At 48.5% G+C, this 141,052-nt stretch overlaps 4 protein-coding genes and 1 long non-coding RNA gene across 6 annotated transcripts; 3 read left to right on the top strand and 2 right to left on the bottom strand.

The window, feature by feature from the left end:
* Window positions 1–438: 438 nt before the first annotated feature.
* Window positions 439–12,985, top strand: Gm2a (ganglioside GM2 activator). The gene is made up of 4 exons (XM_021634622.2): window positions 439–652; window positions 5,871–6,032; window positions 11,014–11,196; window positions 11,504–12,985. Exons 1-4 carry the CDS (start codon window positions 572–574, stop codon window positions 11,657–11,659), a joined length of 582 nt encoding a protein of 193 aa, XP_021490297.1. The 5' UTR covers window positions 439–571; the 3' UTR covers window positions 11,660–12,985.
* A 12,681-nt stretch (window positions 12,986–25,666) lies between these two features.
* On the bottom strand, window positions 25,667–50,172 carry LOC110547220 (proton-coupled amino acid transporter 3-like). The gene is made up of 10 exons (XM_021634618.2): window positions 49,853–50,172; window positions 47,119–47,209; window positions 44,689–44,777; window positions 41,607–41,702; window positions 35,816–35,900; window positions 33,998–34,216; window positions 31,406–31,501; window positions 30,504–30,670; window positions 27,011–27,180; window positions 25,667–25,979 (listed from the first exon to the last, which is right to left on the bottom strand). The coding sequence occupies exons 1-10, from the start codon at window positions 50,056–50,058 to the stop codon at window positions 25,711–25,713; spliced, it is 1,488 nt and encodes a 495-aa protein (XP_021490293.1). The 5' UTR covers window positions 50,059–50,172; the 3' UTR covers window positions 25,667–25,710.
* Window positions 50,173–51,896: 1,724 nt separating this feature from the next.
* On the top strand, window positions 51,897–55,134 carry LOC132646299 (uncharacterized). The gene is made up of 3 exons (XR_009584441.1): window positions 51,897–52,050; window positions 53,313–53,507; window positions 54,417–55,134. It is a non-coding gene; the product is annotated as an uncharacterized LOC132646299 (long non-coding RNA).
* A 442-nt stretch (window positions 55,135–55,576) lies between these two features.
* On the bottom strand, window positions 55,577–80,251 carry Slc36a2 (solute carrier family 36 member 2). Its single transcript, XM_021634609.2, has 10 exons — window positions 80,035–80,251; window positions 76,663–76,753; window positions 75,660–75,748; window positions 74,437–74,532; window positions 68,321–68,405; window positions 64,226–64,444; window positions 62,582–62,680; window positions 58,284–58,450; window positions 57,416–57,585; window positions 55,577–55,980 (listed from the first exon to the last, which is right to left on the bottom strand). The coding sequence occupies exons 1-10, from the start codon at window positions 80,193–80,195 to the stop codon at window positions 55,709–55,711; spliced, it is 1,449 nt and encodes a 482-aa protein (XP_021490284.1). The 5' UTR covers window positions 80,196–80,251; the 3' UTR covers window positions 55,577–55,708.
* Window positions 80,252–99,321: 19,070 nt separating this feature from the next.
* On the top strand, window positions 99,322–133,929 carry Slc36a1 (solute carrier family 36 member 1). Of its 2 annotated transcripts, none has more exons than XM_021634580.2 (11): window positions 99,322–99,457; window positions 110,803–110,947; window positions 116,569–116,659; window positions 117,136–117,224; window positions 117,756–117,851; window positions 119,654–119,738; window positions 121,513–121,731; window positions 122,723–122,821; window positions 123,746–123,912; window positions 125,290–125,459; window positions 130,038–133,929. In XM_021634580.2, the coding sequence occupies exons 2-11, from the start codon at window positions 110,808–110,810 to the stop codon at window positions 130,307–130,309; spliced, it is 1,428 nt and encodes a 475-aa protein (XP_021490255.1). In that variant the 5' UTR covers window positions 99,322–99,457; window positions 110,803–110,807; the 3' UTR covers window positions 130,310–133,929. The 2 variants fall into 2 exon arrangements, with proteins under 2 accessions (XP_021490255.1, XP_021490256.1); XM_021634581.2 differs by lacking the exon at window positions 130,038–133,929 and adding an exon at window positions 127,188–129,926.
* The last annotated feature ends 7,123 nt before the right edge of the window (window positions 133,930–141,052 follow it).

Raw genomic sequence — 141,052 nt, 5'->3', positions numbered from 1 at the left:
GGGAAACTGGCCGGGAGATTCGCATTTCTGCAGAGAAGGACCTGGGAGGGTAAAACAAACAAACAAACAAAACAAAACAAAACAAAACAAAACAAAACAAAAAACGGAACCCCTGGGGTCCTGAAGATAACCTCCAGAGGCGATGGACACACCCCAACACTTCGCCCAGCCCCACCCCAACAGGTCCCGCCCATCACCTCTCCTCCCCTCCCACCCACCCCCTCCTGCACTCACCCGTGCGTTGTGCCCTGATTCTTCTGCGTCCAGCCCCTCCCTCGCGCTCGGCCCTGCCCCTCCGTCCTTTTAGCTCCACCCCTCCCACAGTTCGCGCTACCCTTCCTTCCCTCAGCTCCGCCCCTTCCCCCGGCTGGCTCTGTCCCTGCATCAGGCCGTTGAGGGTGGGGTTGAAGCGGGCGGTGCTGGGGGCGTGGCCGCAGAGGTCCCGCCTAGGGCCTGCAATCTCGGAGGCGCGGGGCGGAGCGCTGCGCTGCCAGGCTTTGCATTAGCGACCTGCGGGCTTTAAAGGCATCCGGGATTCGCAGTGCCTAGACCTGCCGCGGGAACCGTCGCCATGCACCGTGTGCCGCTGCTGCTCGTGCTGGGCTTGCTGCTCGCAGGCCCCGTCGCCCCTCTGCGCCTCGGCCTGAAGCGCGTGAGTGCCCCTGATCTCTGGAGCAGGCCCTCAGTGGCAGCCGGGGGCTGATAGGTCCAGATTGTCCTGGAGGGGCTGGCCTCCTCTGATTCGTCCTGTCCTAACCTTTCCGGGTGCAGAGCAGCGGTGTGAACCCACCCGCCCAGGCCCAGGTTCTCAGGCTGTGACTGCATTTCCCGCCCTCCTCCTTCCCGGTTTTCTGCTCCGATCTAAAGTCTTCCTGCGGTGGGGAGGGTTGAATCAGGCTAGGAGGTTCAAAGTTGCCCACCGGGTGGCTGAGGGCCAGCCGCGTGCTCCCGCTGCTTTTGGTCGTGAGCCACTGAGCCTCCCCTCAACCCCCCAGTTCCAATCTTTCACTTTCCTGTATCTTTTCTGCTCCCGCACTGCAGACGGCTGGAAGAGGGAGATTTGGTCATTCTGAGGGACTAGCCCGGTCCCTTTGCCTTTTGTTGTGGCCGAAAGGTGTCGGTCCTCCAGAACCCCTCCCTCCTGCCACATCGGGGAGGAGGTTTGTCTAAGAGCCAGAAATGTCTGGGTAAAGGAAAGGGAGGGATGGACTGCGAAAGTGGGGTATCTGACTACCGATTCCTTTTCTGTTGTGGATGATCTTAGTCTGATGTCTGTAAAATAGGTGTGAACGATGTTTGCAAAATGCCGAAAAGAGTAGTGCGGTTGGGGCTAGTACGGCCTTGACCCTGTTTGATCCAGAGGCAGGAAAACTGTTATTCGTGGGAGGAAGGACCTTTAACTTCATTTGCCCAGAGGCTAGTCAGTTTGTCTCTTGGTGTCCCCGTGTGGGCTGAGAACGCTTGTCTCGGATCCACGACTGGCCTTGTGAGGTGGAGCCCAAGAAGAGGCTCTAGGCGTGGGGATAACCACTGTGCCATTCCAAATTTGAGGGGCGCAGAGAGGCGATTCGGAGGGACTCAGGCCTTCTAGGCACCAACCTCCTTCTGGCTATGAGGGACTTTACTCAAGATCACTTAGTGAGTGACACTTTTGAGCCTTACCTGCTGTCGGCTCCATGTTCCCTGGGGACATCTGGGCTAAAGAAGGCTGTGCGGAGTCACCATTGAGTGAGTGAACCTCCGGAACCTTGGGGTCCTTTTGTATCATTGACTGGTCTTCTGACTCTGGGCTGTGGTGACTCCGATAACAGCCGAATGGCTAGCTCTGTGCTGGTAGACAGTAGGCAATTACTAGACTTTAGGTTGTATCGTGCCTGTCATTTTTTATATACCCACTGTGTGCTATGGATTGACCTTTGTACTTTTCCTCTTTCTTTCTTTCTTTCTTTCTTTCTTTCTTTCTTTCTTTCTTTCTTTCTTTCTTTCTTTCTTTCTTTCTTTCTTTCTTTCTTTCTTCTCTTTGTATCCCCTAAAACTCCCCTACGTAGCTAAGGATGACTTGGAGCTACTGATCCTCCTGCCTCCGTCTCCCAGTTGCTAGGGTTATAGGCTTGCACTGCCATGCCCAAGGAGCTTCCCTAATGGCCTTAATTTGGAATAGTTGATAAGGATAGTATGGAGTTCTGTGTACTTAGCTAATTGCCTTTGTTAGCATCCCGTATTATCAGTATACGCTTGTTAAAACTAAAGAGCCAGTGTAGGTCGGTTACTGTGAACTAAACTCGGCTTTGTTTGGGTCTCATCAGTTTTCCATTAATGGCCTCTTTCTGTTCCAGCACCTGCTCCGAGAGTCCATATTGCCATCCCTGTCACATCTTCCTACTCTCCTCAGGCCTGGGGCAGAAAATTTAAATGAGCTTGGCTGCCATTAGGAGCTGAGTCCTATTGCTTTCTGTGTACAGACATTTTACCCAGGCCACCGCCCTAGCAGAAGATATACTTATGTCCACTTAATAAATGAGGAAGTTGAATCTCCAGGGGTTAGCATGCCCTAGGCATCTGCTAGTGAGAGCGGTAGGGGCTGATCTGTCCCTATATTATGGCTATGTACCCACATTTCCCTGTTTACATTCTGGCTTGCTCTCCCTGTGTCTTGGTCTAGGCTGGGGATGGCATCTGTTAGGGACCAGGTAGGTAGTGCTGATCTCTGTCCTCCCTTTTCCCATGAGCCTGGACTCAGCTGCCCAGGCCCAGGTTACTACTTTGCCATTCTTTTGCTTGGGCTTACGACTGGCCTCTCTTCTGCACCAAGTTCATCCTTCTCTAAGCATGGTGCTTTCTTTTGAAGGTGTTCTATTATACTGCGGCCAGTTTGCTCTCTTAGACTTATGAGGGCTTAAGATTAATGAGCCTGCTACCCCTCCAGCCTTAGCAAAGTCCTGCATGCAACATGTCTGGCCTGTTGGTCTTTCCATAGTGCCAGAACCAGCTGAGCTTCTACCTCAGGGCCTTTGCTTGTACTCCATGTATACTGATGGTTGACTTCTCATCCTGAAAGAATGTCTTAAGTATCACCTCTCAACCACTCTGAGTAATACCTGAGTTACCCTCCACATCACCTTTTGGCACTGGGATTACAGTGGTCCATCCATCCATCCATCCATCCAACCATCATCCAATCTTTCCTTTCTCCCTCTTTCCTTTTGCTACCCCCTAGTACTTGGGTTTGAACCCAGGGCCTCAGGCATGCGAGGCAAGCTCTCTACCACTAAGTTACACTGCCAGCCTGGGTACCACTTATTTACATGAGGCTATAAGCCCTGTGAGGCTGGGCAGGACTGCTTCCTATTACTTACGTAGCCCTTAGTCCAGGGCCTGAAATAGTTGCTCCACAAATACTTGTGGAATGAAGTTTGAGCAAAATACCTGCTGGTACCTATCCTGGCCCTGCCTTTCTTAGTCACAGTGTGTCTTGTCATTGCCAAGAAGCTTGAACACGAACTTTAACAGGCTGACAGGGATCTCACAGAGTTGGTGGCAGGAAACAGAGGCCAGGGAGGCAAAATGGCTGTTCTTTAGTGACCCAGGACATGCTTGGTGTCTGACCCTGTGGCATGAGCATATGTGTTCTCACCGTTGTAACAGTTCCGGGAGGAAGATATGAAATGCCTCCACTTAAAAGATACGGGAATCAGGACTCCAAGATAGTATGTGTGCCAGGTGGTGATTTTTAACCCAGGTCTGTTTGAATGAAACCTGGTTTTCCCGAGTGGCTCTTCAAAGCCAGACCTGTCCCAACTCCTGTAATGCTGCTTTTCTTCTTCTTCTTCTTCTTCTTCTTCTTCTTCTTCTTCTTCTTCTTCTTCTTCTTCTTCTTTTAAGACAAAGGGTTTTTTTTTTTTTTCATCCCAGGCTGACTGTGAACTCACTATGTATTTGAAGATGACTTTGAACTTCTAAGCCACCTCTTGTCTCTACCTCACAAATGCTGGGATTACAGGCATGTGCCCCATGCTGGTTTTCTATTGTTTTTTGTTCTTCTTTGAAGATAGGGTCTCACTATAGCCCAAACTGCCTTCAAACTTGAGATCCTCCTGCCTCAGCCTCCGGAGTGCTGGTGTCTCTTGTGTGGCACCTTGTCTGGCTCCTTTAGAGCTGTAGTAGATTGTATGGGTGATTGACTCTGTCCCTTTTCTATAGGGACAGTCTTAAGCTCTTAGTCTTATCCCTTCAACTTGAGCTTGGTGTTGAGGCACACGTGTACATGCTTAGAACCCTGCTTAAAAGTTTTGACCCATGACAGTGTCAAGCCTTGCGTCATAGGGTTACATACAGTGCCGCGCCTCTTGTCATAGGGTCACATAGCTTCTTGTGTCTTGACTCCAAAACTGGGCAGAGACAGGCTGTGGTCTAGAATGGATCATGTGTTCCCTCTGGACCCCGATGGCTATGAATGGGTTAAGATGGAGGTCAGGGTGTGGGGGGGACAGGATCGGCAGGTTTTTAAAGGCAGTGCTGAGGGTCCTTGAAGAATATGAGTGTGTTTAAGAGGGATGGAGGGAGAGGATGGAATCCAGATCCTTAGGTCCTGGGGCTGGTGGTCACATGTGTTGGATCTAGGGCACATGGAGGAAGATAGAAGAAGTAAGTGCCTCTGAAGAGGAGTGAAGCATGACTCAGGTTCGGGGTATGGCGTGGTTCATGGCAGTGGAGTAAGGATGTGCTTACGAGATGGGAAAGTCATTTCCTGGGATAGCTCATCAGTGAGGGACCCCCTATAGATCTTGTCCTGTGGGTCCTGTTCCCTGGAGGGTGAGGCTTGGGCCACTGTTGTTTCCCTCTGTGTTAATGTGTTCCCCATTGTTGCTGGCCCTGGATTGGACATGGGGTGGGGCCTGGGCAGGCTCCTATACTGTAATACAAGGGTGACTCCTCCAGGAGCTTGCCCTGCGGTGGGTCCTAAAGCTGTCTGGAGAGACATGGGTGGCAGGAGTTGGGAGCGCAGAGAAGGTGCCCCAGAGCTAGGTGAGGTTAATTCCATTTTTAAAAAAGAATATTTTATTCATTCATTGACTTCTATACAATATCTCTAGATCATACCCAGCCCCACATCCCCTCCCCCACCAGTTGTCTAACACATCTGCTTACCATCCTCATCTCCTCCTCTTCCTTTTAATAAGCTCCTGAGTCCGATTAGTGCTGCTCATGTGTGCATGGTTTAGGGCATGGGCTCCCTGTGAGTATCACCCCACCCCCTGCAAAGAATAATGACTCCCTCTCAGCAGCCATGAACTGCCAATGCCTCCTTAGCTAGGGGTGGGTCCTCCCTTCTTTTCCTCTCTTCTTTCCTTGTAGCCCAGGTTGATCTAGAGTGACCACAAACATTCCAGCATCTTGCCCTAACGCGAGTCCTTACATTATGGGCTTGTACCACCACACCCAGCTAAGTCTTCCCTCCCCTGTCCCGGAACAGGGTCTTGTGTATCCAGACTGGCCTGAAATGGGCCGTGTAGTTGAAGATGACCTTGAATGCTGGGTGTTCCTGCTTCCATCTCCCAAGGGCTGCCCATGTCACCACACTAGGTTTGTGCGGTGCCAAGGATAGAGCCTGAGGTTTCCAATATGCCAGGCAAGCATGCTACCAACTGAGCTACATCCCAGCCCCATCAGTTTTGAAGTCCAAGGTCTGATATAACGGACCTTAGCCTCACACTTTGGGATGTTGTCTTTGGAGTCCTGCTTGAAGAATGGGATAGACAAATGTCAACTGTTACCGTGGGGCGCAGAGGGGAACGGGCGGGCCTCCAACGCTTCTGCGCCAAAACATTTCTTTTCCTCAACTTCTCCCCTTGCTGTCTGGTTGTCACTAGCCTTCCCGACTCGGCAGCTTCTCCTGGGATAACTGTGATGAAGGAAAGGACCCCGCAGTGATCAAGAGCCTTACACTCCAACCTGACCCCATTGTTGTTCCTGGAGATGTGATTGTCAGCGCTGAGGGCAAGACCAGCGTCCCTCTCACTTCTCCTCAGAAGGTGAGCCCCCAGCTAGCTGGAAGAGGGTTGGGAAGGGGCAGGAGCATGCGTGAGGTGCATGCTCACGGGTTGTGAGGGATTAGCCTTTACAGACTTACCCAGGTTCACAGAGTCTCAGGATAAGGGGACGGAAGGGAAACTCATGTGCCCACTGGGAATCACCCCCACCTTCACTTGGATATGGCTGCCCACTGTTCACCACGGTCTCCTTTCTGTGTTGTCCTGTTTCGGAGTCAGTAGCTATGGGCGTAAGGCTATTTTATTTTGTTTTGTTTTGAGACAGGGTCTTACTCTAAAATCCAAGCTGGCCTTGAACTCATGGCAGGCCTGCCTGCTTCAGTAGGATTAAGGGCATGAACCACCACACCTGCCTTGATACTTGGTCAGTGTGACTGCAGGTAATTCCAGCAAAAGAAGCAGGTTGCCTGTGAGGACAGCCTCGTGTATGTATACACACACACACACACACACACACACACACACACATACAGGGACACAAACACAGACACGGACACACACCCACACAGGATCCAGGCCAGCCATAAAGAGAGAGAGAGAGAGAGACCCTGTCTCAAAACAGAAAACAAATACTACCTCTCAACCCAAATAAAATAAAATAAAAAAATAAAAAAAGAAAATGTGATTGCAAAGGGAAGAAAATAAAACAAATGGGCTCTCACAGCCAAAATGACTAATCCTATGATCTTTATCCATACTGCATGTATTTATTTTTAATAAATACATATGAAAATAGGCAGTGCTCTGTATCTGTGTATTGGTTTTGAGGAAGGCCTTCATGTAGTCTTAGCTGGCCTTGAGCTTGCTGTGAGCTCCTGGCCCTCTTGCCTCTACCCCGCAAAGTGTTCAGATCGCAGTTGTGCTACCACACCTGGAATGGACCCCAGGGCCTCTCATGCATGTTTGGTGAGCACGCTACCAAAGCCACATCCAGGCTTGTTTCTCTTCTTTTGAGCCAGGGTCTTATGACGCTCAGGCTTCCCCAGAACTTAATGTAAGTACCTGAGGATAGCCTTGAACTTCTTTCTGATCTTCTGCCAGTGCCTCCTGAGGACTGAGATTACAGCATGTGCCACTGTGCCTAGCTTCTACTGCATGCCTTCTCAGTAGCTGGTCATCGTTGGCTGTTCTGGATCCTGTCAGAATCTTCACTTGCTGTATTAATGAGACAACATGGAAGACATTATCCTGGCTAGGATTTTTTCCTCACAGTGATCTACTTACTATGTAGCTTCACATTAAGTATTTCTATTTATTATTATTATTCTATTTATTATTATTATTGTGTGTGCATATGGTATGTGGGGTGAGGCACACATGATCAAGTGAGCACATACAGGTTAGAGGACAAAGTTGTTTAGTTGGTTCTCTGCCACTTTTTTTTTTTTTGAACAGGGTTTCTCTACATAGTCTTGGCTGTCCTGGACTCACTTTGTAGACCAGGCTGGCCTCGAACTCACAGTGATCCAACTACCTCTGCCTCCCCAAGTGCTGGAATTTAAGGCATGTGCCATCACACCCACTTCTCTTCCACTTTTTTTGTGGGTTCTCTGATGGGAACTCAGATTGCCAGGCTTATGTGGCAAGCACCTTAAGCTGCCAAGCCAACCTGCTGGCTCAGATGTGCAGTTTTAAAGATCTTTTATATTCAAAGCCAAAATGTCTCCAAACAGTCAACCATGTTCACACCTAAACTGACAGCTGTGCTGTCTTTTCCAATGATTTTTCCTTCTTTCTTCCTTTTTTTTTTTTTTTTTTTTGACACTAAGCCAAGAGTCTAGGAGTCTTTACCCCTCTTGAGCCTAAGTGGTCTGTTCACAGTTCACTTGCTTTTTACAGTTATTTGGGAAAACGAGCTTATTCCCACCCATTGCCCTTTTTTGCATGTGTTTTATATGTGTGTATGGCTTCTAGTGAAACCTCTTATTGTAGTTCTTCACTCTCTAGTTAGAATCACCACCTTTCTCAGATAATACTATATGCCCACATCCTCTTTCTGGTCCAGACCTGTTCTCGACCAAGTTTTGATCATTTAGAAGGTTGTTGGGAGCCAAGCATGGTAGTGCATGCCTGTGAATTCCAGCAGTTAGAAGGAAGTACAGGAAACTGGGGGGTTCTAGGCGTCCTCAGTTTCAACAGCCTGGGTTGTTGGGCCCAATCACAGTTCCTCTGTCTGAGGCATTTCTTGAGCAAGAACTAAGTTACTCAGTAAATGCGGATGGTACTCTGCTGAGAGCCTAGCACACAGGACGTGCTCAGTTTGTGCTGGTACTTGTTGACTTGTCAATCACTGTCAGTTTTCCTGCAGCCTCTTGGGCTGGAAGACCTGGATAGGTGTCAGTGACTCTGCCCCACTGCCCATGGCCCTGCTGGACCAGTACACTTTCTTCAGTTATCATCCAGCAGTTGGAGGCCAAGCCCTGTGGATACAGGGACAAAGTTTGTCCAGATCGAAAAGGCAGACTGGCTACTGGACTGAGTCTGCCAGTGTGGCATGAATGCCATTTCTCTGCTGTCAATATTGAATCTTGAGTGTATGAGTGTGTGCCCATGTGTGTATGTCTGTCTCAGAATGTGTATGTACATGCATGTAGCGGCCAGAGCTCAATGCTGGGTGTTCTTTTCAATCTCTCTCCACCTTAGATGGAGTCTCATTGTGCCTGGAGCTCAAAATTCCAGCTAGGTCGCTGGCCCATGAGCCCCAGGGTCTGCCTGCCTCTGCCTCTCCAGTGCTGGGCCTGTACCCCTGTGCCTAGCTCCTACGGGGTCCTGGGGTCTGAACTCAGGGGCTCCTGCTTGCCTGGCAGGCACTTTACCAGCGGATCCATCTCCCCAGCCCTGGTTGTTTTAACTTTGTTTTGTTTGTTTGTTTGTTTGTTTGAGACACAGTGTCTCTGTGTAGCCTTGGCTGTCCTGGAGCTCACTCTGTAGATCAGGCTGGCTTCAAACTCAGAGACCTCCTGCCTCTGCCTCCCCAGTGCTGGGATTAAAGGTGTGTGCCACCACTGCCTGGATGACTCTTAGCTGTTTGACCCTAGCGGGTCTCCTTGATGAACTGGTGTAGCTGTGCCAGGTGAACAAGTGCTGAGGCACAGGATCGATGAGGACATATTTCTGAGCTCTGCTGGCCGTAGGTAGGAGATGGACAGGAAACACTGGCTGTGATCCCCTAATGGTAGGTGTGTCTGCTGCCTCCGGACTAGTTAACTTCAGTGACTGCTGCTCTGGGCTTCCAGTGCTATGCCGCTCCTGGGTTGGGGAGCAGTGATGGGGGAAGTACCACAGACATTCATGCTCTGGGCTGCTTACCCCTGTTTAGACTGTGACTGGCTCACGTCCCTCTTTGGGACCCTGGCTAAGTAAGGGAAGGAGGGAAGTGAAGTAGCTGGAGGGTTTTGTAGTCTGAGGCTCGTGAGTGCTGCGCAGGTGTCCTCAGCAGGACAACAGAACACTCCTGCTCCCGGCTGAGGAAGTAGAAACTGAAGGAAGTTGACTGACTCCCTTGGGGCTGAACCCGTTAATCTTCCAGCCCAGACCCTCTCGCTGTTCCTGATCTAAGAGGAATAGATTTGCCAGCAGAGGAGGCAGGCTGGAGGAAAGGTCACTATGCAATCAGGGAGGATTCATGTTAGTTAGCAGAGCAGGCCAGGGAGGCAAGCAGTTTCAGCTTCTTGGCGCACAGCAGAATTCTGTGGCTTCCTGTATGCGGAGATGGCTTAGCTGATAACATGCTTCTTGTGCAAGCATGAGGACCTGTAGCCAACTCCAGAAGTCATATAAAAGCCAGGCATGGTGGCCTGTGCACTTGTAACCCTGTGAGGAGGTGGAGATGGGCAGGTCCCTGGCAAGCCAGCCTGGATGGATCAGCGAGAAACCCTGACTCAAAAAGCAAAGTGGATGATGACGGACACACGTGCACACACACACACACACACACACACACACACACACACACACTCTCCTGCCTGTAACATCCGCAGGAATCACGGAGTGCCGGCTTCCGGCTATTCACCCGTGCACTTTTCCCTTGCTGGCTTCGCTGGGACACAGATCCGGTTCTGAGAGACAACCTGTATGCATGGCAACTAATAGAGTTAATCTTCTGTATGTGCCAAGGGCAATCAGACTGTTTGCCAGGAAGGCTTGGCTGCTTCTCCTCGGTCGGGTAGGCTGCCACTAGAACAGGAGTGGGATCAGGGTAGCTTGGCCGTGGGGAGCATGTTCTGGTTTTCTCACCCAGCTGGGTCTCAGGAGGTCATTCAGCTCTTGTAACCAGCTGCAATAAGACCCATAGACTAATCTCAGAGGAATCTCCCCATACATTTCCATTGGTTTGTTTTTGCAGAGTGTAGATAAGTAGACTGGGCTTGAACTTGCAAGTTCCCCTACCTTTTCCTCTAGGGTACCATGATGCTCAGTGCTGCACCTAGCTACATTTCCAAATATAACTCTGCCGTCTGCAGCAACAGAAAATATGAGTCAAGAACAACCAACATAAAGATGTTATAGCTAAGACTGGGTTTGGAAGGCAGGCCCACCCAGGGCACATGGCATAGTCATCCAGCTAGTGTGATGTCAGTGTGTGGCCTCCTCTCATTCGAGAGTGACAACTGGAAGATGACATATGGGTCAGAAAGAAGGGGCATTCACATTTGATGAGCAGTGCCCGCCACATGCTTAGGAATCCTGGGACTCAGACGGAGCATCCCCCTAGCCAAACCATCTCTCCCCCCGTGGTACCCCGCACCAAGAGACAGAGGAGATTCACTGTAAGTTCAAGGCCAGTCTGGTCTACATCTGTAGACTGCGTCTCAAACAAACAAACCCATGGAAAGGTATGGAGGATAACTTTGAGATTGGACTGTGAGTCTTATTACAGTTGGTCATGAGGTGAGACGAGAGGCAACTGCCGGAATGTGTGCCCTGGAGCTCACACTGGTGCCCTGGTCAAATCCTGTGACAGGTGGAGCTGACCGTGGAGAAGGAAGTGGCCGGCTTCTGGGTCAAGATCCCCTGCGTAGAACAGCTTGGCAGCTGTACCTATGAGGACTTCTGTGACCTGCTGAACATGTACATTCCCCCTGGAGAGCCCTGCCCAGAGCCCCTGCACACCTACGGGCTGCCCTGCCACTGTCCCTTCAAGGAAGTGAGTACCTGGGGCGCCAGGCATTAATTTTACTCCTCTGTGGTAGAGTAAGAGGGGGTGTGGTCTTTGCTTCTACGGATATGAGAACCGCTGTGCTGGGGGCCAGGAGCCTCGGATTAGCCATCTGTGAAACCGGGCAGCTCTGACCTTAGCCGTGACCACTGGTGCCCTTTCTACTTACTCAGCCTGGAAAAGGGCCACAGCAGCGCTGCTGCCTCTAAGCGGAACTCCAGGGGAGGGCGGATCACAGCTGGAGGCTGTCAGCAGCAGAGGCCAGCCCTGACCCGGGTTCACTTCCTCCCCTCAGGGCACCTACTCACTGCCTACGAGCAACTTCACAGTGCCTGACCTGGAGCTGCCGAGCTGGCTGAGCAGTGGCAACTACCGCATCCAGAGCATCCTGAGCAGCGATGGGAAGCGCCTGGGCTGCGTCAAGATCGCCGCCTCTCTCAAGGGCAGATAGCCTGGCAGCCACGGCCACAGAACGAAGGGGCACCACACGCCTCTTCTTCTGTGTCCCAAGGCCCAGACCTGCCCACCTCCAGCTCCATTCCCTCTACCCTCTCTACAAATCAGTGTGCGCCCTCTCCTGTGGGAGGATGGACCAGGCAGGTCTGGACATCTGCTGGGCTGTAAGCCATGCTCCTCCCCACCCCCACCGGCTTTCCAAGAGTTTCGTTCATGTCCGAAACAGTCAACATGTTTGGGAATCTTAAGTTCAAACTGACCCAAACTTGGCTTTCTAAAGTTATCCCCACCCCGCTCTTCTTTTTAGTCACTGACTCAAAACCAGAATAACAGAATATTAATCTTTCTCATTCCACTCTAAACCTTTCCTCCAGCAAAGAGGCCTAGGTAGTCAGTCTCAGTCTGTCCCCCCATTAACTTCCGAGATTAACCGCATTGTCTTCTCAGCTTGCCCAGCCAACACCGGTGCTGATGGATCCTGGAGAAGCAGGGCAGCGTGTGGCAGAAACCCTGTGGGAGTTAATATGGGAGTTATGGGCAAGCTCCATTAGGCCTGGTGCTGCCCACGGGCCTTGCAGGGTGAAGCAGAAGGCCTGGGGAGCCAGAGCAATCCCTTCCAAGCATGACTTCCACACCTTTCCTTTTTTGGTAGGACACATATAAGGGATGTGAGTCCTTATATCAGACAAGAAATAAAACCAAAAACCCAACAGCACATTTGCTCCGGTGCTAGGTGGCCGGGGGCTGGGATGGGGAGGTGCCGTGTAGCATGACCAGTAAGTGCCATGTGAGAATGTTGCCAGATAGTCACAGTATCTTTCTCCCTCAGGCCCCAAACCCAGGCTTTTATATAAAATTTTGGAATTTTTAACTCTTGGTAACACATTATTTTTTTTTATATATATGTATATATATACTGTGCAGGCCAGAGGGGCCACATGGACTTGCCTGGGGAAATCTGGCTCACAGGTGGCTGTTATCTCACACCCGTTCATCTTCTCAGTGTCAAGTTATCCGGCATCACCTCGTCCCTCTTCAGGGTCAAGCCTGGGGTGCCTGGCCCCAAAGAGGGCCCAGCCTGCGCTAGAGCAGGTCCAGGCAGCCTCTGAGAGCTAGGCACTGTGCCAGCGTCAGAGCCCACCGCCATCAGGGAACAGGGACTCACACCGGAGTGGGTCACCTGGCAGCCACCATGTGGAACAAGGATCCCACGGAGAGAGTGGAGCCCACATCAGGTTGCACCATGACAACTTCCTGAGCTTTGAACAGCCCAGGTTTTGGACTGGAAGCCCAGGCTGGCAATAAATCTTTGTAACTTGCAGTACTCTCTCCTCTTCTTGGCTGCATGCTTCATCAAACATGGCTGCATGTTTTGCTGGAAGTTTGTTTGTGACAGGCTGTTGCTGTGGAAGGACTCAGTGGGTGGTACAGGGGAGTCCAGGCATAGCTAAACATGGCTGCTTGTGTTTATCTCAGCAAGGGCTGGGGCTTCTGCCTCGCTGGGCTGGACAGCCTGAGCTCTCAGGCTGTGTGTGATGTATGCTTTCTCTTTCCTTAACCTACAGTTTCCTGCCATTCAATCTTACAGATTTGCTCTACATTTTTTATTTTGGTTGTGTATGTGTGTGTGTATATGTGTGTGTTTGAGAGGGGGGGGCATAGTGTCATTCCTCAGGTGCTTTCCACATTTTGTTTGAGACAGGATCTCATTAACTTGGAATTTGCTATGCAAGCCAGGCTGCTGTCCGGCCAGTGAGTCGTAGGTATCCACCTGCCTCCACCTCACAATCCCTTCCTGGGATTGTAGTTGTGTTCTACCATGGCCAGTGTTTTACATGGTTCTGGGGATCTGAACTCTGGTCCTCTCACTTGCAGGGCAAGTGCTTTGTTGACTGAGGCCCTCTTCCCTGTTTAGTGTTGAGACAGGGTCTCATGCTGGCCTAGGCTGGCCTCAGACTCCCTATGTACCCAAGGACACAATTGACTGTGTCCTTATGCCTTCAGGATTACAGGCCTACACCACCATTCCCAAATCTCTTTTGATTTCTAGTCTGCATTCTGCTTCTATTGTTTTGCTAGGTGGTATGGGTTAGTCTGGAACTCAGTCCTCCTGCTCCAGCCTTCTTATTGTTGGGATTATATCCATGTGCCACCAACTCTGCACCCAAGTTCACATTCTGAACAGAACCTCACTAGCTCAGGAAATCTTTCTTTGTATGTCATAGTTGTCAAAATGTGCCTTGATGTCTCTTGTGGGTCGGACCTAAGATTTAAGGGTGACGTCTCAGATCACGGAACAAAGAAGTATGATGTGTTTTGAGGCCAAGAGAGAAGAAAATGGGGTCTTGGGGAGCATGCACTCGAAGAAAGTATCGGTACACCAGACCTTGTTTCTGCTTCCTGCCCACTGTGAGGTGAGCAAGCCTGCATACATTCCACCATGAAACCCTGCTTCCTAGCCTGTATATATCATCCGGCCATACTATGCTCTGCCATACACTCTCCTGAACACTAGGATTAAAGGTGTGTCACCATGCTTAGTCTGGATGGTTTGGTTTTTATGTTTACTTTATTTTTACTTGTGTGTGTGTGACCATGTCTGGCCTCTCTCTCTCAATATGGAGGTTCATTCATTTGATACCAGCACTCAGGAGCCAGAGGCAGGCAGATCTCTGTGATCAGGCCAGCCTGATCTACAAAGTGAGTCCAGGACAGCCAAGGCTACACAAAGAAACCCTGTCTCAAAAACAAACAAACAAAACCCAAAACAAAAAGCAAAGCCAAACAACAACAAAACCCAAAAAAGTCTTACCTAGGAGGGTATGGTGGCTCATTCGTGTAATTCTGCCCTTATAAGGATTTTAAATTTAAGGTTAGCCTGGCAAAAAACAAATACCCTATCAAATGAGCAATTATTGAAGGACAGATGTCATTTCTCTGAGATTCTCTTTAGAAGTATGTATCTCAGTATAGCCATGATCAGACAACTCTGAACAGCTCTTCAAGGTTGTCAAGGCCATGAATAATAAGGATCTAGAAACAGTCACATACTGGGAGTGTGTGGTGTATGAAGATGTGCTGTGAGATCCCCATTTTACGGTTGTGGCTGTGGCTGGTGTGGTTTGCACGCCGACATGCAAACTATTTCTGTCTTGCTTAAGAAGTTTTTCAAAATAAAAGGTCGTGAGACTATTCGACGAAAGTTTCTATTGATTTCTTTTACATTTATTTAGTGTGGATGTTCGTGAAAGAGGAGAGAGTATTCAGGCACATGTGCCGTGGTGCATATGTGGAGGTCAGAGGGTAACTTTTGGGAGTCATTCTCTTTCCTTCTGTGGATGGGGGATTAAACTGAGGTTGTCAGTTTGGACCTTAACTATCTCTACCTGCTGAGCAATCCCAATACTCATAATTTAAAAATTATTTTATTTAGTATACACTATTCAACTTTCTCTCTCTCTCTCTCTCTCTCTCTCTCTCTCTCTCTCTCTTTCTTAAGACAGGGTTTCTCTGTGTAGCCCTCCCTGGCTGTCCTGGAACTCACTCTGTAGACCAGGCCAGCCTCTAACTCACAGGGATCCACCTGCCTCTGCCTCCAAAGTGCTGGGATTAAAGGGGAGTGCCTCCACTGCCCAGCTACTGTTCCATTTCACTGTTGCATTTTCAAACAGAGTTTGTTGATTCTTCTCCTCCCATGAGCTCCTTCCCCTTCCAGTGAGTGCCTTTCTGCATTTGGGTCAAGCGTGGTGATTTATTGCCCTCACCACAACACGGTCTCACGGGCTGTCTGTCTCACGGTCCCCTTTCCAGTTTCATTATTTATACCCACACAGTGCACATAGCTCCTGGTCAAGAGGAAGGAGGCCTACAGATCTGGGCCTGCTCTTATTTCACTTCTCCCTGGGAAGGAGATAACACTCCGTGTGTTGAAATGTACAGGCCCTTGGGGGAAGGCGGCAGCTCTGTCACAAGATCTGAAGATGAGAAGGGGTTTAGGTCAGTGGTGAGAAAGGAGAAGAGGTCCAAATGGAATAAATATGTGTACTCTCGGCACTGAGGGGAGCATGGCGCTTGGGGGATGGGGAGGCTGGCATGGCTGGGAGAAGGCTGGGCACAAGGTGGGGGTGGCTGGCGCCCCTGGAACCTGTTAGTTCCCAGGACCATCGGACCCACTTTGCAGAGGAATCACCAGTACTGCCTCCAAAGGGAGTGGCATTTGCGCCACAGAACGGTTTTACCTCGGATCAGCTTATGGGACCCTGTGTAGGTTTGAGTTAGGCAACCCCTAAAAATTAGCAGCAATAAGTGTTAACACTCTAAGGGGGTCACGTGCTAGCTTTATTCATCCATAAACCCAGTGTCGCCTCTGTGCTATGCATGTTCACTTGGTAGCTGTTTTGGTTGTTTATTGTCTCGTTTTTGAGAAAGCATCTTACCGTGTTGCCCAGACTGGACTCCAGTCCTTGAGCCTGTTGTTGAGCCTCATGAGGGCTGGGGTTACAGCCGTGTGCCACAGTGCCTTAGCTTGGTAGCTGATTTTAAAAGTCTTTTTTTTTTTTAATCTGTATGTGTATGTACGAGGTGTGTGCAGATGAGCATGCACACGTGTGCTATGGTGTATGCGTGGAGGTTAGAGGGCAACCTCAGGTGTTGGACGTCCTTGTTTGAGACAGGCTCTCCATGGTTCAGCTCTGCTTGTGCCAGGGTAGCTGCCCTCCGAATTCCAGGGTTCTCCCGTGTCTGCCTCTCACCTCTCTGTAGGAGAACTGGGATTACAGACTCATGCACTGGTGCTTGGCTTTAAGTAGTACTGGGGATTCAAAGTCAGGTCATCCGGCTTGTGTGACAAGTGCTTTATCCCCTGAAAATTCTCCCCAGCCCCGCTAAATATTTAAAAATAAATTTGTGTGTGTGTGTGTGTGCGCACGGGAGCTCACACAGTGCATCTGCATTCATTCCTGAGTGTGCATGCCTGTGCCATAGTCCTCGTGTGGAGGTCATAGGAGAACGTCTGGACACTGGTTCTCTCCTTCCAAGTGAGTACTGGAGACTTGAGTTGTCAGGTTTTGTTCTTTTACCCACTGAGCCATCTTGCCGCTTCCTCTCCCCCAGACCTTCAGAACGGTTTAATTTTGAGATAGGCTCTTGCTAAGTTACCTAGGATGGCCTTGAGCTCACACTGTAGCACACACACATACAATACTCTGAACTTTTTGTTTGTTTTTAAGCACAGGGTCTATGTAGATCAGGCTGTCCTTAGACTGCCCCTGCCCCCTGAGTGCTAAGAGTAAAGGCATGCGCCACCACAAACATTGTAAACTTTTCATCCTCAACCTCCCAAGTAGCTGGGGCTTGGGGCCCTATACCAGACTCAGCTAGAAACAACATGTAGGTAAAAAATTTCAAACAGAGAGGTGGGTGTGTGGTTTACACTTGACCTGCCACCATTGGGGTATCAGCTTCCCTTCTCTTAGCTTTGATCACATATCTGGCCAAAAGCAGCTCAGGGAAAGAGGGGTTTATTCTGACTGGAAGTTCAGAGGAACACAGTCCCTCACCACCAGGCAGACATGGTGACAGGCATGATGTTGGCACTCCAAAAACCGTAAGACGTGTCTTATTAGTTTGTATTCCGTGTATAAATGTGATGGTTTAATAACAACCTGTCATTCAAGATCTCACAAACTGACATATTCACTGTCATCTGCTTCTGCCTCCTGCTCTCACTTTGTCATTTAACGTTTGTCCTTCTGAGTCTGGCTCCTTTGGCTCAGCAGCCTGATCTCCAGTCCCTGACGCTGTCTGTCCGCCAGTTCCTGTTGTTTCCTGATGCCGTCTTCACATGCAACCCCTTCCTAAGGGGGCTACAGCTCTCAGAACCTCCGGGAAGCCTGTCCCTACTCCCCTCCCCGACAAGTCACAAAGCCTCATCTTACTGCTAGCCGGAACCTCAAACCACTGATAGCTGATGCAGATAATGTGTCCCCCGGGGACGAAGCATTAGCTCGGGTGGGGGATGGGACTGTTTCAGTTTCACCTGCACTTATTTTGTTATTCCAGACAATCTTGGGCTCCTTATGATCTCAAAATAACAACAGAGCCACACTTTCAGTGAAATACCAGACCACTCAAACATTTAGGGGAGAGAAGAAGTGGCACCCTGGATTCCTGGAAGCCTCCCCTTCCCGTGACACACTCTCAGGACAGCGTGCATGCCACCCATAACCCAGTCCTGGTAAACCCCCAAGCTCCTGGGGAGAAGGTGTTTTACAGGGGGAGTGACACTAATCTTAATTAGATAGTCTCTCTCTCTGTAGCTCTCCCAGTCCCAGCTCTCACTGTGCAGACCGAGATGGCCTCCAACTCACAGAGATCTACCAGTGTCCACCTCCCAAGTGCTGGGATTAAAGGCATGCAGAACTAGGCCGGCTTGTTTATTATTATTATCAGAGACTCTCACTGAGCCCAAGCTGGCCTGAACCTATGGCGCCGTGGTTAACCTTGAACACCTGATCTTCTTACTTGCATTTTGGACCCTGTACCACCACAATTGGTATGGCTTGTATTTTCAAATTTAATTAATTAAAATTTTTAACAAAGTCTCACCATGTAACCCAGGTTGACCTCTAACTCAAAAAATCCTTCTGTCTCAGCCTCTTGAGTGCTACAGTGGATACTACCATGCCTACATTTCCCTTTCTTTAGTCTTGGGTTATTAGAGATCATTCCTACCTGCTCCTGGAGCCGTTGTTTGTGGAAAGTGCCAAGTAAGGAAATAACCTCCAGAGCCAATAGCATGCCCTTTACCCTATTGCTCTACATTTGGCAAAGTTTACACTTGGCTCATGGCCTGGCTGAGGAAAGCACCTGTTTTATTATTGACATATAGGTCTCACCCCACCCTGAAGGGTAGGGGGGCTTGAGACAAGGTCTCAGATGGCCCAGCTGGACCTCAACTCACTACATGGTCAATGGTGGCCTTGAACTCCTAATCTTTCTGCCTGTTCCCTCCAAGTCCAAGTAGCAGAAACGCAAGGCACCCTATCACACTGGATTGCCACACCTAGGCAGATCTTGTTTTGTTGTGCTGCACGGATACTGCCGTTTTTTCTTTGCAAATCAAAGTCCCGAGACAACCCCTGTCAAGCAAGTTCACCAGGGCTACCTTCCCAGCAGGCTGTGCCTACTCTGTGTCCATCATATTTAGTAATTCATAGCTTCTATAATTGTGACCTGTGGTCAGTGATCTTTTTAAGAAAGATATCTTTATCCTTTATAAATAAATATCTTTAAAAAGATATTTATGTATATATATATATATATATATATATATATATATGTATTGCAGTTTGAAGAGGTATGGCTCCCACAGACTCATGTGTTTGAATGCTTGGCCCATAAGGCACGATGCTTTTGGGGGGGTGTGGCCTTGTTGGAGAAAGTGTGTCATTGTGGAGGCAGGGCTTTGAGGTCTCCTGTGCTCAATCTCTGCCCAGTGTGGAATCCAGTCTCCTCCTGGCTGTCTGCAAATCAAGGTGTAGAACTCTCGGCTCCTTCTCCCACCATGCTTCCATGCAGGCTGCCATGCTTCCCACGATGATAATGGACTGAACCTCTGAAACTGTAAGCCAGCCCCAATTAAATGTTTTCCTTTATAAGAGTGGCCTCAGGCATGGTATCTTCTCATAGCAATGAAACCCTAACTAAGACAGTATGCATTGCACATGCATGATGCCTGTGGAGGCCTGAGGGGGGTGTAGGACCCCCTAGAATGGGAGTTACAGAAAGCATGCACTTATTCATTTATCTATTTATTTATTTGAGACAGGGTTTCTTTATGTAGCCTTGGCTATCCCGGACTCACTTTGTAGACCAGGCTAGTCTTGAACTCACAGAGATCCACCTGCCTCTGCCTCCCTGAGTTCTGGGATTATAGGCATGTGCCACTGTGCCTGGCTCAGAGGAGGTTATGAACTATTCAACATGGGTGCTTGGAACTGATCTCTGGTCCTTTGCAAAGCAGGATATACTCTCAATTACTGAGTGTCTCTCCACCACCTGATCTTTTTTCTTGTTTCAAAAATGACTCTAGACATTAGTTACATTTTATCTGTTGGTCTTCTGTCTTCTCTCTACCACATTGGTGATGGGAACTGAACTCAACTTGTCAGGCTCTGCAGCTATTGAGCCTTCTTGCTGGTCCAATCTTTATTTTTTTAGACAGGGTCTCACCTAGCTCAAGCTGGCCTGGAACTTGCTGTGTAGTGGAAGATGACCTCGAACCTTGGCTTCCACCTCTCCTGTGCTAGGATGACAGGCCAGGCCACTGACGTCACTGTGCCTGCTGTTGGTGATCCTCTGTGTTACTATTGTAATTGTTTTGATGCTCCTCGATACTCATTCATTGATGAGTATGTTGTTCCTTCATCACTCTCCCTTAGCTTTCTGTTCTTTGATATACAAAGGTGTTATAATTGTCAGGACCTAAGCTCTTATTCCCAGAGTCCACATAAAGTTTATGCTGTTTGTTTTTTAGTCAGAGTTTCTCTGTGTAGCCTTGGCTGTTCTGAAACTCTCTCTGTAGACCAAGCTAGCCTCAAACCAGAGATCCTCCTGCCTCTGCCTCCCAGGTGCTGGGATTAAAGGCATTTGCTACCATGCCCTGCTGTTGTAGTCTATCTGTAATTCCACTACTACAGTGAGAGGAGAGGAAGAGCTAGGAGACTTTTTGGAAGCTTTGGGCTTCACACACCACACACACACACACACACACACACACATAACACACACTTAAAAAAATAGCCAACTTGTTTTAGTTATTGTTCTGTTGCTGTAAAGATACCATGACGAAAAGTCTACTTTTACAAAAAACAAAAAAACAGAACAAAACAACAACAAAACATTTAAATGAGTCTTGCTTACAGTTTTTAGGCTTAGACCATTATCATCACGGCAGGAAGTATGATGGCAAGCAGGCAGACATGATACTGGAGATGTAGCTGAGCGCTCTCCATCCTGTCCCATAGACAGTAGACAGAGTGAGACAGCTTGGTCTGGTCTGGACTTTTAAAACATCTGAGTTTCCAGTGACACCCTTTACTTACAAGGCCACATCTTCTCCAACAATGCCACACTTCCTGGTCCTTCTCAGAAAGTTCCAATCTCTGGTGATCAAGCTTTCAAATTTATGAGCCTCTGGGGGCCATTATCATTCAGACCAGTGCACAGCTAATAACCATGCAAAGATTTCTAAGTGGTTAAGCAAAAGAATAGAATCACACAAGTCTCTCACTTTAAATTTATTCAGAAGTGACTGTGGTTAGTGAGGAGGCGTGTTAAAAGCAGAGATAGGTCAGACACTAGGTCTCATGCAACAGACACTGAGCTAGGTTAGGAATGCAAGGGGAAAGCTCTAGAAGGAACTTAAGAGAGCCACTAGAAGCCTGGGCAGTGGCTAGTACAGTGTTTGCGTAGCATGTGCAAGGCTCCAGGCCCCCAGTCCCCCAGTCCCAGAGCTCGACTGTGTTCACAAAGGCGCTTGTTCTGTAGTAATATTTTTCCGTAATACCTTCATCTAGTTGTGGGTCACACTGTTCTGTTAGTTTACTTTTTTTTGTTGCACTGGAGTTTTGTTGTTTCTTTTTTATTCTTTCTTTCCTTCTTTTTCTTTTCTTTCTTCTTCTCCTTCTCCTTCTCCTTCTCTCTTCTTCTTCTTCTTCTTCTTCTTCTTCTTCTTCTTCTTCTTCTTCTTCTTCTTTCTTCTTCTTCTTCTTCTTCTTCTTCTTCTTCTTCTTCTTCTTCTTCTTCTTCTTCTTCTTCTTCTTCTTTCTTCCTCTTCTTCTTCTTCTTCATCCCAGCTGCTGTATTGAAGATTTAACCTTGGTCTTTCACAGGCCAGGCAATAGCTTTGCCCCGGAGCCATGCCCGAGACCCTTTGCCTTCACTCTATTTTGGAGGCAGGCTGTCACTAAGTTGTTGCTCAGGCTGACCTTGAAGGCCTGGGCTAGCCCAGGTAGACTTTAAACTTGTGCCGTTCTTGCCTCAGCCTTTTGTGCAGCTGAGATCACAGGCCTGCACCTCCATGACTGGCTGGTTCATGGTTTGTAACCAGCCTTGGCTTGCTGATAAGTCACAGTTTCTCAGCAGAGTGCTCCAAGTCTGGAGGCAGAATGGCTTTTCTGGATTAATCGTTTTATTTATGTGGGATGTGCAGTTCTAATTTTCCATTATTTTGTGTTAATCTTTGCAAACAGGAAAGATACTTGGGACAAAAGCCCAGGAGTGCTACATTGTGTTAAGACTTCCACACTATGAAATTGTCCTTGAACAAGAAACACAGTAACAGTGTGCATTCCCCTCTGCAGAAAGGACTGTCTTGTGAAAACTCTTCCCACAGCTAAATGTTATTTTAAAAGTAGGTCAATAATCCTTGCAAAGGATGAAATCTCTTTCTCCACGGAAGGAGGGAGAGGAGAGGGGAGCTGGGTCAGGGGAGAGATGGGAAGGCAGGCAAAGGGAGAGGAGAGGAGGGAAGAAGGGGAGATGAAGGAGAGTGAGAGAAGGAAAGGAAGGCAGGGAAGGGGAAGGAGAAAAAGAGAAAGGAAGAAGGAAGCCATCTGAAAGATGGGCATGGAATAAAAAAAATATTCCAAAGAAATAAGCTTTTATTCCAGGCTCTCTAATAGCGTAATTAGTTAATGAGAAATTATTTTCACACATTTGGGGAATAAATTTTGATTTTTTTTTCACAGAAAAAAGAGTCAGCATTGAAAAGGTCTTTTATAATCAAACACTCCAACCCTTCATTTCATAAACAGGAAACTAAGATTGAAGGGGAAGGGAAAGTCCTTTCAAGATTTGGTGTAATATTAGAAGCTGAGCCAGTGGCTCCACCAAGTTAAGGCTGAGACTCTTAACCAAATAGGAAATCAATTTTCCTTTTGTTTGTTTTATTTCTTCTTTGCTGTTTTTTTTTTTTTTTTTTTTTTTTTTTTTTTTTTTTTTTTTTTTTTTTTCCGAGACAGGGTTTCTCTGTGTAGCCCTGACTGTCCTGGAACCTGCTTTGTAGAGCAGGCTAGCTTAGAATTCACAGAGATCTGCCTGCCTTTGCCGCCCAAGTGCTGGGATTACATGCGTGTGCCACTGAATCCAACTCAGGGCCCGCTTTTTAAACCTGATGCTTCAATGACAGGTTCTGAACAGAGGAAAAGCAACCACTCTTGGTTTTATGTGATTTTCAGGGCATGCCATCCATTTTCTTTAAAAAAAAAAAAATGTATTTGCTTTTAATTTATAAAAGTGTGTGTGTGTGTGTGTGTGCACACACCATAAGTATGCCAGTGGACATTCCAGTGACATCCTTGGAGGCCATAAGAGGGTATCAGATCCCATGGAGTTAGAGTTACAGGCCGCTGTGAGTTGCCTTGACATGGGAGCTAGTAGCTGAACTTGGGTCCCGTGCAAGAACAGTGTGGTGGTTTGAATAAAAATGTCCCCCATAGGCTCATAGGGAATGGCACTATTCAGAGGACTGGAGAGGCCATTGTGTGAAGCTGTGAGGGTGAAGCCTGGATTGCCTTGGAGAACCCAAAATGTTGGAGCTGCTGGAGCCTTGGGATATCTGCTGAGGAGAACTGCTAATAGAGTGTAAGCAGCCCAAGAAAGAGAAGTGAGTTGCAGTCAACAAAGCTGAAAGGAGTTGGAAATCTGAAGAGCGCTTTGACATCAGACATGGAAGGGCAGAGTATGGAGTTCACCCAGCTGGTTTTCAGGCTTGCTTTGGTCCAGTATTACCTTACTGTGTTCTCTCCTTTTTTTTGGACTGGCCTTGTATGTCGTGTGCCTTTCTATGTTGAAAGTATGTAATCTGTTTTTTTTTGTTTTTTTTTTTTTTTTTTTTTATCTTACAGGGGGTTACAGTTAAGAGATTGAGTCATGGAAGAGACTTTGAACTTTGGACTTTTAAACAAGTCTGAAACTGTTATAGACTATGGGGATTTCTGAGGTTGGACTAACTGCACTTTTCATTATGATATGGCTATAAGCATATGGGGTCAGCGAGTGGAATGTAGTGGTTTAAATGCAAATGACCCCTATAGGCTCACAGGGAGTGGCACTGTTAGAAGGTCCTTATTGGAGTAGGTGAGCCTTGTTGAGGAGGTGTGTCACTGGGGGTGGGCTTTGAGGTTTTGATGCTCAAGCCATGCCCAGTGGTTCACTCTCTCTTCCTGCTGCCTGCAGGACCAGATGTAGAACCCTCAGCTACTTCTTCAGCACCACCACGTCTCCCTGCACACTACCATGCTTCCCACCATGACAATAATGGATTCAGCCTCTGACCCATAAGCCAGCTCCAGTTAAATGTTTTTCTTATAAGAGTTGCCACGGTCATGATGTCTCTTTCTAGCAATGAAACTTTGGTTATGTGTATGTGGCTCAAGTAGTTATCGGGGTTAGTGTTATGTGTGTACATTTGCATGTATGTGCACGCAGAGGCCGAGGTTAATATCAGGAGTCTTTTCTTGATTGCATTCTTCCTTTATCTTTTAGAGGAAGGGTTTCTTGGTGAACCTGAATCCTGATTTGGCTGGGCTTCAGGCATCCATCTCTTTCCACCTGCCTCCCCTTCTCTCTGGCACTGGAACGACAGGCATGCATGGCTTTGCTTGGCTTTTTTGAAGCTGATGGTATCAAAGATTTTATCTGATTTTGGTTCCAAGGCACAAAAAGCTGTCCAAGAAGCCCAGAACCAATAAACCAGAGCCTCTCAGGGATCAGCACCCATCTTCTTCTTGGAATATAAAGAAGCCACTAACTAAGTGACACAAACCCAAAGAGAATAAATAACAAGGAGGATCCAAGGGAGGATGCATAAATCTCACTTGGAAGAGAAGACAGAATAGACAGAGGTAGTGGCTGAAGAGAGGGAACAAGGTAGGAGAGGGTACACAGAGAGTGGAAACCAGACCTGGGGAGAGTGGGGGCAAGAGGACAGAAGGCCTACAGAGAAAAAAAAAAAAAAAAGAAAGAAAAAAGAAAAATGGAGGGTGAGGGTATCTTCTGTGACAAGCTGGAGACCTAAGTCAGGGTAGGCCCTTGGGAGGAAATGAGGGGGTTCAAGCAGTGACTCCTAGTAGTGGAGGTCATAAAGACTCAAGAGGAAAACTTCTAAAGTAGACTAGCCTCCTAGTATGGGGGGGGGGACTCCAACTCACCCATAAAAACTTCAAGCCCAAATTTACCCTGCCTACAGATGCGCAGATAGAGCAGAGACTGAGGGGATGCTCAAACAATGTCTGCTCCAAACAAAGACCTGCCTTATGGGAGAGTGCCAACCCCTGACACTATGAACAATACTCTGCTAAGCTTGCAGACAGGAGCCTGACAGATCTGTCCTCTGAGAGACCCTCCCTAGCAGCGCCTCAAAACAGATGCTGAGACTCACAGCCAAACCTTGGGTGATGCTTAGGGCGTCTTGTGGAAAAGTGGGAGTAAAGAAAAAAGGACCTGGAGGTGACAGGAGCTCCACAAGAAGACCAACAGGGCCAACTAACCAAGGCCCAGAGGGGCTTACTGAGACTGAAGCATCAACCAAGGACCATGTATGAATTGGGCTTAGGCCCCCTACAAAGATGTAGCAGATGGACAGCTTAGGCTTCAAGTGGGTCCTCTAGTAAGGGAAGTGGGGACTGCATTGGACAAGGACTCACTTGCCAGGTTTTTGATCACTTTTCCCTGGCAGGACTGCCTTGCCAGGCCACAGGGAAGAGGACATGTTCAGTCCTGATGCAACTTGATGAGCTGGGATGGGAAAGGGAGGTCCCCTTTTCTGAGGAATAGGAGAGGGGGAGGGGAAGGGAGGAAGACAGAACTGGGAGGGGGGAGGGATGGGGCTACAACCAGGATGCAAAGTGAATAAAAAATAAAGTAATTAATTTAAAAAGAAGCCACTAATTAACATAAGGCACTGGGTTTTGATGAACATATATAATGAGAATCCAACAGAGGATGAGAGGAAGAAAGAGCTATTCAAATAAAAATAGGCAATTATGTGTGGAGCCTTGTAGAGTTGGCCATGGAAAAGTGGGCCTGCAGGGTCATCTCATAGAGGGCTTGGTATGTCCCAAATACACAGCCTAACAGGCCCAGGATGCTGATCATGATGTCCTTGGCAATGGTCACACAGCTCATGTTCTCAGAGTAAAACGTGGCAATCTCCAGCAGGGGCGGGATGATGAGGGCCAGGGCGCTGCTGCTCACGGAGCCCACCAGGGAGATGACCAGGTCCAGGCGAGGGATGAGGACGGCTGAGAAACCTGCAGTGAGAGAGGAAAATAAACTCACAGAGTGTGCCTCCAAGAGGAGAGCCCTCAACAAGCATGACTTTGTGCTTTAAGGGTTAGGCCAGGCACCATAGATCTGGACCCTGTCTCTCCTCCAACTCTTAAAAAAAAAGATTTTTGTACATAAAAACAATCTCCCTCCCCTGTGTGTGTGTGTGTGTGTGTGTGTGTGTGGTTTGCACTCACATACCTGTGTGAATATAAAGGCTAGAGGAGGGAATCAAGAGCCCTGTTCTAACATCTGTCAATCAGTCCCTTCTTTATCCCCTTGAGATGGAGTCTCTCACTGAACTTGGAGCTAGGCTGGCAGCCAGCACCTCATCCCAACACTAAGGGTCTCCTCCATCTCATACTATAATCAAGCTCCGGAAGAACAGTGTTTTCACATCTCTGGGTCAAGCATTCCCCAGTTATTTAACTTTTTTAAATTTATTTTTTTTTAATCCTGGGTACCTCTTCTGACCCTCGCTTCCGGGAATATGCCCAAGAAAGGATGGCCCAAACCTTCTTCCAACATTTCCTCAGCAACACCTTCTGGTTGAACAGGTGGGTGAATGAAGAGAAAAGAGGGAGGAGAAAGTCCTGAAATAACCCAAGTCTTTAACAAATCAGCCCTTCGGAGGTTTCTTTACAATCAAAAGGTCACCTGATGGCAGTGGGACTTGACCACACATCAAACAGGAAGGGCACAGGTTCCAGGGGTCAAATCACCCATTCTGTCATAGAGTTGTGTGCTGTGGGGATGTGACTTAATTCTTCTGGGCAGGCAAGTGGCTGATTGAGAAAGATCCTGCCTTCTCCCGTGAACCAGTCAGCACTTACTCTCTAAGCAAGAAGACTGGGGGTAGCCTTCCTCCTGTGACAGGTTTTTGAAGCCTGTTTCAGGGGGTGGGTGAGAAGCAAGGAGACAAACACTTTGTAGATCACAGAGACAAGTGGGCGCTACACTGAGGTATGAGCCAGGTCATAGGTCTGAGTGAGTAAGCACCGTCTTCCTTACTCACAGGTCAGGCAGACCAAGGCTGTGCGGACAGTCAGGTCTACGAACAGAGCCCAGTTCTCAGACACTCTTGAGACCACGAAGGGGACGATGATCTCAGCTGGGATGTGGAACTGGAGGGCATAGGTGAAGAAGATGCCAACAGAGTACATCAGCTTAACGGACTGGTACAACCTGCAGACAGAGCATTGGAAGGACGTGAGATGCTCCCAAGCTTTGGGGAAGGTGGCCCAGGACTCATCGGAAGCCTCACAGGTTAGAAGCCAGTGACTGGGGCCAGACTGGCTTAGACGGGACATGGGAGGCCCATGGGAGCACACGTTCCTGGGGGTTCTGAGGCCGTGGGAACCTTATGTTTAAAAATTTATAAATTTCATAGCCGTGTATAGTACAATTCACAGTATGGCAGCCATACAGCCAAGACAAATCAGTCCACCCCTGATCTTCACTTCAGTTCCCTCAGAGTTTTCTAGAGATAATCTATGTACAGAGAACCTTTGAATCTGTGTGTGCATGTGTGGAGGTGCAATGATAACCTCAGGTGTCTGTCCTAGCCTTCTACCAGACCTGGAGCAGCACCTCTCGCATTTTGTTACTGCTGCATATGCCAAGCTAGCTACACCACAAACTTCCACGAATTCTTCTGTCTCTGCCTATCGGGGATTACAGATGCGCGCCGCTGTGCCCAGCGTTTGTATGGGTTTTGAGGGTGCTAAGTTGGGCCTTCATGTTTGGGTGTCAACACTTTGCCCACTGAGCCATGTGCCCAGCCCTGTGCCCCCAATCTTAAGGAGAAAGTGGGGGAGCCACACATACCCCCATTGAGGCACTGTGGCATGTCTCTATGAATTGTTTTCCTGTGTGTACACATGTCTGGTGCTTCTATTTAACAGCACAGAGATTTTTTTTCTCTAAGTTTTTCACCTGCTCAGCAGTTAATGGGAAACTTATTCTGTCTTTTGCCAAGAAAACAATGCAGCAAAGACTATCTTTACACATATCTGCTTATCTCAGCACACGTGATGCACACTCACATAGCTCAGCATATGTGATACCTACCCACCCACATATCCCGCATCTGCTTATCCTAGCATCTACCACGTGCATCTGTGTGTTCCTTTTCTACACATCAACTCCAGAAGTAAAAAATGAGATTTAAATTATTCTTTTTTTCTTGACCCTGGGTCTCACCCTGTGTCCCAGGCTTCGAGGTTGATATGCAGCCAACGATGACCTCGGGATTATCGGCATGAGCCACCACTCTGGCTTACGCATTGCTGGGAATTGAACCCAGGACCTCACGCATGCTAGGTAAGCACTCAACCACTGAGCTACGCATCAGCCCTCAGCTATGATTTCACATTTCGATGCTTATTGACACACTGCCCTCTTGTCCTAGTCTATGAAGCCTCCAGTTACCAAATAATGTGTGAATTGTGCCGGTCTCTGACACTGCAGCATGTGTGTGTTCCTGTGTGCAGGCTGTGGAGGTGTGGAGCCGTCACCTTGTTTGTGATGAGGCGTCTCTCGGTGGGCCCTGGGACTTTCACTGAGTCACGTTTGGCTAGGTTGGTTGGCCAGTACACTCCAGGGATCTGCCTGTCTCCACCTCACCAGCACTAGGATGGCAGGCATGTACCTCCAAGCACTAGGATGGCAGGCATGTACCTCCAAACCCAGATTTTTATACGCGTGCTGGAGGTCAAAGTCAGGCCTCACAGCCCTGTGGCAAGCACTTAACTGGGTTATCTCCCCAGCCCCAACATTCTAATTTTTTAAACTGGCATTTCTTTTGTATGCTTTGAGGATCTTTTTGCATATAAAATTGTGATTTTTTATATCCCTATCAGCCCCCTACCCCCCTCTTTTTTTCTCTAATTGTTGGTGTTTTTATTGGGAAGGGTTGTTTGTTCAAGACTTCCGTCAAGAGTGAGTTCCTTTATCGGCTGCTCACTCATACTAGCTCACTCATACACACTCATACTGACTTCAGTTCACTGCCACCCCCATAATGGAGAGACTCTGCCCAGGATAGCTAGAGGAAGCGCAATCAGACGAGAATAAGAGCAGCATATTAAGATAATATCTCCCTCGCATGAAATAAGGCACAACTTCAAAGAATTCCATGTTCATGATCTCATCTGTCATTAGCAATATACAGAGAGGAGGGTGAGGCTGGTGACATTTTCCTCATTTTGCTGCTCTGGCTTTGGGGACCATGAATGCCACCATCACCTCAACCACCTGAAAGCCCAAGGCTGAAAGGACCATAACAATAACAGAGGCACAGAGCTTGCTGCATGCTCAGCACTTTTCTAAGGATTTTCCGTATATTAAAGCAACTGCTGCCCACAGGCACTCTGCCAGGGAGTGCAGGAATTATTTGTGCTGTTCACCAAAGGCCCTTCCCTGCTCGTGGTGGGAGATCTGACAGGAGGGCTGCCTGTTCTAGCTCAGGTTAGGCGTTTAAGCTGCTGCACTGGCTGCCTGGGAAAGGCAGGTGGCATTCAGCGGCCTTGTCACGACAGCCGTGGAGTGTGGCTGAACCATTAGAATGAGATCCAGGGCCATCCAGCGATGGCACTTAGGTGACTGCATCATGAAGCTGCCCTGACTGATACAGGAGGCACGTGGGTAATCCTTACTGCACGGAAGGGTGGGAGGCTCGCTCACAGCCACGGAGGAGGCAGAATGTGGAGCCTGTTAGTTAGCTTTAGAGTATGTGCTTAGTCACTGAGAGTCCAACACCTCCACCAAAGGTCCCACCTACAGACGTCTCCTGGATGGATGGATGAAAGAATGAATGATGGAAGGCAAGGACACTATACTGAGTTCCAGCTGGGGATACTCAGTGGCTTAAATAGCAGTCGATCTGTGGTGCTTTAACATTCTCTCTCTCTCTCTCTCTCTCTATTTATTTTTACGCAGGTATGGTAGTGCATATCTATAATCCCAGCACTTGGGAAGCAGAGGCAGGTTGGATGATACCAAGCCTAGCTTTGGCTACAGAGGAAGTTTGAGGTTATCCTGGGCTAAGTGAAACCTCTCTCAAAAAAAAAAAAATTGTTATTGTTCTCATCATCATCATCATCATCATCATCCGCACAAATGCTTTGCTGTGAAGTTTTCACTTTCTGTTTCCGCAACGGCCCGACATCACTCATCTTAGGGCCTTTGCATTTTAGGGTTGAACTCGGACCCAAGTCTTCTCTCCCACTAGGCAGTGTGGGTTGGAAAGGTCACTGCAAGCCTCTAATGTTGACATCCTGGTTTGCTCCACGAAACCCTTAATGGTAATGTTTTAAGGCTGCTGTGAGACACTGAAAGGGAACACGGGGCCTAGTCGTCAGACTCAACCCATGATCATAACTAACACGACTCTCCACAGTTCATTTCCTCTGCTAAAGGAAACGGTTTCACGCGTGCGCACGTGAGCCTGCCACCAAGGCTCGCCTCCCACGCCTCCCTGTCCCCCCTTGAGGCAGGCAGGTTCCTACCAGCAATTGGGCAAGTTGAGAGTGATGCTGGCCTGAGTGTTTGAGCCAAACTTCATGTAGCCCAGGGTCCCCAGGCAGACGTAGAGGAAGATGACACAGGACATCCCTACGTACAACACGGCAGGAAACTGTTGTGGACTCTTCATCTGGCTTTTGAGGGGCAGAACCTGGAAGCGGAGGGTTTGGTAAAGACAAGGTCGAAAGAAGTGGCCATGGCGGCGTAGGTGTAGATTCCCTTACAGGCCTCTGAGTTCTTCTTGTGGTGGGTGGAGTTAGCGAAGAACCCCGCCACAAGGCCTCACCCCTTCTTCAAGGCCACCCCCCCACCCCTAAGGCTGCACCCCTGCACGAGGCTACAGCCCTCCACAGAGCCACACAGCCACACCCTCCACAAAGCCACCTTCTCTATATTGCCTTATCACTCCAATGGCCACGCCCCTCCCCAGCTCCACGCACAGGGCCATACCTCCTCACAAGGGCACATCACCCACGTCACCACTCCGCAGGGTTACATCCTCCACGCAGCCAGGACCCCGCAGAGCCATACCACGTGGGGTGCGCCTTTCTATATCATTATTTCATGTGACCCTGCTCTCCACCTCGGCTTTATGGCCACACACACCCTCCACGTGGCCACACCCCCTCCGTGTGTTCACGCCCCCTTCCTCTTGTCTCCCGCTTGCTCTTGCCCCCAACACCCCGCTCAGTGTGGACTGATGAGTAAATTCTCCATCTTTGTCTTTGTCTTGGGAGCGTGAGGTGTGGTCTGGGTTGGGAGGTGCCCTCATCAGTGCAGACTTTCCCTTCACCGGGAGAAAATCGTGCTGCCCTGCCCACGACACTGCTAGGGTGACATGGGGACGCATAGCAGGCCGTTCTGTGGGGCACTGCATCCTTCTTACCATCCCCACGCCTTCAAAGGTGAAGATGGCCGTGCCGAAGAACAACAAGAAAGTCTTCCAGTGTGCAACCAGGGGCAGGTTGCTGTGCCGTGGGAGCTCCTGAAAGAGAGGAAGGGCGCTGGCTTAGCAATGGGGTGGTCAGCTTGGGTAACATTGCTGACAGAGGTAGTGTAAAGGGCGCTCCTACTTACTGTCTTATCCTTTTTAAAGTGTTTTAATTAATTAGTCAGTTTATTCCCAGACGGACTCTGGCGCAGTCCAGGCTGACCTTGAACTCTACCTGCGCCTGAGGAAGATTTTGACTTCCTGATCCTCTAGTCTCGCCTCCACCCCCCTGAGTGCTGGGATCACAGGTGTGTGTGCTGTGTTGAAGGTGAAACCCAGCTCCTCCTGCACGCTAGCGAAGCACTCGCTTACTGTTTGAAACATTTATTGTTTCAAAGTAACACCAAACTTTCCGTTTAGTCATTTTACCCATGAGTATACTCACTCTGCGACATTCCTACCACTACTGTTCATCAGCAGGGCCTTGTCAACCCAAACAGAAACTCAAAATAATTCTTGGTTCTCCGCCTCTTAGCAACCCCTCTGTGTGTTCTGCCTATGTGAACGTGGCTGTTCCAAGTACCTCCCGTGAGGGGGAGCTTGTAACTTTTGTGTCTGGCTTATTTCACTTATCTTAATGTTGGGTAAGGGTCCTTAAAAGTGGAAGAGGAAACCAGACTGCAGAGAAGGAAGAGTCAGCCTAGTGTTGCTGGCTTTAACCATGGCAGGGCCATGGGCCAACGCATGCTTGGAAAGGCAAGAAAGCAGGCTCTCTACGAGAACCTTTGGGGAAGGGTATGGACCTGCTGATTAACTCAGTGGGACCTCCAGCGTCCTAGAGGAAATCTGTATCGTTTTTAGGGCTGGGGTTCTAGGTTAGTTGGTAGGGCACTTGCCTAGCATGCATAAAGACCTGAATTTGATCCTCAGCTCTTCAGAAATCCAAATATGCTAGCACATGCCTGTAAACCCAGCTCTTAAGAGGTAGAAGCAGGAAGATCAGAAGCTCAAGGTCACCCTCCAATACTTAAAAAGTCTGAAGCCAGCCTGGGTTTTATGAAGCCCTGTTTCAAGAAAAATACCTTGAAACCAAAGGAAATAAGCTGAAACAAAAACAATTTTAAAAAGAGTCTTAGCTAATAGCTCAAGTAGTAAAGTGCCTGCCTAACAGGCTCAAAGCCCTGCGTTCAACCTCTAGCTTGGCGTAATTGGGTGCCATGGTGCATGTCTGTAAGTCTGGCACTCAGGAAATGACCCTCTGATCAGAAGCTCAAGGTCATCCTTAGCTACAAAGCCAAAGTGGGCTAATGAGAGCCTGTATACAAACAAACAAAACCCAAACTTTCCAGATGTGTGGTTATTCGTTATAGCATCAACAGGACACTAATATAATCCCAAAGACTTTCATGCTCAAAGAAATGAAGCAACAATGGTGGAATGTTAGTAGCGCCAATGATGGGAGGTAAACCAGTTGACCCAATCAGAAAGATCTGCTCACCTGCCGTCTCTGTTTTCAGTGTCTTTTTTTTTTTTTTTTTTTTTTTTTTCTGGAAATTGGGAGAGATATGGTATTTGCAGTTGTTTTATTTCGAAGATCCAGGAAATTGTTTAAAGTCTTTGGTACCAAGTAGATCAAATTTCTTTACCATCTCTCTCTCTCTCTCTTTCTCTCTCTCTCTCTCTCTCTCTCTTTAAAACCTTTTAAATGCATTTATTAGGTAGGGGCAAGGGTGGTTATGTGTGTCATGGTGTGCATGAGGAAATCAAAAGATATCTTGTGGGGAGCCAGCCCCCTCCTACCACTCTGTGGATTCTGGTGATGAAACTCAGGCTTGCAGGCACGTATCTGAGTCACCTAGCCAGCCCTACATCTTGCCTGTCCACTGACCAGTGCTATATCTCCCATGTGTGTTTTGTGTGCGTGAGCACTTGCAAGCTCACCTATGGTGTTCTATGTTTGTGTAGGTGTGCACGCACCCAAACCAGCGCATGTGGAGGCCAGAGGTAGATAGCCAATTGTTTTCCACCTTATTCTCTAGAGTTTCTTATTGAACCCAGAGTTCCCCGTTTCAGCTAGGCTGTCTGGCCAGTGGACCGCCACCCACCTTTCACTCTCTCAGTCCTGGGGTTACATGAGTGCCCCACTGTGTTAGGCTGTCATGTGGGTACTGGGGATGGGAACTCAGGTCCTCACACTCGGGCAACAAGCTTTCTCCCCATCTCCCTATGGTGGTATTTCTTATTTGTCGAGCCACAAAACCCCCAGCTTCCCTAACAACAACTGGATCACAGAAGGCATTCAGCAACTCAATTCCCAGTGACTCACTGTTATCGGACATGACCATGATGCTGAAGATGAGGGTGCTGATGGTAACGATGTCTAACTTTTACAGCTTGTGAGGCGGGAGTATCACTAGAAATCACCTACACTCAGAGCAGGGGACCGGCCACCTTCCTCACCTTCACCTTCCCATCATATCCATGACCCTGCCATGCCTCAGAAGCCCTGGACCCTGACCCCCGTTCTGGGTAGTTCCAGACACAGACCTGGATGAGATACATGAAGATCAGAGACAGGCTACCCAGGGTGGTGATGGTGGCCAAGGTGGAGAAGATGGACAGCACCTGCGGGTTCTGGATGAGTACCAGCAGGATGAGGAAGGGCAGGATGGTGACCATGTAGAAGCGAGTGTCCAGGACAGGGGTCATCACCAGGTTCTGCCTGGGCTCGCAGACGTCGGAGGTGAAATGAGCTTCTTCCATGATCTGCCGAAGGGACACACAGCAAAAGGTAGAACATCAGTCAAGAGTCACCGAGAGTCATTTCCGTTAGGATTTCAGCTCATCAACGGATTACTTTCTGCCCCAGCAGAGAAAACATATTATTCGTGACTTATGTGAAATTTCAATATAGCTAGATGTCTTTAGAAACTTTTTTTTGGTGGGGGGCATAGAAATGGCTCAGTGGTGAGGAACACTGGTTGCTCTTACAGAGTCAATTCCCAGTACCCACATGGTGAGTCACAGTTCTGGGAGTACTGATACCTTCTTCTGACTTCCACGTATAGTGCACTTACGTAACTGCAGGCAAAACATCCATACACATAAAATGAAATGAGTGAGTCCTTGAAGCAGTTTTAGACCTACTTAATCTTATCTATATGAATTGCCTGGACGTATGTAACTGCATCATGTACATGCCCGGTGCTGGAAGAGGTCAAAACAGGGAGTCAGATTTCCTGCAGCTGGAGTTAGAGATGGCTGTGAGCCACCACATGGGTGCTGGGAACTGAACCCAGGTCTGGATCTTTTGAGAGAGCAAACAGTGCTTTTAACTAGCGAGTCATCTCTCCCGCCCCACAATTGAGTGTCTTCTGGGTATACAGTGTTCCTGGGGGTGGGCTCCGGGGGACAAAATCAGCATTGTTCCTAAGGTGTTGCCTGCCTTGTTTTTTGAGACAGGGTCAACGGCTGGTGCTGAGCAAATTAGGCCAGGCTGGCTGTCTAGTGAGCAGCAGGTCCCATCTGTCTGTGCCTCCTGAGCACTGAAATTACAGCTGCAGGCCCCAAACCCTTGTATATATACATATATATGTATGTCCTGGGAAATGGATCTTAGGCCCTGTGCCTGCAAGACAAGCAATTTACTCCCTGAGCTATGCCTTCACCCCCTCCTTTTTGAGACAGGGTCTCATGTATCCGATGCTGGCCTTACCTCAGACTTGCTATATAGCTGAGTAGGACCTTGAACTTTTGATCATTCTGCTTGTATCTTCCAAATGTTGGCATTTATGGATGTGAGACATCCTGTCTGGTTTTGAGAGCGCCAAAGCTAGACACCTTAACTGTAGTGCATGTGATTCTAACAACCGAAAATGCTAGGCATCCTCAAACCCAAAAGGTCTTTGTTGTTCTTGTTCTGATAGACAATCTCTTCTTCCCTGTGAAGTAACAATTCTTCCCCTCACATGACTAGAAAAGGATTTCGGTTACATAAGCACATCCTTTACAGACTTTGCCGTCCAAGTGGGGCGGGGCTGGGAATTGAGCAGCCTGTGCTCCAGCAGTCCCTCCGTCCTTTCTGGCCTGCGGGTGTGTGTGCACCTCAGTCTCACAGAGGCATGAAGGAATGCTCTGACCGACTTGTCTCATGTTGGGAATGTGATGAGGGGAACGTGACCGCTTGTTAGACATCTTGGGTGTGACAGCCTGAGACGCTTTTCGGGAGGACAGGGAACGGCTTTGGCCTTGCCCTGGCCCCAGCCGTTGTCTAACATAGGGCAGGCAGGGTTGAATGCTATGTATGACCCCAAAAACAGTGGGAGGCCGCTCTCCTCCCACCCCGCCCAGAAGAGCTCTCTTCACCTGCTGTAAATTGTCTGCCATAAACATGAAATACACAATGCAGAAGCCCAGCTGGGTGACGATCAGCAGGAAGCTCACCACGTACCTGGGGAGGAAGAGGAGGAGACAAGTTATTGTTTAAGGATGGGTCTGATCCTCAAAACAGTTGTTTTGTTGATGGTTGTCCTGGGAGAAATTCAGCCCCTCAGAAAAAGTTGGTAGTATAATAAAATTAATATTTGTAAACTCTGGCTTTAAATAGATAGTTAGTTTGCTTTTTTAAGATAGGGACTCATGCTGCCCAGGCTGGCCTCTGATTATCCTTGTAGCTAAGTGTGACCTTGAACTCCTGAGTTTCTAGCTTCTTTCCTGATAGGTCTGGCATCACCACAATCACCCACAACCATACATAACGAAATTTATTCGTAGCTACCTTTGGCCCTGAATTACATTACGTGTACATGCGCGCGCGCACACACACACACACACACACACACACAATGATTTCAATGACAAATCCAGAAGTCATGAAATATCCATCTGAAATATCTCAGGCAGATTTCTCCTAAACCTCAATAGACAGAAATCAACATCAAATACATAGCCTATATTTTAGATGTCTTGATCATCTCACAAATATACTCTTTTTTGGGTGGGAGGCCAAGGCTAGCTTTAAACTTCCTATGTAGCTCAAGCTGCTCCTGAACTCCTGATTTTCCTCCCTCTCCCTCCCAAGTGCTGGAGTTGCAGGTATGCCACTCACTATACCTGGCTTAACTTTTCTTCCCCTAAAGCTGTATGTTATGTTTGTACCTCTTTAGCCTTTTTTTTTTTTTCCAACATGGAATATTTTTGCATGAATATGACCCTGCTTTCTATTAGGTCATTTTGGAGAGTTCAGGCTGGCCTTCAAAAACTGCCCACATGGTGTGTTTGTGTGACTGACTGTTTCCTCCAGATTAGATTTCTGGAAGCACTTTGGGCAGATGACAAAGGCAGTAGCATTCTGTTCCTCTTTTAACATGCTGGGGGTGGGGGGGACCATGGCCTCTTGTTCTGTGGTTTTGGATCTCTCTTCATACATGTACCTCCTTATACCCAAGGTTTTAGAATTTACTGACACCCACATTACAAAGTTGGTTCAGGCAAGCCTGGGCATTGCACTTAACTTTGAAAAATTAGCATATTCTTCCTGCTTTGTGTTTTTTTGTTTTGTTTTGTTTTGTTTTGTTTTTAAGACAGGGTTTCTCTGTGTAGCTATCCTGGACTTGCTTTGTAAACCAGGCTGGCCTCGTACTCACTAAGATCCGCCTGCCTCTGCCTCCCTGAGTGCTGGGATTATAAGCCTATGCCACCATGCCTGACTTGCTCTGTAGGGTTTTGTTTGCTGTTTTTCTGGTACTGAGGATTGTTTTCTGGTACCAGGGCTTCATGCATGCTAGACAGGAACTCTACTCCTTTGTTTGTTTGTTTGTTTTTGTTTTATTTATTTTTTTGCAAGGCACAGTTTCTCTCGGCTGTCCTGGGCTCACTCTGTAGGCCAGGCTGGCCTCAAATTCATAGAGATCACCTTCCTCTGCCTCCCTGAGTGCTGGGATTACCGTCGTGGGCCACTGCACCTGGCTAGGCATTCTACTCTTAACCTACATCCCAGACCTGTTTTCATTTTTTTTTCTTGCAGCTTTTTACTCTTCTGTGGTAGCTGCCTTCGACAGAGCATCTGTTCAGCCGGCATATCCTTTTTTTCTAGGCTTGGTCTTGTGGATTGTTTATCTCTGCCTCCATCCCTGGGTGTTTCTTGAGAGCTGATCTCAGGTCCAGAGGTTTGATTAGATGACATTTCTTCACTGATTCTTTTTTTTTTTTTTTTTGGTAAGAGAATTTCAGACTGATCTTTATGTCCTCTATTCAGTCACAGGACCCCTGTGGCATGGGCTACTATGGGCTCAGCTTGGTACCCTGGGCAAGGGGCACTGCTGTGCCCTCCGTCATAAGGTTCCCCACCAGTGGCTTTCCATCTAAAGGCTGAGTCTCCATGGGTGATTGCTACCTCTGTGGGGCAGGGAGCGCTTAGTCGAGCCTCTGAGTTCCTCTCAGTGCACTGAAAGTGAAGAATTGCTGGTTGAAGTGAGGCTCCCCACCCCCTTCCCCGCTCTCGGGGGTTTCCAGATTTCCTCAGTTACTGATTTCCAAAGAAATGGGATGAAGGAATCCTGCTGGGTAGAAAGTAGGGCGTCTCGAGTTCTAATCTTTGCTCTGACACTGAACTCCTGTGTGGCTTTGAGTTACTTGGTTGTGTCCTCTGAGCTGGATAATTTTCCATCTCAACAGGCATGTTGACCTCCAGGGGCTGTTACTGTCTTATCTATCTGCTTAAGAGATGTCATCAGACATGGATCCTGACCTCATCTGGCTGATAACTAGAACAGTTTCTGATTGGGCCATAAGGGCTCGCTTGATTGAGGAGCCTGGGGCAGGCTCTGTGGAAGGGACTGCTGCTGCAGAGGTGTAGACTCACTGCCCGGGGAAGGACTGTCAGAGAAGGTCACATGGCGGGGTCTCAAGATGTCTTTGTCCCACGATTATCAAGGTCTTTTGTACCTTTCATGTGTTATTTTGTCGTGAGAGCTCTGGTCACACCATTTTTCTAGGGCAGTGTAATCTCTCGCTGGAGTCCTACTCAAGACTGATAAGGTGATAAGACATGCTCAAAGAGAAAAACGTTTTGAATAGAACCAGCTTGTGTGTCTCTGTGTCTGTGTATGCTTGTGGGCAAGTGCATGTGTGTGTGTGTGTGGGTGCTCAGATGAGTGGCGATGAGGGTCTAACCCAGGACTTCTAGCCATGCACAGTCTCACTCGGAAGGGAAAACAGAATAGGCAGCAGAGGTAGTTGAGGAGAGGGAATTGGGTAGGAGAGGGAGTAGGGAGAGAAATGAGGGTGGAGAGCAGACTTGGGGTGAGCAGGAGCAAGAAGACAGAGGACCTGCAGAGAGAAGAGAAACCGGGGTAGGGGCATCTCTGTGACAAGCTGGAGACCCATGACAGCGTAGGCTCCTCGGGGGATATGGGGCTGACTCCAGCTGAGAATCCTAGTGGCAGGGGTCATGAAAACTAAAGAGACTGCCTCTAACTAGACAGAGCTCCTAGTGGAAGGAGGAGAACACCAATTCACCCACAAAAACTTCAACCCAAAATTTACCCTGCCTACAAGATGTGCAGGGATAAAAACAGAGCAGAGATTGGGGGAATTCACAATCAATGCCTGGCCGAACCTGAGATCCACCCCATGGGGAGAGAGCCAACCTCTGACACTATGAATGATACTCTGCTAAGCTTGCAGACAGGAGCCTAGCATAGAGGCTGTACCCAGAAGTGGACTGAAACAGATGCTGGGACCCATATCCAAGCACTGGGCAGAAAGCAGGGAGACTTGTGGAGGAGTGGTGGTGGTGATGGTGGGAATGATAGAAGAGAGGGGGACAGGAGTTTTGCCAACAGTGACGCCTAACCAGAGCTCATAGGGGTGTATGAAGACTGAAGCACCAACCAAGGACCATGCATGGACTGGACCTAGGCACCCTGTACAGATGTAGCCAATGGGCAACTGGTCAACAAGTGGGTCCCTAGGAAGGGGAGAAGAATTTATCTTTGACATGGACTCTGTTGCCTGCTTTTTGATCACTTTCCTTTGGCAGGGCTGCCTTGCCAGCTCACGGGGGAAGAGGACTCGCTCAGTCCTGATGCAACTTGATGTGCTCAGGTAGGTTGGTGGTCCTCTTTTCTGAGGAGTAGGGGAGGGAGAATGAGAAAAAACGGAGAGAGGATGGGACCAGGAAGAGAGGAGGGAGGGGGCTACTACTGGGATGTAAAGTGAATTTAAAAAAAAATCCTGGCACAGGGGTCTCCCTACATCACTAAGCCTTGAATTCGGGCAGGCTTTGAGCTCTGGTGTTTCTGACAGCCTTCTGGGAAGGTGGCTGTCCTAGCTTCCTCTGTTGCTGTGATAAAACACTCTGACCAAAGGCAATACAGGAGAGGAAGGTGTTAATTCCATCTTACACCCCCAGCTCACAGCCCAGAAAGGCTCGTGGGAAAACATCTAACCATGTTCTAGACACTCAGGGTTGAAATGTCCTTGCTAATTGCATGTTCTTGGCTCTTGTTAAACAGCTTGCTTGCTTCCTTCTGCAACTGCCAAACAGGATGTAGTTTCCTGTGTTCTTTGTCTCTAAAATCTCCCTTTAATATGCATTCTTGGGCTGCTCCGTGAAGGGTTTCTCTCCAAGCAGTCACCAGCAGGCTTAATACAGAGTCTTGATATGAACTTGGGTCGTGCTGAGTAGTCCCTGGGTTTTACCCCATAACAAAGGGAACAAACTAAATGTCCACCATGAAGGGACTGGTCAACTAAAATAGGGTAAACACCCCCACCAGAGAGCAGTGAGCCATCAAATGATGAGATGTGTCTTGTGTGTTCCAAGATGAAAAAAAAGAGAGATATGTGTCTGCGATGATTGATTTTTGCTGTTAACAGGACATAGAATCGTAAGGAAAACACATTTTAGGGCACATCTGTGAGAGACATTGTAGAATAAGTTGACTGGCCAGGCATGGTGGCACATGTCTTTAATCCCAGTACTCAGAAGGCAGAGTCAGACAGAAGTTGCCTGGTTTACATAGTAAGTTCCAGGACAGAGAGGGGCATGTAGAGAGACCCTGTCTCAATAAAACAAACCAAAACAAACAAACAAAGAATAGGTTGTCTGAGGTGGGAAGATCCACCCTGGAGGTGGGTAATACCATGCTTTGTGTAAGTGGCTGGAACTGTGAGCTGGGATAAACCCTTTCTTCCTCAGATATCGTCGCAGCGACAGGACAAGTGACTGATACACTACAAGATTAAAAAGAAATCTAATTTCAGGCTAGCTGTACAGGTTCATGCCCAGAACTTGGGAAGAATGAGGAGGGGTCCGGTTGAGGGTCATCTTGGGCTACAGAGCATGTCTGAGGCCAGCCTGATGCGCAAGAGACTGTTTCAAGGGAGCAAGTCAGTAAGCAAAATGAATTTAAAGTTTACACCTATGATTTTAAGTAGCGTACAAGAAAACATAAAACGAACCAGGGCTCAAGCTGGAGCTCAATTGGAAGAGTTCTAGCCTAGCATTTATGAAGTTTCGCTGTGTGTGCCACAGCGGGGTATATGGGAAGTTCAAAGTCATCCTTGGCTTCTGGGCTAGTTCAAGGTCACCCTGGCTATATAAGTTTTACACTCACACACAGCTTGATGTACTAAGGTGAAGAAGGAGGTGGGCTGGGGCTGTGGAGAGGTACTCTGTCTTGCTTGATGGTTTCCAAAAAGAGCCTGTCTGCCTAAAATAAGAACAAAACAAAACAAAACAAAAAACTGTGCAAGCAGGGGCTGGAGAGATGGCTCAGTGGCTAAGCAAACATATACTCTTGGAGCACTGGACCCAGGTTCAGTTCCCAGCACTCACATCAGGGGCCTTACAACCCCTGATGTAAGGAGCTGGCCTTACAACAGGGGTTGTAATATAAATTATAATTATTGTAATTACAAATTATAAAATGTATACCTCTAGCTCCTGCGCTCTTTTCTGCCCTCCTAGGGGAACTTGCTCATACTCTCATACAGGCACACAGATAGATCTAATTAAACACAAAATAAAATCTTAAAAACAAAAATGACAAAAATCCTTGTGTGAGCAGACATAAAGCTAGAGCAGGCAGGGGAGGAGGGATTCTGTCATGGTTCCATCACTGTAACTGTTAGCGCTTGTGCAACCAGTTACCTGCCCCACACTGAGTGCGTTCTCAACCAAGGATTCGGGCATGTTTCCAGGCTGTACATTGTAGTCTCTTCATAGTTCACAAGACTCCTCTGCAGTCTAGGGTGAAAGGACAAATGATGCGTAAGTTAAAGCACTTTTGCTAAAGGTATACGCCTAGGCTGGCGACTGTTGTGTGCATTTGTGTGAGGCCGGGATGTCCTGTGAACTTCCTAATAATAGTACCATTTATGCAACCCTCAGGAGTTTACGTACTAGTTTATACAATTTTATGCGTTTGTGCTTTTTCTTTTTTTTGTTTTTCTTTGACGGGGTCTCACGTAGGCCGGGGTGGCCTGGAACATGTGCCGCTGGGGAACAGCTTTGACCTCTTGCCCCTTCCTCCACCTCCCTATAGGCATGCACCCAGCAGCATGCTTTAAACACAATATTTAGGCAGATTTCCCTGGTCTTGTCCTTTGGAATAAACAGCATCTGTTCTTTGGTTTAAATAAGCAAAGCAGGAGAGGGGGTGGAGGCAGAATGGGCGTGGCCAGCCAGGGTGGGTCTTGGTTTACACCGAGATTTCGAAGCCCTTCGAGGGTGCTATCTTCCTTTCTAAGGGGGAGTAGGTAGCTCTGCAGTAGAACTCTTCTGGCTCTGGGTGCGAACAGAGAGGAGCAGCTGCTGCTGGCCACATGCCACATGCACAGTGCTAACTGCATGGCTGGGGGACAGAAACGAGGCTCAGGACTTTATGAAGCCTTCTAAAAACGGCGTGCCTGTCACCCCAGGATGCTGCAGGTATATGTGGAGATCTGGAGATCAAGCTCATTCCGGACTACATAAAGATTTAAAGCCAGTCTAGGGAGTTACCAAAACAAAAAAGGCAGAAGGCCCTTGTCGGATAAAAGACCATTGTTTTGAAATGTTTATTTCAGAGAAAAATGAAAGACACTATTAGCCAAAGGGCAAAGCCAGACGGTTGGCAGGTTAGTGCTTGCAGGAGTTCCATCACTGTGAGGACCTGGAGGACTTGGGGAGGGGCCATTCAGAGAGTCACTGATGGTTAAGGATGGGTTTAACAACAGGAAGAAAGGAAGGAAGGAAGGATGGACGGAAGGGAAAAAAGAAAAGGAAAGGAAAAGAGGGCAGTACAGAGTTGGGAGGGTGCGGAAGGGAGTGATCTGGAAGGAATGAGGGAGGAGGGTGAATGTGATTACATAACTTTGTATGAAATTTTCAAAGAACTAATTAAAAAAAAAAAGTCAGACAGGTCTTCAAAGTCCAGCTCTGCCATTTCCCAGCTGTGTGACCCAGGCCAAAGTATTTAAGCCTAAATCTATTCATCTGTAAAATGGGATTAAAACTAGTCCCTCTCTCAGAGGGGTTCCTGGGAGGAGTACAGAAATCTTGCAAAGGCCTTGGCTCAACCGATTCACGCCATTTACATCAATGCAAAACCCTGATGTGTGACGTGATTTATAAGCCGAAAGGGTGCTCTGACCAGCACACACTCCAGGTACGTCCACTTGGGTTCTGTTTGTTTGGCTTTATGACGAGTTTGGACACTGAACTTGCACGCCAGGTGAGTCCTCGACCACTGAGCTACATCCCTAGCCCATAAAAACTTTTACTCTATACCCTTGCTTCAGAAATGCTCATGGTATAGCCCAGGCTGGCCTGGAACTGGTAATCCTCCTGCCTCAGCCTTGACTTCTGTATAAGGTCTTTTCTCACTTCCAGGGACACACTTGGACCTGAATGTAATAAGAGTGGCTGTTTCCTGAGGAGCTCAGTGTTCTGTGTTTTCATTGTATGCTCTTTTCGTCCTAAGAAAGAAACCACTGAGCCATCTCTACAGCTCATGTCATGCTAACTGTCTCCTTCACTTTTATTAACGTTCCTTGAGAGGGTTTTCCTGGAACAAGTGGCTCTGTGAAAGCACCTGTATTGGAGTAGGAAAATGAAAAGAAAAAGAAGGGCATTGGGCTGCAGCTCATTTGGTAAAGGGCTTTCCTAGCATACCTCAAGGCCCTGGGTTTGACCCCCAGCACTACATTAAAGGGGTGTGCAATCACATGACTTTGTTACTAGAACTTGGGAGGTGGAGGCAGGTGGATCAGGAATTCAAAGTCATCTTCAGCTCTACAGTGACTTGGAGGCAAGCCTGGGCTGCCTGAGACCCTGACTCAAATCAAAGGGGAGATAGGGCTGAAGAAATGGCTTAATGATTAAGAGCTTGTACTGCCTTTTATAGGGGACCAAGAACCCATATGTGCTGGCTCACAACTATCCACAACTCCTTCTCAGGGGATCTGATGCTTACTTCTGGCTTCAGGGGGCTCCTGCACATGTATGGTACACACAGACTCACGAGGGTGCACGCATGCACACAGATAAAATAAAATAAAATTTCAAAACAAAATAAAAACCCCAAACTGAACAAACCAGGAGGATGTCTGAGGACCCCCCACATACCCAGTAGTTCTTAGGGCACCTTTGCACATTTTGCTACCTTTGGTTCCTCCAGGTGAGGAGGGGTGTCGGAGCCAGCGTGGCTGCTAATTCACTAACTGCAGAATTGGGTCACACCAACACACCGTATCAGCTTCTTTTGGAGGTGCTAGGGATGGACCCAGGAAGCCTGTACCACACATCTTCAGGCCTGGCTCTGTTCTGGTGTAACCAAATACCTGACATGAAGCAACTTGAAGGGAGGGAGGGTTTATTTTGTCTCACAGTTTGAAAGGACACAGTCCACTGTGCTCAGAAAGGCATGGTAGAGTTCACGGAGTAGGAGTGTGAGACTGGAGCTCCCCACACCAACAAGCCAGGAAACAGAATAGACAGAAAGCACAAGGTCCACTTCCTCCCACAAGCTCCACCTCCTAACTTTCCACAGCCTCCTCAAACAGTGCCACCAGCTGGCCCAAGTGTTCTAACACATGGGCCTGTGTGGCTCCTCAAATGATAAAACAGTTTCTGTTTGAGACTCTCTTTGAAACCCCTTTGCCACCTCTGGAAGATCCAGAGGAGCAGGTGTGGTAGCCTGGAGAAGTGGTCCTGGGATGGAGCCTTCAGGGTGAGAGAGGTGGGCTCTGACCTCTGGGTGAGGTGGCTGGCACAGTTCAGCAGGATATCCATACAGTGCACCGTGAGGACCCCGATGGCCAGGAGGCTGACAGGCCCCACCTGGAGGAACAGAACGGGAAGACAGTGAGACAAAAGTTGGCCATATCTACAACCTAGCCCCCGTGTAGTCAGGACAGTAGAGTTCTTCTCAGAGTAAAACTCTCTAGATGGATTGTAGCTCAGTGGTGAGGGCTTGGAGCAAGTGTGACATCCTGGATTCCATCCTAGCACTGGTCCAAGCAGACAGAAAACTGTATATGGAGACACATGCCAACAATGCCAGTGCTTAGGCTGATGCAGGAGGATCACTGTGAGTTTGAGGCCGGTTTGAGCTATGTGGTGAGACCCTATAACCAACCAACTAGTCAATCAACCAGCCAACCAAACAACCAACCAACCATTCAACCAATCAGCTAACCATCCAACTATCCAACCAACCAGTTAACTAATCAGCCAACCAACCAACCAACCAACCAACCAACCAACCGTCCAAGTATTCAACCAATCAACTAACTAACCAACCATATAGCCAATCAGCTACCTAACCAACTAACCAACTAATCAGCTAACTACATAACCAACCAACCAGAAGTTGTCCATGATGAGTTGTTAGCTCAATGTCCCCTGCCTCTGGATCCTATTTAGTGTCACTGTTGAGGGCCTCTCCCACACTGGCTAGAATTCTTCCTGGGACAGCGAGTCCACCATCCCATGCAGCCCAGGCCTTTTCTCATCTGCCTCCAGGTATATTCTTCCAGAATCCCCCATGGTAAATGTATCTCCTTTACACGCCTAAGTCCCAGCGCACCTAAGATCCTTAAAGACCAAGGTTCTGACAGTTAATCAGCAGACCCCAGGGACACTGTGGCGGGTGTGTCTGTTGAGGCCAGTCTGAGCCACTCTGCGCAATGCAGGATGCCAGGTAGGGCTGCACCCCTGGGCAGGGACCTTCCCCCAAGACTTGACAATCAAAACTGTCCCTGGACATGACAGACTGTCGGAGGAGGGGCGGCGGCTGTCAGAGGAGGGGTGGCCGCTGGTGTAGCACACTCTTCCCTGTTGAGGATCGCTGCTCCAGAGAGCCTGTGTGTCAGACCCCCTCTTTAAAAGCAAGGCTGATTGTCAATCACAGTCTTCCGGACGTGACCGGAAGGGCACAATGTGGCTTTATAGCTGTGTCCTAGGTGACATTATTTTGTCACAAAGAGACAGATGAGGGGCCAAGAGTGCGGCTAGACCTCCCTAGGAGGCAGCCTCCATGGGGCAGAACCTTGTCTTGTTTACAACCTTTAATCCCGGGGAGCCAGGCACACCCCTACTCTCGGAGGTAAAGAGGACAGTCTGAAGAGCTAGTGAGGCATCGGGGAGTGCGCAGTGGCAGAGCCAGTCTGCCTGGGGCTACGCGGGTTTAATGCTCTTCCGCAGACATCTATCTAGGATCTAGAGGGCTCCGAAGGAGAGGGTCCTCCCTCTGACTGGAACTGTTAGTCAACAGAAAAGTCAGGTGGGAGGAAGCCAGGAGCCACTTAACAGGCTCGGAGAAGACAAGCTGACTAAAGAGACCTCCACACGGCATCACCCAAACCCTACAGGCACTGCGAGGGTTTACTGTGAGGGTTTTCTGCGTGCAGGTCTCCAGAGCTGGACTGTGGGGAGAAAGGGGAGCCCTGCCGTTCGTTATCACAGATTCAAAGCAAGTACGTCAGTCTTTTGCAAGCTCCCTAAGTATTCTAGGGATGTCCCATGTAAGGTGCAGCCTTCATGCTCATAGGACACAGTAGTTTCCGAGAGGAGGCATAAGCCAGGAGGTGGCGTCAGCGGGGTGTAGGGGACATGAGGACTGGTGGGACAGCCTTAGTTCCATGCCTGGCCCCTGTCTCACACACCATCAGATGGTTTTATTCTTATTTTTATTTCCAAGTGCTTATGACCCAGGGCTTCATGCAACCAATCTTTGACTAAGCCACATTCTCAGCCCTTGTGGGTTTTCTGTTTGTTTGTTTTTATGTTTTGAAGCATTCTTGCTCTGTAGCTCAGGCTTCCTTGAAACTCACTACAGAGTCTAGGTTGGCCTTGAACTGGAGAGCCTCTTGCCGAAGCCTTGGTGACTTATGAGGTGTACGGAACAGGAGTCACACACACACACACACACACACACACACACACACACAAGTTTACAGGGACAAAGTGTGATGTAGAAGGGGAAGTGGGGGAGGAGACTGGACAGGAGGGTGGTGAGTGGAGATTCTGTGTTCTTCCTGGTTGGTTCTGGGGATGTGATGGGCACAGCTGCTACGGCAGAGCCCAGACCCCGAGAGTCACCCATCACAGAGGTCTAGAGACATGTCTCTCCCCACCCCAACTTGGATGAATCTGATTTCTAGCCCGTGCTGCCTCTTACCAACAATCCAGCGTTTTTCACAGCCAGGGGAAGTCCCAGGAACCCTGTGCCAATGTTGCTTTTCAACAGGTGGATAAAGATTTGCATAAACCTGTGGTAGGGAAAGTGAGAGAAGCTATTGTGGGGAAGGGAAAGGGGGCGGGGCAAGGGCAGGAGAAAGAAGAGGAAGAAAGCAAAGGGAAGAAGAGAGGGAATGGAAGGGCAAGGCAGGGCTGTCTCCTAGCTTTCCCCAGCATCGTGTGTGTGTGTGTGTGTGTGTGTGTGTGTGTGTGTGTGTCTGTGTGTGTGTGTCTGTGTGTGTGTGTCTGTGTGTGTGTGTTGGGCAGAGGACAGAGCTTAATGTGTAAAGTCTGGTGTGATTCCCAGTCAGGGTGCTATCCCGGAACATGTGACTCAGGGCTGGTGCCAGCTCAGGAGGCACAACCAACAGGAAGCTCTGAAGGTGAAGCAAATAGAAATTTGCCACCATTTGGGAGATTCTGAGGTTTATTCTCCCAAATAGTAATCACTGAGGCCTGCTGTGCTTCTAATGCTTAGAAAGGCAGTGAAGAACAGTGACCACTGCTCCAATTCATAGAAAATTTGTTGGCGGGCCATCTTAATCTAAATACATAAAGATTTTTGTTGTTTGAGACAGTCTTATGTAACTCAGGATGACCTAGAACTCCTGATCTTCCTGCTTCCACCCCTGATAGTCGGATGCCACCGTGCCTACTCACTAGGTCATTAACTTACTAGAGAAAGTTCAATCATTGAATAGGATATATAAAGTATCTGCTTGATTCTATTCAGCCCTTCATCTATGACTCAGCCAACATTCATGTGAATAAATACATACAGATCTCCACAAACAGACACACAATATAGACTCATGCTGTGCACTGTATAAGACACAAAGCTTAACAGCCATTGCTACTGTGCACAGTGCTACGAGTACCGAGTACTGAGTACTGGGTACTGTGGGGCTCCAGGTGTGCTTTACACCTGTATCAGCCGCTGCTGGCCAGTCTGGGAAGAGTGGCTGTGACAGGGCTGTGAGAACAGAGTCGGGGGTTGCCACTGGTCTTCCCTGGAGGAGCTGGTTTAAGCGGGCAGTAGCATGCACCCCTTCTTGATTACCAAGCATTGGGCCAAGAATTCCTCTGCTGCCATGGGGCTTTCCTGGCAGAGGCCGAAAGGATGCACAAACCACACAGTAAATCCGACGGAGAGAAAGCTCCTGCCTCAAGGTGAAAGCTGCAAGGAACCCAAACCTATTTCTAACATCTCTCCACCAACATGGGAAAGACATGCTCTTTCATCTGTGTCACTGTCTCAGTTAATTCACAGCAAGCCCGGGACACCAGACTTTCTACACAATTGTTTCTTGATGACTACAATTATTGGAACATGTGTCACAGCCTCCTCCCACTTAGGTTTTTCCCTTCTGTCAACTCCTCAGTCGTCTTACAGTCTCTCCTCCCTTCAATTCTCCCTTCTGTGCTATCACAGATAGCATCGGCCTCACTTGTGCCTGACCTGGAAACGATGAGGCATTATGGGAAACCATTGCATCTTGGGTAACAGCACTCTGCCTTGGGTCACAGGGCCTTGGACAGCACACATAGGCTCGGGGCTACGCTGAGACGTTTAGGAAGGTAAGCTTTCTGGTTTCCCCTTGAAAACAGTACATTGCTACGCTATTGTGAAGAATGTGCCCAGGACTCATCCGTGACAGATAAGCACACTTGTGGCTACTGGGTGGCCATTCCTATTTGTGTTTAAGTGTGCATGATTTCTACACAAGGGCCTATGGCACTTGCAGGGTTTTGAATGAATTTCCTCATGAATGATGGTGCTCCGCATTTCTTGGTGTCTCTTGAGCCCCTCCCACATTACATATACAAGCTATACTTGAAACCAGACAGCAATACTCATTGTAAAAGATTCAGAAGTTAAAAAAAAAAGCTTATCAAAGAACCTTGCAAAGAAATGTTGCTTTCCTGTCTCGCAGCCTCCCACAGCCCTTCCTCAGAAGTCATGGTTGCTGCCTGGTGTGTGTGTGTGTGTGTGTGTGTGTGTGTGTGTACTTTACACTCTTCTTTTTCTCTTTGTCTCCCCCATTCCAGCCCTCCAACTCTGGAACCCAGGTCCTTGTGCGTCCTGGGCAAGGGCTGGAACCCTGTGCTGTATCTCTATCATGTGTATGTGCTCTCAAAGACACATCAAATAAACAGTTGTAGCTTTTACATAAGCAGCACTTTGGGATTGGGTATAAAACATCACCATTGCTTGTCAGGGTTGAGGCAATCCCGTAATCCCGGCACTGAGAAGGCTGAAGCAGAAGAATTGCAAATTTGAGGCCGGTCTGGGTTCGAGAGTGCAAGTCTGTCTAGAGAAAATCTATATGTCTGAGTGTGGGGCAGTAAAAACGGGACCTGGGTGATCCCGTGTTTATCGGAAGATCTATCTCTGTTGGGGGAGGGGTGGACTAGGATAGGACAGGGCAGAGAGCAGCACCCTCCTGGCGCCAGGGATCTGCTCTTTGCTTCAGGCAGCTCGGCTTGGGAACAGCTGCTCTGCCTGGGTTCTTTGCAAGGATTGGGAAACGTGACACCCTCCCCCCAAGACTACTCCCCAGAGTGTCAACATTCTTAGGTTCTGGAACTTTTCGGTGCCACCGGGGTACATGAGGAAGCCCTTAGAGGCTGAGGTCTGGCTGTACTTGCCCTGGAAGGGTGATGGGACCACTCACAATAGTGCATTGGCTTCCCCGTGAGGGTCTTTCTGCCGGGAGACGCTGCCGCCGCCCTTGCTGCTGCCACCGTCGCCGCCACCGTCGCCTCCGCCGTCGCCACCACCACTGCCTCCGCCACCGCCACTGCCATTTGAGGAGGCTTTAGACCCACCAAGCAAATTCTGCTCACTGTTGTCTTTTTTAAGCAGCGATGTCTTCCCCATGGTGGACAGGTAGCAGAGGAACAGCACTCAGCTGCAGTAGATCCTCGATGGGCTTTCTTCAGGAGAAGCCATCCAGACAGCTGGTCTCAGATGCTGGCTTCTGACTCGTGGATGTGCCTGGCCCTGGGTAAAGCCCAGAGTATGTGAATCACAGGATGGTGGTGGCTGGAGAAGCTGGGGTTTGAAGGTGCCTCACCAGGCTCTCCAGGGAGAGTGATCCCCCTCAGGGCTGCCTTGACATCTGTCAGGACTCACATAGACTTTCAGCCTCTCTCCCAGCTCAGCCCTTGATGCCGTAGTCCGTGGGGAACACTGAGTGGGCGCAGGAAGGTATCATGAGACTGGAAGTTCTGGTGTCTGGCTGTGGGCTCAGTCTCAGGGTTTGTTGCCTCTCAAGGAGCTAGCCACAGCTACCTCACAATGGAGGCTGCCCAGGATGCAGAGTGTCACCTGTGGTCCCAGCGTCTCTAGCTGCAGGAAAAGCAGTGGCTTGTGCCAGCTAAGATGCCAACTGCTCAGATCCTCTGCACAGTGTGGCCCACCACCTAATTGGGAAGGGGTTAAAAGTACACTTTTAAAAAGTCGTTTGTAGGTTGGCGAGAGGACTCGGTCGGTTGGCAAAGCACCTGGCTGGCAAGTGCTGTTTCAAATGCAAAAGCCTAGAGAATGTGCTGATGGGCTTCAGATGTGATGGAAAAGAAAGGGAGCAGTCAAGGATCGCCCCAATATTTGGGGGCCCGAGGAGGAGGAAGAATGGGCGGGGCCTCAGCACGGACTGGAGCTCTGCATCCCAGAGCTGATGCACTGTGTTTTAGTCGTGTGGTCAGCGTGCTCTGCCTAGGACGATGCCATCATCATGTACTTCACCGTTGAGCTGTCTCCTCACCATGACAACCTCAAGGAGCCACTTGTCCCCCTTGCAACCTTTAAGCTGCCACAAAAGGCAACCCTGGTCCTCTTTTACTCCAGCGGCCAAGGGAGTAGGGAGTCTCTCTCTCTCTCTCTCTCTCTCTCTCTCACACACACGCACACACATAGCTGAGGAACTACTGGCAGTTGGTGGCTTCTGAGGGAGGCAAAGCCAGTTTTACAGCCCATGACCTTAACAGGGAGAACACACTCCAGCGGACAGCCCCACGCCCATGACTGCATGGCTGGCTCCAATTAGACTCAGTGGGTAATTGTAAAAAAAGAAGAAACAAGGTTGGGAGGAAGTGGAGGGTGAGGGTGGGTCTGGGAGGACTGGGTGTGTGTGCTGGATAGTTTTAGGTCAACCTGACACAGGCTAAAGTCACCGGAGACGAGGGAACCCGGTTAAGAAAATGCCTCCCTAAGATCGGGTTGTGAGATGGCCAGGATTAGTGATTGATGTTTGAGGGCCCAGCCCATTGTGGTGGGGCCATCCCTGGGCTGGTGGTCCTGGGTTCTATAAGAAATCACACTGAGCAAGCCAGTAAGCAGCGCCCCTCCATGGCCTCTGCAGCAGCTCCTGACTCCAGGTTCCTGCCCTGCTTGAGTTCTGGTCCTGACTTCCTCTAATGATCGACTGCAACGAGGAAGTGTAAGCCTAACAATTTCCCCTCCAACTTGCTTTTTTGGTCCCGGCGTCTCCTTGCAGCAATAGAAACCCTTCCTAAGTCATGGGAGAGAAGATAATATGATCACAGTACATTGTATGCGTGTGTGAAACCCTCAAGGAAATAATACAAATGATATATTGAAAAAAAAAAAAAAAGACTAGTCTGGCAGGGTGGCGGGGTCACATGGCAGCTCTGCTGCTTCTGTTTTGAGGAACCAAAACAAGCCCGTTTCTGCAGTGGCAGTCCCACCCAGGTGGTTAAGGTCCCTCTTTCCTGTGGTCCACGCTAAGGAGTCCGCGCTCTTAGGACAGCAGGCCGTGGACGGGCACAAGAAACCCCCGGCTAAGAACACAAAGGGAAAGGGTCACAGGTCACAAATGCCACGCTGGGCTTACCGGAAAGCAAAACTCAGGTGAGGAAGACATCACACCCCAGGGTCAATCGTCCTCTCTGGGGTGTCTGCATGTCCCATTCCCCGGCCATCCCCCCCCCCAACCCTGCCTTCTCCCTGACCCCCAGCCACCAACACCATGGGACAATTCTGCTTTGGGGGAAGATTGCGGTAATGGTGTGTAGATGAGACGATTCGCCTCGTCACCACTGGGGCCGCTGGAACTAAGGACGCCACTCAGTGTACATTCATGGGGTTGCGCAGTCTCCAGGGCCCTTCCGGACACTTCTCTTGGGATGGGTAGGTGTAGCAGTGCATGAGGTTTTGGTGGGGGGGGGCAGAGGCAACCAGAGCTCTGTTCTCTAGGAGTCTACACAGGAAGTTCCAGCCTAGCCTGTGCTACAGGGCAAGACCCTGTCTCCAAAAAATAATTTATTTTTTAAGTTTTATTTATTTATTTTTTTTTAGGGCTAGTGAAATGGATCAGTGGGTAAAACTATGACCTGAATTCAATCTCTGGGACTCATATGGAAGAAGGAGAAAACAGATTCTCAAAGTTGTCACCACCCCCCCTCTCTCACACACACACACACCCCATTACACACTTGTATACATACACAGACACATACACACAATGAATGAATACAAAACAATGTAATTCTCTAGAGATATTTTTTCTGTCGTTCCCTTTGACCTTCCACTTTCACGTTGTTCAAAGGCCCTTCAGGCCTTGCAGAGCCACAGGGAGCCGTGCTGTTAAACGCCTGGGTTCCTCACCCTCTTGCCACGGCATTGGTCTTCAGCAAACTAATATTCCCGAGCCTGGTTCCTCATCTGAAAATGGCGATATAGACACACCTCAGGAACTGTTCTCACCGAGGTGATAAACGCCTGACAAAAGTGGCTCAAGGAAAGGCAGGGTTTGCTCTGACTCCGGGTTTGAGGGCACAGTCCATCAATGGTGGGGACAGCATAGGGACAGGAGTATGAGGCGCCTGGTCACGTGACATCTGCAGGCAGGAGGTGAAGAGTGAGGAATGCCCCAAAGCTTGTTTCTTCCTTTTAATTCAGCTCACAACCCAGCCCACAGGATGGTGATGACAATATCCAAGCTGGGCCTTTGCTTCCCAGCTAACCCTCTCTGGAAACACACCTCACCCGTGGTTGTGTCTTCTGGGTGATTACGCGCGACTTTCTGTACTCCCTGATTCAACAGCAAGCCCCTAAAGTCAAAGAAAGAGGAGCTGAGTTGGGTGTGGTGTTGCATATGTTTGTAATTCCAGGAAAGGGAAGAAGGAAGATCAGGCATTCAAGGACATAGCATTCAACTACATAGCAAGGAAGCCCTGCCTCAAAGGAGGAAGAGGAGGAGGAGGAAGAGTTCTTTGGTGGATGTGGGGAAAAGTCGCACGTACATTCGTGGGAATGTCTGAGTAATCAGACAATACTAACAACCTGAAAATGGAGCTGTCACTCAGGTACGCTTGCTGGCAGTTTAGATGATGTGGATAATTGCTAATGAGCCCCAGCTTGTATCCACCTCTTGCATCGGTGTTTCTTATCTAATCAGAGATTTAGCTAGAGCCAGTTAGATCTTGACAAGAAAAATTTGGCAAGAACTGACAAGAAAATTAGGGGCTGGAGAGGTGGCTCAGCAATTAACAGTGCTTGCTGCCCTTGCAGAGGACCTGAGTTTATACAAAACCACTTGTAACTCCAGCTCCAGGAGATATGATATTCTCCTGTGACACACACACACACACAAATAAAAGGAAAATAAATTGCAAAAACAAGATTAACCTGATTATCTTGCACAATAAGACAATCTTGTCAGTGGAGAACAAGTATGAACAGGGGAAGGAAGACTACATTTCTGGGGGTCCTTTAGAACTGTCGATGAAACAGAGAGTTGAGGGTACAAACGGTGGCCTGTTTCTGGAAAGGTAGACTGCTGACCATCGCCCAGGCCTGGAGTCCCATCTCCCAGCAGGCACTCTGAGGGACTTGGGGTTTCCATGTGGACAGCCAACTCTGCCCCTGTTCGAGTGGGAATGTGGAGATACCTTATAAAAGCCCAAACGAGTAGCAAGTAACACACAGAAGAAGCAGGCCAGGCCTTGGGAATTGGGAAGATGGCCAATGGTCTCCACCCAAGACCCCTCCACATTGCCCGAACCGAACATCACAGAGAGACAGAAGGCTGCAAAGGCACAGGAGTGGGTTTTAGCAGGGGTCATTTGCCAGGCTGACCACCGCCCCTCGTTCCCAGTGCACAATGCACTGTCAACTAGACAAAACTAGAACGGCCTGGGAGACAAGCTTCTGGGCGGGTCTGTGAGGGACTTTCTAGACTGGGTTAATTGAAGCGGGTGGCACCATTCCAACAGGCTGGGGTCCTGGACGGAATGAAAAGGGAAAGCAAGCTGAGCACACGTTTGTGGTTCTGCTTCTTGACCGTGGCCGTCGTGTGACCGCCTGCCTCAGTGCCACATCATCTCCACCAGCACAGGCTGTGTAGCCTCAGTCGGCGAGCCAACGCACACCCTTCCTGCTCTGAGTGGCTTTCGTTAGGTGTTTTGTCACATCAACGAGACAAGTAACTAAAGCTGTGCCCGAGAGACAGTCCTTCCCCGACTCATTGCCCAAACCTTTTTGCTGTGTGAAACCCCACACCGCAGGAATGAAAAACCACTTGCATGGACCGTTCCTCATGCTCTGTTGCTCATCTGCACTCACTCGCTTTGATCATCTTGGCCCTGTCTCCTACACACACACACACACACACACACACACACACACACACACACTTAAAAAGTAAATCAGTTCCATAAAGCAGAAAGAGATGGCAGTCTCGGGGTAAAAGCCATCACCAGATTTCCATTTGTCTCACTTTTACTGTTGGCCAAAGCGAGTTACAAGGTCAAGACTCAAGGGGTGACGTGAAGACTCCGTTTGGTAGATGAAGCTGCGATGTTACATTGCCACTTGCTTTTATAACACTTTTACCCACACTGTTATATAAGAACCGTGTATCATGCTTGGTGCCTGGTAGCTAATCGATGATGCTCATTGCAAGAATTCAGAAGTAAAAACCTCCTCAAATGATGTCTGTGACTGCTGCCTCCTGCCCCTGGCTCATCAGCTTGACCCTGCCTTTTTGTTGTTCACTGCTGGTTTTCTGAGTTGGGCTAAAACTTAGCGGTTTAGAGTTCAGTGCCCTTATTTGTATCACATTCGGTGCCCTTTTTACCAGAGCATTGTGAATCACTTCGGCCCTCTGCATCTTTTTGATGCTGAGGTGAGTATCATGTTTTCCCGGTCGAGGTTAGGAAAAGGGTATTTACCAAAGCATGAGCGGGCCAAGACTTGTCTTCTGCCAAAAGCTGGTGCTTGCTGCCCCCTTGTGGCTGATTTTTGCACAGCTCCACTCAAAGTGTGAAATTAGCAGGTAAATGACCAAAAAAAAAAAAAAAAAAAAAGGAGGGTGGGCTTCCACAGGAGAGCTCCGCTGTGTGTGAAATACTAAAGAAAGACCTTTTTTTAAAAAAAAAAAAAAAAACATAATAACCATCTACATCTTGTATCTTGTGAGTCCCGGTTTTTCATGTCTTGGGCTAGAGAAAAGATGAAGTGAAACAATGTAAAGACGACCTAAGTCACCGTGTGGGAGGAGAGTCTTTCACTGGATAAACATAGTGGAGTTGGACAAGGTGAGGGAGCTCCCCGACTCTATCAGCTCATCCAGGGCCTGGTAGGTCCCGACCACGAAGCCCACGAAGCCCAGGATACTGATGAGGGCATCCTTAATGATGGTCAGGGGGCTCATGCCCTCAGAGTAGTAGGTGGTCACCTCCAGCAGGGGCGGGATGATGAGGGCCAGGGCGCTGCTGCTCACGGAGCCCACCAGGGAGAGGACCAGGTCCAGGCGTGGGATGAGGATGGCCAGCATGCCTATGGGAGATGAAGGGGGACAGATGGAGAATCCCAGGTTTGGTCAACGCCTTTATAGGTTGTTGACCAAATGACCTTTAAAAAGATGATTTTGCCTTTTTAAAAAGATACCAACCTCCCTTGGAAACTCGGTTTTGCAAGCGATAGTTGAGGGCTGGCTAGGTAGCTCAGTTGGTAGAACACGTGCCCAGCACTCATGAAGCCCTGATTCTATCCCCGGCACCATGCAAGCTGGCTGGGGTGACAAACACCTATAGCCCCAGCACTTTGGAGGTGAAAGCTGACACCAGGGATGGCCACCCAGACCCAGTTTATAGCCAATTGAAAGTCTTCATTCCAGCCAGCTGGGACTATACCCAGGTATTTGGGTCTGTGTTTCCCAAATGCTCTATTTCGTCAGCAAAACAGATCGCGCTGTTTACCTAACCACTGTTCAAATATCAGTAGCTTTAATGGGTCTTTTGTCACTACTATTCCATACATGTGTGTGTGTTCTGAACGTTCTCCCCATCAAATGACTTTTGTGCATATTTTCGTGCTTTATCCTTTGACCTGTGTAGGAGGTCCAAGGACAGCTTTCAGGAATGGACGCTTTCCATGGGCCCTGTGGGTTCTGGGGACTGGACTTGGCATCGGAACCATCTCACCAGCCCTTCACCACCACAACTATCGAGAAAGTATCTCGTGTGGCTCGGGCTGGCTTCAGACGTGCCGTGTAGCCGAGGGTGACCCCGAGCTCCTGAGCCTCCTGCCTCCACCTCCTGAGTGCTGGGATCACAAGTGTGCACCATCACCTTCTCGTTCTGAGTTGCTGGGGGAGCGAACCCCAGGGCATCACACGTGCCAGGCAAATACTCTACCAGCTGAGCCACGTCCCCAGCAACCAACGTTCACCGCCCCGTTATGTGGCACGGGTACTGAATAAAATGCCATGAAATAGAGCCTAGGGCAAGCGTACCACGATGCCCTGCGCACACTGGTAGCGTGCGATCGTTATGTAATTCACTGGAGCTCAACGAGCCTGTCCTTCGGCCTCAGTACACCTTTCTAATTCTGAAACATCTAAGACTGGTTTGCGTGGAGGCTGGGGAGACGGCTCAGTCAGTCAAGTGTCTACCCTGCAGGCACAAGGAGCTGAGTCTGATGTCTAGAACACATGTTAACAGGAAGAGGTGCAGTCGTAACACCAGCACTGGGGAGGCGGAGACAGGCTCATCCCTGGAGCTTGCTGGCTTGGTGGCCGAGCCTAACTGTTGAGTTCCAATGAGAGAACATATTTAAAAAGGAAAGGTGGTGCCTGAAGAATGTCACCTAAGTTGTCCTCTGGCCTCTACATGGATGTGCACATATGGATGAACACACACACACACACACACACACACACACACACACCTCTGGAAATGGTCAGAAGGCTCCCGGACTCTGTTCTACTTACATGTGAGGCAGACCATGGCGAGACGAATGGACAGGTCCACGGGCAGTGCCCAGCGCTTGGACACCTGGGAGACGGCCAGGGGGATGATGATTTCCGCAGGGACGTAGAACTGCAGGGCGTAGGTGCACAGGATGCCGACCACGTACAGGAGCTTGACTGACTGGTAGAGCCTGCAAGACACACGGCCGTGTTCTCGACAGTCCGACACATCCGCGCCCGGCCTCCTGGGGACAGCGGTCTCCGACTTGGGGACAACCTCTGTTTCTTTGTCTGAAAACGAAGGCGTGAAGCCTTCTCCGAGTGCAGAGGCGTCTCCCAGAGCGCGAAGGGGATCGGATGGCGGCAGAGGGGAGGGCCGTGTTGGTGAGGGGCAAGCGGTCCCGCGCATGTGCACACGTGGTGCGGCCACAGACCGTCCTGGATCAGACTCAAGGTACTCATGTACCTTGCATGTCAAATTCTTTTACCCACTGACCCATTTCCACATCTCACGTTTTCAACACTAGCTCCCCTGGCTTGGGGGGTCCCGGTGGCAGCAGAGACTTCGTCGTGAGCCTGGCAAGGGGAACCGGAAGGGTCCAACCCACAGAGAGGAGTCTCTTGCCCCCCAGCACTGGTGTCTTCTCTAGGTGACCAAGGACTCTTGCTTCTGTGCTCTCCCTGTAGTTATGTCCCCTGCGCGCTAAGATGCCAAGGCCCGACTCTCAGCAGGTGGCTGCTGACAGGACCTCTGTATCCCAGGATTTGGATGTGGTCCCAACCTCTCCCCATGGGAGCGTCTCTGGACCCTGCTCTGCCTGGGAAAGGAAGCGAGCTACACATTTCCACACATCTCTCAAACCCTTCCACCCAAGAGCCCCGACGGTACCAGCAGTTGGGCAGGTTCAGGGTGATGCTGGCTTTGATGTCATCTCCAAACCGCAGGTAGCCCAGAGCCCCGATGGCAATGTACAGGGTGGTGACGATGGACATCCCTAGAGACAGAATGGCTGGAAAGCGGCGGGCGTCCTTCATCTTGTTCTCCAGAGGCAGGACCTGCAGGGGCATCACACTATACATGGGGGATAACAGCAGCAGCAGCAGTGACAGTAATAACTAGGAACACAACGGAGAGAAAGCCTTGCTGCCTCTGACCTGTGCCCAAGTGAATCAAAAGGCGGAACTTGGAGAGACACTTGTACGCTCTTGCAATGTTATAACTGTGATCAAAAGGTGGGGGGCACACAAACATTCATCACTATAAAATGGGTAAACATCATTATAAAATGGGTACATTCATGCAATGGAATATTATACATCCTTTAAAAAGAAAGAAATCCTGAAGGAAATCCTGGGGTTGGAGAGATAGCTCAACGGTTTGGAACACTTAACTGCTGCTGTTGTAGAGAACCCTAATTCAGCTCCCAGAACCCGTATCGGACAGCTCACAACCACCTGTAACTCCAGCTCCGGGGGATCTACACCCTCTTCCGGTTTCTACGGGCACCAGACACACATGCAGTGTACCTCTATACATGCAGGCAAAACACTCATATGCAGAGAATAAAAATAAAGAAATATATTTGAAGGAGATCCTGACACACACATATCGCAGTGCCCGTGGAGGCCAGAAGAGGGCGTTGGGTCTCCTGGAACTGGAGCTACAACCTGATGTGGGTGCTGAGATTCGAACCCTGGTTCTCTGTAAGAGCCGCCGGGCTCTTAACTGCAGGGCCATCTTTGCGCTTCTGATTTACGGCACCAGCCACTTGAACAGGGGAGAGGATACCTCACTGTGGTTTGGATTTGTTTTCCCAGTGAGAAGGTGCCCGTTTTCATATATTTGTTGGCCGTTTGTAGTTCTTCTTGAAGAAGTCTCCCCTTGGGTCACACTCACACGTTTTGCAGCTGGATTACTTTGTTGTTGCTTGCCGGGTTCCAAATACACCCTGGGTGTCAGCTCTCTGTCAGGTGATCATGCGCTTCTTGTTCTGAAGGCTGTCTTTCCTCTGCTCTTGCCTTCACCATCCAGATGCTCTTTAGACATAGCCCCATCTGCCAGTTTACTTTTTTCTTCGTGCCTGTGGAATCTTCTCTAGGAATTCATGCCCTGGACACACCACTGTGTTCAAACCCCACCCTGACGTTCTTTCTAGAAGTTTGAGAATTTTGAGTCTTCCGTTAATGTCTTTGATCAATTTTGTGCTGATTTTAAAATTTTAATCATTTAATTAAATTAAATGTGTGTGCAGAGCTCAGGGGGCAAACTGGTGAGAGTTGGTTTTCTCCTTCCACCCTGTGGGACCCAGGGTTGAATTTAGGTCATTGGCCTTGGAAGCAAGTAACTTCACACGCTGAGCCATCTTGATGGGCCTTGGATTGATCTTCTTTAGGTAAAGTTTCTATTCAGTGTCATAAGGTTGAGTTTCAGGATGTTATTCTTCCTGATTCTAGGAATTTAAACTCAAGGGAGTCCCAGATTCTGGGATAATTCAGTGGTTGAGGAAATCAGTCCATAGAACCCCTTTTCTTTTTAGCAAGGGGATGTAAAGAGGAACCCTTGCAGGCCTCAGAGTATGACAGGAACCTTGCTTCCCTCTTCCTTTGTTTCTTTCAGGCCACATTCCCTAAAGGCAAGTCCCAGCCACAGAGCCACATTTTGGGGTACTAGTGACAGAGCAATTCTGCAGACATCTGAAGTAGCCAAGAGCAACTAGGAAAGTGAATCTCCTGGTGGATCTCATGAGTGAAGGGGATTCAGGATTGACTTCACAGCTTACGGTGCCTTGTGCAAAATCAGGATACAGTGCCCTTGGTCAAAAATCAAGAAAGCTGCGATGGTGTGGGCAGAGCGTGGAGGGTGTGACACCTCTGAAGACTGGCCCTGATCGGTTGCACAGGTTGCACACCCAGTGAACCTGACCTGGGGAGAATGGCTAAGACTTCATTCCTCTCTCACAGTGTTTAAGCCGTTGAGAAACACCTGGAAGTCACAGAAATGTGTGGAAGCATAGGAAGACAAAAGCCGGGCGTTCTGGCCACGGGATAGTTAAAAGGAGATTGGCTAGAAGCTGGTGAACTCAGAGAAAGATTTGCACAGGCTGGGCATGGTGGCACATACCCAGCATGGGGAGGCAGAGGCAAGAGGATTGCCAGTAAGTACAAGGCCAGTCAGGGAAACATAGCAAGACCCTGTCTTGAAAATCAAACCAAAACAAGATTTTAATACACACTTTACCAAAGAAGACATACAAATACCAACTAAACAGCACAAAGAAAGGCCAACCCATGTCTCAGGGGGGAAAGCACTTGCCCACAGATAGCTGGATGTGGTGGCACACATCTGTAAACCTGGCACTCCTCAGGTGAAGTGGGAGGCAGAGTCAGGAGAATCGACAGAAAGCTCATGGGCCACCTAGCCTGAGGGCTTAAGAGCAGCCAAAAAACAGTAAGAGAATCTATCTCAAGGAAGTGAAGAACTGGCTTCTGACCTCCGCCTGCAAACCTGCACCCTCACAAACACACTCTTAAAAATTAATAAGATAAACAATCAAATATGTATAAAAAGTATAAATGATACTCACAACCGATTACCATTAGTTGTTAGTAAACTGCAAATTAAACCATAATCAAATGCCACTACAACACCTTTCAAAATGGTTGGAGTAAAAATATATTGCAGCCGGTGGGCACAGCTCAATGATGAGGTCCTACGTTCAATTCCCAGCACCCTCCCCCACACACTCTGAACTGACAATCCAGACAAGCACTGGCCCAGAGGCAGAAGGGCTGGAATGTTCACATGTTCTGGTTGAAGTAAAAGTGCTACAGTAAGGGGGGGTGTAGCTCAGTGGTAGCATCCCTTGCCTAAAGGACTGGGCTCTAGCTTCAGTCTCCAGCACTCAGAGCACTGACAAACATCTGGGACAAAATTACTGCCATTCTGAAAACTGTTGGCAGTTCCTTCTTAACATCTATAAATATGAGTCCCAGAAGCCTATTCCTAATAATAATAATAATAATAATAAGTTAAATCCACACAAAGACCCATATACAAGTGCTCAGAGCTATTAGAGGCTAGAAACAATTCAGGAACACTTCGGTGCCTGAGCTGAGAGGTAGGACCGACCTCCGTGGCCACTCTTAAGTGTGAGCACTGAGCTAGGGATGCAGGGTTAGAAAGCGTACACTGGGCTGAGAAAATGCTCTTCTCAACATTGCTATGTAGCCTCTACTTCAATTGAGGAGAAAAGGAATTATTGTTTTTTAATGAGCCAGGATCTCATGTAGCTCAGGCTGGCTGTGAATATGCTATAGAGTTAAGGATGGACTTGAACTCCCGATCTTCCCGCTTGACCCTCTGAGGGCTGGAATTACAGGCTTGCACCATTACGCCCTGTTTATGGGGTGCTGAGGATGGAACTTAAGCCTTTGTACATGCAAGGTGAGTGTTCCACTAACAGAGCTACATCCTTGGGAGGCAGAGGCAGGGGCAGGCAGATCTCTGAGTTTGAGGTTAGTCTGGTCTACATAGTGAGTTCCAGGATAACCAGGGTTACATAGAGAAACAACAACAGCAAAACCAAAACAAACAAACCAAAAATCCAAACCAAAACCAAAACCAAAACACACACACACACACACACGCACACGCACACGCACACACACACACACACACACACACACACACGCACAGCCCCACCTAGATCTTTCATGAAGTCTTTCATTTGAATTATGTACAACCACTAATCTTGATGTTTTTAAAAAATTAGAAAACTCATATTGTTGGGAAGATAAACAATATTTGTTTGTTAGTTTTTTTTTTTTTTTTTTTGAGACAACCTTTCTCTGTAAAAGCCCTGGCTGTCCTAGACTTGATTTATAGACCAGGCTGGACTCAAACTCACAGAGATCCACCTACCTCTGCCTCCCAAGTGCTGGGATTAAAGGCATGTGCCACCACTGCCCAGCTGGGAAGATAAACATTGGATAGACATATTGAGACAAAAATAATCGGTTTGCTTCTTTGTCATAACCTACTTTCCATCTGCTGGTGACAACTGATCCAAATGAGACCAAAGGTTGCTTTATCCCATGTGTAATTTCCACAGGCCTAACCCAATGGCCAAGAGCACACAGAGACTGGTTCACAGGTCCAGGGAAAGGCCACCTTCATCCAAACCTTACCACGCCGATGCTTTCGAATGAAAAAATGGCTGTTCCAAAGAAGAGAGGGTAGGTCTTCCAGCTTGCTACCAGTGGCAACTTGCTGGGGTCTGGAATACCCTATAGGAGAGAAAAACAGGAGATTGTCATTCTGTGGGTGTGCTTGAGCTCTGCTAAGCGAGAGGGACTTTAAGAGGAGAACTGGATTTGAGAAAACTAAATGCCAAAAAGTGCAGCAAGCCTTTAAAATGAGGTAAAACTGATAACTATGGACTTTAATATTGCACAGTACCAAAGAGCCAGAGGGCAGGAACATGCAGGCATTATCAAAGCACCGAAGATCAGATTCTCATGAAGGAAGCAGGTTTACCAGTAGTCTCTAAAAGAACGTTATGAGCACCTATGAGTGGGTAGGGGGCATGAGTATTCGAAGTTATTGTAGTGTAGTTATAGAATGTTTTAGGGCCAATGTAGTTACTCAGATATGGAGTCTGCTGTTCTCTTTCTGAACCGTAGATTAAAGGGAGAGAATGTAATGGGTGTGGTAAATACTCTACTTACGCCATGGCCCAGAACGTTAAAAACAAACACAGGATTTTTTTTTTTTTTTTTTTTTTTTTTTTTTTTATAATTGAAGATTCCTGGAATAGCCCCAACACAAAGCAGAAGGCGCTATCTCACTTAGGAAATTCAATTTTGTAGCATTTCTGTCTTTGAGACAGGGGCTCAGGTGTCTCAGGCTGGCCTCCAGCTCGCGATGCAGCCAAGGGAGACGGTGAGTTTCTGATCCTCCTGCCTCCATCTCCCACGGGCTGCAGCTCATCAACGGACGTAGTTTCCTTGCAAAGCAAGCATAGGTTTGCGGGTGTGTGGTTGTGTGTGTGTGGTTGTGCGCATGTATATGTGTATACGTGTGGGCGAGCATATATGTGTACGCATACACGCACACACTAGTGTGTGAGTGTACATGCGTATGTGTGCGTGAATATATTTGCGTGTGTATGCACCTGTGTGGACAGGTATGAGTGTATATGTAGGGTGTGGACACATGTGGAGGCCAGAGATCAATGTCAAATGTCTTCCTTGGTCCCTCTCCACTTTCTTTTTGAATTAGGGTCTCTCACTGAGACTGGCTAGCATGGCTGGTCAGTCAGCTCCCAGGATTCTCTGGTCCATGTTGTGCTCATTCCAATTCTCCAAACCCAGTACTGGAACTACAAGGGCATGACACAGCACCCTGGCTCTTCCACAGGTGCTGAAAATCTAAATCCAGGTCTTCAGGCTTGTGTGACAAGCAGTTTACTGATGGAACTGTCCCCCCAACCCTGCAAACCTAGCTTTTTGAAAAGCTGAATTTGAAACCAGGAGCAGTGTAATCCTTGCACTAGGGAAGGCAGAGGCAGGCGTATCTCTGTGAGTTCGAGGCCAGACTGGCCTACAAAGTGAGTACAAGACAGCCACGGCTACACAGAGAAACCCTGTCTCAAAAACAAACAAACAAACCAACCTAGTCATTTGGAGACACCATAAGAAGGAGGTAGCTCAAACGATGAAACAGTACAAAGAAGCAACATCACATGCAGTTTCCTCCTAGGCTGAAGGGTGAGGAGCGTCTCAGGACTTGGTCCCTGTCTCCCGGGGAGCCAGTAAGTGGTGTGCACCAACCTGGACGATGTACTGAGCAATGATGACTAAGCTGATTAGCATGCTGATGTTGGCCAACAGGGAGAAAATGGTGAGGACGCGGAGGTTCCGGATGAAGACCAGAAGGCCCAGGACGGGCAGGAAGGTGAGCATGTAGAGTCGTGAGTCCATGGTGGGCGTCAGAACTGCCGTTTCATTGTTGTGGCAGCTGATGGTTGTGCCATTAACCGCTTCTACTACCTGAGGCGGGAATGAGAAGACAAGAGGAGGAAGAGAAATCTGACCACACGATGGACCCAGTGCTTTCCCCAGAACCAGACTGTCTTACAAAGAGTTGGGGGCGGGAGAGGTCTTGGACAAGTATGGGGCACTTGAGAACTTCTTTTTGGTTTCAATTTTTTAAAACATTTACGTTTATTTACATGCTTGTGTGTGCGTGTGTGCTCGCCCTGGTGCATGTGTGGAAGTCGAAGTCAACTCTCAGGAGTCGGCTCTCTCCTTCTACCATGTGGGACCGGGGCTCAAACGCAGGTCATCAGGCTTGGCTGCAAATGCCATCTCTCCAGTCTAGTCTTAGTCAAAATCCTCCCCACCAGACTGTGAGGCTACCAAAATGGTGAAGTTAATGACAGGTGACTGCATTAATGGTGGAGCCTGCTGCCTTGCCTCTCGACATCCATTCCCCTGGTCTCGGTTATTCGCAGGGAATTCTCTTTTACTGTTGACTGTAGCTTGGGAAAACTTACAGGATTACAGAGCTGGAGGGCTGGCCTGTAAATCAGGCTCTGCACTCTGCACTTGAGATGGAAATCTCAAGCCAAGTGTCACAAAGACCAACCAAAAAAAGTGAAAGTAAACCCTGACAATGTGGCCCCAAGGGATGAATCACTTATTCTGGTGTCTACGCACACACACACACTCCTGGTCTTTTCTCAGACTCTGCTTTTAGCTTGTTCTTCCATTTTATAAGTTGGCTTAGAACCTTCTAGTACACGTATTTTCTGTTTAAAAATTTCCCAGAGTCTCCTTCTTTCACTTGTAACCCCTAAATCCCATGAGTTATTGATCTGTAACTGGCCTAGAGAGTTACTCTTTCTTGCTCTCCCTTTTTAAAATGTTAGATCGCTTACCTTATCATTGTGTGTGTATGAGTGTTTTGCCTATGAAGGGCCCAAGCAGCTGCCCTGCAGCAGCTGTGTTGCCATGACAGGCTTCCTAAGATACTGTAGGCCTGAGTTTCTGTTTCCTGCTAATGTTCCAGCAGTCTCTTAGATCATGTTTCTATTTCTCGGAACATGAAACTCTAGTCCATGGAAACGAGATACAGTAACTCAATAACCTCCCTGAAAATCAGAAACAATAATCTAATAACGGCCTTGAAAAGTCCCCAAGCACTTGACCAATCAAATTAAAGACTAGTCAGAAACCTTTTTGCTTAGCCAGTCAAAACGATATTGTTAGCTGGGCACTCTTTGTTAGCACTCTTTGTTACCTGGGCACACCTGGTTCCTTGGACACTCCATGAAATCTGTCCCCCACCCCATCCCCTAGATCAGCACCAAGCCATCAGTTTATGACAATCAGCTTCTGCTAAATGAGAACCAGTCGTGTAAATACCCAGTGAGAGAGTCCCGTTCCTTGCTCTAACCATAAATAAAAACCCAGGGTTGCAGCTACTTAGGGCTCCCCTCCCTAATCCAGTGCGTTGGACGGTGGGGAGTCCACGCTTAAGCCTAAAATAAAGACTCTTCGTTCTTGCTCAGGTGGTGGTCTCCCGGTGTTTCGGGGTCTTTGTGATCTTCAGAATAACACCTATGTGTGTGTTTGTGCACTGTGTGCATGTCTGGTGCCTGCTGAGTCAGAAGAGGGCCTCAGATCTCTGGAGACTGGAATTAACAGATAATTGTCAACTCTCACATTGGTGGTGGGACTAGAACCCAGGTCCTCAGCAGGAGCAAAAGGTGCTCTAATCCACTGACCCATTGCTCTAGCCACAGTTATTCTTTATTGACTGGAACTGTACTAGCATTTAGAATGTCAGGGTTCTCCTTTTATTTTTATTTATTTATTTTTGGTATGGATTAGAACACTGGACATCCTTGAACCCTACTTAGTGAAAGCTATCAACGCCTCCAAACATGTTGTAAACAAGACCCCAGTGGTGGTTAGTTTTAATTGTCAAGTTGACACAATCTAGAATCACCCAGGAAGAGTCTCAATGAAGAACTGTATAGATCAGGTTGGCCTGGGGCATGTCTGTGTATGTGTGTGTGGGGGGGAGGGTATTGTCTTGATTTTTAAGTCATGTGAGACAACCCAGCCCACGGTGGGCAGCACCATTCCCTAGAATCATGTCCTGGGCTATGTAATCATGGAGAAACTGAGCTAAGTAGTGGGCATTCAGGATTCATTTCTCTCTGCTCTTGGCTGTGGATGTGCTGTGAGTAACGGCTTAGGGTTCTTGCTGCCTTGACTTCCCCACAATGATGCAATATAACCTGGAGTTGAGAGCTAAAATGAACTCCTTCTTTCCTTGAATTTCTTTTTGTCAAGGTATCCTATCACAGCATCAAAAAACGAGACCAAGCAATCTCCTAACACACATGGTATACATGTCTCTTTCTTAAAAGGTTAGGGGTGAATGAACGATCGCTCCAAGTTTAAAATCAGTGAAACCCTAATATAAGCAATGTAGGTGTCCAGGCAATAGAATTCATGGCAGAACAATTAGAATCTAGAATCATGTAAGAAGAAAGTGTAAAGCTGTTTCTGGCATCAGTACTGGGTCCTCTCCAATACATTCATCCATGCATTTTCTACACAACTTCTCAAGTTACATGATAAAGATTCATTTTATTTTGTAACATAGCAATCACTATATCCAGTCTTACTTTGGAATCTTATTTTAACATAACACACATCACGGGTATATAATTATGAGTCTGATCTCTGGAAATTTTCCCTGCTTTGTGTGCGGGCGTTACCAGGATAGAACCCTGGGGCCTGGGCATACAGAACAAATGCCGTACCACTGAGTTTCTTGGCTTGGCTTTAGCTTTTATTTTTTTGAGGCAAGGTATCATGTAGTCCAGGTTGGCCTCAAACTTACTATGTGGCTGAGGCTGACCTTGAACTTCTGATCCTCCTGCCTCTTCCTTCCCAGTTTGCATAGCACTGGAAGTTGAACCCAGAGTTTTAGGAATGTCAGGCAATCGGTCTACAACTGAGCTACATCCCAACTCTTCTACCTCTGCTTTTTATGTCTGTTTGTTTGTTTTTAAATGATCCCTCCATGCAGTAGGAAACATCCCCAGATGAGCAGCCAGGCACTCACAGGCCTCCATAAATGGTCTCTGTGGTCAGGGCTCTTCCTAGCTGTGGCCACCATTGTCTTCCATCATTAGCGCCATAACCTCAGCACTGGGGAGGTGGAGCAGGAAGATCTGAAGTTCAAGATCATCCTCCACTACATAGTGAGTTTGAGGCCAGTTTGGGCTACATGAGACCCTACCTCCAACAGTAAAACAAAACAAACCCCAAATGATCAAATAAAGATAATATGAACAATAAAGTCCTCGGGTGTGGATGTGGCTCAGTTCGTAGCCTGCTTGCTGGGCATCTATGAAATTCTGGGTTTGATTCCTATCATTGCATAAACCAGGCGTGGTGGCACACACCTCAGATACCAACCCTTGGTGGGTAAGGGCAGGGGACCAGGAATTCAAGGTCATCTTTGGCTATATAATAAGTTTGTGGCCAGCCATGGATACAAGAGACCCTACCTCAAAAAAAGAAAAAAAAAATAGAAAAGAAAGAAGAAACAGTGATAGACTTCTTCGAAGTGAATCAGCTATGATAGTCAGCCCTCCCTTACTTTAATAAGACACCTGAGATAATCAACTTTTAGAAAGAAAAAGAATAGGCTTTTAAGATGGCACACACACACACACACACACACACACACACACACACACAATGGCCCAGAAATCTGTAGAGACATGGAGGGTTGCGAAGGCCAAGCTACCCATGATGAATTTTGGGGGACTCAGATGAAGTAATGTGGTAAGCAAACAATGGGTAAAGAAGCATCCTCCTGTCCCACCACCTCTAGCGTACCTGTTTTAAATTGTCTGCCAGAAACACAATGTACACACAACAGAAGCCAAGCTGGGTGACAATGAGGAAGAAGCTCACGATGTTCCTGGAGGGAGGGGGAGGGGAGAGAGACTCATTATAAAAGAAATTAACTTTTCTGATCCATTTCTAGCCAATCTGCCTTCTGTCCCCAACAGATGGTGGTCCTGTACCCACACCCTCCATCCTTCTACCCCTGTCAAGAGGGCAGAGAGGAGGGAGGTGACAACAGCTCTTTGTAAACAGCTGCACACTCAGGATAAGTGGTCAAGTTCTCAGGGATGCAAGCCTGTGCCCCACCTAGCTCCGTGGCTTTCTTCACCCCTGCCTCTCATGTGACCAATAGCAAGCACACAGCATCTATTAGCTGCCCAGGACACATAAAATATTTCCCCTAACATGTGTCAGACCCTTCATTAGGTACTGAAGATTCACAGATAACACAGGGCCTCTTGCTCTGGTGGTTTAGAACAGAATGGTTTGTAAGAAATTAGTATTACAGGGGCTGAAGGAATGCTGCAATTTCTTGCTTGCTCACAGCATGAGGTCCTGCATTCAGACATCTAGCACTCAAGTGAAAAGCAGGCATGGTGATTGACACTGGTAATCCCAGAGCTGGGAAAATGGAGACAGAAGTGTCCCTGGGGCTTGTAGCCAAATCAGTGAGTTCTAGGTTCGGCGAGAGATATGGGCAGGGTCTCTTGCCTCCACAGAAATAAGCATATGCATATATATATTCATAAATGTTCACACCAAGACATGTGAATACATAAGCTTGCACTCACATGTATGCACACAAGTTAGCATTATACTATGGCTCTAGGGGCCATGGTGACAAGGGACATCCTGTTATAATGAAACCCATCCTTTTGTATAAATGAGCACTCAAGAAATATCCACAGCAAAGGATGTCTGGTGAGAAGAGTCTTAATAAATGTATAAATCCCAATAATTTATCCCCAATCTGCCTTCACTCCCTTAATATGGTGATCTTTAATCCTAAATGGAAAAGAATAAGGGAGAGAAGAGAGAGACAGGTAGACAACAGAGAGGGAGAGACAGAGACAGAGGCAGGCAGGCAGACAGACAGACAGACAGACCGACAGATGAACAGAAAGAGGTAGAGAGAGAGTTAATGACCTGTGGAGGCAGAAAGGAGCACTTTAGAGAGAGAGACCACGATGGGCTGGAGATATGGCTCACTAGTGAAGGTGCAGTCCGGGTCCCAGGATTTACATAAATGCCAGGTATGCACGTTGCTCTTCCAATACTTCCAGCCTTGCAAGATGGAGACGGGGACTCCACAGCGAAACGGCTAGTGAAATTAGCCTTATCAGCAAGCTCTGCATTTGATTGAGAAACCTTGCCTCAACAAGCAAGGTGGAAGAGTGATGGAGAATGATTTCAGATGTCAACCTCAGGCCTTCACATGCAGGAGGACACGTGTACACTGCATGGACTCCTACACATGTGAAAGTATGCACACCACACATACATATGAAAATGGGAAAGGAAAAACAATGCATGAGAAAAAGGACCTTTAGAAGGGGGGGAAAGGGAGAAGGGGAGAGGAGGAGAAGGAGGAAGGAAGAAGAGGAGACAGAGGAAGAGAAAGAAGAGGAGGAGGAAAAGGAAAAAGAGGAGGTGGTGAAGGTGGAGGAATGAGGAAGCATTTGTGTAGAGGGAACAGGTGGCTTTCACTACTTTCCAAGTGTAGTGTTCACCAGTGGTGCAAGACCAAGCCAGAGGGGGTGGCAGTAGGTGCTCCCCAACGAGTAGGAGGGCAGTCGCCTGCATGGAGCTGTGGTCACTGGGGCAGGAGGATGAAAGCACGTTCAAAGTTCTAGGGAGCTGCAATGTATAGACCCTGACCATGGACCACTGGTTAGGGGATGGATAATCTAACATGGTGGACCTGGTTTTGACTTGCACCACTCAAAAGGAAGGACAGGCATGAGAAGGAGGAGACAGGGCGCATTCATTTGGTATCCGAAGCAGAAGGTTGTGCAGGACACAACTGTGTCTCAAGCAGCTGGGATGCTGAGTTGTGCCAACGGATGAATCCTTGAGGAGGCAGATCAAGGTTGAAGAGCATGCAGCATCTGAAGAGGAAAGGGCGGAGGTCCCAACTGACAGATTCCAAGGAAACTCCAATTCCCCAAACTCCAAAAGGCAGGCCACATATCCAGAAACGTGCTCAAGCTGGATCATAGAATTTCTGGTGGTTAGCTAAAAGCCAGGGTTCCTCTGGAGCTTAGGAAACTGGTTCCCATCTGCTAAAAGCAGGTAATTTTCCTTATTTCTGGCAGAAGGGACATATGGCTCCCCACTGACATACCTGTGGCTGCATTTCAAAGTGCATGCTGTCCTCCAGGCTCCCTCTGTATCATAAGCGCCTACTGCACATTTCCAAGTCCATGCTAGCATCCTAGCCCCCTCCCCCCTCCCCCACAGCTGCTCATCATTTTTATGACCCAGATATCCTCACTATTCTCTGCTCTTGCTATTCTTACTACGCACTCTCTATTCTCTATCTCTGCTTGTTCTCCCTTCTCTCACAGAGAGCCGTGGTCACGTCTAGTCTGCTGGCCATGTGGTCTTTCTTCTCTTTTTGCTCCGGACTCTTCCAAATGCTTCTGGGTGTTCTCTCTCTCTCTCTCTCTCTCTCTCTCTCTCTCTCTCTCTCTCTCTCTCTCTCTTTCTCTCCAACAATAAAAAACTTCCTCTTAATCATACCATGGAGCAGTGATGTTGGCAGTTTCTTTACTGCACCCCTCATCTACATTTGGTGCTGAAACCCTCACAAACTCTAACCCTGGAGAATATTGCTTGATTAGAACCACAGATCTACAGTGGTTCTGATAGGGAACAGGCAAGGAAGCTGGGGGGAAAGCTAACAGCCAAGAGAAAAAGAAGAAATGATTGTCCCTACAGCTGCTGAGATGCCCCCAGTGTAGGAAAAGCTCAGCAAGAAGGCCTTTCAGGAACATGGCGGAAGAAATAAAAAACAGTAGAGACAAGAGTGGATGCAAGGCCAGGAAGCAATTCTCTCTCCCTCCTCTTTTTGACTTCTGTGTATATGCATGATTACTCTGTGTGTATGAATATGTGTGTGTGCATGTTCACTGTGTGTGAATGCATGTATTCATGTTCACACTCTGGTACATATATGCTCTCTGGGTATGTTCACTCTCTGTGTATGTAGAGGCCAGAGGTTGATGTCAGGTGTCCTCTTCCATCAACTCTCCACTTTATTTTATCAAGGTTAGGTCTGTGGGTGAAGCCAGGACTCAGTAATTCCACTAATTTAGATGGCCAGCTCAACCCAGGGATCCCATCTCTGCTTCCCAAGTCCTCTAGATAGTCCATCACACCTGCCTGGCTAGTGCATGGGTTGTAGGGATCTGAACTCTGGTCCTCATGCCTGTGTGGCAAGCGCTTTATCCACTGAGCCATCTCCCCAGTCCCTGTCCCCATCTTTTATGAACCCAGACACTGCAGCCCTGCGCAATGGTACACACCCAGTTCAAAGTTTGGACGCAGTGTGAAAAGTACCATTTGCTCCACTGCAGGCTTTTGGTATATCCTGTGGATAACTTAAGTATTGAATACTTAAATTTTGTGAGGTCAACAAAGCTTGATTCACCAGTTTTATCATTTGTAAGAAAGTGATACAGGGCCATATTTACAGGCTGAGAGAACAGGCCCACACCAGTGATCATGCATATACGATGGTAATTAGTCGATGACCAGAAAAGAGAAGGCAGGGAGGGTGGAGTATAGGCATAAGAACAGAGACAGAGGAAGACAGAGGAGTGAATTTAAACTCAGCCACCGTGGACAGGAGGTATTGACATGCGTGTTACTGCTGAGATCTTACAGGTGGGTTTCAGGGAGGAACAGTCCAGCTCAATCAAGTGTCCCAAACTCTGAGTCTTTCTGCTCTTTCTGTTTTCCATTCTTCCCTCAAGACTTCTTTTGTCCCTGGCCTTATGACTGCTGACTTTACTTCTGTAAGTCTGGCATTCACATGCAGTGAGGTCTCCTCTCAAATGTCACCCCAGACCCATGTTGTCCAAAGTAGAAGTGGGTAGAAGTTTGAGTCAATCTGGCTCTTCTTTCCTGTTTTTTTTTTTTTTCCATTTGTGTGTGAGTGTGCATGCCCCCCCAACCCCCAAGACAGGGTTTCTATGTATAATAGAGCCTCCTGAACTTACTTTGTAGCCCAGGCTGGCCTCAAACTCAGAGATCCACCTTCCTCAGCCTCATGAGTGCTGGGATTAAAGGCATGCACCACCACACCTGGCTTGTGCATGCATGTTTTACATGTGTCCACACGTGTGTGTGTATGCATGTGGAGGCCTGAGATTGATGTCTATTGCTTTCCCACCTAATTCGTTGAGGTAGGGTCTCTCAACCAAGCCCAGAGCTCCCTGACATGGCTAGCCTTGCTAGCCAGCTTGTTCTTGGGAATCCCTAGTCTTCATTTTCTGAGTCTGGAATTCTAGGTGGAACACACACACACACACACACACACACACACACACACCTGACGTTCATGTGAGTTCTGGAGATCTGCTTGCAAGAGAAATGCTTTGACTAATGCGCCATCTCCCAGGCCCCAACTCTTTCCTTTTCTTTCAGCTAATCCCTTACTAAGACAATTTTTCTTCATTCCCCTTGACACATGCTCAGTCTTGGTCTCTGTCACCATCAGAATGGACACTGTCTGCACTAAACCTCCTCAGGGGCCGAAGTCTGCCCTAGGCTCCTTTATAATCTCTTCTCCTCACAGAAGCTAGACACATGTGCTTACTTCCCCAATTCAGAGCTCTTGCCTTAAGAAAGGGGCTGGAGAGGCCGTTCAGTGGTTAAGAGCATGTACGGCTTTTTCAGTGATTAAGAGTGTGTATTGCTTTTTCTAAAGGACCAGAGTTTGGTTCCCAGCCCCTACCTCACAACCACTTTTAACTCTAGCTCCAGGGGAGCCAATACTTTGGAGGCACGTGTACTCACATGCACAAGCCCCACCCCCAACACACACATAATTAAAAGTAATAAAAATGAGTATTTTTATTTTAAAAAGGTTGATTTCTTTAACACGAGTGCTGCATCTGCAAGTACACCTGCATGCCAGAAGAGGGCAGCAGATCCCATTTCAGAGGGGTGTAGGCCACCATGTGGTTGCTGGAAATTGAACTCACTGTCTGGGAGAGCAGACAGTGCTCTTAACCACTGAGCCATCTCTCCAACCCCAAATGAGATTTTTGTTTTGTTTTGTTTTGTTTTTTAAAGAAAATAGCAAAATCTTAGAGAGTCTCTAAAATATACAATATAGGCCAATACAACAGTGCTTGCTGCCAAACTTAATGACCTGAGTTTGAGCGATGGGACCCACGTGGTAGGAGGAGCAACCTGACTCCTTTGGGTTTCTGACTCCCTCCCCCACCAAAATAAATACACACATAATTAAGAATAAAACGCACTTTGCCCCTTCCTCAGTGTCCCGAACCTGACTTTGCATGACTCTTCATGCTACCTGGTCTTTGCATAGCATGAACCTGTCACATACCCTCACAGGGCTTGCACCATCACCCAGCCCCTGTTCCCCTCCTGAAAAGTCCCCTAAGTCCTGCCTTCTCCCCTCTAAGTAACTCTTCATCCCTCAAGGCTCCTTTCTGCAGAACCCACCTCAGCCGGCCCATCGAAGCCACCTTGGCCTGACACATCCCCCTACCCTTGGCTGCGACATTCCTCCAGTTGATGGTAGCCAGAACCTCTTCCACGTGTTTCCCATTGGGTATTGCATAATTAAGCTTTCCCAATGGACCCTGGGTAATGCAAGAGCGAAGCCTGGCTGTCTGTCTCTTCCCCTGTGGTGTTTGCAGGGAGAAGTATGGTTTCCTGAGAGTGTAAGATAAATGAACACCTGTCCGCAGAGATCTGTGAGAACTGCATGGGTGATGTTGGAAGTGACCTGCCTCGGCGTGGAGAGTCTGACCTCTGAGCCACCTTGTCAGGGAAGAAGACGTTCCCTTCCGGTATTGGTTTCTCCTCCCACATCCTAAGCTACTGTGAACAAAGCAAGAGCAACGTACCTCCCCCAGTGGGCGTGGTTCTGCAGCCAGGCGTTGGGACTGGACGCCAGTCCGTGCATCACTGTGTCTCCATAGTCCATGAAGGGCTTGTTAAGTCTGTAGGACAGAGCACAGACATCCTTTTAAGAGACAGATGAACCTAAGATTTTTTTTTTTTTAAGAGCCAAGAGGCCAAGTGGAGAGATGCCGTGCAAACATGAGGACCTGAGTTCAAATCCCAGAACCCATATAAAAGCACCGGTCTGAAATTCCTGCGCTACTACACCAAGATGGAAGGCAGAGACCGGAGACTTCCTGAATCCCTGGCATCTTGTTGACTGCGTAGCCTGGCATATGCCGCAGCAAACGAGACTTTTTTTTTTTTTTTTCAAACAAGATAGAAGGCCAGGACTGACAGCTGAGGCTGGTGTGTTGTGGCATGAGGGAATGAAGAAAGGAAAAGGACAGACGCGTGGACAGGAAAGCTGGGATCCAGCGGGGCTGTGTGCGTTCTGATGTGGGAACCTAGCGCATTTACTGTCCACAGCCAACTCTGAGGAAGCAGGTTTAGTGCACACAGCTGAACGAGGAGGCAGGTTTACTCAGTCTGGGGAGGGGAGCATCCTCAAGCTGCTGTCGTCCAGAGGAGGGAAGCTGTGCACTCAACGCACACAGTGGGAGCAGAGGCAACATTCGCCATCTCTCTGAGCCTCACCTTGGAAAGGCTTTCCGGGTCATTGGAATTCTTGACATGGCTCATGCCAGAAATACACTCCACTCAGGGCTTCCTCCACTCCCCACAACTCATGGGTTAGAAAAGAAATATTAAAGAGATTTAGAGCGAGGCCACACAGATACAGGGTGGAAAGAACATGGAGCCGGCACTGCCAGGTTCTAACTGAGGCTGTAATACCACTGTACTTTGTTTTCAGGTGTGATCCGAGCAGTTTCCACACAGCATGAGTAATAGCACATGCCTGGCATGGGTGTAGTGGTGCCTAGATCCATGGCTCTCGCTGAACTGGGGACAACCCTCAGAGGCAGGAATGGGCAAGGTCGGCTGATCAGATAAGCTCCAAAAGTCCAGATTGAAGCCACTTAAGAGCTCAGGGCCTTCCCTGAGATCTCCCCATCCCTGAAGCTCTTTTTCTTGGCAATCATGGGAACCACAGAGAAGGAAGCTCTTCTAACGAGTAGGGTGTTTGGGGGATGTCCCTGAGACCCACACACGGGACACTCCTCACCTGTGACAGAAGCGCTGGGCACACCTGACCAGGATGTGCATACAGTGGCAGGCGACGAGGCCTATCACCAGCAAACTGAGTGGGCCCATCTGCAGGCAGACAGGAGTAAGGTGGGAGAGAAGACAACTTAGTGGTGCAAATATTGCTGAGGACTCAAAGATCTCCTCCGCCCTCCTCTCTCGTTGTTGCGGGGTGGGGGGGACTCCAGCCCGCCACAGTATATGTGTAGAGACTAGAGGTCAGAGGTCAGAGGACAAAATCTTCTTTCTCCTTCCGCCGTGTGGGTCCCAGAATCAAACTCAGGTCATTGGACTTGGCAGCCAGTGCCTTTATCTACTGAGCCATTTGGTAGCCTTGAAAGAACTTTCTAGAAAACTGAGTTAAAAGAGAGTTTGCTATTCTTTCCAAAAGTTATCCTCAAGTCATGTCCCAAAAGTACACATAACAATGATGATGAAGTTTGTGATTAAGAATAAAACGCACTTTGCCCCTTCCTCAGTGTCCCGAACCTGACTTTGCATGACTCTTCATGCTACCTTGTCTTTGCATAGCATGAACCTGTCACATACCCTCACAGGGCTTGCACCATCACCCAGCCCCTGCTCCCCTCCTGAAAAGTCCCCTGGGAGTAGGGGACTCAGAGTTCTGGCCATATGTCCCTTTGGTGGCCTCTGAGGTGTTGCCAAGGATACCTAGGCTCTGCAAAGCCAGACTGGAAAACTGCTCCTACTCCAACCTTTACATTGTACAAAAGAAGGAGGCTGAGGGCTGGGAGTGGATGAAAAGTGTTGACTTGACTCCTAGTGCCTGTGGCTGAGGCAGAACTCAGACCCAGGCTTGATGTTTAGATTCTAGGTCAGTGTCAGTCACCCCCTCCCCCTCCCCCTCCCCTCCTGACCCCTGCCAAGGAACACTGTTTGCTATAGGGTATTTTAAGCCACTATTGTCTCTTTCCCCATTCCCACAGCTCTTCATAATGGCCCTGCTTAGCCATTCCTCTTACCAAGATGCCTGCATTCTTCACAGCCAAGGGGAGGCCCAGGATCCCCGTGCCCATGTTGCCTTTGACCAGATGAACCAGTGTCTGGAACCCTCTGCATGACAGAAAGGAGGTATGAGGACATGGGAATGGGGATGGGAGAGAATCTGGCAGCCATTTCCTCATAGCATGTCAACACCTCAATGAAACCGGGCAGGGAAGTTCATGGCCATCTTGATGTCCATGTATCCTTGCTTTGGTACATGTGGGTCTCCTGGAAGGTGAGCATTCATACCACGTTGTCCAGAAGAGTTCCAGCATTAGCAACTCATGCTCAGCCTATGCCATGAAGCCCTGACTATATGAGACACTGTGCTGATCAGTTTATATATTTATATAAAACATCTCATTTAATCTTCTCAGCAGGACGATAAAGTAGGCCACGGTGTGGGGTTTGGTTTACAGATGAAAAATGGAGGTACAAAAGTACTTAGATGATTTGCCCCGGTGGGCACACGGGGGAGGCGGGGCTGGAAGCCAAGCTGCTTCACAGCTCTGTTCTTTACTTCTGCTGACCGCTGGGAGGCAGACCCAGAGCAAGGGAGCAAAGAGGCAGTCCTGTGTCAGCACAGGGGAAACTGAGGCCCAGAGACTGGCCTGAGTCCCTGTGTTGTGGCAGAGACAGGACTGCACTCCAAGGAGAGGGGACAGGCAGACAGGAAAGTCCCTGTGACTTCTCAGCAATAGGTCAGGTGACGTGGGTCATCTGGGGATTGATCTTCAGAGAGAGACTTTATTTTTTCTTTTCTTTTCATCTTAGCCCGGGACATTAAATCTGGCAAATGGCATGACCTCTATCCCAGTGAAGCCCAAACTAAAGCAAAGGACGTCCACTCTTTCTGTTACTATTTACTCACGGTGTTCGGGGCCACACCCAGGGCCCGGGACATGCTAGGCAAGGGCTCTGCTTCCAGGTGGTGCCCTCCATACTTATTATTTCTCTCTTTACTTCCCTTCCTTCCTTTCTCCTTCTTCATCCTCCCACGCCCTTTTGTTTTTCTCAGGGTCTCATGCAACACAGGCTAGCCTCTAACTCACTATATTGACAAGGATGACCTTGAACTTCTGACTGTCCTACCTCCACCCCTCCAGTGCTGGGACTACAGGTCTGTGTACCACCATGCCCAGTTTATGCAGTGCTGGGAATCGAACCCAGGGCCGTGTGCCATCTAGACAGACACTCTACCAAACGAGCTATGTCCCCAGCTTCAACATACTATTTCTTTAAGACAGATAAGAAGTTGATCCAGAGGGCAAGGTCATTAGGGGAGAAAAAAATTTCCAAGTTGGGACTTTCTCTCCCAGTGAATTTCAACCCCAGCTTTCTTCTAGAGGCCCCTGTATCCCGACCTTGGGCAACACAGTACTAAGCTTTTATCTAAACCCTTAGAAGCCTTAAAAATTCCCCCAAAAACCCTCACAGCCAAGGAAAGGATCATCTGAAAGCAGTGACAGGAGTCTAGCAAGAGCCTGGATTTTGGAATCAGACAAACCAGGGTTTCAACCCAAGGCTGCTATGTACCCGGCTCTGTCATTTTGTGGGGACACATGTTTGGCTCTGCAGAGACTCTGCAAATGTTAAGAATAATGATATTTTGAAAGACTTCACCCAACTCCTGGTCTCAACACTAAACCCCGAGTCCTCTGGCTCTGGAGGACCTGCCGGTGGATTGGTGGGAGTTAAAGAACAATTGGAGGAGAAGGGGGGTGGAGAGTCCCGCATGCCTTTCCCTTTCCCTGTGGGTGTCAACATTGCTGACTGAGAACTGCACGCCCCCTGGCCCCCAGTGATGGGCTTGTTTTGCAACTGGAAAGGGGTCAGCGGGTCACTTAGGAAATTTCTAACTAAAGGACTTAGGAAACCAGAGTCAGCTTGCAGCCATTCAGCCAGCTTGTGTTGTGCCAAGCCATGCAGAATTTTTAGACCATGAGCCAGGAGGCCTATGTTCCGTTTCTGATCCCTTTGGTGACCCGGAACCACCATCACAGGTATTTTTTTTTAAGCACCTAAGAATACAATAGGTTCTATGCGTGAGGGCTTCGTGATCACATAGAAGGTACAGCCAACCTGGGAGAAGCCAACCTGCGAGAAGCAAGCCATCACTTCTAGACTCTATCACTTTCTCCAGCTGGTAAGTGGGAACCGAACCCAGAGTGCCAGACCGTATCAGCTTCACACTTATCCAACCTGTATGACTTGTCTCCAAGCCCCACAATGTCCTCTCTGGCTCTTGCTTGCTTTATTCTTCTGACTTTTGAGTAGCTGAAATTGCCACCTCGACCATCCAGGACACCGGGCGCAAGTGTCAGCTGCTTCTCTCAAAGTCGAGAAACACCCCTGCTCTGCTGTGGGTGGCCCTCAGCAGCTTCGCCCTAGTGATCTCCAGCATTTAGAAGGCCCAGGACAAGTTCCAGGGGCAAAGGAGCCGTGCCACACTGCCAGCAGCCCTTGCATCCATCCCTGCAGCCTCCCGAAGGTGGTGTGGAGAAAGGTTGTGCCCATCCCTTCAGCACCAACTCCCTCTCTGCTACACGCTCCCTTCCTCCACATTCCTAATCAGCCCTCCACACGTGCTCAATGTCCTGGGTCATACCTGCTCCTCCCTGCTTTACATATGCGGAAAGTTGACTCAGAGGAGAAGAGGACAGGGATTCCACCCGCTCCCAGACCTTCTGGTCCTCTGTCAAATGCTCTCCCCACCACACTGATGGCGTACAAGCTGCTCCTTAAAGCATGAGCCTGTGCTAGCTGGACTGCTGTGTTGGTGAAGTCAAACGAGGAGGAGGGTACTGGAGCCCTGCAGCTTGCCATGTTCTGTAAACTTTTGTGAATACCCCCCACCCCCGAATCCATCTTCCAGGAAATGGAAGAAACCAGAATCTTCCATTTTGTATGTATTTTTGAATAGCATCACTGCAGCCCCGGTGGCAACAGGGGCCAGGCTTGCTAACATGGAGAGGCTCGCTTGTTGGTAGCTGAGGCCACTGTGGCCTTACAAGCCGATTCCAACTTCCCTCCAAGTTCTGCCTCCCTCCTAGACACCCAGAGCTTCAAGTGGGACTTTAGCAACAGCACTGTATTTCAGCCTCTCCCTGCCAATAAACCTTAGCACGTGGCTTAAAGCTGTTGGGCCTCGGTTTCCTTCTCAGGACTCCAGTTTCTGAAAAGTGGCCCCAGCTAGAATGTCCTATTTGACATAATGCCTGGCTCCACTTTTTTTTTTCCTCTTTGGTGTTCCAGACGGCACAGTGGGTTGAGGGTCAGACACACCCACCTCGAGGTCCAGGCTGGAAGCTGATGGAAGCAGACATGGGGTGGCGGGGAGCCGCACTCACGTTATGCCCTTGGTCTTCGTTGATGACTCTGAAGAGCTGCCATTCACGAGACTGGGATCCTGGTTCTGCACCTTCTTGGTACCCTCAGGAGACGGCACGGGGTCCAGCTTGACAGTGGTGGCTGCTATCTGGGGACTCCCGGAACTCTTGGTCACAGACATGACAGCTCCAGAAAGGGCAAGCTCGGGGTAGGGAGAGGGCAATCGGGGAGGTGCGGGTGCAGGTGCAAGCTGGTCAGTGGATCTGTCCTCAGAGCTTGCGCTGGCTAGACTGGGATGAGACCACGCCCACCTGCAAGGACTCCCCGCCTCCTCGTGCCTGAAGAAATCCGGGGTAGGAGGAGGAGAGAAAGGAGGGCTTTGGGGAGGGAATCCGGAGCTTTATTGGTGTTGCCCAACCACAAGGAAGCAGACAACTACAAAGCAGCCGATTTTTAATTTTTATTTTGTTTTATTTTGAGATAGGATCTCATGCAGACCAGAGTGGCCTCTAACTCACTAGAAAGCCAAAGATCACCTCAAAATTTTGATCCTCCTGCCTCTGCCTCTGAGAAAACTCCTACATCCCAGGTGCCTCTAGCCTGCAGAACCTCTGAAAGGATAGGGGGGGCAGCCGGCACCTCACCTAGAGCAGCGGTTCTCCACTTTCCTCCCAACTCCGCCACTCTTTAATACAGTTCTTCGTGTTGTGGTGACCCCCAACCATAAAATTCTTTCCTTGCTACTCCGTAACTGTGATTTCGCTACGGTTATGAATCATAATGTCAGTATCTGATATGCAGGATATCCGATATGGGACACCCCCCAGGGGGTCACGACCCACGGGTTGAGAACTGCCGAAGAGCATTCGTTGCTTTCTGGATGCTCTGTGGAAAGACAGGGTTTCCTTGGAGATGAGAAGAGACAGATGCTGAACGATTCCCAGGAGCGTTTTCCTGGGAGGGCCACAGCTCGGGGAAGGGTGTGATTCCTTTAAGGTTGCATGTGGCTTTCAGATTAGAGCCCTGGAGCTGGTCTCTGAAGCCTCTTGGGATGCGGTTCTCTGTCATTATCTCTGCTCAGGACGGTTGAGCCAGCCAAACTTTCCTCCTCCTACAAATTACGGCATTTTTCTCAAGTCATACCCGTCTCCCCACCATCGCCCGTCTCCTCCTCAGAAAGCAGCGCTTACTGAGACCATGCTATGTGTAACTTAAAACACCTCGGTGGTAGGAGGGACACTGGAGACAGATTCTGAAGGGCCTGTCCCTTACCGGGGCCCCTTCTAAGCCCCCACGTGCAATTTTGAATTTGTGGTGTGTCTGTGTGTTGTATGGTGCGCGCAGTGTGTAAAATGTGGAGGTAAGAGGCGGGCTTGAGGTGCCGTCCTCACTCAATCTCCACCTTTTTTAATAATTTCAGTTTTTGAGACACTTTTGTAGCCCGTGGCTGTCCTGGAACTCATTCTGTAGACCAGGCTAGCCTTAGGCTCACAGAGATCATCCTGCCTTTGCCTCCCCGATGCCGGGATTAAAGGCGTGTACCGCAACACTGGGTTCCACCTTGTGTTACTTTGAGACACGGTCTCTCACTGAACCTATAGCTCACCAAATCTGGCCGGTGGGCTCCAGAATCCTGCGTGTCTCTGCCCCTGGCCCCCAGCAGCGAGATTACAGCCACGTGGAGCTGTGCCTGGCTATTCTGTGGGTTCTGGGGATCAAGCTCGGCCCTCCTGTTCTCACAGGGAAAAAAAAACTTTACTGACTGAGCCTTCTCCCTAGATCTGGTTTTGTTCTGTTTTCTCTCCTGAACAGTCTCACCCCAGGCTGAGAGATGGCTCATCAGTAAAGACGTTTTGCTGTCAAGCCCAATGACCAGAGTTTGAGGCCCACTTGGTGGAAGGAGTGAATTACTCCTGGAAGTTTCCCTCTGACCTTCACAAGCCTTATGTGATCCACAAATAGATAGACAAATGTAATTAAAAAAAAGAAACTACAAAGAGGCGGCTCATCCACTCCTTAATGCTCTTTCCTCCATCTCCAGTGGGTTCTACAAAGCCTGCCTACGTCTCCAGGGGAGCACTGTTGCTTTGTTTTTTTGGAAACTGCAGCTCCAGAAAAAAAAAAAAAGGCTAGTTTGACAGAGGTCACATCCCTTGGCAGAGTCCCTGCTGCTGCCTAGCCAGGTCTCCTTGCATGTCTGCTGCCTGCTGCCTGCAGCTTTGATCACAGGCCCTTGGTTAAACGCTGGCAACACCCTTTAAGTTCTTGCCCTGAGTCAACTGTGGCTCCGGCTGTGGTTTGCAAAATGTCCTTTCTTCCCTCCTCTGGCACCCTCACACTGTGCTATTCCTGGTCTGTGGAGTAGCAGGCTGCATTCTGGGACCTGCAATTGAGATTCCACGGTTTGATTCTAATTTTAGATTTCATTTTGCCGGTAGAGCTCAGCTCCCTCCAAGCATTGTCAGGGGCTTGGGCTGAAATCGTTTTTGCTCTCCTCTCAGAACTGATTGGGAATCTGGGGTTGATCCTCAGACCTTTTAAATAGGGGTGGCCAGAATACTGACTGGTGTTTGGTTGGGGTCCCTTCATGGACCTTGTTGGCTGGGGTGAAAGTGTACACTCCTGACTTGTGGCACCACTGGTTAGACAAGATGGCGGGGACTCCACTATAAACCACTGGGAGTCGGGCATAGAGCTGGACTCCAATGTGGTGCCATCATTGAGAACCTGGGAAGGACACTGTTTCTCTCTGAGCCTCACCCCTTCACAAACGGAGAGCATAAGACTTCGAAAGGTGTGAGAACCAGAGAGACATAGATAGGGGGTCTCTGCAAAGCCGAGCAACAGGCCTAGCTACTTATGGTGAGGCCTGTGTATTCTGTGTGAGAACAGAGTACATGAGAGCTGAAATGAAGGAGAGGGGAGTGAATGCAATTCAGTTACACTTTAGAGGGTTGTAAGTGTGTGTGTGTGTGTGTGTGTGTGTGTGTGTGTATAGGAATGTGCCATGGCATAAGTGTGAAAGGTTAGAGGACAACTTGCAGGAATTGGTTCTTTCTTTCAACATGTGTCTTCCAGGCTTCTGCTCTTGTCTTCTGGCTCGGTGGCAGGTGACTTTACCCTCTGAAGTGTCTTGCTGACCCCAAGTGCAGCCTCAGTGACGCTAGTCTTTAATATTTTTTTGTGACACTGTAGAAGTGAGGCACTGTGAGGGGCCTTCTTTCATTCTTGTATGGCAGTTTGAAGCATAGAGTCTTAGGGTGAACTGAATAGTCTAGGGGGATATTAAGGGACGCAGGGATGAGGGCTTGAAGGGGCTTAGGTAACGTACGGGCTGTGTGTATCCCCTAAATTCGCTGGACTATTTTGAACCTGGCCTCGTGAGATGCACTTCTCTGCAGGGCAAGGGTCATCTCTTCCTTTAAAACTAACATGCGAGGATATCTTCATGGACACAGTGTGTTGATCTGAGATCGGGGTAGACTCCCTGTGAAGCAGCTCAGGGCACTTAGACTGTTCATGGCTTCAAACGTCTATTACTTCTTTGTGATGCGACATTAGATGTACTCTCTTGACCAGGTGTGACGAAGCACATCTTTCACTTGGGGTGGGGGTGGGGCAGTGACAGCTGCAGCTCTGGGCTGCAGGCTAGCCTGTCTTATGTAGGGAGTCCCAGGCCAGCCAGGGTTATCTAATGAGATTCTGTCATTCTTTTTTAAAGTATTCTCTTGTAGCTATCTTACATGATACAATATAACTGACCATTAACATCCTTCTATAACAGAGTCAGAAGTGTATTCCCCTGCTGTTACTTTGTTATCTATTAGCCAATCTCTCTCTCTTGCTCAGCCTCCCCTACCCTACCTGACCTCCACTGACCTCTCTTAGGCTCTCTAGTTTACAGTCCCGTGTGGGAAGGGTATCTTTCTGTGTCTGATTTGTTTTACTTAACATTATGATCTCCACATTGCTGCAAATAGCAGGATCTCATCCCTTCTAATGGCCGAATGCTATATATATATATATATATATATATATATATATAATTTATATATGTATATATACCTATACATATGTGTATATGTGTAAAGTTTTTGTCCATCCATTCTTTGACAGACACCTTCCTTGACTCCTGTTGTGAACAGTGCTACAATAAGTAGCTTTTTAGTGGACTGGAAAACAGAGATGAAGAACTGGGAGCGACTCGCCTGAGATCATATAATCTGGTCCAAACGTTAGTGCTTCTTTGGGTTAGAAGCTGGTGACTCCTAAGAGGAAACCCATCACCCCATATTCCACCAGAAAATCCCTCCAGCCTGTGGCTGAGGGTAGCTGTCCCTCTCTCTCTGCACCAGAATAACATCTCATGTATTCACGTCATCCTATACTCCAGCTCCAGACCAAGGACATTATTTGAGGTAGGCAGTATATCATCATCTCCCATTTGACAGACAGGAAAACCAAGTCTCGGGGGTGTTATTGCATGGTTAAAGTGACCGAGTTAGGACTCCAGGTGAAGCTTTGGAGCGAGCGAAGAAGTTTGAGATGTGTCTCTGAAGCATGTGTTTCATCATTCGTGTCTGCCTGGTGCCTTTGAGACACTCAGCAACAACTAAAACCCTTTCTCCAAGCATGGCCTATGTGGCCCAAGGCTTGGGGGCTTCATGGATCACTCAGTTCTCCAAATAAAATTTAAGGGCAGCATGAATGGCCAAGTTATCTTTTTTTTTTTTTCCTCTAAGGACCTTTGCATTATTTCCTCCTCCTCTTCTTTAAGATTTGTTTATTTATACAGTGTTCTGCCTGCATGTGTGCCTGCTCGCCAGAAGAGGGCACTAAAGTTGCTTGTAAGCCACCATGTGGTTGCTGGGAATTGAACTCAGGACCTTTAGGAAGAACAGCCAGTGTTCTTAACTTCTGAGCCATCCCTCCAGCCTCTCCTCCTCTTCCTCTAGGCAGGGTTTTGTGCACCCTGGGCTGGCTTCTACCTTGCTATGCAGCCAGTGGTGGCCTTGAACTCCTAATCCTATCACCTCCAACTCCTAAGTGCCAGGAGTACAGGCTAGTAACCACAACACTGGGCTTATTTATTTATTTATTTATTTTTATGTGTCTGTGTATGTATCTGTGTCTCTGCCGTGTGTGTACAGGTACCCATGACGGCCAGAAGAGTGCTTCAGATCCCTTGGAATTGGAGTTACAGGTGGCTGTGAGCTGCCCTTGGTGCTGGGAACTGAACTCTGGAAGAGCAGCCAGAGAGCTCTCAACTGCTGAGCCATCTCTCCAGCCCCACTATTATTCTCTCTTCTAAGGAAGGCTATTTCAATCTCCTGAAGCTGGGGGGGAGGGGAGCGGAGGAAGGGCATAGGAGGGAGAACTGACACTGAAGAATGATGCTCTTAGCCAGGAGCGTTCCTCCCTTTGGGGGCCACCAGGCCCACCTGGTATTTCTGCAGATCCCCATCTCCAGTTCTCATGATTACATGGCAAGGGTCTAACTATTGAGCTATGTCCTCACCCAGCACCAAGATGTATGAGCTCACTTAGGGCTGGAGAGAACTTGGGGACATTTTGTTGAGTTGTACCATATTGAGGAAACTGAGGGCCAGAGACAGGAAGAAACACAGTGGCTGAAGAATGATTCCGTGGTGTATCGGCAGTGATTGGGATGGAGACATAGCTCACACTGGCAGCTGCCTGCTGTGTCTTTTTAGACACCCCCACCCCCCCGCAGTTGAGATGGGTCTGTGCCTTCGACGAGAACCCCAAGGCTAGCCAAATGAAGTAAAGCTGGGTTTTGTTAATAGAAAGCAGCTCAGAAAATGGTAGTGCTCCTAAGAACATGGGTGTCATGGGTGTAGGCTCTCAAGGGAGAGTTATCTCTCTCTCTTTCTAAAATTCATTTTCATTTCACGTGCATTGGTGTTTTGCCTGCATATATGTCTGTGTGAGGGCATTGGATTCCCCTGGAACTGGAGTTACACACAGTTGTATGCAGCCATGTGGGGGTGCTGGGAATTGAACCTAGGTCCTCCGGAAGAGCAGCCAGCGCTTTCAACTGATGATCTACCTCCCCAGCCACACAAGGTCTCTTTACAAGGCAGCTCTCAAGTCATACCTCCAGAGCTGGTTGAGGACCCCCCTTTTCTTTTAAACATCAAAAGCATTTTCTTTCTCTTTCTCTCTTTTTAATTGAAAATAGATTCTTTTCTCATACAAAACACCCCAACCACATTTTCCTCCCCTCTCCCTCGATCCATTCCCCTTCTGTTCCCTTCAGGAAAGAGCAGGCTTCCAAGAGATAAAAACTAAACACAACAAAACAAGATACACTAAGACAAAACAGAAACTATCATATCGAGGCTGGACAAGATAACCCAGCAGGAGGAAGAGTCCAAACAGCAGGCGAGAGAGTCAGAGGTGCGCCTGTAGGCATTAGTTTTTTAAAACTCTTTTATTTACACTTCTCTTTTCTCCCTACTCCACCCCAATCCCTTCTAATACCCCAACACCAGGTAGGAGAGAGAAAGGGTTAGTGGGAGAGGGGAACAGTTCTCGAGCTGCTTCCTATTGATTAGGTTGTTGGGTTCCTTGGAGCACGTCCAATCCGTCCAATCCTCGTTTACAGGAGATCTCCAACTTCTTGTCTCAATGCAACAACAGCAATAGGAGCTGAAGCGGGGAAGCAGCACCAGCCTTGTACTTTCTCTTCATTCCACTCTCTGGGCTCCGGCATTTATTCTCTCTCCAGAGTCCTCAGAGTTAAACCATCTGCAGCTGGCAAAGAGCTCCTCTCAGAGCCCGCATGAGGCAAATAGTCTGCTGCTGTGGACCATCGGCCCCACATCCCACACCTGGGACCAGAGCACAAACAAGTTTATATCCACAGCACACATCTGCTCCCACAAAAGGGGTTAGGAGTCCCTCAAGTCACCAGGCTGACACCCATCCATACATGCAGAAGAGCTGGTGCAGACCTTTGCCGTCCCTGCACTTGCTGTTTCAGTCTCTGAGCTCTGCTGATTTGACTCGGTGGGCCACGTTCTCCTGCCAACCTCCACCCCCTCTGACTCTTAGACTCTTTGCTCCTGATCTACTGTGGGGTTCCCTGAGCTCCCAGGGGAGGGACCTGATGGAGACCCCTCTCTCCACATAATGTTTGCCTGTGGGTCTCTGCATCTGATCCCATCTGAAAGCATTTTCTTTTGTAGACAGTGTCATAAGGTGAATTTATTGGTGCTGTTGTTTAGGCTTAGGGAAGGGCTAGAGACTCAGGGTTTTACATCATTTGGGTTCCATGCGAGTTCAGCTTACTTATTGTCTTGGACAAACTGTTTCTGGGAAATATACACCGTCTCCTTGTGTAGTAAGGGCATAATCAGCAGCACCCAAAGTGGTCTGCTTTTCTCAGCAAAAAAGCCCCACAGGGATGAAGGGTTCTCCTATATTCCATGACTTCCTACCCATGTCCGCATGGTTTTCCTGCTTTGCTACCCTGCCTCAGAAGGACTGGAACTGTGACCCAGCCCTGGGCCCATTTCCACTACTCAAGTGAATGAAGATGTGGGGGCTGCCTTCTTCCTTGCTGCAGGGGTGGGATGGTACGCTCATTCACTCAGTAAGTACGGACTAAAGTTCCCCTGTTACAGTAAATAAAAACGATACTGGGCTAAACAGTGTTTATCATTTATTGCCCTATAATTATCACTGTGGTATTGCTTAATCTGCTATCACAATTAATAAGACATAATTGCCTTATTTACCTTGGGCTGGGCAGCTATTTCACCTACAATGTCTCAATAACCCCATCAGCTACCTCCCAGCCCTCATCCAGTGCCACCCGCCTTAACCATCCTTATCTGGGCTACCCTTCCATCCATAATCTTATCAATATTTATGTTTTTCATCTTGGTGTTTTCTCCATCCACGCCATCCTTGGAGTCCTTCCTCCTGGCCTACATGGTTTCTTCACACTAACCCATCACGGTGTCCTCCTCCTTCCTCTCTTCCCGTCTTCCCCACCTCACCGTATCGATCTGCTCCCCCCCCCCCCACTTCCACATTGTTCTCCTGAACTCAAAGCCCAGAGACCTTAGCCATGCCTACCCCATTCTGCCTTGTCCAGGTTTTAATTTCTTAGGCAGGTTTATCCAGGCAGTAACCAGATTTTCAGGGCCAGTAATCAGCATCACACGACAAGCATCAGACCAACTCCCAACACTCCTCCAGCTTGGAGCAGAGAGGGAAGAGTGACTCGGACATCTCTTCTCGCTTTCTTCAATTTAGCTTTTCATATTTCTTACATTGGAAACCAGTTGCCTGGCATGACCTGGTTTCCTCAGGTCTTGTGGGGGTAGTTTGGGGTAGGAATGGGGTTCTGTGGAGAAAGATGACTGGAGGAGGAGCTTGCGCCTCACTCATCTTGCTCTGCTTCTATTCCGGGGATGCTTTCGCATTGATGTATGTTGTCTACATTCGTGGCCAATGGTATTGTGTTGTTAGTTCAGGGTTCCGGAACAGCTACTCCCAAGGGGATGTCTGTGTTCTCAAAGCTCAGGTCCAAAAGCTAATCCCAAGGAAAAGCCAGTGGGCCAATGTCCAAGGGACAAGGGCTGGAGTCAAAATGGGCTTTATTGAGTAGCCAAAGAAAGGAGAAGCAGGGGCCTGCTCATGAATTAACCTTTAAGCCAGCAGGTTGGAGAGTTACAGACAGGGTAAGAAGAGGTGTGCCGGGCTAGTGAAAAGGAGAGACATGTATGCTCTTTCTAGGAAGAGGTGGAGACCTCCAGTAAGTGGGTACTACCTCACCTTTCTCCTCTCCTGGTGTTTACAGTCATGGTGGCCCACGGGTGGTTTGAGCCTTGAAGGGAGGGAGGTAAGATGTTAGACAAGTTTAGGTGGAGTTAACCCCACGTTATACTCTGGGAATGAAATATTTCTCAAATGGTCAACATATCTACAATGCCCGGCTGAGCAGGCTCTGATGTAAAGCTTGAGGTCATTGAGACAAGAGATATGATCTATGTGTTTTATTTTGTTCTGCTTCCCTGTTGGGCTTCTGTAGGCCAAAATGTTAATTGTTGTTTAGGGGGAAAAAAAAAGACTTTGAGACCCTGAAGAACAAGTTAGATAATTGTTATTGCCATAAGCTACATGGCCGGGGTTAGTGAGAAGGCTCAGGAGATGAAGGGGCTTGCCATGCCAGCCCAACAACCTGGGTTCAATCTCCAGGGCCCACATGAAGGTGGAAAGGAAGAGAGCCAATTCCACAAGGCTGTCCTCTGACCTGCACATGTGCTTTGTAACACACACACACACACACACGAAGCTTTTTTAATTAAAAATCGCACACATGAACAACCAGCAGCTAATACAAATACACACCAGGGTAATCGGTCGATTACGCACATGCTTGTATATACACACACTTGAGAAACAGAAGACCTAGTGGAGAGCTGGGCAGAAATTTCACTCTCTCTTTGGCACTTTTGACTTTTAAGGCCACACAGAGTTTTTTTGTTTCACAGCTAAGAAACTTTAAAGGACAGATTAAGAATGCAGGAAATCCCACCCCCCCCCAAAGAAAACAAAACAAAACACTGTAAGAAAAAGAGAGGGGCTAGAAAAACTTCTGTTCTCAGGCTTCCCTTGGGGAAGCCACTGATGTTTGCAGGCGATGAAATACATTTTGATCACCCTGCTTGCTCCCTTCTGCTCAACCCTCCTCTTTTCTGGGCCCCTTTTCTTGCCCACCCTCTCCTTCTTGAGACAGGGTCTCATGTAGCCCAGGCTACCTTGAACACTCCTGCAGTAGAGGATTTCCCCCCCTGATTCTCCTGCCTTTATTTCCCTGGTGGAGGGTTTTTAGGGGGCTGAGGGTGTAACCCAGGGCTTTGTGTGCAATAGACACTCTACCAACTGAGCTGCATCCCCAACCCTCTACTGTGTGTCTGGCACACAGTAGGTGCCTTTGGTGTGCTAGACTATTTTCCCAAATTGACTCTCAAGAACCGACCGTCCTTTCTGAAATTGCAAAGGGAAGGTCAAACGCGGAAGCCCAGATCTGAGCCCCACCCTCCCTCCCACAGGCAGAGAAAAAGATGGAAGCAGTTCAAAAAAAAAAAAAATCCTCCCACGCCTAAGTTCGAGGCTGAGAAGTATGTTCTTGGCCACAGAACTCTGTGAAATGAAGTAAGCGATAGGCAGCTGGAGGCATCGCGCCCCCCACCCCAACTTTAAGCATAGACTGAATGTTTTCTTTTACCTTTGAGTTGCCTTGTTCAAAGGTGTGGACAATTAAGGGAGGAAAAAAAAACAAACAAGGTGCTGTTTGGAAATATTGCAGACAGAGTGCCCACGTGTGCAGGGCTACCGCAGGAGGAAGACAGGTAAGAAGGATAGTATCTCCTCTACAGATGAGGACCATGAAGCCAGAGGGGTGAGGAACACCTGGGGAGCGGCTGTGTTCAGTGCGGCTCCCTCTGACTCAGGATGCTGCCCAGGTGACAGAAGCGGTGACGCTGCGCTTACGGCAGTTTCACCCCAGGTGCTAACATTTCCCTGCAGAAGCTCACTGGGCCCCGAAGGCTGGAACCATCAGCCCCACCACCCAGGCAGGGCCAGACACACACACACACACACACACACACACACACACACACACACACACACACACACACACACACACACACACACACACACACACACACACACACACACACACACACACACGTATGTGTACGCACAAACAAATGAGTGTTAAAAAAAAGAAAGGGGAAAGACAATCGCAATTACGCAATTGTTGCAAGCCTCCTTGCAGGGGCTGCACTTTGTGCTCAGTCCAGCAGGGGGAGCACCACCAAGCTTATGGAGGAAGGTGACCTGTAAACAGAACATACAGCACCAGAACATATAGCATTCTCCCTATCAAAGCAAGAAAAAGCAGCAAAGGCTGCCTGGCTCCAAGACCGAACAAAACTTCAGAGTCCTTATTTATGGTGTCTAGAAAACTCAGCGCTCTCGTCCTCTTTCTTCCCGGGCACCTGCAATCTGTGCACGCGTTCCTGAGACGTGGCACGGAACACAGCTCCAACTCACGCTCCCGAAGCTGACGGAGGACCAAAAGGAAAGCTGTTTAAAAGGAACCAGAGGGGCTGGCACTGCAGAGCACTTGCCACACAAGCCTGAGGCCCTAGGTTCAGGGACCTTCTGTGCTGGATCCCACATTCCCTCTATCAGGTCTCAATAGTTTCTGTGTGAATGCATTTTAATGTACATCTATATCACACGTTACACACACTAATACATAGTCTCACACGTATTTTCTGTGCCTTAGTACCTTTGAGTCTTGTATTTTTTGTGACTTGCTTTATTAGTTATTCATTTATTATTTTTTAAATTTGTTTTTATTTTTTGCTTTTGTGTTTGTGTGTGTGGATATGTACATGTGTGCAGGAGAGGGCTCGTCAGATTCCTTCAGAGCTGGAGTTACAGGCAGCTGTGGACACCTGACTGGGTGCTGGTGTTGGCTATTCATGCCGGCAGGAAAGGCTGTGGATTCTCTTTGTAAACCCTCAGGGCAGGAGAGTGGCCAGGCCTCCGGCTGAGGAGCTCCAGCAGCCAGGCCCCGCCACCCAGGCTTTCCTAATGGCCCTAAGGGCTGTAATTATCATTCCCAGGTGGGAGAGTGTTCCGACCCTGCCCTACAGGAAAAATCTCACCAATTCCTGAGCTCCCCCAAGTTTAGGACTTGAAATCCCACTAATCCTCACCCTGGAAAGCTCCACCCCATAAGAACTCTTAAATAAGCCCTGCCCACTTTCCCGTTCCCTGCTCTCTTCTCCCAGACCAGAGGCAGCCACCTCTAGATTCTGTCCTTCCAAACCCTGGATTTGTCCCTGCCAATAAATCTCTTTTATGGATTTGCTGTCTGGTGTAACTTTCTCACTGGAAGGAGCCAAGAAGCAAACAAGCAAAGAAGTGGAGGACTGAGGCTGCTGAGCTCCTCAGCTCACCTCTGGATACCCTCATCTGTCAACACTCCAGCTCAGCCAGCGATCTCCTCCCTCAGGGCTCTCCCTCACGCCTCTGCTGAGGAGGCTTCCTCTCAGAGCTGTCTGGTTCCTGGGCTCCAGAGTCCCAGGATGCTTTTCCATCTGAGCAGGAGTCCCAACAACTGAGAACTGAACTCGGGTCCTCTGGAAAAACAGCTCTTTTAACTTCCAAGCCAGCTCTCTAGTCTGTTATTTTTAATATCCTATTTATCCTTTGATAATTGCACACATGTATACCTTGTAGCTTACTCATATCTATCCCTAATTCCCCTGCCACACCCCCTGACGCCCCCCAACATGTCACTGTTTTTTGTTGTTGTTTGTTTGTTTGTGTTTTTGGTAGTCTACTGAGTCTGCCTAGTGCTGCCTGCTACAATGCTTACCGACCTCGTTGGCCTGGTCTCATGCAGGTCACCACAGCTGTGATGCGTTCACAGGTACAGTGAACCTGCCGTGTCCAGAAGCCAGCACTTCACGACCCACCCACCCCACCAACCCGCCCCACTCCCACGCCCAGCTCTTAAATGCTTCCTGTCCTTCCTCTGACTTGATTTAAAGCTTGAAGCCTTTTGTGCTTTTTTTTTTTTCCTTCAAAAGGTTCAGTGGATGAGAAATAGTGAAGCTGATACTGAACTGCTTCCCACTGATGACTTTTCAATTAACGATCTCATGCCAGTTGAGGATGTTTCAAACTCTATAGGAACTTAATTTGAACATCGCACTGTTGGGATTGTCACACGGGGCCTTTGCATTCTCCTGATTCTCAGAAGGATAAAATGAAGACCACTGAGAAAAGATTTTTTTTCATTAGCCAGGCACCGTGGCACATGCCTGTAATCCCTCCACTCAGGGAGGCAAGAAGCAGGAGGAGGAGGATCTCTGTGAGTTCGAAGCCAGCCTGGTCTATAGAGGGAATGCCAGGACAGCCAAGGCTACACAGAGAAACCTTGTCTCATAAAACGAGAGAGAGAAAGAAGAAATGAAAGAATTTTCCAGTATCTCATAGCTTTCTCTTAATATTTCAATCCTTAATCCCCGTTAATCATACAAGTTCTTGGGGTTCATTGTCTTTGCGCACATGCGTGCGCGCGCACCACACACACACACACACACACACACACACACAGAGCATGCATGGACCCTGTCTGCCTGTTCTTCTGCCCTAAAGCCCTCTTCCCTCCCCTCCCTGCCAGCAACCTTCCTAGTCTCTAGAAGTCTGCATTAGTTACCTTTTGATGCTGTGACAAAGTGATGCATACAAATGTAGGTGGTGGAGGGAAAGCAAAGGCCCACATGATGTGTGATAGTTTACCCTCCTGGTCTCTCGGCCAAACAACAGGGAGGAAGGCACTTGTATTGGGGTTACAGAACCCGTTGTCTGTGCTAAATCAGCACGCATCATTCTGGCCTGACACCTGGCTTTGCAAAGTCATAAAATAAATGTCTCCAGTGTCGCGACTCTGAGTCTCCAGTGCTCTTATTATGGAGTTGATGTCTCTGTTTTTCGTCGTCATCATCCTGGAAACACAGGCTCCATGCCATGGCTTAGGCTCCTGTCGCCTGAGGCTTCCCCTACCCCACCAAGAACTTTGCATTAATGAGATACTTCTAGTGCTCCTTTTTTTCTGGCCTCTGTAGTCCTGGAAGGGTATGGGGGAGCAGTTGAAATCGGTGTTGAGAAACAGCCCTCCACATTCCACATTTTGTCCCTTTATGGGGCAGATGATGATCAGGGATACCTCCAGTCTAAGTGAGGAGACGTGTGTTCTCACCTGAGCACATGGTATATTGTGGGCAGGGAACCCTGACGTTGAAGTGAGGGATTGCAGGCCGACCCTGGGTTCTGATGCTCATCAGGAAGCATGACTGTGCGCAAAGGTCTTCACAGGGGTCTGGCTTCCCACGGTGACCGTGCCGCAGCAGGCTGTCTGGCCGTGTGAATGGTTCTGTGGCTGACTTTGGGCTCACCCTGTCCTTTCCAGAATGAGAGGGTTCTTGAAGCTGGGGAAAGAAAGGCCCAGAGAACAGGAAGCCTGGGAGCAATGAGCTTCCTTCTAACTCATTTCACGAGGGAGGTGTTGAGCCCAGGGGGAAGGGTTAGGAAGTGGCAGAGTTGAGCTCCACCTTTTCCTATGTGGCCCCTATGTCAATGCTTTGATGTGGCATAGGAAGTATTACCCTCATCTAAGTGATCAGGGCCCTTTGTCACCATTGTGAGGTAATGCTAGGTCTGCCAAGACCACAGCTGGGGACTTAAGGTTTGCTCTACATTTCATAAGCTGCCTGGACTCAAGCCCTGAAAGAGTCCTCTTCAGCAGTGTCTTTTTCTACTAGTTGGCCCTGAAGACTAAGAGTCAGGAAGCTGTGGGCTGAGTAAGAGGTGAGGGAAGTGGAGGGACAGAGGGTGGGATAAAGACTGTACACATTTCCAGCTTTGGTGTGGCTGAAGCAGCGGAGATCAGAGACACCTATTACATTCTTGGACCATGTTCCTCCAGCGCAACCTTGCTTTAAAGATAGAGTTTGTTATTTACATGCATGTATGTATGTGCACAGGAAGTACAGGTACCCTTGGACGGCAGAGGAGCAAGTTGGGTCCCCTGGAGGTATAGATGATTGTGAGCCACCTAACATGGGTGCTGGGAACTGATCTTGGGCCCTCCGCAAGAATGGTACACACTCTTAAAGGCAGAGGCATCTTCTCCAGCCCCCAAATTTGTTATAGATTATAAATAGCACCCATTTGAGTTTCTTATTCCTTCTATAATAACTGCACACAGATTTTTAAAGCACAAGTTTATTTGGTCATTGTGCTTGAAGGTTGGGAGTCCCAAAGCCAAAGTGTCCCCAGGAGTTGGGTCCTTCTGAAGTTTTAAAGATGAACCCATTTCCTTGTTCTTCGGCTTTTAGAGGCTTCTGTAGACCAGACTCATGACCCCTGCTTCTATCCTCCCCACACTTTCCCTCCCTCCTATAGTAACCCCTGAGCTCATAATATACCCAGGTTTTCCTGGGTAATTTCACTTCAGGTTCTTTAATTAAGTCACATCCTCAAAGCCTCTTTGCCATCCAAGGCAGTCTTCTCACAGGCTCTGAGGTTAGGAGCCATCTTTGGAGGCTATCATTACTCTGTATTAGAGTACGGTAAACTTCTTCCCAATGCTGATCCCTTTCTGCCTGAGAAAGTTCTTTTGTTGTTTGTTTCTTTTTGTTTGTTTTTTGTGAGCTTGGGTATACAGGTATCTAAAATAGACCATAAGCATCAAACGTTTACTGGTAACTAATCATAAATACACACATTAAAAATTGTTCTGTCTCTGGGCATAGTGACAAACTCCTTTAATCCCAGCACCCAGGAGGCTGAGTAGTCAGATCTCTGTGAGTTCGAGGCCAGCCTGGTCTACAAAGCAAATTCCAGGACAGCCAGGGCTAAACAGAGAGACTGTCTCAACAACAACAAATGTCAGTCTTCTGATTATAAATTCTGAGATTTTTTTTTTTTAATACGCAGTATGAAATGGCAGAAGTCTGTGTAGGGTCATTTCAGAAACTGTTGGACATTTGTGCTATCTCAAGATTTTTTTTTTTTTCAAAAATTGACCCTTAAGTTAGCAGCAATTTGAAAAGTTAAAAAGTTAAAATTACATGTGTGCATGTGTGTGCCTGCTTGCCTGTATGCATACCACTAGTGTATGCAGGAGCCACAGAGGATCCCCGGGAGCTGGAATCACTGGTGGGTCTGAGCTGCTACAAAGGTACCGGAATCTGAGCCTGGGTCCCTTCCCAGAGCAGCAAGGGCTTTTAATTTCTGAGGTATTTCTGCAGTCCCCAAACCGTAATTTAAAAAAAAAAGGAGCCTCCTAATAAAATTCACCTAAAGATGGATTGATTTGACACATGCTGCGGAATGAGCTTAGGAAAATATTAAGTCTTTGTTTTTCATAACTCAGCTTTGTGCTTCTATAAGATAGAAACTTGAATGCACAGTATGAGAGAAAACATTGCAGTTTATAACATGTAATGCGGAAGTCTGAAACATAGCCGAGGTGTTTCAGGCTACGTTTGTTGGTGTTGTGTGCCACGGCCGTGCACCCAGTATGTGTGTTCATTCAATGCAACTATGGTGGGAGCGTGAAGAAACACCCCAGATTCTGTATAAATTTGACTTTGAAGTATTTTTTTTTTTGCCACTACACCTTCAGAAACCTCTGATCAGTACTAAGTTTTCACCACCTCCACATTAGTTACATGACATCATCTAGGATCACAACCCACAGTTTACATGGCTGTGTTTTATCCCCATCCTTGATTACAATTCCATCATAATCCTGATGGCCATACAACCTCTTTCATTCTCAAGTGTCTCCGTTTGAACAAAATATGCTTAGAATGCCCCTCTTGCCCCATGCTTTCCTGACCTGCCTGTGTCAGGGAGAAGATGATACCATTTTGAAAGCTCTTGGTGCAAAACAACAGAGCTAATGTTGGCTAGCCGTAACTGTCTCGGGAGCTCCAGCTGCCTTAGGATCTGCCTGGGTGCGCCAACCTCAGTTAGGTACCATGGACAGGGGTATGCCTCACCTGGGTCCCTGTGCTCCGACACTCCTGTCTTTGACATCATCCACAGGTTGTGTAAACTGATGCACCCATTGGCATCTTGGCATCATGCTCTCTCCCTACCCCCAGGCCTGCTATGTTCCTACAGATTGCCCATTTCTCCTTCATGCTGAACGTGTGAGCGTGTCCCCTTTAGCCCCAGAACGAATGGAATTTCAAATGGTTCAGGACTCTTTTTTCTGGCATCCTGATTGCTGTGTCTATAACTTCAATAGCTTTTCTTTTCTGTATTGGGGATGGAACCCAGGTGCTTCTTGTGGCACTCACCTGTGTTGTATCATATGGCGTGATGCTACACACACACACAGTATCTTTAGTACCTTGTCACGATGTATCTTTAAATACTTTTGTCACAAAAAAACCTATTTGTAGTATTTTTAAAAATTGTTATTGTCTCCTTTCATGTCATCAAAAACCATAAGAAAAGAGTCAAAAGTTGGGCTAGGGAGACGGCTCAGTTGGGAAAGTGCTGATTGTGCAATCGTGAGGACTCAAGTTTAATTCCTAGCACCTCCGTAAAAAAGCTGGACATTGGCACAGGCTTATAATCTCAGTGCTAGGGAGGTGGGGACAGGCAGATTCCTGGGGCCCACTGGACATCCAGTCTGGCTTACTTGATGAATTCCAGGCCCATGAGGAACCCTCCCTCAGAAAGCAAGGTGAGGACCTGCAGGATGTCTGAGCCTGTAATTAGGGACAGACACTTTCCAGAGCTACCAATCTGGCATCATTTCTTTCCTGACGTTTGCTCCCTTGGGTGTCATTCTTTCTTCCACAGCTGTTTTAATTTCATCAGTATTGCTGCTCATCTGCTTTGTGGCACAGCGCCTCTTATGTCTCTAGCTCCTGGTGTCCTTGTCCTGGATCTTCTTCATAACAGTTTTATCTTTTCTAACCGCTGTTCCAAAATGAGAGTCTACTCCATTCCTACCACTTAATGAGTCCTTGATCGTGTTCCAAAATACTTCAAATTCTAACAGTGCTGAATGCTTCCTCTTTAGCAAAGATCCATGAGTGTGAACGGTGGCATCGTTCCTGGGACACTGACAAAAGGGGGCCAGGCTTTCTTCATCTCCGCACAGTGTTCACTGAACCAGGGCCCGGAGGCCTTCTCTGGAAAAGGGGGCTGCTGGAGGGGCCATCGCTAGTGTCCACCCTGTATCTTGAAGGTCCACAGTGGCGACTAAATCAGTTAGGGGACAAGGAAACTTTGCATGGGCCCAGGCACACTGTATGATCCAAGAGCTTCAGCAGAGGGGATGGAAGCTGAGTGTACTGAAGATGGAACAGAGAATGTTGTTTCTGCAGAGGAGAGCGGATGCTGAGCAGAGTCCATCACCCCTGAGGATGGAGCTCAGGGGAGAAGGGAAATGACCCCCTACTGTTAGGCACAGAAGGAGTTATCTGAGATCTCTCTGTGGCATGACCCCTTTAGGTGCCAGATCTTAGGTGACTTGCAGACAACCAGGGAAGGGGAAGAATTGAGCGGGGCCTCCAACCGAACTTTCTAGATGGGTGACCCAAAGACTGCTCAGAGGGCCACCCAGTGGAAGTGATGAAGATGGACCTCAGGGTCACTCTTCACCACACTGCAGGAAGTGTTAGGCTATTACCCAGCACATCAAGCCGGTCTTCTGTTGCAGGGCTTTCAGCAGGAGGGGAAGCCAATCTCCCCATGTCTTGCTGGATTTCATTCACGGATGAGGATCTTGGCCCAGGAAGTGTGGAAAGGGACTCTCCTGGAACACATGCTACTGCTTTTCCTTTTACTTTCTTAAAAAATTTTTTTTTCACATTATTTACTGAGCATGTGTGTGTGTGTGTGTGTGTGTGTGTGCAGCATGGAGAATATGCATGTGTGTACATCTATGTGTGTGTTCTGTGTGGAGTATGTGTGTGTGGTGTATGGAGTATATGTATGTGTGTATATGTGGTGGTATGTGGAGTGTGTGTGTGTGTGTGTGTGTGTGTGTAGTGGAGCACTGGGAAGTCAGATGACGATACCGTTTCTCTCCTGAGTGGCTCCCACCATCTTATTTTTTTCAGACAGGGTTCCTCATTGAGCCTGGGGCCCGCTGTTTTAGCAAGATCAGTCAGTCTGCTGAAGACACCCAGGGGACCCTTCTGCCTCTAGCCCCAAGCTCTGGTGTTACTGGCACACGTTGCCATGCCTGGCTTTTTTATGTGCTGGGAATCTTAACTCGGGTCCTCATTATATCCAGTAAACAATTTTCCAAGGAGCCCTCTTTAAAATTTTTACATTGAAGCAAGATGTCTTTAAGTTACCGTGAACTCACTCTGTGGCCCAAACAGGCCTTGAACTTTCATTCTATCCAGCGCTGGGATTGCAATCTTCTCCCGTCAGGCCTGGCTGCATGATTTTTTTCAAAAGATGTGTATTTGTGATTATAAACCAGTACAAGCTCATTGACATCTGCTGCAAAAATAAAACCCAGCAAGAGTAAAAATTAGGGATATTTTGCATGCCGACTTCTCTGGGGAAGTCTAGGTCACCTTAGCTGTGGTCGTCCCAGAAGTGTGGTCCTTTCTGCAGCGGCGGCTGGAAGCCGCCAGATGACGCTGCGGAACAAGCGTCCAGGAGGAGGAGCGTGGAACGGGGCAACACGTGACCTGGGCTGGGGAACCAGTGTCACGTGACGGGGCCCGGAAGCGTCTGTCCAGGCGACTAAAACACTATGGGTAGGGGTCGGAGCTGAGGCTGCGCGGGGTGGGCTGAGCAGGAGCCGGATCCCTCACCGGGCAGGGCTGACCGGTGAGTAGTGCGCGCCCTGAGCTGCAATCCGGTCCCCTCCGGCTGTAGCGCGCGACCTCCCGCCAAGCAGATGCTGCTGTTCAGGGACAGGTCCCTCGTGGGGTGAGGTCTTCTGAGCCCCTTTGACAGATGTGCAGGCACGGTTCCCAGATGGAGAAGGGCTCACCGATGCCCGGATAGGGCCAATCCTCCGTTTCTCGATGCGTCTGGACGAGCCATACCCTTGCCTGGGGTCACAGGCTACCAGACTGCGACCTCCCTCCTCCGATAGTAGGGGAAACTGAGGCCCAGGGCTGTTGTGTGGGGGCTCCCGAGATACCCTCGCAGCAGGGTTATCAACTCCTGCAGCGGTTTGCTTTCTGCCACGTCGCCTTCTGCGGGGAAACTCGCCCTGCGAGAAGCCACTTGTCCCTTCCGCGTGGGTCGCGTCCTTGTTAGCTTTGCTCTGTCTGGGTTCTCCACTCCCGGGTTGGGCTCTGGGTGTGGTTCCGTTCGCTGGTGTTTTTTTTTTTTTTTTTTTTTTTTTTTTTCTTTTTGCAAACTCATCACTCTGTAGGCTTCGTTTCTCATCGTCGTGCAGTTTTGTGGAAGTCACATGGAAATATGAAATAGGAGCTGAAATAGACTTGGAGGGGCCAGGAGGGGCCAGGAGGGGCTCTGACGGGAACTTGAAGATCATTTGCTTCGTTTTCTGTAATTTGGCAGATTTAGGTAGCGACTGCTTATGTGGATGGATTGGGGTGGGGTGGGGGGTCTTGCTGAAACAGGATAGCAACATAGTGTCCTGAAAGGAACTGACATTGGGGAATCTACAGAGTGTGTTTAAGCTTTTGCCTCTTGCTTTGACGCCTTAGGTGACTCCGAATTCCCACTTGGGTTTACATTTTTCAGTGTATGGTAATAGGTTTGATTGAGTCTCCTGGGACCCTTTTGTTTTGATACTCTCATTGGGGTTTTTTGTTTGTTTGTTTTGTTTTTGTTTTTGTGTTGCCTTTATTCGGAGAGATTTGCTTCTCCGTGTAGCATACTGTAGGCATTAGCCTACAACAAGACCAGATCTTGTTCTAAAAAAAGAATCTTACCTGTACCCATTCCTAAATGTCTTGACTGCCCCTCCTCCCCACCCCACCCCAAATTATGGCTAAGCTAGACACTGGCAACTTAAAATAATTTTAATCGTCTTTCTCGTGACCGAGATCTCTTTTGGCTCTTGTTTGCATCTTAATTTACAGCAAACAGGTACCTTTAACATGTAGGGTTTATTGTTTGTTGTGTTGTGTTTGGATGGAACCCGGGGCCTTGGACATCCTGAACAAGCACTGCATCTCGGCCCTTAATTTTCATCCATGGGCCACGTTTCTTTACAGATGTTCTTGAGGTTGCAAGTAAGAGGCGCGGCTCTCAGCGCTTGGCATTGACTTGAGGCTGTGTCTGCCCTGGTGACGTATGTGCTTGCTACAGCCTCTTTGTTTTTACGTCTCTGTTTTCTCTTTAAAGCCTGTGGCTGTAGATTCAGCCTCATCCATGTTTTAGCTGTCTTTGTCTAGCCCAGAGCCTATAAAGGAGAGAGGGATTTGTTTATTTTGTTATTTTGGAGACTACACTTAAGATCAGTTACAGTAAGTGAAGTGGTTTTGAGCGTGAAAACTTTCAAGGAATGAGTTCTCTTTTGTGTTGGATACCTCGTGGACCTCCATATCCCCAGAGGAAGTTGTCACTGTGCTTTTAACTGATCACCTTGGGGAATGTTGCAGGTGAAATTGCTGTGCTGGGTAGAGAGAGCTGACCTAAATACAGTAATGTTTTCCTTCCTTATCCTCCTCACCCCTCCCTTTCTCCTTCTCCTTCCCTCTCTCTCCTCCTCCTCTCTCTCTTTGTATGTGTGTGTGTGTGTGTGTGTGTGTGTGTGTGTGTGTTTCCTAGGCACTGTCTACTTTTGCTGAGACAGAGTCTCCTTGGCTCTGAGCTTGCTGATTGGTTAGGTTGGGCTGGCTGAGAGCCCCGTGGAGTCACCTGTCTCTACCTCTCCAGCACCAGGATTATGAGGGCATCATTGTGCTGGCTTTTTTCACCTGCATTCTGGGAAGTGAGCTCATGTCCTTGTGAGGATTTTACAGACAGCTGTATTATCAGCACCCCGTTGTCTTCCATTGTCTTCCTTTCTGCCCCTACTCTCACCTTTTGAGGGTCTCAGCTCTTAAACTTCGAGGTTTCTGGTCGCTTCTTCCGCCTGACTTGAAGCTAGACCTTTTGCTGGGCTGGTGAATGGCTTTCTTTCTGTTTTCACTGGCCCCACAGCTGCTGCCAACCCTTTTTAGAATTATGTCCCTGTAGTGACTTTTCTTTTTTTAATTTTTATTTTTTAATATTAGTTACAGTTTGTTAACTTTGTATCCCTGCTGTATCCCGCTCCCTCTTTCCCTCCCAATCCCACCCTCCCACCCTCATCTCCTCCCTGTTCCTTTGCAAGCCCACTGATAGGAGAGAACCTCCTCCCCTTTCATCTGATACTGGTTTATCAGGTGTCTTCAGGACTGGCTGCAAAGTCCTCCTCTGTGGCCTAGCAAGGCTGCTCCTCCCTTTGGGGTGGTGGTGGTGGTGGTGGTGGTGGTGGTGAGGAGGAGGAGGTCAAAGAGCCCGCCATTGAGTTCATGTCAGAAACAGTCCCTGTTCCTCTTATTAGGGTACCCACTTGGATACTGAGCTACCAAGGGCTACATCTGAGCAGGGGCTCTAGGTCACATCCATACATGGTCCTTGGTTGGAGAAACAGTCTCATAAAAGACCCCTGTGCCTAGATATATTTGGTCCTTGTGGAACTCCTGTCCTCTCCAGGTCATAATAACTCCCCCCCCATTTTGATTCCCTGCACTCTGCCGAAAGTTTAGTTATGAGTCTTAATATCTGCTTTGATACACTGCTAGGCAGAGCCTTTCAGAGGCCCTCTGTGGTAGGCTCCTGTCTTGTTACTTGTTTGCTCCTACATCCAATGTCCATTCTGTTTGCCTTTCTAAGTAAGGATTGATCATCGTACCCTGGATCCTCTTTCTTGTTTATCTTCTTTAGGTGTATAGATTTCAGTATGCTTATCCTATCTTATAGGTCTATGTACGTGAGTATATACCATATGTGTCTTTCTGCTTTTGGGATACCTCACTCAGGATGATCGTTTCTAGGTCCCACCATTTGCCTGCAAATTTCATGATTTCCTCGTTTTTAATGTGACTTTTCTTTTTCCTGTGGAGGAGAGCCACATTTAGTCTGTTGACCCAAACCCAGGGCCTTGGGCGTCTCATGCCTCTCTCCTTTGGCCAGATGTAAAATGCGCACCTCTGCTTCACAGATTGGCATGTAAGGTTCGCAGCATGGAAACCACAAGATGCCAAATCTGGGGTTACTCCCAACAAATTGCTCTTGGGAGCTTGGACACCTAAGCCAGGGGGCAGGGGGAGGGAAGGGTGGGGCTCCTCTGTGCTTTTCTCCCTGAATTCAGCAGGCTGTCTGTGTAGGGCATTGCAGGGCTTTGGCACTTGGCTCAACATTTCCAAGTTAGGGACCCATCTCTGTCCTCGTCCTAGCTGGCTTTCTGTTGTTGTGGCAAATGCCATGACCAAAAGCAACTTGGGGAGGAAAGGGATTATTGTATCTTAGAGCTTACAGCCATCATGAAGTGATTCAGGGCAGGAAATCAAGGCAGGAACCGAAGCAGAAGCCACAGATAAACACTGCTTACTGGCTTGCTCCCCATGGATTGCTTGGCCTTCTTTTGTACACCAACCAGGCCCACTTGCTCATGGGTGACACCACCTAGAGTGAGCTGGGCCCTCCTGCATCAATCATTAATCAGTGAAAATGGCCCATAGACTCTCCTGTAGGGCAGTCTGATGTAGGCATTTTCTCAAGTGAAGTTTCCTTCTTCCAGGTGACCATGGTGGCTATTCTTGGTTGTCAACTTGACTACACTTGGAATTAACCAAAACCCAAGTAGCTGGGTACACCTGGGAGGGATCTTTTTATTATTATTATTAATTATTATTATTATTAAATTATTTGAAGTGGGAAGCCTTGCTTTAAATCCAGATCTCTTGAGGTCTGGATCCACCTTTAATCTGGGCCACGCTTTCTGGTAGCAGCCTCTATAAAGGACATGGAAAACAGAGGTTCTGACTTTTTGCCTGCTTGCCCTCATACTTGGTGGCATTAGAGCCCATCTTCAGGATTCTGGCATATGGTGAAGACCAGCCAAAACACCTGTCCTTGTGGACTGATCAGCTACTGGATTCTTTGTGTATATGTTGAAATTCTTAAAATTCTTGAATGTGTATATTGAAATTCTTGAAATATATATACATATATGTATACCTTTTTTTTCCATCAGTTCTGTTCCTCTAGATAACCCTGACTAATAAATGCAGTGACCCTGGCTTGAAGTGTCAAGTTGACAAGAATCTGGACAATCCTGTAGACTGTTAAGTGGGAAAAGCTCTGCAATGTTACTGTAGGGAATCTTTCTCTGGTCCAGGGTGTCTCCATGGTAACAATCACTACCATCATCGAGGCTCCGCTGTGTGCCAGGCAACACACCTGACCTTTATCTTATCTTCTAACAGTAGTATGACTTGGTGTACTGGAGACATCTCTCAGATGAAGGAGTCCAGACAAAACAGAGAATGACTTAGCTGAGGTTGCCTTCCTGAATTCAGCCGTGCAGAAATGCCTCCCCCCCCCCCGCCCCCAGCCAGCTCTGGGGCTAGTTTGGGGCTAGGCAGTCTACCATCTGGTGGTAGAAGGGCATTGGTCTGGCACTCTGGTTTGCTGGCTTGGAATCTCAGGTGATCTTTCTATGTCTGGGGGCTGGTGAGGCCATCTCTGTCCGTGCCTTGGTTTGACTCTGGACGAGAAGCTGCAGTAAGTTCTTCTGAAGTCACACCCGGCCCTAGCGCTTAGTGTGTGTGAAAACTGAGCATGCTTGCCTGCTCCTTAGTCACCGAGCACTGCTGACAGCAGCTGTCCTGTGGCCGCCCCGGCATGGGACACCTTCAGGCACGCACGAGGCTGGATTGCAGAATACATTCCGGTGGCTTCGGGGGACTGCTGCCTGGTGCTGTTTCTAACTGTTCTTGTAGTTATAAGATGTTTTCACTTCCCTCTTTGTGGACCGAATTGGGCAACCCAGCCTATGGCCTCTGTTCATGTCTTAAGAATTCTAGCACCACAAAGAAGAATTTGCTGCTTGCTCTGGGTTTCAAGGTCCAACTCATGACCTCAGAATAACGGGCAATCCGCATGGTGGGCTGGAGAGATGGATGGCTCAGAGGTTAAGTGCATTTGCTCCTCTACCCAGAGGTCTGAGCTTGGTTCCCAGAACCCACATGGGAGGGACACAGCTGGCCTTAACTCCAGCTCCAGAGGCTCTGTTGCCCTTTTCTGACACAAAAATGCACACACATACATATAAGTGTAATAAATCTTAAAAACTATTTAAAATCATAATTACCAGTGCCCACCTGTGGTGGGCGGTGAGGCCTTACGTGTAGGCATCCTAGTAAGAGTATACATTTTAAAGCACTTCATGTAAATTACTGTGGTCTGGGTCACTTAGGAAGACCAGTAAAACCAAACCTGCTGAGTGTTGGGTGCATACGGGTAAGCCAGCACTTGAACGGCTGACACAGGACGGTGGAGAGTTTGAGGCCAGTCGGGGTTCTAGAGAGCCCAAGTCCAAAAGAAAGAAAAAAAAATTAAATAAGGATTCCTAGCTGTGGCTGAGTTGAGCCAAAGATAAGAGTGCACATTCTAGTATTTCCCCCCCCCCCCCCAAATTAATGTAACAGCGTTAAAATGGAGCAAAAAAAAATTCTTTGTTTCTTTGCAATTTCTACACCTGATCTTAGACAAAAGGACAAAAAGTAATTATTTTATTTTAATATATAAGTAGTATTTCTGTGACACATTGACAATACAAATTACAGATTCATGAGGTATTGTGTCATTTTTATTCTAGTGTGTACAGGGGTCAGTTTTGATTACTGTTGTCTGTTTTGTCTCACTTTGCAGCCCATCCTGAAAATCCTGCCTCAGTCTCTCTCTGTGGGCACTGTGGGAAGAGATTTTGCCTTGTGTTGATGGACCACACATAATCTATAAACCATTGCTATGCTCAAGAACCTGAAAGACAAGCTTGCTTCAACTCTCTCATATTACACAACCCTTATTTCTCGTTAACAGGTCCCATTAAATCTCCTGAGGGGGCAGGAGTTGGCAGTTGCACTAGTTAGTGTAGATGCCAGGCTTCCTCAAGGGAGCCCACGGGGAGGGTGGCATAGCAGGGGAGGAGGAAGAGGTAGAGGAAGCCCCGTGTAGAATGGGGTAGCTGTGTCCACGTTCCTCAAAGTACCGACTGAGAATGGACCGCTGCCTAGCCTTGCCAGAGATGGAATCTCTCTCTCCTCCCCTTTCCTTCCTTTTCACTGTCTCTGAAACAGGATCTCCTGTAGCCCAGACCAGCCTTGGATGACCTTGAACTTGTGATCCTTCTTGTCCCCATCTCCTGAGTGCTGAATTGCAGGCCTGTTCTCCCACACCTGGCTTATGAGGTACTTGAGATGGGACCAAGGTCTTGTGTACTATAGGCAAGTCAGCTGAGCCTCATCCCCAGCCCCGGGGAACATGGCTTCTCCCAGAATGGTCTTATTTGTTCAGACTGCTGTGCAAACATAATAGTAGGCTCTTCCTGTAACAAGCAAACCCCTCCCTTCTTCTTTCCTCCCTTCTTCTTTCCATCTGTCAGTCTCAGCTCCGACGGATCTTTGAGGTCCCAAAGAACAAGTCTAATCTATGTGGCAGCCCTTAAAGACAGTTTCTGTGGCCCGGCTTGGGAGTGTAGGCCTGTAATCCCAGCTACTTGGGGAGCCAAGGCCAGAAGATCTCAAGAGTGAGTTCAAGGACAAAACTCTGTCTCAGCAACAACAAAAATGTGCGTAAGAGAGGAGCTGGTGATATAGCCCAGTGGGAGAGCACGTCCTAGCCTATAATTGCATAGGTTTGATTCCCATCATAAATACGAAAACAAAAATAAGCCGAAACAAAACAGATATTAGAGCACTAGTCACAAGGTTGGATGTTCTCCTTATCTCCTTATTTATCAGATTTCCAGCCCTTTTGTGGTCCTGGCCCTGAGCCCAAGGTTTACAGTGTGTTATAATTTCACCATCCTTTCAGGGCATTGCCTGGAACACACTGCAAGGCATGCCTGAGCCACATGCTACTCTCTGCCTGCTTCTCCCCCTCCCTGGTGCAGCCCGCAATCACCATCAGCTCTTTAGCATGTGTTTCTATGTTATTGATGTATTTTAAGTTTATCATTAACCAGCGACTATAAATGGCATCCCCCATCCATTATCAATATGCACACAGTTGCTAAGCCACAGCTCCTGTATCAGTAGTCACCCATTAGACCTTAGATCTAGAGATTTCAGTTTATTTTCGAGCAGCTGCTTTAGCTTCAGCCTGCTGCGGCTTTTCCATATGACTCTGTACAGTGTCAGGGATAAACTGAGAGTCCGTCCATGGCAGTTTCTTTAAAATCTTAATGCATTTTATTTTTACATTTTATTTAACTTTTTTTTTTTTCCCATGAGCTCTTTGTAGCCTTGAGCTCGCTGAGATCCACCTGCCTTTGCTTTGAAAGTGCTGGGCTCCTAGGCTTGCATCACCACATCTGGCTTAATTAGATTTTTGAGATAGGGTCTTACTATATTGCCCAGGGCTTGAACTTGTATTGCCATTTCCTCAGTGTCCTGACTGCTGGGATTATAGGTGTGTGCCACCATGCCCTGGCCATAGGGGTTTTGTGGTGAGTGAGAAGGGGTTGGGGACTCCTCCTTCATCTGCCCTTCAGTGACATTCACAGTCCACATACAAGGTCCTCTGTAGATGCGCTCAGTGTGTTGGAAGAGACTAGAAATGAGCTGATGTTCACATAAGTTATTACATCCTTTGATTAAAACTACAGAGGTGCCCCAGTCTGCACTTCCCACTTTGCTTTATACATTTGCAATCTAAGGGCATAGGAAAGAAAATTGTTCAGCATTTTACCAAGCAAATTGGTGACAGAGGCTAACCTCACACCCAGGCCCCTTGGCTTGCACATCAACTTAGTAGCTTTCGCTTCAGTGGCGGAGGTTTTCAGCTTTCTACATCCATGCACTTGGCAGTTTTGTTTTTTTTCCTGGTCCACTTGTGAGATAATTTTCCCAGATGTGCTTGAATCTCTACATCACACAAGTCAGTGGGACCCTCAGACTCTCAGTGGGAGGCTGTGGCAGTGGAGCAGGGAAGCGCCCCCCACCCCCACCCCGGGCTTGCAGGCCCTGTGTGGATTGAATATGCTTCATCTACACCAAAAGTCATGTTGAGGCTTGGTCCCCAAGGTGATGATGTTGAGAAATAACGGGGTCTTTAAGAGTCCCATGGGCTGCTACTCTCATGGAGGCATTAATGTAATTGCCCAGTGAGTGAGTGGGTTAGTGGCTGCTAGGAAGTGAGCATGGCTTCTCTCCGTTGGTCCTATCCCATCTTGTGACCTCTCCTCACTCTTGTGCCTTCACTTGCCCACTGGTTTTCTGTTTTTCTGCCATGCCTAAGGCAATGTGAGACCCTTGAGGGAAGCCTAGCAGATACTTGAACCCTCAGAACTGTGAGCTCATTCTTAAAATCTTATTTATTTTTATTTCATGCACATTAGTGTTTTGACTACATGTCTGTGTGAGGAGATTAGATTCCCCGGAGTTGTGAGCTGCCATGTGGGTTCTGGGAATTGAACCTAGGTCCTCTGGAAGAGCAGCCAGTGCTCTTAACCTCTGAGCCATCTCTCCAGCCCCTGTGAGTTCATTTCTTAATAAATTCCCTAGCCTCAGATAGTTTGTTACAGCAACAGAAAATGGACTAAGACAGGCCTTATACTGAATTTCCACTATGCATTTCCCTTGTGAGGCTTCACAGCCCTTTTCCTGACTCAAAGTTGGTGGAAGATGCTGTGACTCTCCCTGGAGCACTCTTGTGCTGGGGGGCAAGGCTGGTTTTCAGTCATCCCCAGAAGGGAGCCCTGGGCAGAGAGACATCCTCTGGCAGCCGGTGTTGGGGTGGCAGTTGGAAAGCTGGCTTCTCAAACATGAGGTAGCATCTCAGAGGCAGGCTGGTGTCTGCATGCTGAGGGAGAAGGGGCGGGTTTTATTTGACCGAAAATTCTTGAAGGATAGGAAGTTGACTCTCTTCCATTTAGTTCCCACAGCACCTGACACTGTGGTCAGTAGACATTTCTAGACCAACAGGCTGCCAGGCTGCCTTGCTACTTACTGTTTCACAGGACAAGTCCCTCCATCTTTGTGGGGAGATCCTTCGTCTATGCAATGAGGGGCTTGAGGTGACCTGGGATGGCTCCTTAGCAATGGGCTAAGATTCTGGGGGCCTGCACAACTTTCACCTAGCCGAGAGAAGCCCTGCCCTCTTCTCTTACCCAGCCTCACCATCCCTCAGCAGTGCACAGCAGGGAGGGTTAGTTCTTTTACCATCTTTTAAACATGAACAAATCTATAAAAATTTAAGAGAAGGCATAGGGCTGGAAAGGTGTGACACCATCCATCCTCCCCCTCATAAGGTCACCATCAACACTCCCATCACAAGGCAGATTAATGAGGGTGTCTTTATTTAGTCCACATTTTATGTGACATGGGAGTCTTCAGGGGACAATATGGAAGGACCCAGGGGGAATAGTGCTGCTGTGAGCTCATTTGTTTCAGTGTGGGCAGCTGTGTGGAAAGGCTGGTCGCAGAGTGTGTGTGGTGATGGAGGCTGACTGAGCTACTTACTCCCACCTGTCCAGCCGCTCAGATCCTTCCTGCCTCTGGAACTTTTCTTCCTTCCATGTCAGGGCTAAGGAGTCAGAAGGGAAGAACGGCCATTTTAGGTTTTGTGGGTGCTTTGCAGATTAGGGAAGAATTCTGGTGCCTAAGACTTCAGAGGCGAAGGTTGGGAGGGAGGCACTCGACAGGAGAGGGTCAGCAGACTCTGCTGTTGGGGCAGTTTCTGCAGCCTCCGAGTCTCCTTTAGTTCAAAGTGCTGGGCCTGTCAGAGCTGTACCTTGTACTTTGTACTGTTCTTTGGGATATCAATTTGCTGAGCCCCAGTAGAGCATTGTGGAGAGGAGCCACTGAGACAAAGATGGGGTAGCTCGTCGTCTCTCCTGCTCCCGCTCCTCTTCCTCTGAGGTGTGCTCAGCCACCATATTCCAGCACTCAGGTTCGTGGCCAAAAAAAAAATCCCAGGGTGAGGGTGAAGATGTGAGCCTTCCTGATCACTCTGCCCTAGCCCATTTGCTGTGATGAAGGGCCCTGATGCAACCAAGCTTAGAGGAGAAAAGGGTTTATCTTACTTCACAATTTCAGGGTTTAGTCCATGCATTGCAGAGAAGTCAAGATGGCGGAAACTTGAAGCAGTTAACTGTATCCACGGTCAGGAGCAGAAAGAAACGAATACAGACATGCTCACTTGCTTGTCTGTGCTCAGCTTGACTTTTCTAGGGGATGGTGTTGCCCATAGCGGATGGCGTCTTCCCACATCAGTTGGCTTAAGACAGTTCCCCCATGGACATGTCTGCAGGCCAACCTGATCTAGACCTCCATTGAAGACTCTCTTTCCAGGGGATTGTAGGTCGGCTTCCAGAGACCAGGAGATGGACTGAGCTCATGGTGGGAAAGACGGGGCTGTTTATAGTCTGGGACCCTGTAGAGTTGGAGCAGAGTTGGGTGACCCAGAGGGGATTTCATGACTGTAACCACACTCTCTGCCAAAGGCAGAGGACGAACAGGACACCTCAAGAAACATCCAGGTTCATGTCTCCTGAGAGGTCATTCTTGGGAAAGGTGTGAGGTTTAACTACTGTTTGAGGTCCAAGAGATAAGCTCAGAGGAAGGTGGGGTGAATTTAACCAGAAGACCGGGGAAGTCTTCCTGAAAGTCCAAGCTTGCGCTACTGTGCCCTGCCCGGCGTTACCTTTCACATGTGCGTTGCCCAGGTGCCCTGGGATGAATTCAGAAATTTATGAGCAGCGTACTGTGTGGGAAGGTGGGGAGGCAGAGGCCAGGCAGGCCCAGCCTGCCCTGTGGACTTTGTGCCCCTTGCATACTCCTTGGTTGGTACTGGGCCCTCTAGTCAGACTCACTCCATAGTGCATCCTTCACTGGGAGCAGCTGTGACAATGTCTGCCTCCGTTTCTGAGCCCACCCCACAACTGGAGCTGAAGGCCCCAGCTACTGGAGATCTTAGCACTGCCTCTGTCCCCCCAGCTACCATGTCCACCCAGAGACTTCGGGATGAAGACTATCATGACTACAGTTCCACCGATGGGAGCCCCGAGGAGAGCCCATCTGAAGGCCTGGGTGGCTTCTCCTCCGGCTCCTACCAGCGCTTGGGGGAGAACAATAGCACAACGTGAGTACCGATGACCTCCTGCCATGAGGTGGCTTCCCTGTCCCCAGCACTCCCTTGGAACAATTTGTGCCTCCATTTTCCCGTTTTTACCCTGCCAGAAAGAAGAAAGCAGGCTACCTACAGGCAGGACCAGCCAGGAACTCTGCCCCTCCCTAGTCATTGCTTATTCATGGTTAGGTCCAGAAAGCTGGTGGCCAGGAAAAGCTTGGACTTAAAAGTTTCCCAAGGGATAATCTCTCAGGCTAGAACCAGGCGTCAGATGCCTCCTGGCTCCATTAGCAGCTTCTTGGCAGAGCCTCCTGGGACTCCTAGCTGAATGGTGGCTGGATTTAAGAACCCTCCAGAGTTAGTAGAAGAGAGATCCACTTGGCTTTCCATAAGAGAGCTGCAGTCTTTTACCTGGAAGCTGAAACCCCAGTCTCCCCTGGGCTGAGTTTGGCCCTCTTTGGTTCTCAATTTCCCCCGATGTAAAGACCAGTACAGAAGCCCACTAGGAAGCTGGGCTGTCTGTATGAGGTTCACTCCTTGAACTGGAAACTTCAGAGGGAAGGGTTCTGTTCTTCTGAGTTTCCCAGCATGCGCCTGGCCTTTTTCAAGGTCCCAGAACCCTGACCTCGGCAGCCCTGTCATTTATCCCCCCAAATCTCAGCTGTCACCTTTTCTGTGTTCCCTTGCAGGCTGGGTGTGACTTACTGAAGGTGGCTTTATGTCTCAGTGTAATGCTGCATGCCTCCAACTCTCCGTGGTGGCTCAAGGGGACTGTGGAAGGTGTGGGGCTGCGCCCTCTGTCTGCACTCTCTCCTGGGAGGGACACGTTTCCTTGTGAACTGAGGCTGGCATGGACAATGGTCTGTGCACATGACTGCATCCTTGCCAACACTCGCACAAAGATTCTGGCTTTTAGCTTATGCCCCACACAACATACTGTTATAGATTCTCCATTTATTTGCAAATTCAGTTGGTGGAAAAGATTGCTTATGGTACAGCTGGTTGAAGCCAGGACACCCTTTCTGTCTTCCCTCTGGCCTCATATGCCCCATCAATGTCCCTAGGGAGAGTGAGGTCCCTTTCGGGCTTGTGAAATACTTCTTCCAATGATCAATTTGTTTGCACAGTGCTTTTCTGTGCACGGTCTAAAATTTCACCTGTATAGAGACCTCTCTGAAAGTCAAGACCAGCTGGCTGGCTGGCTGTTCCAGGTCAGCCGTGCAGGGTCAAGGATGCATGCCTGGGCTGTCCTCAGGGTCGATTTCATCACTTCCCCTGCTTTCTTGGAAATCAAGACAGCTTGTGATAGGACATTTCCCATGATACAGAGGGAAGTATTCTTTTGGGTCTTAGAGTATTGGTCACACCAGTCTGGGGACAGGATCCACCCAGGCGTTTATTCAGGAAACATGCCGGGAGGACCAAGGCTAACTGGTGACCCTGGTCAGTCTGTCAGGTAGTGGGAGTGGGAGTGATTTGAAGCCTTTGCCCTTCCCTGTTACCCACTTCGCTCAGGAGCAAAGGGCCTTGGAAGAACTGCTTATCCACACCCGACTCTTTCCAGAAGTTAAAGGCTCAGTTAAAAGACCCCAAACAGTGTGTGCAAATAGGAACTTTGGACATTTCTGTGATGGAGTGTTAGTGATTCGCCCCTCACATTTGGTGCCATGGAGCTATGGAGAGCACTGACGGCAGCCTCTGTTAACACCGTAGGGCCGTTTGCACACAGTAGGGCAGTTCACTGCAGGGTACATTTTCCTCCTTGTTGCCCTGTTGGGCACTTAGGAACAGCTCTCAATCCCACCCCAGGGGTGCTTCCAGAGGTCAGCAGGCTGAGACATCAGCTACCCACTGGCTTTCACCAACTTGAAAGAGCCATTTGCCAAATATGGACTGCAGAGGTTTGGGAGTTCCCAGACCACCATTGCTTGTCTTAAGAGTGCCAAGATGTCATTTGCCTTTTACTGTGTTCTCTTGTGTCCAGGGATGCACGGGTAGTGTGTGTCGGCAGCTTCCTCCTCTGAACACTCCTCTCACAACACACACACACACACACACATACACACACACACACACCCCTACATTCTCCTAGACATGTTTGAGTAGAAGGAAAAGGCCAGTTTCATTTGAGTGGCCCTGACAAGGCCTGGGCGTGTAGCCCGCTTGGCAGAGTGCTTTCCTAGCGTGCACTGTTGTCCTGAGTCTCGTTCCCAGCAAGACATAAATAAACGCAGATAAACGCAGTGAGGTGGCACGTGGGAGGTGAAGGCAGGAGGGTCAGAAGTTTCAAGGTCATCCTGGACTCTACATAGGGAGTTCAAGGCCAGCCTGGGATACTTGAGACCCTTTCTCCAATAACCTAAAAAGTCCTTGATGAGATAATGGGATCATTCATTCTTATTAAATGGCAACCTCTAGCATGGGACTAGTCTGAGTAGTCTATATAAAAAAATACCGTACACTAGAGTGTGAGTGTCAGCAGTTGTCAACTGAACTAACTGGGTTTCCCCCACCCCCCGTATGAAGAAATGGGAAATAAACTAGAAAAATAAAAGTAAATAAAATGTAAAACAAACTAGAAAAACAACCAGTTAACTAGGTTTTTCAGATCCAAGCATTTAGCGTGACCTTTGGAAGCGAAACAAGCCCATTAGCTCAAGAAAAGCCAACAACAGTGTTTTTGTGGCCCCCAAGAAATGTGAGCTTCCAGGCAAACTTGGAGAAAGAAACAAGCAGAGCACCCCAGCCACCCTTGCACCCAGCGCTGTGCACCCGCAGATGCTTTCCTGTGAGGTCAAGGGGAGCCCTTGCAGGCGTGGCGTTGAGCTTATGTAACGATATAGGTTAGGGCATGCGTGCCTCAGGAGCCAGGAACCTCCACATGTTAGGAAATTGTATGTGAGGGAAGGGTCCCTGCAGGCCGCAGCAGCAGCAGCAGCAACAGCAGCGGATTAAGAGAACAGATTGCGGGAGGGTCAGATTCCACATTGCCGATAACCGTTATGGAACTGGCATGGCTGAAGAGGCGGTTAAAGTGTTCCTTCTTTTTCCAGCCACGTGACTAGGGAGAGCACGTGTTCTCACAGACTTTCCCCCAAGCAGCACCACACATATAGATCGAACACTGAAGCAGACAGCAGCTGTCTTCTGTTAGATGAGGCGTTTAGGAGCTATTTTAAACAGCCACGTGGGGATGGTGCTGGAGTGCCAGCCGGTGGTTAAGAGCATTTGCTGCCCTTGCAGAGGACCTGAGTCCTGGTCCCAGCACCCACCGCGGGCGGTTCACAAATACCTGTAACTCCAGCTGTAGGGGATCGCATACCCTTTTCTGACCTTTGAAGACTCCCTCACTCATATGCACATATGCACACATGAACACACACACTGATATACACACACAGACACACACACATATACTCACACAGGCACACAGATATACATACACAGAGATACATACAGATACACACGCACAGACACACACACATAGAGACATGTAAATAAAGATTTAAAATATGAGTGGCTGGAGATCTAGATGGTTTCTGCTCTTCCAGAGGACCCAGCTTTGATACTCAGCACCCACATGAAGGCTCAACTGTCCATAACTCCAGTTCTAGGGGATCTGACACTCTCTTCTGTCCTGTGAAGACTCGTGTGGTTCACAGACGCACATGCAGACCAACCACCCACATACATAAATTTAAAAACTTAAGTGGATCATTTTTTTTTAAAGTCATACAGTACCACTTCGTATTTAGTTTTCATTAAATCATTAGTACTCGTTAAATGTACTGTTATCTTAAATTATGAATTTTTAAATTTCGGTTTGAGTAATGTAATTTATCCGCAGATAGAACCTACATAAGTAAAGATATCAGGGATCCTTAATTCATCAGAGAATAAACAGGGCCTGGGGCCCTCTCCCCCCAGTCTAAGAGCTCCTGACAGCACCCAGTGAAAACTAGAGGGCCTGGTAAGCGTCTCCCCTCTGTCTTAAGAAGCTAACCCACCCTGTGGCTAGGCTGTCACAGTCCTGGAGATGGTACTGTGATGCCCACCTGGTGTGGAGGGGACATCACTGTGGGCGATTTTGGCCTGTGGCCTAGAAGGCTGATGTTCTTGAACTGACGGGGCTTTGGGATCACCTAGCTCTGGTCCCATTACCTCACAGCACCGATGAGATGACAGTCCCTGGAGTGGAAGGGACTGGCCGTACAGAGTGACAGTAGAGTCAAGGTATTTTGGGGAGGTTTCAGAGAAGTCGGAGTGTGTGGTACAGGTTTACCTTTGCACTTAAGTAGGTTAAACATTTGTTTGCCAAGATAGAGATTTAACAGGCCCATTATCTCCTGGCCACTGGCTACCAATAATGCCGCTAGACTGCGTGGCTTCCAAGCAGCCCAGGGGAGCATATCTCTACTGGGAGTCAAAGGCCTTTTCTTGATGTTCCATCCTGCAGATACCAGAATGGCAGGTACATCAGATTTCCTTCCTGGTAGAGCTGAGGGATTTGCCTCTGTAGGCAGCAAAGGGTTGTTGGCTTTTGTTCTCTGCCAAACACAGATTTGTGTCCAAGTGCCAGTTTTGAGGGATCTTGACGGCTATTTGTACAGAAGGATTTTTGCTCCCAGGCCAAGCCCTGAGTGATTGAAGGCAACCTCGCTTGAGCTGTTTCCTACTCTGTCGTGGGAACAAAAGGCAAAGAAAGGCCCAGGCCAGCACACTCCTGTATAGTCTGGGATGCATCTGCCTTTCCTACAGAAGGGGACACTCCTGACCCACCCTTGCCAATAGATAGCCCAGCCCATGTGCCACTAAGGCAAATCATTCCTCATGTACTCCTGTTTCTCAGCAGGGTCTGTGGCCTTCCCTCACCTGTGGTGAATAGCCCCTCCCCTTTACCTGCTGGTCCCAGGTCTCTGCCCTCCTGCCTCAGCTTCCCAACTGCTGGGAGTAAAGGTGTGTGCCACTATGCCTGGCCCAGTGGGAATGTTGAGTCCCTCGTGATAGACTGTTAGAGGGGCTGAACTTTATTTATTTAGTGGTTTTTGTTTGTTTGTTTGTTTGTTTGTTTGGTTGGTTGGTTTTTAGATAGAGGCCCGCTATATAGTCCTGGCTGACCTGGAACTGGCTGTGTGGACCAGGCTGGCCTCAAACACAGGGAGGTCCAACTGCCTCTGCCTCTTAGGTGCGGGGATTAAGTGTTGTCATCACCATACCCAGCTTGGACTTTATTTTTTAATTACCGCCCCCCCCCTTTTTTTTTTACCCCCCACACTGAGGTCTACCCTTCGAAGTTACATCTCATCATTGTCTATGGCATTTTGGGTGGACCATCAGGGTGATTCACTCAGTGGTCAAATCTAGCCCTGAACGCATCAGGAAAGGACAGAATGCTTAGAGAGAGCCTCCACTGGCCCTCTGAACTAGCCCCTGAGAGAGGAGAACTCTGGAAGTGCTGACACTGGGAGGCGTGCTCCTTGAACAAGTCGGTCCCTCATCTATGAAATGAAACATCACAAGGTTATTTGGGAAATCAGATAAGACAGTGCGCGCAGGCTCTCTGCCTTGGTGCCATGTGGCTAAGCATTGGCCCGCATTGCTGTTGACACTCCCCACTTGCCTTCCCACCTCAGATGGTTCCAGACCTTGATCCACATGCTAAAAGGCAACATTGGCACCGGACTCCTGGGGCTGCCCCTGGCAGTGAAAAATGCAGGCCTCTTGGTAAGGGTTTCAGACATTCACTCTTTGAAAGCTGTGCATTGGGGTTCTGTGTGTGCCAGGCATTTCCTAAGCTCTGAGCCAGCGCCAGTGACATTAGCTGGCAGCCCTGCCCTCCCTTTGTCTCACCTGCTTGCCCAGAGACATAGACCATCGAAGTGCTGACCTTGCTGATCGCCCTCAGGATAACGTCTCCTCCTGCTACATCCCAGAGCCTGCCAGGAACTTCTACCCTGAAGATCCGAGACATCGCAGAAGGAGCTTATCTTAGGGCCTTGTTCTCCACAAGATTAACTGTCTGGGCTGAGGCTGAGGACATGAGCAGATCCAGTTTCCTGGACCCGGTCTATCTCCCGCTGGCAGAGTTCTGTCCCTAGACACGCCTTAATAGCATTTATCATCAGCACATCCAGGGTCCTTTGGGCTCTCTCCTAATTCTGCCTGCTTCTCTCCCTTTTGTCTGCAACCCTGGTCCCTAGTTGGGTCCTGTGAGCCTGTTGGCAATTGGCGTCGTGGCGGTGCACTGCATGGCTATCCTGGTGAAGTGTGCTCGTCATTTATGCCACAGGTGAGAGCCCCACACCTGCCCCTCAGGGCCAGAGATTATCAACATGGGCCCTTCGTCAGCCTGAAAGTAGGGTGTACAGCTCCTCTGGCTTCATCTCCCAGTGAGCATCTGAATTTAGATTCCTAGTAACCATGTTAAAAAAAAAAAAAAAAAAAAAAAAAAAGGAGAAGCAGGTGCAGAGGTGGGCACCTGCAGTCCCTTCGCTGGAGAGACAGAGACAGGAAGTTGCTGCAGCTTCCTGGACATCCATTCTAGCATAGTGGGCAAGCCCCAGGTTCAGTAAGAGGCCCTGTCTCCAAAAGTAAAATGGTAGAGAGGGACTGGAGAAAACACCCGACATCCACATCTGGCCTTCATGTATGCACACATCCATGTATGCACCCACTTGTGGTCCTTGTGGGGTTCAGAGGTCCCCTAGGGTGAAAAGTAAAGAACTGGCCCATGTCTCGGTATCTCTATTTGTTCTTTAACTGTGATTGTCTAACCAATGCATTCTGCTTTTCCTGTATCCGCCCCCCACGCTCACCCCAGACTGAACAAACCCTTTTTGGACTATGGTGACACAGTGAAGTACGGACTAGAATGCAGCCCCAGCGCCTGGATCCGGAACCACTCCCACTGGGGAAGGTAACTGACTTCCTTGTTCCTCTTGGCATTATCTCCTCAGAGACAGGCAGGCGTGATGCAGGGACAGTGCCAGGAGTAGACGCCAGGAGTGGAGGGTGTGTTGGGGTTAGCTTGACAAGTGGTAAGCCATGAGCCCAACCTTTCTTTGGGCCTCAGTTTCTTCATCTTTAGTACTTGGGGACTGACCTGAGGCCCTCGGATGCTATTCCAGCCATGATAGCCTGTGACTGTGAGCACTTTGATCTGTTGGCCAAATGTGTTTTATGCCGTCTCTCATAACTGGCGCAAAAATGATTCTAGCTTGGAGAAGGGGTTTCCTTGATGTAAATTACTTTGTCTGTCGTTGTGTCCCGTTACACACACACACTCTTGTAGGGTAAAAGACAAGTGGGAAGAGAAGCCAGAAAAAAGACAAGAGGTCCACAGTGAAATGTGGGGATGAGAGGCCGGAGGGTGGAGTCTGGCTGTGTGGGATGATAGGATAGGCAGGGGTAATGTTCAGAGCAGGTGGGGAGCTTTGAGAACTTCTCCTGACTTTGTTCCTGTCTAGATGTAGATTTTTCATACTGTCAAGGCCTGAATCCTTAGTTTTGTTGTCTTAGGGAAGAGGGTTGTTCAGAGCTCCATTCTACAATGTGGTGTATACCTTTTTCTTCTTCCTTCTTTCCTCCCTCCCTTCCTTCCCTCCCTTTGTGTTTCTTTCTTCGGCAAAGTCATCTATTGAGGAGCAGCCAGGTTGTCGAGTGCCCACTATAGTTTGGCTGTTCAGTTAATTTTTCCTGTCTCCATTTCTTCCTCCCTCTGTTTCCTCTGCCCTTTCACACAACCTTCCTTATTTTCACAGGAAGAGCATTGCTTACATGTGGTGGGAGGACACAGTTTGAAAGATAGAATTAAATTCTGGCCATAGTCCACTGGCCTGGATACCTTTCTGGTTGGTTCTGGAAGTTTCTGTATACATTTGAGCATTCCAATGCTCTTACATGTATCTTTTTCTTTATTGGCAAGTGACTCTTCCTGTGTGTGCTGTTTGGAAACTTGCTTTTTTTTTTTTTTTTTTTTTGCCAGGTAGTGATGGCACACGCCTTTAATCCCAGCACTTGGGAGGCAGGGGCAGGTGGGTCTGTGAGTTAGAGGCCAGCCTGGTCTACAGAGTGAGTTCCAGGACAGCCAGGGCTACACAGAGAAACCTTGTCTCGAAAAACAAAAGTAAAACACAGAAATAAACTTGCTTTTTTTTTTCTCCTTTGTACCTTGGATATTTTCCTCCAGAAATTGTTCAAGATCTAAACCATCCTTTCTAACTGCTGTACCGTGTTCCACTTGAGACAGGTCTATAACCCCATTCCTCTCCCTGGGGCCTCAGATCACCCCTAGCTGTTAATCACAGTGCTTCAGCCAGCAGTCTGGTTTGGCACACTTCTTCCTGCTCATTATCTTCAATTAGACCAGTGCTTGGGCCCCAGTTGTAGGAAACTGAGAAGGCCTGCTTCCTGGTCTTTCATGCTGAGGGCACTCTGTAGCTTTTGCAAGGAGGAGTTGAGTTAGTGGCTGGACAGTAGAAAACCAGGGCCAGGCTGTGCTCTGGTGCTGCTCTGAGCTCACGCAGAAAGACAAGAAGCAGTGAGGGGACTTGGTTCTCCACAATCTCCCCAAACTCTGTACCGGTGGCCCTGGCACACTTGGCCCTCTGGCCACAGCTTGGTCTTGTCACCCACTGGGATGGTGAGGACAGATGTCCATCTCCTGGGAAGTCGGTTTCCAATGCAATGGTCTTGGTGCTCCTCTCATCCCCTCTGCAGGCATCTCGTGGACTTTTTCCTCATCATTACTCAGTTGGGATTCTGCTGCGTCTACTTCGTGTTTCTGGCTGACAACTTTAAACAGGTAGAGTTCTACTAAAAAAGAGGGAAGGGTGGGAATCAAATGGAGACTTTGTTCAAGGTTCCTTCCAAGCCAAAATGGTTTGGATGGAGCCTTTAGTGTTTGATTCTCCTCCGAACACCCGTGGTGTAAAGAGACCTCACCTTGCCTTGCTTGTGTTGCCATCCGCTGGCCCGAGGTCCTTTTACTCTACCTGGTTGAAGTCACCCCTACACAAGGAGAAGTCCTTACCGCCAGCAGGCAGGAGGAAGCTACAACAAATGGCCTCTTCTAGTATTACTCATGTGATAGCCTTTGGTAATGGGGCCCTTAACTGTAGAGAAGCAGAGCTCTGTGGAGGCCTTAGTCGGTTGTCATTTCTCTGCAGCTGATGGGCAGGCTTAAGTGTCAGGCTGCCTCAGCCCTCGACAGAAGCCAGGGTTATAGGTCTCAGACATGAAGTGTCTGAAACCCTTGGCCCTGAAGGCTGTGGAGTTAGGGCCAGAGCCTGTGCCCTAGCTCCTTAATGATGCAGGTTCAGTCATCAGTTTTTGATAAGTCAATTAAAAGAGAAGAATTAATAAGGAAGAGCAGAAAAAAGACTTATTCAGTATAACTTCACTGGGAGGAAGGATCCATGAACCACTCCCCCTCCCCCATCCAAGCACATCTTCAGGGTCTTGATAGGAGATTAAGGTTTAGATAGAAGGAATGAGTTAGGTATAATTAAGTAGCCCTGGTCAGAAGTAACATGAATGGAGATAACCTAGAACCCCTGCACAGATGTATCCCATGGCAGTTCAGTGGGTTCTATAGTAATGGGAACAGGGACTGCTTCTGACATGAACTGATTGGCCTGCTCTTTGATCACCTCCTCCTGAAGGGGGAGCAGCCTTACCAGGCCACAGAGGAAGACAATGCAGCCACTCCTGATGAGACCTAACAGACTAGGATCAGAAGGAAGAAAAAGAAACCCTCCCCTACCAGTGGACTTGGGGAAGGGCATGGGTAGAGAAAGAGGAGGAAGGGAGGGGTTGGGAGGGGAGGAGGGAGGGAACTAGAGGGGGGATACAAAGTAAATAAAGTGTAATTAAAAATAAAATAAATTAAAAAAAAAAGAAACAGAAAGGAGGATCAATGGATCCTGAATAGAAGACCCATAAATAAACCCACGCACATATGAATGCTTGACTTTAAAAAGAAAAAAAAGTAGCCCTGGTCAGGATGTGGTCCTGCTCATCACTGGCCCATCATTGTCTCTGGTCCAGTCTCCTGTAAGGTGGTTTGACAGGTTGGCCTGTTGGCACTATGTATAATCCCTTCCCCTTTCCAGGAGACTAGTTCCACATCTGGCTGGCACCAGGGCCTTTCCTTCTCTCAGCATGAGAGTCCTGGGGGAATTCCAGTTGTCTAGGGTACCATAGCTGGAAGGTGGGGCTCAGGTGTTTCTTCAGAGTGTCCCCCTTTCATTCTAGGCATGCTGGTTACAGCTAGATCAGGGCCTGCAGGCTTTCCTCCTTGCCTCCTGGACATCAGAAGGAATGCTTAAGATAAGAGTGGGAAGACCTTGTCAGTAAATCCCCCCCATCTGTCTGCCACATCCTTCTGTCTTATGAAACATGATCCAACCCAGCTCAGACAGTTTGCAGTAATGAAGACTCCAAGCAAGTTTCTCAGCAATAGGTGCCTACATAAAACGCAGAGTTCACAGGCCTAATTCTTTCTCAGGTATCCCTCTCCAGCAAGATACACAGTGGCTCTGTCACTTAGGGCTTCTCCTCCTTTCTTCTCATTCTAGGTGATAGAGGCAGCCAACGGGACTACCACTAACTGCGAAGACAATGAGGCAGTGATCCTGACGCCCACCATGGACTCTCGCCTCTACATGCTCATCTTCTTGCCCTTCTTTGTGCTTCTGACTTTCGTCAGGAAGCTGCGTATCTTGTCCATCTTCTCCCTGCTGGCCAACATCACCATGCTGATCAGCCTGGTCATGATATACCAATTCATTGTCCAGGTACAGGCCTGGGCCCTACTGCATCCTGTGGAACACGAGAAACTAGTTATATGCAGCATATTTACATTAGATGGGAACAAAGAAATTACTCCGCCTGGGTCTTTCAGTCTATATACCTGATGACATTCTTCTCGAGCTTTTATTTCGTTAGTATTGTTGCAGAGTTGAGCTGTGGGGGTAATTTGCAAGTGTTTGAGTGTTCGCATAATTGTGTCACAATTATTATATAGCTTTGTGGTGGTGGTTGAGTTTTTGTTTGTTTGTTTGACAGGCCAGCCCAGGCTAGCCTCAAACTGACAATATAGCCTAAGTTGACCTTGAACTCCTCCTGATCCTCCTGCCTCAGTCTCTTGAGGACTCACATTACAGATGTAAATCACAACATCTGGCTATAACGTAATAAATATTTTCTCCGTACTGTTTCATAATCAGTTTTCATGTTCTTCCCTATCTCACATAGAGTCCAAGCTGACTTCAAATCCCTGATCCTCTTGCCTCAGCTTCCTAAAGTTCAGAGTTTATAGCTGTGCACTCCCATGTCTGGCTTTAATTTCTGGGTTTTTGTGTGTGTGCGCGAGTGCGTTGCAGTGTAGAATATTCTGTGATATATTTGGCAGGTGGTTAATGGATCACTTCTTTTGGAGTATTTAAGATGGTTTTCAATACTTAACAACTTCTTTGCTAAGTATCTTTGCTCAGTTTCTTGAGTTTCTCATAGTATGTCAAATGTCGGGATGGGATCCATGAATGGGTATGAGACTTTATGCGGGCATCAGTGTGTGAGCAGTTGAGCGTGTTGGGCAGAACTTTAGCCAAAGCTAGTAGAGGCTTTCCAATCTGAAAAGATAGGACAGCTGGCGCTGGCTGTGCCCGGCGTAGCTGTCAGCTTCTTCCTCTTCTGAAATCTTAGATTTTTGGAGAAGGTGCGCTCTGACTTGTGTTTCAAAGCCCGAATCTCTGACTAGCCCTTGGCTTTGTTCATCTTTTCCAGAATATCCCAGACCCCAGCAACCTCCCCTTGGTGGCACCATGGAAGACCTTTCCTCTCTTTTTTGGCACAGCGGTTTTTGCTTTTGAAGGCATCGGAGTGGTAAGGGGGGGGGGGTACTATGGCTTGGGCCTGATTGCTCCCCAGCACCCCCAGCGTCCCCAATGTCTGCTTTGGTGCTCAGGAAACCCTGTCGGAAATTCTCTCTTGAGCTGCATGTGGTGGCACCTGCTGATTGTCACAGCGATCAGGAGGTAGGGGCAGGAGGATAAGGCGACCCTCTCCTCCCAGACACAAAAAGTTAAAGAAGGGAACCTCACACTTAGAAAAATTAGCTAGAGACTGTGATCTCAAGGCAGGTGTCAGAGTCCCGCTGGGGTACCATACTTCTGTGAGGGCTGAGCACACCCCGAGCCCCTGGTGTCTCACAGAGGACGGAGGGAATCTCCATCTTACCTCTGCTCACTCCTCATTAGACAGTGGGTTCCAAAAACCCCTTGTTACACCTGAGAGTGTAGCTGCTGATAGAAAAACTGACTCCACTGTGCACGAGAGGAAAGCATGCTCGTGGGTCTGGCAGTAAAGGTTCTATTTTCTTTTACGGTGCGCTGTGTGTGTGTCCATGTGCCTGTAGCCCCCAGGCACGCATGTGTGTGCGCTTGTGTGTTCAGAGGCAGCATCACGTGTCTTCCCCAGGCACTCCTCCGTTTTTTTGGAGATGACACCTCTCGCTGAATCTAGAATTTACCGCTTCAGCTAGACTGTTGTCTGGTCAGTGAGCTCCATTTATCAGCTTGCCCTCCCACCCCAGCCCACCTCGGCTAGGTGCTGGGGTTACCGATGCATGCTACCATACCCGGCTTTTCTGTGGCTCTGGGCATCTGAACTCATGTTCTCGTGTGTGCACAGCAGGAACCTTACTGGCTGACCCATCCCCGACCCCCCAGACCCTTGATAATGCTATTTGTGGGCTATGTTCACCTTTCTTTCTCACGTGCTTTTCTTCCCCTTATTACTATTTTGTAGGTTCTACCCCTTGAGAACAAAATGAAGGACTCAGAGAAGTTCCCGTTTATCATGTATTTGGGGATGGTCATAGTCACCATGCTCTACATCAGCCTGGGGACCCTGGGGTACCTGCAGTTTGGAGCTAATATCAAGGGTAGCATCACACTCAACATGCCTAACTGCTGGTACGCGGGGGGTGGGGGTGGGGTGGGGAGGGCGCGCACTGGAAACTCCCAGAAGGCGATAGGTCAGAATGTCACTTTTCCCTGTCGATTGGCTACCCTGAGCATGTGATTCCTACGGACAGCTTGTCCTGAATTCGTGTGTGAATCATCCATCTGTTAAGACACTTCTGGGAAATACTGAGCCCAGGACGGAGTAGCCTCACTCTGTGGACCTGAAGCCGTTCCAGACCCTTGTGTGAGGAGGGCAGGTCTGTCTGCGGTCAGTTACAGGCGCGCTATGCAGGTGGGAGCATCCCACCGTAGAGTGCCGGCCGTCGGGAGTCTCTCCCAGATGGACGTGCTGCAGGGAAACACTGAGTCCTACAGAAGAGCCCGGATGTCCCAGAGCATGTCCTGAGGCGTCTCTGTTTGGAAGATGAACTTCGTTGTGGAGAGTTTGCCCCACACCGAGACACTGGTTAACCCCCAGGGACCCAGAGCAGCCTTTCCATCCAGCCCATTTGATAGCCCTCCGAGTGGTGAGACTTTGGGTGAGGACCAATGGAGAAAAATGGTGGCTCAGTAGGGTCAGCGTACAGCACCGATTGATTCCCCAGTGGGCAGGCTGCTGGAGATCAAGCTGGGTGCACCTCCAACCAAGCGGGCTCTCATTCAGAGGGATTTCAATCTTCCCTCTGGCACTGCTTTTAAATTACTGAATGTACCTTCCAATGCTAGGGGGCGGGGGTGCTGCATTCCTGTTCCCCAAGGGGTGCCTGACACAACCAGGATATAAAGTCTGACCCCAGTGAGCAGCTGTCTTCCCTCAGATACCTCAGGCTGAAGGTGTAGAGAGGACATTTTTTTACCACATCCTGGGGTCAGTCTCCATATTCATGGGTGTGTGTGTGTGTGGGGGGGTGTCTTCTTTATTTATTTTTTCTTTTTTACTTATTTATTTATTTTTTTCTTTTCTGTTTTGTTTTCTGAGAAAAGTTCTCATGTACCCCAGGCTGGTCTGAAATTCAGTGTGTAGCAGAGGCTAACCTTGAACTATTGACCCTCCTGCCTCCTGTTGGCTTACCTCCTCATTTTGAAGAGCTACATGGAGGCACTGTGACTTGCTTAGCTTATTCAGTTTTCTAAGAATTAACATTTCCCTTTCGTAGCCCTCCCTTACATAAAAGCCAGAGAGGACTTTTTAAAAAATTAATTTGCATTTAGTATCTGTGTGTGTGTGTGAGAGAGAGAGAGTGCCAGGCATAAAACTTCTGAGTCCGAGGGCCGTGTGGGTTGGTGACCTTTCCGCTTGACTCCAAGGTGCAGGGGCGGCCTTGGGCTCTGTCCAGGGCTGCCTGCCTGCACCGTCAGGCCTCTGAGAGCACCCCCTCTCTGCAGGTTGTACCAGTCAGTGAAGCTGCTGTACTCCATAGGCATCTTCTTCACCTACGCTATCCAGTTCTACGTGGCGGCCGAAATCATCATCCCGCCCATTGTGTTCCGAGTGCCCGAGCACTACAAGCTGACGGTGGACCTCCTCGTGCGCACTGCAATGGTCTCTCTGACGTGTGAGTAGAAGAGATGAGTTTTGCTTTTACTTAAAGGCTAGAGGACATCTGAAGTTGCCCCCAGTGAAGTTGCACAGACACACTGCTGGAGTTGAGGCATAAACCAGGGCGTGAAGGAGTGGTTCTCAGCCTTCCGAAGGAACTCAGAAGTGAGGACAGTAGTTTATAGATGAGGTCTAAAGTACAGTAGAGAGCAAAGGCACTATCCCATCTGAAGTGGATAACTATCTAAAAGCCAGTGCAGAGGGCCGGGGATGCAGCTCAGGAGGTAGTGTGCTACTTGAGCATACATAAAGCCCCCTCCCCCCCGGGTTCCATCCTCAGCACCACATTAACCGGATGTGGTGGTACACACCTGCAGTCCCTGCACTGGGGAGGTGGGAGGTCAAGCTGGGATGTATGAGACCCTGTTTCAATAGATAGACAGGTGGATGGATGGTGGTAGATAGATGATGGATAGGTGGCTAGCTGGGTAAGTAGATGAATAGATAGATGAATGGATGGGTGGGTGGATAGATAATGGATGGGTGGATAGATAGCTGGATAAAAAGATGGATGGATAGATAGGTAGGTGGATGAACTGATGGTTAGATAGATGGTCACTTCAAGCACATTCATAGTGAGGACTGGAAACTTTCATAGAAGGTACTGTTACTATGTCATCTAAAACAAGTAAATATCCAGAAGTCACGGCAGGATGTGGGTGCTTGCCTAGCATTCATCCCTAGCACCACGTAACCTGGGTATGGTGGTTCACACAGTAAATCCCCACACGAGGATGTAGAAGCAGGGTTCAAGGCTAGCCTGGGATACAAGTCCTCATTTGTGCGGATCGATCAGTAGCTGGCCACTTTACCTTATCTGTAATGAGGACGGATTAGTTTCACAGGAAGTATGTGTTTGCTGTTTTAAAGAGCTGTACATCTTGAGCTGGGAAGATGGTCCCAGATATTTTTTTTGATGTTCATCTTTAAACATTATTGATTAACCTAGCTTTTCACTGTTCTTTTTGTTTTGTTTTGTTTTGTTTTTTTTGTTTTTTTTATCCCCCTTTTTCCTGCCCTGAGTTAAACATTAAAATCAGAGTACCACCAGCACCTTACTTTCTGTTTGTTGAAAGTAAGGCCAATTTTTAAAAATTAACTTTTCCTCATTACTTCTGTGAGTTCAACCAGGGATTCCCTAGCCAACTGGTCTCTCATTTCTGGTTGGATTTCTAGGAGATTTGCAGTTTTCCAAATTAGACTTTTATGTCAGTTTTACTGTTTGGGAGCAAACATCTCATAGCTTATTACATTAAGACATCTCTGGTAATGTCTTTAAATCACTTAATCCTAGCTTCCATCTTTGGAATAAAGATGGGTCTATATAATTGTTTTCTCTCCCCTTAGGCACATCCATATATATATATATAAACATATATGTGTATTTGTAAACTGAACTGGAGTTGAGTGTTTTTCTTATTTACTGTTATATGTATTCATGATTGTGGGGTACATGTAGAGGTGTAGAGGTCAGAGGGCATCTTGGTGGTGTTAAATGACCTGTAACCTCTGATTTTACTCCTCTGCCTCCTGGGTGCTGGGATTATAATCCCACTATATTTGGCTCATCATTGTTTTCCTGCAAGAAACAGCATGTAGAAGGCCAGCCTTCTCAGTGTCTATACAGAAAGAACTCTCTAGAACTAATGAGATGACCTCGATCCTTTCGCTTAACCTTGGGCAGATGTAAGGATTCCTTGGAAACCGAGTCTGGACACCGTGAATTCCCCAGTCCTGCAGAGAGCGCATTGCACCCAGAACTCTGGCTTTTCCTGCTCTTTAACAGATTCCAGCCTCTCTCCTGGGAGAAACAGCCCACAAGACTGCTAAGCCGGGGAGGGTCTAGCGCAACCCTGCTGCATTTCGACGCCCCCCTCTGTGGCAACAACCGATGTGCGCTCAACTGTGTGTCCTGAGGATGGATTAGTTTGGGTGATGAGGGGACAGCTTCTGTGTGCATGGTGGCTTCTCTCGTCAGCTCTGAGGGCCCGGTTCTTGACTCCAAAGGGCTTTGCAAGACAGAATGTTGAACATTCATCTAACTTGCCTTTTCCAGTGTGGCTCTTCCAGGAAAAAGTAGGTCCGTCCCTGTAGAATGTCCCAAAGCATAGGACCTGCAGGAGGCCTCAGTCCCTGGCTCTGGACCTGGGCCTGTCCTTAGATCCTCTTGATTTTTCTGCTTTGCTTTTCCTGCCTCAGTCTGGACCTCACTTTCCTTCTTTGTACTTGAAGGACACTCACAGGGATGGGCTGTGTCTGATCTCTGAGAGAATGTTTGGCTCTCCCACCTCCTGTGATCTGTTCTGTTCATTGTCCTATCAAAGGAGGCAGCCCCTTCATCTCTGCCAGCTCCATAGCCTTTCCAGGCTTTCTCAGAGACTTTGAAGTAATTGTGGGAGGCAGAAGAGGCCTGTCAGGGTAGCACCAACCCCAGTGTACCTGTGTGGGTTCACTTTGTTCCTGATTCTCTGTTTATTCAATTCTTGTGGCAAAGCTGATTGGTGAATCACTTTCCATCTTTATGTGACTGTTTTCAATTAGACCGGTACATTTTACTGGCCGCTTGCTTTTATTGCTGTCTCTAAGGTTTCCTTTTCATCCTCTTCCTCAACTTAAATATTCAAGAAAAATAGGAAGATATATATCCAAAAAAAAAAAAAAAAGGTCCAGCCTCTTATTTTATTTTGTGTGTATGGCTGTTTTATCACCAGATGCCTGGTGCCTGAGCATCAGATCTGGAACTGGAGTTATAAATGCCATGTAGGTGCTAGAAATCAAACGTGGGTCCTCTGGAATACTAGCCAATGCTATTAACCACTGAGCTGTCTCTCTAGTCCCGAGCCTCGTTTTATAAGAGATTTTATTTTCGTGTGTTATCTGTGTGTGTTCATATGTGATTCTCTTCAGTGCCCACAGACGCCAGAAGAAGGTATTAGGTTTCTTAGATCTGGAGTTATAGGCAGTTGTAAACTCTCTGATAGAAGACCTGGCAACTGAAGTTGGCTCCTCTGTGGCAGCAGTAAGTGCTCTTAGCTGCTGAGCCATCCCCAGCCCCTGTAACCTCATTTTTAAACCCCTCTTGGAGTTCATCTTTCTTCCCACTCCTCCCCAACTACACTTGAACTGCAGTGGAGGGAGAGGTGTTCATTAACCAAAGTTTCCCTATGTTCATAAATGCAAATATAGCTTTTGTATTTTTTTTTCCTGTCCATCCCCCCATAGAATGAGTTTGTTCAAGGCCACTGTGAATTTTGAAGGCGAATTTCTAAACCTGCAGAAGTAATAGTGGGTTTTGCCAGCACTAGTCCTCCTAGCAGTGTGAGCCTCCTGCCCTGTAGCTAGTGTTAGCACAATACATTTGTTTACTCTTTCAACCACTTAGGTCTTCTCTTTGGGATGTTGGCTTTGGACCATACGCTTCCCAGATCCCAGACCCTAGCCATTCGCCTCACTGTAACTGTGAGGTCATTCGCCCTGTGTGTTGAAACCCAAAGGGAAGTGAGGATGCCGAGGTCCCCCTTTCACATAGTCTAGTTCGCGCTGTTCTCTCTTGATGTGAGTGACCCCCTTTGGTCACCCCTTCTTGGCAATTGGGAAGCCTAAGAATGAGCTAGCTGGTGCCAGCACTGAAGTGAGAGGCTGGACACTCCGAGTCCAGAGCCTGTGTCCCTAGCCATACTCCTGTAGCCCTCCCTGGGCTCAGCTGCCTTGCTTCTGTTCACACCTGGGACTCATGGAGCAGTTACCGTGAGGCTGACACAGGCAGAGGGAGACTGTGGTTCAGAGCAGGCATCCAGCAAGGCAGCGGGTGCTGTGGTGAGAGCAGTCCACGGTGCTCCCCTACACCCTCCCTCCCCCAGTTCTCATCCACTTCCACTGCAAGGCTCACAGGATGTCACCAACTGTCTCTTCAGCCCAGTTTTTGCTTGCAGGGACAAGTTCAAAGCCTACACTGTGCACCATCCCAAGACCAGCATAGCTGTTTAATATGGTGAGCTGTTCCCAGAGGGCAGTCCTCAGGCAGAACCAGTCCCCTCCCCCCAACCATGAAAGTATTTGATGAAATTATCATGGGTCTTATCATGGTGTCTTCTGGAAGAGGAAGTGACGGAGAGGAAGGTACATTCCTTTCTCTTTGGCACTTGAAGACTGGTGTATTTGTGGTTCCATCAGTTTAAGAAAGTGAGCCATCTCTCAGAAAGGCCCACCCTCATTTCTCCTCCCCGACCTCCACCTAGTCATCCCTTCGGGAGAGACTGGCTAGAATACCAGCTGGGATAGTACACAGCTGTCATCCTGGGGTGTGGGAGGCTGAGGCAAGAGGAGCTCAAGTTCAGTGGCAGCCTACGATACACACTAAGGCAATTGTGTGATGGTGCTGCCAAAGATAAATAAAGAAAAATCATGTGTACCTACAGAAAAACGTGCATCTTTACTTTCTTCAAGTTCTCAGCTACGACATGGGCCCAGGCTGAATTTTCTGGATTTTTCAGTCCCAGGCGTTCTTCACTGCAGATGTCCCTTCTCTCTACAGGTGTTCTGGCCATCCTCATCCCACGCCTGGATGTGGTCATCTCCCTGGTGGGCTCCGTGAGCAGCAGCGCCCTGGCCCTCATCATCCCTCCCCTGCTGGAGCTGACCACCTACTACGAGGAGGGCTTGAGACCGCTGACCATCATCAAGGATGTCCTCATCAGCATCCTGGGCTTCCTGGGCTTCGTGGTGGGGACCTATGAGTCTCTGAATGAGCTGATCTATCCAACCCATGGTGACATCTTTGCCAATTTCACCAGTGCCTTCATATAAGGATCTGGGTGTGTTCCTTGCACCTGCCCAGCCCCAGCCTCATGTGTCTCCCAGTGGTGTCCCCACATCCTCACATATGGTTCAAGCCTCTGGACAAAGGCAGCGCTGCTGCCCAGGCACTTCTCTACCTGACATTGGACCCTTGGGTAACCTGGGCTAGATGAGGCTGACTTTTGCGGGGGAGAGGGGAGCAGGCAGTCCACTTGTGAGGGTGCAGCCACTGCTTTCCTTCATCACACCTCCTCCCTCGGCATTGGCCTCCCTCATCTGACTTGCCCTTACCTAAATTATTCCCATCGCACAGCTCACTTTATTTAAAAAGTAGTGTCCCGCTCCTGATCTTTTCTCCTTTCCAGGGCCAGGCCTAGATTGAATTAAGTGGGGACTCTTTCCGTTTTACAAAGCCAGGCCTCTTATTAAGCTGCCAGATGCCGTACCTCTGTAACCACCCAGCTGAGCCCTGAGAGGCTGCTGGGCCTCCTTGTAGTTTACAGCCAGCCCAGAAAGCTGAAGGTTTCCATCTACTGTCTGGCTTGGTTGAACCTGCGGGCCACAACCACCTCTTTATTCATTTTCTCTGTGTAGTTCACAGTCTTTTATTGCTTGATTCCTTTAGCTCTTAAAGATAATAAGATGTCGCCCAGATTGGAGGTATTTCTTAGTTTATTTAAGCTTAGGTTCCGGGCTCTGACTTCAGGCCTGGCATCATGGAGGGTTACTTCTCCATCAGAACTTGCACTTGGATCCTCCTGCCACAAAGAAACCTATTCCAGGGGACCACGGCATACGCCCTCCACACTCTCGGCTGAATGGCCTAGAGGCCATTCTTTTTGTTGGTTTGTTTTTGTTTGTTTGTTTGTATTTTTGTTTGTTTGTTTGTTTGTTTGTGTTTTGAGACAGGGTCTCGTGTCACCAAAGTTGGCTCTGAACTTCCTATGTAGTCCAGGATGACCTTGAACTTCTGGTCTTCCTGTCTCTGCCTCAAGTACTGAGATTACTAGCATGGGCTGCCACAGCCAGCTGGCTCAGAGATCTTAAGCAGATCCCACGAACAGGCACCACCTCTGGGAGATCCATGCAGGCATGGACTTCCATCCATGAGACTGAATCCACATGGGCATCCGGAAGTTCTTGTGGTGCGCTAGGCTGAGGGCTGGGGCTCGAGTTGACTTCCTCTTCATAGACACTACACACAGGGTCGTTGTTTACAGTTCCTGGGGAGAGAGCAGAAGCCCTGCCTTGCCCCCACGCTGCCTCCGTATCCTGGGCTTCCAAGGAACCACTAAACATTAACTGTGACCCATATCTGTCCCCTATCATGCCTCCCTTAGAGTCGCCTGGCTTCTCGGTCAGTCGCCTCAGGGTGGTCCTTTAGAGGAAACTGAGAAAGTCTGTGGCTTGCCGCTGGCTCTCTTGTCGATGTAAGGATTTCAAAAGGGCAGTCATTAGCTCCCCATCTCTGAGTTGTGTGTGTGTGTGTGAATGTGCACATGTGTGCATGGAGACATTCACACGTGACCGAGAGGTGTGTGCCTCCTCCATTCTGGTTACCGGGCTCATACCTAGAGAATAGGATTTGCCTTGAGCCTTGGTTCAGAGAAAGAAGCAAGAATTTATCAGGGTCTTGCTTTTGTGTTTGACAGAAGCTAGAAGGGCTGTGGCCCAACCTTGCAGCCAAGCCCTTTCCTGCTGTGTGACTTCCACCTCTGGAGATGGGAAGGCTGGCCTCTGGCTACAGCAGCAGCTGGCCTAGGAGGAGGCATTGCTGTCTTGCTGCTCTTTAGCCCCTAGGAGAGCAGCGCTTTTTACTCTTTGTTGCCTCAGCCTACCCACAGGTGCTTTATGTGACCAGGGCTCACAGAGGCCTTGCTTTCTGAGGTCTTCAGGCTGGAAAATGACCAAAGTAGGTTCTGATGCTGGCTACAACCCAACTGTGGTTGAGGTTCTTTCCTAGAGGCCACCTGGGCATGGCTTCCTGGTTGTATTCAGAACTGTTAGAGGCACCCCTATTCGGGTGGCTTTGGAGGTGGAGAACCAGTGCACAAGGCCAGCTGTCTCTTCAGGGCCCCTGGCCCCACCCCACGTGGAACCCCTTCTTTAGCATTTGGCTAGAGGCAGCTTCCTTGGTGTAGTTTTCTATTTGGTTTTTTGTTTGTTTGTTTGTTTGTTTGTTTTGGCCTCTTACTGTGCTCCTGAGGCACTGTCAGTTTGATGACTTGACTCTGAATTGATTCTTAGCAAGAGTGGGGTCTTTCTAGGCAGACATCTGAGGAAGTTGGTCCTCTGCTGCACACAGCCTGAGCACCCACAGGAGCCCTGAGTCAGAATCCTCCTGGCATCTCCGGCTGTCAGCTGGGAGCCAGATGACCCCTGGTGAGAAAACAGGCAAATGGAAGCTTGACCAGAGCAGATGGGCAAGGCTTGTAGAGAGTAAGCCTAAATCCAGATGCCCCAGGGGCAGACATGCTCCTCTGTCCTTGTCTGTACCCGCTATTCATCCCGAAGAGACCTGTTATCTCAGACTTGAATGTGAGTGCTTGCTAGGAAGAATGAGATTCAGCCTGATCAGACCCACCCTGCCCTTACCAGTGGCATCATTTGTAATGTGCTGCTGTCTGGGTCTGGGGCGGGAGAGGTATGGGTCAGTTTAGCCCCGCCCAGCCACACCTGTGGGCAGGTGCTCACTGTCTGGTGTTCACCCTTGGAAGTCTTGGGTTAAGTGTGATCTGAAGGTGGAGCCCAGAGCCCACCCTCAGGCTCTTTCATCCTAAGATCCATCCCTCCCTTCAGTGTTATGTCTTTGGGTACTACTGTTTCGCCTGATCCTTCCAGGAAGTGCAGCGCTCTGATCATGTTTACAGCGTTCTTTATTCCCTGTACACCTTGAGGGCTCTGGACACCGGTCTACTTTCTCTACTGGCCAGCCCCAGCCACCACTCCCACTGGGACACTGAGGCTTTCTCAGACCTGGTATGGGAACCAGACAGAGTGGTAGGTCATGGCAATCAGGAGGGCGGTGCCAAGTCAGCTTTAGAATTTCATTTTCTAGAGAGCATTACAAATCAGACACCATTAGGGGAAAGCTCCTCTTTGAAAGCTCCTCTTTGAAAACTGTGGTCAATACTTGAAGGCACTTTAAGTCCTGCTGGTCGCTTCAGCTTTTGCCTGGTCGCTTTCTTCTTTCTCTGTGTACCTTGAGACATTAAACCTTGCTCATAGGCAGTTATCAGAAAAAGAAAGAAAGAAAGAAAGCCAGAAAGAAAGAAGTGGAAAATGACCCTGGAAGGTTCCTGGTGTTTGTCCTGTTCTTTGGTTTAAATCAAGGTGATATTGAAGAAGCTGTTTTGTTTTGTTTTGAATGAACAGTAAAATGCTATGTCTGTATGGTAAACTGTCAGTGGATGCACGCATCAAGGAACAGGAGAACTGCCATGCCTTGAAAGCCAGACAGTACTGTGCGTTCCGTGCCTACTCAGATGTGTAGGCATTTCAGTAGGGTTCAGGAGGGTCAGCGTGAACATGTGGGTCATGTCAGAGCTTTTAGGGCTCAGTTGGGTTGTACACATGGATCTTGTGTTAAATTTCCACTTCAATAAATGAATTTTATTTTTTATTTTTGAGAGGTTGCAATCCGTGTCTTTGTTTTCACACTTCAAAAAAAAAAAAAATCACTCAGGTTATGTTTAAGGGAAAAAGGGGTCTGAGAAAGGGAATGAGGATTTTATTTTATTTTGTTAATCAGTCCTGCCTCTCTAAACCACCTCAATATTCTCCTTAGATCCTGGGTAAACATTTTCAATGCCCTCTGCATATACCAGTGGATAATTTTAGGTGTCAACTTGGTTTTTCTGTCAAATATGAGCCCAGGTGTTGGCAAATGTTCACATCTGTAGCGGCTGACTAAAGATTGCTAGTGTGGGTGGCTTCGCCTCATCTGAAAGTGATTACACTGTGGTTTCCCTGAGGAGGAATCCTGTCTCCAGACCACAGTACCGGCTTCTGAGCATCCATCCATACTTGACCGAGGGCAGCCCTGAGAACTCTACACCTGTCAGCCACAGCTAAGCCAGTTCTTTGAAATCTGTTTTCACGCATGCACACACATACATACATACACACGTGAAGAGTTTGCTTGTCCTAACTGTGGTGGCTGCTTATTCACCAGGCAGAATAAATTACCAGATCATGATTGCGTAAGTGCCCCATCTCTCATGCTGCTTGTCTGGTGTCTGGCTGTGTGTGCACATACTTACTGAGTCAACCCAAAGTCCGGAAGACTCAGCCAGTCTTTACAGGCCACCAGCTGGCACAAGGAGCTGCAACAGAGCAAGGTTTTGGTACCTTAATTCAAGCACTTCTCAGGGTGCCTGCCTCTTCTCTTTGCTTACGGCCTCAGGGGGGAGTGCTGTGAGGGTAAAGGGAATGTCGTGAAAGGATGAAGGTGTTGAGCACTTATTTACGTCATCATCCACGTCAAGGCTGTGATCTGCGTCCCCACATCTCCAGGCCCCTCCAGGTAAGCCCATCGCTCTGCTGGAGACACCCATACATGTGAGTGACAGTGGCTTGACCTGGGTTCCTAGGTGGGCAGGTTTCTCGTTTTGGCCCTTTGTAGATGTGCGTAGAGACTGTCGCCCTTGAAAGGTCCATTCTTCCTAGCCCAGTGGTTCTCAACCCCTTTCCGGGGGAGGGAGAGGGAGGAGTTCTGACCTGTTCCAGGGAAGGAGGTTGCTTCCGAGTGACCCTTTACCCAAGAGTCCTCTAGGACCCACAGAAAGCACACATTTACACTATGACTCCTAACAGTAGCAGCTAGGAAGTAGCAACGAAAATAATTTTATAGTTGGAGGTTACCCCAACATGATCTGTATTAAAGGGCTGCAGTATTACGAAGGTTGAGAACCACTGTCCTGGACTATGGCCATTGGTTTCCTTCATTTTTTTTTTTTAAGTAGATATTACCCTATATATAGCAAAGTTTGCTTGCTTTTTGATGTACATCTTGATGAGTTAAGACTGCCTCAATAAAAATGTAGACCATCACCTTCGCCTTAAACGCTCACCTGTTTATTTATCGACTTCTACGTGTTGTGTGTGTGCCGTACACATGTATGTGTGTGCAAGTGTGTGCACCCGAATGTTGGGCATCCTTCTCCCTCCCTGGAGCCAAGACTCCTCTGGAGCTCAGCCGACAGCCAGCCAAAGCCAGGGACCCTGCTGTCTCTGCCCCCTTGATGCTGGGGTTATAAGCGTGTGTATGGATGGCTACATCAGGTTTTATGTGGGCTCTGGGGATCAGAACCTAAGGCCGTCATGCTTGTGCAGAAAGCATTCTTATCCATTGAGCCATCTCCCTAGGTCTTCCCGATAGCATTTTGTAATCTCCCCCACCCCATGCTACTCTGCCCTTGGCCTTGGAGCAAAGGTGTGTGAATATGGAAACTGCGCAGAGGCATCTTTTCAATGGTTCAGGTAGAATAATGTGTTGAGACTTTTTTTTTTATGTCAGTGACAGTCAACAGTCTTCTATATAGCATCTTATTTAATACTCAGAGCCAGTGAACGAAACTTCTGACAGTATCTCCTTTGCAAACAGACATTGTTTTTTTTTTTTAACACACCCAAGGTCCACATTTGGGGGGTGGGGGGAGACAGGGTTCCTAAGATTCACATTTTCTACCTAGCCGGGTCTCACCTCTTGCTTTGCCCCTGAGACCCATGGCTCCTGCCTCCCACTTTCTTCTCATCTGTCCTCTTTCAGCAGACACAGAGAGGCCTCCCTGCCCCCAGACCTCCTGGGTACCTACACTGTTCCTGCCCCAAGCCTGCTCTGTCCACACCACCCTCATTAGGTTTTGGTTGACATCTCTGAGATCGACCTTGCTATCCACAGTCTCAGTCCCCATGTCTTCACATTATTACTTGCTCCTGACCTAGCTGGCTGCCCTTGTCCATACTCAACCTGGGACTCAACTCCTAACACCCAGATGAGATGGCTGCTTATCTCTGGAATCTTCCCTGGCTACCTTGGTGGGAATTTATGGCTCCTTCCTCAGCTATGTGCTGTTATCTGATTGCCTGTGCTAGGGAGCTATGGCTCTATCAACCCTCCATGGTCTACAGATACCCAGCTGCAGATTCATCCAACTGAGCTTAGGAAACACTGGGAAAAACTATATTTAATTTTGAACAGGGACAGGCTTTGTGGGTCCCTCATCTCTCATCCACGTGATCTGAGGGAGGAGAAACAACCCAGAGAAGATGATCAGCATGTAGGAAGAGCTGTTTAGGTTACAGCCAAAACAACATGCTATTTTGCACAGGGGGCTGAAGCCTCCACAGAACAGCGTATCCTTGGGGGGCCCTGGAACCATGAATAATGAGCGTCTCTGTATTTGACCCCTTACCCAGCTCCCAAGCTGCTGAGGGCATTTGCTAAGCAAGAGTGCTTCTCCCCTCATTGTCCATCCTAGGGGTAAGCTCGTCCCTGAGTTGGTTGGAGACTCAGTGTAACCTGTATTGAGTGGTGTCCTGGACAGGTAAGTTAACTTCACCATGTTTTTGGTTTCACGTTAATCTCACCAAGCAGTTTCCTTAGCTGGACCTTGGAGGCTTATCAAAGAGTCTGACAAAAATTCTATACTGTCTTCAGTGAGTCACATTAGAGAGGGAGCCAGGCAAGGGACCAAGCACAGAGACTTATCTATGGTTTCAGGGCTAATGCATTTCAGGAGGCCATCCAGGCTGTCAATCAGTGCAAGGTCAGCACCCCAACACAATGACAGCCCAAGAGGCCACCCTGTCCTACAGTGACAACTGTCCCTTTAGACTGAAACAGCTACGGGCCCTGGGTAAGTCACGCCCCACCCTAGAACTTCATGTCTGATAATTTCTTTTCCAGTCAGCTCTTTGAGAATCTCTCGTTATCTTCAGTTTAAAAGACAGAAAACCTCTCTGGCTGAACCCCACTCTCGTAATTCCAGCAACTTATGGCGTCCAGCCCCTGCGGAGATACCCTACGTCTCTGCATTTCCAGTTAACACATCCACCCTTTCCGGAAGGCTGTGACAGCCCGAGACTGACACGGTGGGAGCCCTCCACACTGACCACCACACAGGCAGGTGTCCTCTGTCGCTTACACTTCGCCCGGCTGCGTCGGCTGCGTCTCTCCCGTTCCCTCCGGCAGGAATTGCCCCCTGCCTGCCTCCTGCTGCCCCTCAGATGACGCCCTCGCTCTGCGTCCTTCCTTCAGACGCCCTCCCTCTAGGTCTGTTCCAGATGTAAGGTTTCTTCCAGGAGAGGCCTGGTTACAGCCTCATAGCTGAGCAGACTTCTGCCTCTAAAGATCAGGACCCTCCGGCTCTCAGCCTCCTAGAATTAGGGTTCTGGGCTGGGCTGGTTCTGAACCCTGCTCCATGGCCCACACTTGCGGCTGCCGCTGCTGCGTATTGATCCTCTGGGGTCCTAGCATTTGAGATGGCTTCACAGACTCACTTGCAGGGCAGGGCCTGGGCTCGAACCCTCAGCACTCATGAACTCCGTGACCCTGCACATTTAAATTACCGACGTAATACAAGCTATTTAATTTCTCTGTGCCTCCCTCTCTCCCTCATAAGTGGAGAGGATAGTACCTCTGTCATAAGGGTTTTAGGAAGGTTAAATGACTTGGGAACAGTAGTTATGCCAGGAGCCTAACCTCCAGCAAGGGGTTAGGGCTGTGGGGTGGTGGCTGACTGTTTGGCTCTAGAGCCTACGTGGCTGTATGGAAGGATTGGTTCTTAAGGTCAGAGAGCCCCCTACTGGCTAATCGGGGTAGGAGCGCAAAGGAAGGCGTGCTTCTTATGGACCTTACAAGGAAGGACATGACTAGTTTCGTCTTTCCAAAAACACAGGTTTGTGTTTGTGTGTGTGAAATCTGAATACGGATTTCTCCTGTGTTAGAAGAAAGTAGCCGGCAGCCTGGATGCAGCTCAGCTGATGGATGGCTGACCCGGTGGTACTCAGTCCCCCCCTGCTTAAATGGAGTGCGGTGGTAAAAGTCGGATGGCTAGAAGTTCGAGGTCATTTCCCACTCCACAGCAAGTTTAAAAGGTCCCCTCCCCCCCCAAAGAGTAGAATGACCAGAAGTTCCATGATTATTTCCCTCTACGTAGCAAGTTCAAGGCCAGCCAAGGGTACATGAATTCCTGTCTTAAAAAAATTAAAGGAAATGCTGGGTGTTAATCCCAGCACCGGGGAGGCAGGCAGAAGCAGCTATCGTTGCTACTTACAGTGGTTAACCTTCATTCGTCAACCCGACTTGGTTTAGAACTACTCAGGAGAGAATTCCCGAAGAAGCTTGGCTGAGGACGGAAAACCAACCCAGAAGGTGTGTTATTGAATCGATTCCGGGTCCCATCGAGCAGCCAATATTCACCGCCACAGTAACCAGTGCGATGCTATTTCCTGTATTTGTTTATTGGAAAAACAGGATTTTCCAGCAGGACTTTGGTAAAGAAGTAAAGGGAATTGTTGGTGCAACAATGGCCTTTTCAACAAGAGGTACTGAAGCTTGGGTTTCCACATCTAAAACACTGAGGGAGACCCATAAGTCAAACATAAAACTACAAAAGAGATCACAAAACCAGAGAAACTGTCATACAAGAAAATACAGACCATCTTTGTTTGGTACGACAGTGAGTCTTAAAAATTTTTTTCCCAGGAGACACCTGGGCATGCCTTTGAGGGAGTTTCCAAAGAGATTTAACTGAGGGAGGAATACCTACCCTGAAAGTGTAGGATGGAGTCCCAGACTGGATAAAATGGGGAAAGTAGAAATCCATCTGTGCAGCTGCATTCTACTCTCTCTGCTCTGTCCAGATGTGAGCATCTGGGTAGCAAGGCACAACACCAAATGCACCACATGTGAAAGGAAGAATTGCTAAGCTAGACTGCCTTGACCTTAAAGCTCCTGTCGTGTTTTGTAATGTGTGCTGTCATCCCAGCATTTGAGAGGCTGTGGCAGGAGGAGCTAGGTTACTCCCGACGACACCGTCATGGTGGCTGTCCCATTACCACGCCAGGATTGAGCCCTGCTTGGGCTATGGTGTACTTATGCTGGGTACACTGGTGTAATTAAATGTGGCATTCTGGTGAAGGATGCCCAGACATGTGTAAGGGCCTCGCATGATAGCTTTGTGTCTGTCTTCTACTCAACTATGCTATTGAGAGCCTCTCTGACAGGAACCGGAGCTGTGGCTCAGATGGTAGGGTGCTCGCCCAGCATGCACGAAGCCCTGAGTTACATTCCCAGTACCACATAAACTCTGCATAATGCACAATCAGCACTGAGGAGATGGAGGTAAAGCGATGGGAAGTCTGAGGTCGTCCTTGGCTGCATACTGAGTTGGGGTGAATCCAGCCTGGGCAACATGAAAAAAAAAAAAAGGCTAAAAAGCTCTCAGAACGAGCCTTTAAAATGAGAGTCAGGTCAAAGCTGCTCAAGGATATATTAGCATGCAATGGAGCTGGGTGAGACAGCCTACCTGCCTGACTCCAGAGCCCCCAGTTCACCTGGATGTCTTACGCCGGCTATCTCTGTCTGACTGGGCTTTTCAGTCTTTGGTCATGACAACGGCCAGGGGCAGTGGGGCAGCAGTTGCTGGCTCCCCAAGACTTGTGTTAGTGAGGCCCCTACTGCAGCCATCCCATGGGGTGCCAGGAAATGAAGTCTTGAGCTTTGGAATTTTGGCACACCTGCCGACTGCAGCCTGTGGCCCAGAACCTCAGTTTCCTCATCTTTAAATTGAGGAGCTTGGGGCTGGTGAAATGGTAGGAGCACTAAGTGTGAGGACCTGAGTTGGACCTCTGGGAGCTATATGATGGAAGGGGAGAACTAACTCCCACAAGTTGTTCTCTGGATACAAATGGATTAAGATAGAATAACAATAAAGATTATTTTTGTTTTTCCAAGGCAGGATTTCTCTCTATAACAACCCTGGCTGTTCTAGAACTCCCTGTGTAGACCAGGCTGGCCACTAACTCACAGAGATCCATCCACCCCTGTCTCCCACGTGCTGGGATTAAAGGCATGTGCCACCATGCTGACCATTCTAAAATTGAACTTGAGAAGTGGTATTGGAATTGGAGGGACTTCCCCAAAATGGCGTTCTGGCCCCACTCAGACCTCTGGTTTCATGTCTGGTTGAGCTCAGGGCTCTAGCTTAGCAGATATCAGGGTGACGAACCCTTCCAGGTCCTCAATTCTTTATGAACCTGGACTCGGACACTCTCTTTACCTGACCCTGTCCCAGCCTGAAATGCTCCAAGTGACACAGAAAATAACCGTAAAAAAAGATATTTATTGTTAAAAAAAAAAATCAAATGGCCAACAAAGCCACTCACGAAATCACTCACACCCACGGTCACACACACGGCCCACTGATACGCCCTCCCCACATGGCTGTCTTTCTGAACAGCTCTGTGGGCGGGATTCTCTGCGGCTCCTCCGTTGACTCCAAAACCACACACGTGAAAAGGTAGTGGACCAGAGAGGGACTGGCAGAAAACAGTGCTTGGGCTACTCCAAGCCTCCCTGGCTTCCAGTCTCTACCACTCCCAGCTACATAACTTTCTACACATGAGTGCGTGCACAGCACACACATGGTCCATGGGTGCTCACATGTGTAGACACGTGCCCACACCAACCCTCCATGCATTGGGCTGGGCCAGTGTGGGTAACACTTGATTGGCAGGTATCTGCAA

The sequence above is a fragment of the Meriones unguiculatus genome, chromosome 11 (genome assembly GCF_030254825.1).
Source record: "Meriones unguiculatus strain TT.TT164.6M chromosome 11, Bangor_MerUng_6.1, whole genome shotgun sequence".
Classification (NCBI taxonomy): domain Eukaryota; kingdom Metazoa; phylum Chordata; class Mammalia; order Rodentia; family Muridae; genus Meriones; species Meriones unguiculatus.
This window is presented reverse-complemented; position numbering and strand designations above follow the sequence as displayed.

What these genes read in the sequence shown, in the direction of transcription:
- LOC110547220 (XM_021634618.2), bottom strand. Translation starts at nt 50,058, where the DNA reads ATGGGGAAGACATCGCTGCTTAAAAAAGACAACAGTGAGCAGAATTTG. An exon ending in TGGCAGACAATTTACAGCAG is followed by an intron (nt 34,217 to 35,815) that starts GTGAAGAGAGCT and finishes TCCCTTCGGCAG; the next exon opens with ATCATGGAAGAAGCTCATTT. An exon ending in CTCAACTTGCCCAATTGCTG is followed by an intron (nt 27,181 to 30,503) that starts GTAGGAACCTGC and finishes CTCTGTCTGCAG; the next exon opens with GTTGTACCAGTCCGTTAAGC.
- Slc36a1 (XM_021634580.2), top strand. Translation starts at nt 110,808, where the DNA reads ATGTCCACCCAGAGACTTCGGGATGAAGACTATCATGACTACAGTTCC. An exon ending in TGAAAAATGCAGGCCTCTTG is followed by an intron (nt 116,660 to 117,135) that starts GTAAGGGTTTCA and finishes CCTGGTCCCTAG; the next exon opens with TTGGGTCCTGTGAGCCTGTT. An exon ending in GCTCGTCATTTATGCCACAG is followed by an intron (nt 117,225 to 117,755) that starts GTGAGAGCCCCA and finishes CGCTCACCCCAG; the next exon opens with ACTGAACAAACCCTTTTTGG.
- Gm2a (XM_021634622.2), top strand. Translation starts at nt 572, where the DNA reads ATGCACCGTGTGCCGCTGCTGCTCGTGCTGGGCTTGCTGCTCGCAGGC. An exon ending in TGCGCCTCGGCCTGAAGCGC is followed by an intron (nt 653 to 5,870) that starts GTGAGTGCCCCT and finishes GGTTGTCACTAG; the next exon opens with CCTTCCCGACTCGGCAGCTT. An exon ending in GCCACTGTCCCTTCAAGGAA is followed by an intron (nt 11,197 to 11,503) that starts GTGAGTACCTGG and finishes TCCTCCCCTCAG; the next exon opens with GGCACCTACTCACTGCCTAC.
- Slc36a2 (XM_021634609.2), bottom strand. Translation starts at nt 80,195, where the DNA reads ATGTCTGTGACCAAGAGTTCCGGGAGTCCCCAGATAGCAGCCACCACT. An exon ending in TGGCAGACAATTTAAAACAG is followed by an intron (nt 64,445 to 68,320) that starts GTACGCTAGAGG and finishes TTCCCGCCTCAG; the next exon opens with GTAGTAGAAGCGGTTAATGG. An exon ending in CATTCGAAAGCATCGGCGTG is followed by an intron (nt 58,451 to 62,581) that starts GTAAGGTTTGGA and finishes ATGCCCCTGCAG; the next exon opens with GTCCTGCCTCTGGAGAACAA.